Source organism: Oncorhynchus clarkii, chromosome 17, assembly GCF_045791955.1.
Source record: "Oncorhynchus clarkii lewisi isolate Uvic-CL-2024 chromosome 17, UVic_Ocla_1.0, whole genome shotgun sequence".
Classification (NCBI taxonomy): domain Eukaryota; kingdom Metazoa; phylum Chordata; class Actinopteri; order Salmoniformes; family Salmonidae; genus Oncorhynchus; species Oncorhynchus clarkii.
Window position 1 is genome coordinate 66,709,646 of NC_092163.1, and position 144,179 is coordinate 66,853,824.

General features: G+C 42.1%; 1 protein-coding gene across 5 annotated transcripts; it reads left to right on the plus strand.

Annotated features, from left to right (window-relative positions):
* The first annotated feature begins 19,895 nt into the window (after window positions 1-19,895).
* Window positions 19,896-111,324, plus strand: LOC139371294 (neural cell adhesion molecule L1-like protein). Of its 5 annotated transcripts, none has more exons than XM_071111593.1 (26): window positions 19,896-20,196; window positions 81,212-81,426; window positions 83,932-84,040; window positions 84,325-84,515; window positions 85,063-85,185; window positions 85,538-85,708; window positions 86,022-86,060; window positions 87,601-87,712; window positions 87,844-88,025; window positions 88,347-88,478; window positions 88,565-88,705; window positions 89,647-89,758; window positions 90,132-90,298; window positions 90,483-90,648; window positions 90,759-90,883; window positions 92,076-92,177; window positions 92,493-92,690; window positions 92,894-92,964; window positions 94,011-94,233; window positions 94,910-95,025; window positions 95,282-95,486; window positions 95,633-95,755; window positions 97,564-97,743; window positions 107,841-107,972; window positions 108,739-108,811; window positions 110,088-111,324. In XM_071111593.1, exons 2-26 carry the CDS (start codon window positions 81,318-81,320, stop codon window positions 110,293-110,295), a joined length of 3,510 nt encoding a protein of 1,169 aa, XP_070967694.1. In that variant the 5' UTR covers window positions 19,896-20,196; window positions 81,212-81,317; the 3' UTR covers window positions 110,296-111,324. The 5 variants fall into 5 exon arrangements, with proteins under 5 accessions (XP_070967694.1, XP_070967697.1, XP_070967693.1 ...); XM_071111592.1 differs by lacking the exon at window positions 19,896-20,196 and adding an exon at window positions 83,403-83,420 and having other exon boundaries at window positions 81,227-81,426; window positions 110,088-110,636; XM_071111597.1 differs by lacking the exons at window positions 19,896-20,196; window positions 110,088-111,324 and adding exons at window positions 83,403-83,420; window positions 108,930-109,085 and having other exon boundaries at window positions 81,227-81,426.
* Window positions 111,325-144,179: the final 32,855 nt, after the last annotated feature.

The following is a 144,179-nucleotide window of genomic DNA, read 5'->3' on the forward strand; positions in this document are numbered from 1 at the left end:
TTATCAACATTAGCATGTCCTACTAATATAGTCAAGAACCACAAGTATGAGAGCACCCTTAAAGTCTTTGCTTTGATCATTGTCAAAGAACATGGAGGTTCAGTATATTCTGTAGAGAATATATTTCTGGTGTATCAGGTATTTATTTCTTTTGGACAGTGGAAGCCAGGTATTGGCATAACACAGAAATAGTACTAGAGGGAATACATGCACACCTTATTAGAACATAAACTAGCGTACACATTTCAGAGGATAAATTAGAATGTAAACGTATAGCTTTGATTCAGAATGAGGCCTCATCTGTATTGTGGGATCAAGAGTCCTCCTGAGATGATAAAATGGGGACTCAGATGTGAATTTGTTGTGATGTGCAGAGGACAGGGAAGGGCAGAGAAGAGCTGTTTGCAGTGGCTACTACAACCCCTTTCCACTCTATTGGCTCTGATAATTGCCTTTTGCATTACAATCACATTGCACCTGGATTCATTGGCGAGAGACATTGCACTTTTTCAGGTTGTTTCTCGGGACAGAGGAAAGCTGTAAATGGTCTAATGTTTCTCACTAGGGAACCAGTGAAGCATTGTTGTATTCACACTCGCAATCTGGGGGCCTCACAACACCATTGCTCAGGGTAAAAAATGAACGCCTGTCGAGGACTCTTTGTTTTTACAGTACTTTTTATCTAGTGACAGGTTATTCAGTGGTGATGTGTGTTTTGTCATGCGGAGGTGTATTCATTTGTTTTGTAGCACCGAACACTAAGGTTGGGGGGTTACTATTGGACAGTGCATGTTTGTAGATAGGTTTGCTCACTGTTGGCCCATTTTATTGAAGCCTCCAATAAACAACAGCCACACAAGAGCTGATCCCACTTCCCCCATCTGCTCCTGGCCATCAGACAGAAATGTTATTGCTCTCTTATAATACCTAAGCTCAGGGGTGTCACCAGCGAAGCCCTAACAGTGCTAGCTGTTGTTATCTGTTCTGTTCAGACTATATTCACAATCAGTGGAACCAGGCTCCTGGCCTCTTTTAGAATCCGAGAGTGAAATGCTTCACTCTTGTATCTAACATGTAGGCTCAGCATTCCATTACAAGTCAAAATATTGAACACACTTCATTTCAACTTACTTTACCTGTTGTCTGCCGATTTTTTCCCTATGTAGGAGGTAATCTGATACAAAATATCCACAAGGAAGCCTTATCAACCCCACCTTTAGTACTCTGATCTGTATATCGGTTTGTATTTCCGGTTTTTATTTTCAATACTGATGCAATTTGCATGTGACAAATACTTGCATAATATGGCCTCACCTAACTGACTGAATGGCAAACACTTCCATGTGATTGAGAAGAAACGTGCTTCGGTGGACTACGTACGGTTACATTGGGCTATTGTTTACATATTGTGCATCACGTGCAATGTGTCAAGCAATTGAAAATACCAGTGACAGGTGCTACCTGCACCTCAAAAAGCCAGTGTATCCACAGGAAAGTGCTGTTTACCCATCTCCACCTGCTAACGCCAAAAGGACCAACAGAATGTGCAACCGGTAAAGTAAGTGTAAATATCATTTTATTCAAAATTCTGGCTTGTATTGCTCCTTTTTTAGGGTGACTTCGGTCATACTGAAAATCCATGGAGTAACCATGGTAACAGTCTAATGTTTAGGTAACCAGTCTCCATGCATGGTCTTCTCTGCCTTTCCCCCCCCCAACACTAACACCATCAATCTCAATGTAGGCCACATACTATAAGCTCTCAGCTGATCATCCTTGTGGTGAAAAGCCAGAGGCATTTTGTCTTCATGACGTTGCCATCACAAGCTTCTGTACATAACAATGTGTCACTTTTTGACAGGTGAAGAGGAGACATACTGTAAAAGGACAGGAAGAGGTTAGAAATCTGTTTATACCAGTTAAATAGTTTCAACAAACAAGTGTTTCATCTAAAATAACAAACCACAAACTAAGGGGAGGACTGAAAATAACAAAAAAACATAAAAAGTTTGTGTAGACATTTACTATAGGAGGTTGTATTGAGGTGTGGAGAGATAATTAATGTCAAAACAGTGTACTGGTACGAACAGGCTCTGGGTCTCCTAGGCTGACATGGTCACAATGCACCAGCAGGCTTCACAGCCCTTCAAATGCTTCAGTGGAGATACATTCCATCAGAATGCACCGCAGAGCCTTTGACTGTCCCTCTAATGAGGTGGGGGACTGTCAGCAGCCTGCCATCGCCAACCAGGCCCTCCCTCACTCCCCCTCACTGCCTACCCGCAGCCCCTGCTCCCTCCGGGCCTGCCAGCCTCCCTTCCGCCTCACACTGACTGACTGACCAGATTAATCAAATAAGCCCTTTTGCTTTTGCCTTTTTAAGGACCGGTGCCCCGGCAAGTCGTCCCGACAGTCTCTATAATTGGGAGTCCTGTTTGGCCCTGTTTTCTGGGCAAAAGTGGAAGGGCCACAGCACACCCTTATGTTGCCTTGAAAGTGTTTGTGTGAATTTGGGAAACTGGCCATGTTTTGTCAGTCCATCAAGGTCCTTTTGAATGTTATATGTTGTGCATTGATGTCTTTGAAAAAGCTGAAACAATGACACTGAGGTTCCACATGGTATAATTACTGCCCTCGTTCATGTTACATACCTACGTATGTAGGTTCAGTATGGCATATTTGTGTTGTCAAGCATCTAGGCTCCCGAATAGGTGCAGTGGTCTAAGGCACTGCATCTCAGTGCTAGAGGTGTCACTAGAAACCCTGGTTCAATTCCAGGCTGTAGGCTGTGATTGGAAGTCCCATAGGGTGGTGCATAATTGGCCAGTGTTGTTAGAGTTTGACTAGGGTAGGCTGTCATTGTAAATAAGAATTTCTTCTTAACTGACTTGCCTAGTTAAATAAAAATATATTGGTGTGAAGGTAAGCTACATATTGAACTGAATCTCCTTGAATTACATGGAAACGAAAGTGTATATAATATGCATTTGTAACGGGGTAGAACCATCAACCTATTTTAAACACACCCTTGTTGGTTTTCATGTGCCAGGTGTATGAGATTGTTAAGTAAGGGTGTGTCCTTTTGTATAAAGTCCTTCCTGTTTGTGTCAATCACGGGATCCCCTTTTCCATGTTAAGGTTGACATGCCTTTGGAGGACGGGGGCAGTGATATAGGTGGTTTATCAAAAGTAAGTATGGAACTGTAGCAATTTTAAATATAGTGTTTTAGGTCCGTTTCTTTGGCTCACCTAGACTCGCTCTCCTCCCTTGGCAAGCCCTCCATAAGTATTGTCTCTTCATATGCAAATAAAACGTAAAACACTTGTGAGTAACTTGTTAGTAAGACTATTGTTATCTGTTGAAGTTTGTCTTGTAGGACAGTTGTACAGATCTCCTGTAGCTGAAGATGTATGGGAATGAAATGGGCTTATGGATATTTGTGCAGTGGTGGAAAAAGTACCCAATTCTCAAACTTGAGTAATAGTATAGATACCGTAAAAGAAAGTTACTCAAGTAAAAGTAGAAGTCACCCAGTAAAAAACTACTTGAGTAAAAGTCTAAAAGTATTTGGTTCTAAATATACTTCAGTATCAAAAGTAAATGAAAAGTATGAATCATTTCAAATTCCTTCCATTTAGCAAAGCAGGCGACAACGTTTTCTTGGATAGCCAGGGGCACACTCCAACACCCACACATAATTTACAAAAGATGCATTTGTCTTTAGTGAGTCCGCCAGATTAGAGACAGAAGGGCTGACCATATGCTGTCTTGATAAGTGCGTGAATTGCACCATTTTCCTGTCCTCCTAAGCATTCAACATGTAACAAGTACTTTTGGGTGTCAGGTAAAATATATGGAGTAAAAAGTACATTATTTTCTTTAGGAATGTAGTGAAGTAAAAGTAAAAGTAATCAAAAATATAAATAGTAAATTAAAGTACAGAAACCCCAAAAAACTAGTAGTACTTTAATTCTTCGGGATCGGTGTCCCTTCCATGGGACGGTTGAGCTAACGTAGGCTAATGCGATTAGCATGAGGTTGTAAGTAACAAGAACATTTCCCAGGACATGGATATATCTGATATTGGCACAAAGCTTAAATTCTTGTTAATCTAACTGCACTGTAGCTATTACAGTGAAAAAATGCCATGCTATTGTTTGAGGAGAGTGCACAATTTTGAACATGAAAAGTTACTAATAAACAAATTAGGCACATTTGAGCAGTCTTAATGCAACATTTTGAACAGAAAAACAATGGTTCATTGGATCAGTCTAAAACATTGCACATACACTGATGCCATCTAGTGGCTAAAGTCTAAATTGCACCTGGGCTGGAATATTACATTATGGCCTTTCTCTAGCATTTCATAGATGATGGTACAAAAAAATACAAAAGAACAGTTGTTTTTTTATTTGTATTATCTTTTACCAGATCTATTGTATTATATTCTACTACATTCCTTTCACATTTCCATAAACTTCAAAGTGTTTCCTTTTAAATAGTACCAATAATATGCATATACTTGCTTCAGGGACTGAGCCTCAGGCAGTTAGATTTGGGTATGTCATTTTTTGCTTAAGTACTTTACACCACTGTCTTTGTGATGCTGAAAATTAAAATAAACTGTGACATTCTGATTGTTGTCTGATTGATGAAAATAACCTGTGATGTTTAGCTCAGTCCATAGGACCTCACCTTGGGTATGAAGAGGTGATGTAGTACAGATGCAGGAATAGATATGTATTGCATAGTTAACAGGATCAGGGACCGGAGCATGGGAATATTTTAAGAGTATTTATTTGTTAAGGGATGTTTTAGTATACAGTACCAATCAAAAGTTTGGACACACATACTCATTCAAGGGTTTTTTCTTTATTTTTACTATTTTCGACATTGTAGAATAATAGTGAAGACTTCAAAACTATGAAATAACACATATGGAATAATGTAGTAACCAAAAAAGTGTTAAACAAATCAAAATATATTTTAGATTTTAGATTATTCAAAGTAGCCACCCTTTTACTTGATGACAGCGTTGCACAATCTTGGCATTCTGTCAACCAGCTTCACCTGGAATGCTTTTCCAACTGTCTTGAAGGAGTTACCACATATTCTGAGCACTTGTTGGCTGCATTTCCTTCACTCTGTGGTCAAACTCATCCCAAACCATCTCAATTGGGTTGAGGTTGGGTGATTGTGGAGGCCAGGTCATCTGATGCAGCATTCCATCACTCTCCTTCTTGGTCAAATAGCCCTTACACAGCCTGGAGGTGTGTTGGTCCATGCCTGGAGGTATGTTGGGCCATTGTCCTGTTGAAAAACAAATGGTAGTCTCACTAAGCTCAAACCAGATGGGACGGCTTATTGCTGCAGAATGCTCTAGGAGCCATGCTGGTTAAGTGTGCCTTGATTTCTAAATAAATCACTGAGAGTCACCAGCAAAGCACCCTCATACCACCACACCGTCTCCTCCATGCTTCACGGTGAGAACCATATGTGCAGAGATCATCCATTCACCTGCTCCGCGTCTCACAAATACACTGCGGTTAGAACCAAAAATCTCAAATTTGGACTCATCAGACCAAAGGACAGATTTCTACCGGTCTAATGTCCATTGGTTGTGTTTCTTGGCCCAAGCAAGTCTCTTCTTCTTATTGGTGTCCTTTTAGTAGTGGTTTCTTTGCAGCAATTTGACCATGAAGGCCTGATTACTCTAAACAGTTGATGTTGAAATGTCTGTGTCGTGTCTTTGGCTATGCCGGATTAAGTGATATGACATGCTATTCTATAAAATAATTTCTCCGTAATTAATATTACCTGATTGAGCAAATCATGTAAATGTAATTAACTAGAGAGTCGGGCACCACAAAATAATATTTATAGAGCTGTTATCTTCCGAATAAACTCTTAAAGACCTAGTAATATTTTACATCAATAGCAGTCAATATCAATCGTCATTTTAATTCAGTCTCATCTGAAAGTTGTAAATTCTTGGTTATCTGCACGATCCCTGGCTAACAAGTTGAATCAGCAATACAAAATTGGGTTTAATTATTTATTTGCTAAATACCTAACTAATCACACAGAATTACACATACACATATTTAAATCATAACGCCCCTAGCGGGCGGAACAGATATGACAGCTGGTTGCACAAAAGAAGGGGGGCTGGGTTTGAATCAAAGAGCGGGGAAACTGAGGAACAAAGGGCGAAACTGTGCTATCGTAAATACAGTATCTTATGCATTCTAAATTACCGCCCATTTGGAAAAGGAAAATGCAATAAATATTTACTCTGAGCTGCGGTAGGTTGGTGGTAGATGGAAGGCCGTGTTGCCCAACCGAGTCCTTTGAAGAATGGTAAATTGAATATAGTAAAGTTGTTGTGTGGTAGACGGGGTACTCTGTCTTTTCCTTCCTATCCCTCGTTTGTTGCTAACTCAATGGCTAGGAGGTATCACTTCTGTAGTGAATAAGAGTTCAAAGTTCATACCATTCGCAACCAAAGCTCACGCTGATGTTGGCTTCGTTCTGTAGTTATTATCTGAACCATTCTGACGTCCTCACATCCTCGGAACAGGAGGTTATATTGTCGTCAAGGCTTTATATAGGAAGGGAGAGGAGGGCGTGTTTGAAAAGTTTTATAGCCCATGTCCCTTCACAGGGGCGGGCCACTGATTGAGCAGAGCACCTTATGAAAACCCAAATCTCACATTTTAGAAGCTAAAATCACATTTCATCCCATGACGAATAATTTCATATTCAAACATTTAAATTGAACAACAATTCCATGTGAATCCGATAGCTCTGATGTGTAGACTTTCCATTTTAGAGTTTATGTAATCTTATCATTGATGAGAATATCTCAGATGACAACCGAACTGACATCATATTCATTAAGTACCACCGCATATGTTCAATTGGTCGTATTACCAGAATATAGTTAATTTACCCGCACCTTCTGATGTTCCCAGAATCTCCATGTTAACCAAGGGTTTTGCAAATGTAACATCAGTAGGGTAGAGAGAGGAAAAAAGGGGGAAGAGGTATTTATGACTGTCATAAACCTACCCCCAGGCCAAAGTCATGACATCTGTTACTTGAACTCTGTGAAGCATTTATTTGGGCTGCAATTTCTGAGGCTGGTAACTCTAATGAACTTATCCTCTGCAGCAGAGGTAACTGCTGGGTCTTCCTTTCATGGGGCGGTCCTCATGAGAGACATTTTCATCATAGCACTTGATGGTTTTTGCGACTGCACTTAAAGAAACTTTCAAAGTTCTTGAAATTTCTGGATTGACTGACCTTCAAGTCTTAAAGTAATGATGGACTGTCATTTCCCTTTGCTTATTTGAGCTGTTCTTGCCATAATATGGACTTGGTATATTAGAAAATATCCGCCGCTTGTTTTCAATTTTCACCTAAAATTACAATTTGTCAACTGATTTAAGTACACCAATCATATTATAGATGTATTTTGACATTATTGTATAGAGAAACGTGTAAATTACAGTTTTTTTAACACTGATGAATTGTTGATGTGATGAATAACTGAGATATTTGTGCAGTGAATCTGTCCAAGTTCATATGTTGCAGAATGGTATTTGTCCCCTGGTAAAACCTGATGTGGCAGTGTGAGACTCCTCGGAAGCAGTTAAGTTCCTGGACGCTACCCCCCCCCCCTCAGTGCCTCTGCATGTTTTGGTCCTCTTATCCTTTTTTACAGTATAAGGATTGCAGGATTCATTTTGCTTGAAAATGGTGTGTATTGCATGTTTATTTTTCTAGTCTTTATTTTTGTTGTGCTTTTGTATAGTGTGTTACATTTATAAGTAATTTTGTGTGGAGTTGTATAATTTATTTTGTGTCAAATGTGAGGACACCAAAAAAATATGGGGAAAAATGTCACAGGGTTGAACTGTCAACCTATTTTGAACACACAGGTCTGCCTGTGCCAGGTGTATGTGATTGTTAATTTAGAGAGTGTCCTTTTGTATAGACGCCTTCCTGTTTGTGTCAATCAGGGAAACACCTTTAGCATGTTAAGGTTGGCATGCCTTCAGGGGACAGTGTATCAAAAGTAAGTATGGAACTCTAGAAAATATAAACATAGTGTTTTGGGCTCAGTACCTTTGGTTCACCTTGACCTGCTCTCCTCCTTCCTAAGTAAGCCATCCATTAGTGTTGTACAACATACTTGTCTGTTTTCATATGTGAATGAAACAGATAAACCTAGTGATGTTTGTAAGACTATTGTTATCTGTTGAAGTCGGTCTTGTAGGACAGTTGTACGGAACTCCTGTAGCTGAAGATGTATGGAAATTATATAGGCCTATGGAGATTTGTGATGCTGAAAATGAAAATAAACTTACATCCTGATTGTTGTCTTATTCCCATGCTCCACTCCTTTATTCAAATAACCTGTTAGGTTAAATCCCCCATGTTACACTTTTCTTGGCATTGAAATAAACACATTTGCTTGCTTGGGATTTTATGGCTCCAAATTCATTCATAATTCACACTTGCAGTGTAGTCTTGTGCTAGCTGATTTTAGTCACGAGCAATGCTATCGTGTTTCCTCTGTGTAGTGGCGTTAGTAAATACGAAGGCTATTGTTTTAGGCCATAAAATGTACATTATTCTAAGGTGAAAACCAGCAAATTTGCAGGTCTTTCTGCTGATGAGTGGCATGCCCCAGTGACATCGGAAAAATTCCTCAATATGGATGGGGTGCAATGCATTCTGGGTCCTTCTCCACAGAGCGCTAGTTGCCAAATTGGAGGGCTGTTAGCAAATGCTTTGGTATGTGAGATTACACTGGCATTGGGTTTGAGTGGGATGCAGTTACTCTGCCGTATGCATATTAGTGTTAGTTTACACTGTACTCGTATGTGTCTGTGGAGCCAGTTCACTGCATGCTTTCAGGCATGACCAGTTGCACTATTCCCCAGCCTCAGGGAAGAATGATAAATGTAAAGCAAGAGATCCCAAACAGTCAGCATACTGTATGGTTTACATGTTCCATTTCTCCCCTCTTGACTATGTGCATGCTGGATATTTATTTATACAAAATATGAATTACGGAGGAATCACTGACCAGGCCTACTTTGCATAGGGCTGTAGTAGAAATGAGTGCCCTAATAGTGCTATTATAAAACCAGCATGATACTAGGGAATCTCATAAATTACACTCCCAGTTCAATAATTATTTACAATGTATGTAACATTTTAGACAGACTAATCCATTTGAACAACTATCTTTACAGGGGCAATTAAGGACAAGAACATTTCTCAAGGGCACAAAAACCCCTCTTGGGATTCTATGTCACTGTTGGTAAATCACCAGGGCTTTGGCCCTCTGTGATAGCTCATGCTGACGCAGTGAAAACATGTTTAATTATACATTGAAATGAAATTGGTGGGAGTAATAATGGTAAGATCCCGAAGGCAAGGGGACTTCAAAGTCAAGGGAGCTAACAGTGTAACAGAGTAGACTGACTGCCTGGGTTAGTGCTACTATTATGCAGGAAAGAACAAAAATAATCTCCCTCTCAATGGCAATTTTTGGTCCAGTTAGTGGTGGAGTGTGTAAGGATTTCCTTTTTTAATGTAGATCATGAATTACGAATCCTATTTACGAGTACAGAAATGTATATCATGTGATAGAATGCAATGGAAGATTTTTCTCATTACTGAGTGCAAGAAACATTTTGTCCAGACAGGGGCGTTAAAGACAACACAATCTGTCAATCGGTTCATTTCAGTTCAGAGATAACAAGGGATATATTGTAATAGTGGAATAAAAAATATAATGTTTTAGTACAGTATTTAACAGAGAAAATGTTACTTATGGTGATGATTATTGAATGTCATGATTTATGACCAAATCACTAAGGAAAACGGTGCCTCTGCTCCTATCAGTTGTAATTTCTATGACTGCCAGTGGGGAGTACTGTAGCATAAGCCAATTTTAGGAAAATACCATATAAACTGTAGGCACAGGGATATTACATATGGTGGCTCTCCCTCTCTGGGCTGTATGACTTTCCGGTCCCCATTTGATCCCTTTCTCTTGCCTTATTGAAAATGGTCTTTCACTAGACAGTATTTTGTCTCGTAGCAACCCCAAATATACACCATCCTTGATCTCTCCATTATTATGGCACCAAGAGACCACCAGCTAAGGAACCAGACATCCATTTTGCTATTACACAAAACTAAAGATATTGAATTCATAGCTTAAATACACCTGCATAAAAGATAATATAACCAATGTTACAGTGCACTTATAAGGTGTTTTGCAGCAAAAGTATTCCTTATTCAGACTTTATTCATAACCTAGATGAGAGAGAGAGAGAGAGATATACTGATACTGTGTGGGGGAGCTTCATCTGAACACAAAGAGGGCAGACAGAAACTCGATTACTGGGAAATGTAACTCTGCTGTCAGTGTGACATTGCCAGTGTGGGGGGCAGGCTGTGACTCCCTGATGATACCATCAAAGTCCTCCTTTATTTGTCTTGATGAGGAAGCAATGCCGCATCCCTAGAGCCCCCGGGTGCACGCTGATGTCACCTGCCTGTCACCCACCATGACTGGAAGCCTCACTGCTTCCAGGAGTCTAGCACAGATTAATTAAGTTTGCTGCTCAATGCATCAGGTCTCACAATGTGACTGGTCAAGCCCAGTAATAACATCCAGAATATATTAGCATATTTGCTGTTATTAATGCTATGAGAATCACTATGATAAAACCACTATAACCACAGTTAGCTAAGACTTCTACTAAAATGACTTCTACAGCTGGTGCTACTTCTACTACTACTACTACTACTACTACTACTAGTTGTAGTCCTGATACTACTACTTTTTCTTCTTTCTTTGTTGTACGCCTTTTGTTGTTGACTGGCTATGCCCCGCCCTTATTTCTCAGAGACACAAAAGCCAATGCCAGACAGAAAAAATGTGTGCTGCGCCTTTCCAGGATTTTGGGTGCACATGCACATTACATACAATCCTGCCTGCCCTTGTGTCTGAGTCTCAGGCAGCACTTTGTTGAGCCGACAGATTTATCAGCAAGCCTTTGTGAGTGTCCCATGTCTCTAGCACCTTTGGCTTCTACAGAATGACTGCAGACAAACACGTGGTCTAACGAGAATATACCTCTTTTGAGATGTAGAATGGTGGCTTTAGAGTGTTTAAAAGGCCCTCTGAATCCCCTGTATTCACAATGGTGACAGGTCACGGATTCAGGTTAACTGTTGATCGTCACTGTCCATTGAAGCACACTATAAAGCCATTGTCCATTGAAGCACACTAGAATAATTCTATGAATTGAAGTGAAACAAAAAGTGCTTCAATGTAAATGTCTGAAAATAAATCCCATATTCAGCTGCTTATCACTGCATGCAAGACAGTATATAATGACATACAGCTAGATTTTTAATTGACTTCCTGAATTCCACCTAGCCTACATATCCATGGCAACGCCGTGGCTCTTTTCAAGGTTGCTGCAAAAGAAAAACACAGTTCAAAACAGTCTTAGTCACTCTAGCTCACATCATGCCAGTCTCTGAATAGTAAATATTTGGAATAGTAATATTCCAAACACTTTTTTAGTGTTGGTTTGAAATGATTTTGAATTCACTTGCACTATCTAGCTACCACAGATTTTTGTTGCAGTTATCATGTATAGCAGTTATCATGAATAGTAGTCTATGGCTTCTGGGAACTCGTAAAGAATGTGTCATTTAGGCACAGATGCACAGACATAGGAATCACAGAGAGGGCAGGCGTAGGAGAGCCAGGGAGAGGGCTGGTTGTCAGAGCTGAACTCCAGTCCCCACTGACACTAACATGGCCTTCTCTGTTTTCTGTCACAGTGAGATCATCCAGTCCAGGCCTGACTCAATACCTGGTGTCCCACTCCTCCTCTGGGAGCCACTCCGAATCTCTCTCTCACTAGCACATTGACCCCAACAGATCATGTGTCTACATCTGTGGGGTATCAGGATAGCTTATCTGCTGAAAAAATTAAAATAAACATCTTGTGCCATTGTGCAAGAACATGCTTAAAACCAACCATTTGAAAACAAACTCTTGATTTGTTTAGGGGTTTCTGTAATCTCATTGTTATCAAACATGTTTAATCTGCTCTTCTTGGAACACAACCATCAGTTTAATTGTCCTCGGCCAATATGTTGTCACGGTTACTTATACTGGATAATCTTGGAAAATATGATCACACATGCAATGTCTTCTAATTACAGAGACCATTTCAACACCAGAGGAAAATGTGACTTGTCACCTAAATGTCATCTATGTCATCACCATACATACCACTGTTATTCTGTGCAGCATGCTGTGTGAAGGCAGAGTGCTGTGTGAAGGCAAAATGCTGTGTGTAGGCAGAGTGCTGTGTGAAGGCTGTCTCTTCACTGCAGTAAATGACATCAGATAGCTGTGGGGGATGTTCTTTAACACCAGGTCTGATAACAATATGCACTGGAACAAACTATTGTAGTAGAAGATAGGAATAGAGTGAATGTAGAGGAAACAACTCTGACAGATTAGCACCCTTAGAAATTGACATTTCCCCCCTATTATGTTCTATGAAAGGACCCTAATGAGCACTCCTCATGGGTTTTACATGTTTTCCCCACAGCCCTATGAGGAAACAGGTGGTGCTGTTCCCCCTTCCTCTGAATCTACTCCATATGTCAGGGGGCAAGCATGAAGATTGCAAATAAAATATTATTTGTATTGATTATAATCTTTTATTTTCAATTAGGCCGAGGGCTTTGGTCTTGATTAGATTGGGCCTCTGGCACTAATGCTATTGATTAGTGTTAGACTCTAAATCCACTCTCCTGCTTATTGTAGATCCCCGCTACCTCCCCCGTGGGCTGTGTTAGGTTCTAAATCCACTGTCCTGCTATTACAGATCCCTGCTGCCTCCCCCGTGGGCTGTGTTAGACTCTAAATCCACTGTCCTGCTTATTGCAGATCCCTGCTGCCTCCCCCGTTGGCTGTGTTAGACTCTAAATCCACTCTCCTGCTTATTGCAGATCCCTGCTGCTTCCCCGTGGGCTGTGTTAGACTCTAAATCCACAGTCCTGCTTATTACAGATCCCTGATTCCACGCCTGTGGGCTGTGTTACTCTAAATCCACTCTCCTGCTTATTACAGATCCCTGCTGCCTCCCCCGTGGGCTATGTTAGACTCTAAAACCACTCCCCTGCTTATGGCAGATCCCTGCTGCCTCCCCTGTGGGCTGTGTTAGACTCTAAATCCACTGTCCTGCTTATTACAGATCCCTGTGGCCTCCCCCGTGGGCTGTGTTAGACTCTAAATCCACTGTCCTGCTTATTACAGATCCCTGATTCTACCCCCGTGGGCTGTGTTAGACTCCAAATCCACTGTCCTGCTTATTACAGATCCCTGCTGCCTCCCCCGTGGGCTGTGTTAGACTCTAAATCCACTCTCCTGCTTATTGCAGATCCTTGCTGCCTCTCCCGTGGGCTGTGTTAGACTCTAAATCCACTCTCCTGCTTATTGCAGATCCCTGCTGCCTCCCCCGTGGGCTGTGTTAGACTCTAAATCCACTGCCCTGCTTATTGCAGATCCCTGCTGCCTCCCACGTGGGCTGTGTTAGATTCTAAATCCACTGTAATGCTTATGACAGATCCTTGCTGCCTCCCCCGTGGGCTGTGTTAGACTCTAAATCCAATCTCCTGCTAATTACAGATTCCTGCTGCCTCCCCATGTGGCCTGTGTTAGTCTCTAAATCCACTGTCCTGCTTATTACAGATCCCTGATTCTACCCCCGTGGGCTGTGTTAGACTCCAAATCCACTGTCCTGCTTATTACAGATCCCTGCTGCCTCCCCCGTGGGCTGAGTTAGACTCTAAATCCACTCTCCTGCTTATTGCAGATCCTTGCTGCCTCTCCCGTGGGCTGTGTTAGACTCTAAATCCACTGTAATGCTTATGACAGATCCTTGCTGCCTCCCCCGTGGGCTGTGTTAGACTCTAAATCCAATCTCCTGCTAATTACAGATTCCTGCTGCCTCCCCATGTGGCCTGTGTTAGTCTCTAAATCCACTGTCCTGCTTATTACAGATCCCTGATTCTACCCCCGTGGGCTGTGTTAGACTCCAAATCCACTGTCCTGCTTATTACAGATCCCTGCTGCCTCCCCCGTGGGCTGAGTTAGACTCTAAATCCACTCTCCTGCTTATTGCAGATCCTTGCTGCCTCTCCCGTGGGCTGTGTTAGACTCTAAATCCACTGTCCTGCTTATTACAGATCCCTGCTGCCTCCCCCGTGGGCTGTGTTAGACTCTAAATCCACTCGCCTGCTTATTACAGATCTCTGCTTTCTCCCCTGTGGGCTGTGTTAGACTCTAAATCCACTCTCCTGCTAATTACAGATCCCTATGGCCTCCCCCGTGGGCTGTGTTAGACTCTAAATCCACTGTAATGCTTATGACAGATCCTTGCTGCCTCCCTTGTGGGCTGTGTTAGACTCTAAATCCACTGTAATGCTTATTACAGATCCCTGCTGCCTCCCCCGTGGGCTGGGTTTGACTCTAAATCCACTGTAATGCTTATTACAGATCCCTGCTGCCTCCCCTGTGGGCTGTGTTCGCCGTGTTACCAAACATGAAGTCTGCTTCTGATGGGGCCAGAAACCATTTGATTGAAAGTGACAAAATAACACCCCTGCTGTCCCACGGGCCCATTTCTATTACCCGATTATGAACTTCCCTGGGGGAAGAAGAAGCGCCTTGCATTCTGGGTTAGTGTGCAGAACAGACACTCCAGCATGATTCTGATCTTTAAACCTCATCTTGGGAATTATTCAGGAAATTTACAGCACAGAGAAGCACAGAACAGCCTCTCACGCCTGGAGGGTTGTTTAGTGTCTGTGAATCCTCCAGTGATAAAGCTAGTGAATGACATCCTCCTACAAGAATCAACCTTTCATATCAAAATGTTTTTTTAAACAATCATTCACACATTAATGAGCTCCAATGTACAACATCACTCAGGGTGATTACTCTCTCTAAACATGAAGTCTTTGCTGTATTCACACAGATCAGATATGGCCATGCCTGCCAACCCATCTGGCTGAGCATGAGTGTAAAGACAATTATTTGCATGATTACACAGTCATTGTGTTGCATCCATCCATTGAGATATGGAATTATAGTATTTTTTTTTCAGAGGAGAAGGATGGAAGTGAAGACTGACTGCCATCCACTTTGATGCATGTTTCTCACTATGTATACAGCAACACACAAACTTTTCAATCCAAATTTGCCATATGTTCAGTAATGAACTTCAAACCACTTTCAATATTACATATTTGTATGGCAACCATATAACCCACCACTGGCTCTCTTGTTCCCCACCTATATCAGTCGGTTTCTTGTTGATGTTTTAGAAATATGTGTAGACAATATCATTTTTAACATGTAAGTGTAACACAGCAGTAATATTACAAATATTAAATGGAAATATTGGTGACAGTCTGGCATCTGTTTGCTATCTCACCTCAAATTTAATTTCCTCAACATTTTGATTGCTATGGTAACAACATATTAGCTCCCACATTTCCTGCCCCTACCCTGCCCCCCATATATCCACTGCCAGATTCTCCCAGATTTTATTGTGTGCAAGGAAGTTCCTTATTTCCCTCATTAAGAGTAAATGATCCCACGATGGTGGTATGATGGAGCTCATGCCAGCACTGGGTTGTTCTCCTGGGAACTCTCCTACGCACACTGAAATCTGCCTCAGGAAGACGCCTGCCTCTCCCTGCCTGGTGATGATATTAAGTCCAAACCCTGGACAACATATGGCTGTATGATCTCAAGGCAGCACATCCCAGTCTCTGGCTCTGGGGCTGTGGGTTCATTAGAACACTAAGGATCCACAGATGGTTTAGGAACATTCTAATGCAGGATGGTGGCAAGGCATATTGTAGGGCTACCTTTAATCCTACACATTGTATTCAACAAACAATTGGTTTGTTAATACCACTGAGGAACCAATGATGCCTTTTTGGCATACATCTATGATAGCATTCCCATTTAAAAAGAGATGTATGCTTTCTCCCCAGAGAATTAAAACTAACATACAGACTATTTGTTGAATGAAGAAAACAATTGTTTTCAGAAATCTGTCATTCAAATCTGAGTTTTTAATCTCCCTGTTTCCATTTACTAAAAGCTGTGAATGGTTGCATCTTCAAGTGAAATGAATAAGCACTAGGCTTACCTTTGATCCTGCCCTAAAATGTCACAACAATAATACACATATGCCTAGACAATATTCATAACGACTTGTGGCAATGGCTCTAACATGTTTTTGCGTATTTTGTGTATTTTCTTATCAGGGTTGTTTGCTTGGGCTCCCCAGGGGAATATGCTCTTAGTCGATGAATGTGAAGCAGCCAATTTCCCTCTTTGACATCAAAGGTTTACCAAATAGAAGCACTAAGTGAGAGATTATCAGGGCCTCCTGAGAAGGGCTAGTGATCCTAATCGACTGTTCCACAAGACTGCTTACCCTCCTTCAGAGGTGGTCAATTGCAAAAGATAGACAGTAATATAATTCCAATTGAATGAAAGGTAAATGTCAATAATCAGATTAATATGTTTATTTTGCACAATTAAACCCAATTAAATTTGTATAATTTACGTCAATTAGTATACTAGCAGACAGAGTACAATTCATGTTCAATTACTGCCAAATGGTATGCTCATCATCCATAACAATAAACAAATAAACTATTTACAATACATCCAATGGTACTTCTAAACATATTGAATGTACTGTAACTGTATCCTCCAAAAGGGCCCTTTAATTCTGGGTAAATACAACACCATACAACATTGTACTAGCCTTTTGGCAACACAATATGTTTTCATTTTTAGGAAAGCCTATGGGCTGACTGGTAAAGGAGCATCAGGCAGAAAACAGGCTGCATATTTCTTCCAACTCATATATTCTCATTATGCAGCCCTTCAGACGTCAATGAGGGGATTTCTGCCCCACAGAGATACCCACAGTAGAAAAAAAAAGGAAGGGGAGAGGGGAGAGAGTGAGGGAGAATGAGAGAGAGAGAGTGAGCGGGAGAGAGAGTGCAAGAGAGAGAGATGCGTGTATAGATATCTGTAAAGGATGAGTGGTCAGAGTAACACAGGGACACAGAGGAAAGGGGACGATAGGGCATATATTTATTCATGCTAGGCCTGTGAACTTTGACACCTCTGACAGAGGTTCCCTTTGTTTGCAAACCCAACTCTGACGACAGGAGCTCATTAATTTCCTTTCGCTTTGTATCCATAGGACATTTAGCATTCTGACTCATAATGTCATTGTGTCTGGTGGTGGCGGAAGTGATGCTGGAGGTGCTGATGATTTCATATTTTACTGTAGTTATTTACAGGCTAGTAACCACACAGAGTGTTCTCTCATTACTGTCTCGGAATAGTGGATCAGTTGAGGACATAATCCACATTTCCAGTAAATTCTATTCACAATCTATGCTTCCCGTGAATTAATGAAAGTCATTTCATAGGCTGTCTTATCGAATGACCTTAGGTCACCTCCAGAGGCATTACTTCCAAGTGAAACAAGATCTGATTTGCAAAATGGGTTTCCCAGATAGTCTTAAGGACTATAGCCCACTGCTCCCAAAACAATACCGTGTTACTGCTATGTCTTCGACATTGCTGCTGTCACAACAGGTAGTGTTTTGAAAGTGTGTTTCAAAAATTATGTGAAACCCTTATTCCCTTAGCGCATTTCATAGAATGCCATCATTTTGTTGAGCACACATTTTAATATTTTGAAGGGAATCAGAATACATTGAATTGTATGTAATACTGTATGACTACTGTAGGTAATGTGTCTAAAAACTATGACCTTTTCTCGTTTGGGCAAAAGACTGTTCTTCGTCCTCTCTTCTCTGTGACTAAGAAACTGATCGAGTGATGTGGTCGAGTGCTCGAGGTATGGGACCCACCCCTGCTTGGGAACTATCCTCTACGAAACATGCCCTTACCCCTATTGCACATAGATCTACGTATAGCCCTCGTGGGAGTCTAGTACCCCCACTCAGGGACTCGGGACCTGTCCTCAGAAGACCCTACATCATAAGCCCGTCCACCTACGGATTTCGCACAGGACACACCCCCACTTGGGATTGATCCTACTACAGAACCTGCCCTTACCCCTATTGCATATAGGCTTACAACCGGTCATATAAAAACAATGGGACTACTGAATAAACTCATGCTTTCTATGTCTGTATCCTATACATTGTATTCATTGTATTCAGCCTACGACCCTCTTCTCTCCAAGATGTCAGAATGAGTGGTAACAGGTGTAGGAACTTGCCTACCTTGTTTTGTGCCGGTCCCTGTTAAACTGATTCAGACTCTTCAGTTCAACTGCAAATCATGGTGAATCCTGCCGACAACACCAACTGTTAGGTTCTGAACAAACAGAGTAAAAACTCAAACGGACAAGCAGAAAAAGCTTAAATCAAGTTGATTCAACCCACAATGGAGAGAGGATACAGTAGTTAAGCAACTCTAATTGAGAAAAGTACAATATCTATCTCTGCTACACTGATTTCTATTCAATCCCTAATTATTTTTTCACATGTATGAGTTATGCATAGGCTACCTCTAACACTCTGCATGCTTAGGTGGGATGGTACAGTCATTGCATTGTGGTAGTTAGAGATGCTACAGTACTGTATGTACAATCTGCTCTTCAAATAATGAGACAAGGTTTTTTCAGTATGACAAGAAATCAGATTGTATTTGATGGAGCACTCTTGGTATGTGCAGTCTGCCTCATATAAAGATCCTATTACACTCAGTCCTCAGTGAATGCATTGTGTAATCCGGTCAATGTGATTAAAATGGCCTGAATTAGATTAGGTTTGATTCTATTCAGTCTGTTCATTTCCTCTCTCAGACGTATCAGGTTAAGCACTTGAGAGAACAGGATGAAATCTATCAAATAAGACCAATCTCTGGATATGAACAGGGATGTAGTGTTGAATGTAGCCTGTAGCATTTTACAAGAAACCCCAGGTTATGTACATAGGTCATGTTGTAGTAGTGTGTCATCTAATTACATCACTCTCAGCCATAAACATTGTTTTTCCAGGAATTATTGACCCTGTCCAGACCACACCCACAGCTACCCAGTAGAACTGTATCCAACTATTGCCCATATAACCTAGTTGACAGCATTAATTTCCAATGTTTAGATGCACATTTCTCATCACTGAGCAACGCTTAGATGGCAGGTGTCTGCTGAAATCCAAATCAGCACCCAGTAATATGGTGGTGGTTGAAAAGCTAATTTGATTGCTAGCTGACCTCCCCCACCTCACACAGCTGGTCAGTGGCGCAGAAACAGAGTGAGTGCTTTAATGATGCTGCTGATGCTGCTGCTGCTGTCTGAAGTGCTGAAACAACTTGTCCCCACAGAGACTAATATGTGGTCCGAGTCTCCCTCCCTAATCTGACCATTAGGTTCCCATAGGCTATAATGGGAAATAGCTGTTGATGTACTGACACAAATAATGTGAATGGTAATTTCAATATTTGTATTTTTATTATGTGGTTGCATATTTAGCCTACCTGCATTATGTTGCTCCTATACAAACCATGCACTTGAATAATAATATCCTGTGATGTTGTTTGATTTATATTCACAATTCCAATTCCATTTTCCTTCCATTCAATAATCTTCATTCTAACATTCTAACATCATTCTGGTTCTGTCACCCCCTCCCCCTCCCCAAAACCTGCGTGCCCATTCTGTGACTGGAATAATGCTGCTGTCATTGAGGGTCTTTTAACCCGGTCACAACATTGAGAAGTTGTGGAGGGTTTTCTCGGTTGCCATGGATTTCTAAAAGCTATTGACTGCGATAGGGTCCCTTTCTCTGAACGTCTTTGTAGAAGAAAACCTATTAGTTTTTCTTCTTTTTCACAAGGGGGGCGATAGCATCTACGCTCGAGGAAGCGTTTCGTGTCATTCTAGTTCTGTCTGACCAATTGCGCACGTTTTGAGATTCAGTAGTGCGATGCATCTCAGACCACTATAAACTAAATTCAACCTCATCAAACGACTGGAACGATAGGAACTGCTCTTAAAAAGGTATGTGTATTTACTTTTGTAAATTTTTCTTTGCATTTTTTTTTCCGGTAAAGGCATAGTCTTGTAATTAGTTCTTAATTTTGTGATACTTTGCTCTAAAGTAGGCAGGCATAAATTATCACAACCGGTACATCAAGTAGCCTACTTCGATGTAATAACCAAAATAACCTATAGTGAATTGTCTATTATAGAACAACATACTCAATCAAATAGAAAATGTCAGAGTGAATAGATAAATGACTCATAGGCAAATGACACTGTAGACTAGAATGGATGTTTGCATCTATTTGCCTGGTTTGTTTAATTGTAATGATAAACAATGTTGGCTTACATGCCTTCATCTCATTGATTTCAGTTACATCTACATGGATTTCTTAAAACAATATCCACTGATCTTACAGCATGCATAGTGCTTTATGTTGCATAGCAACATATATCACGGCCAGTAATGTCTTGCAAGTATTTTCACAATTTGGAATTATAGCCCACACAACTAAAGGACACTTTATGGACACCAGTATAATTTGTAATTGGGGGCAGGGAGAGAAACTAACCCCCCCCCATTCCCACCCTCATACCCCCTTAGGCTACCCTCCAGGCATAATCAGACAGTAATATAAATAAGCAAGAATATGTGCAAACTGTATATTTAGTTTGTATTTACTTTTCTTATAGTTAAATTATTTGTAACATACTTTTGATAGTACTTTGATATTACTTGCTGGTCATAATTGCTTGCTGGTCATTTCAGGAGGCTAGAGATCAGAGAGAAAAAAGGTGTTCAACATTTCTTTATTGTAAGATGTTGGTGGTTCATCTCCTGACATGTTGAATAATCTCCTAAAAGACCATGAAAAATACTGTTGTGTTGTCAAGCCCACAGTAGCCTTAATTACTTCCTAAGTGCAAACATGGCAAGAACTGAACTGAGTTTCTTCCTTTGAATTGCTAATGAGGACTGCAAATCACCTGTACAACTGTGTGTACTCTTCGATTTGTTCTTCTGTCTTTTTGAATGATTCACTACCTAGACTACAATCAGGTAGATTAACAAGAGGCACATGTTAGTGGGCAGATCCACACCGGAAGCATCTCTGAGTACAGCAATCATCTGCCACTGAGAGACCCTCCAAGATTCTTGATTACTTTTCCCCATCGAGGAAATTCATCTCCATTTTATGCATTGGTTTGGATTATGGGGCAAGGGGTTTTTGTGGAGAGCACATGGCGTGACAAAATGATGAGTGATTTCTCTTTAATGAGTATGATTAGTCACTTTAGAAGTGCTCAGCAGATTGACGTTATTGCATTTCGGAGCTTCTACATTTCATAATTGATTTTGAGCAAGATGGAACAGGTGATGATGATTTGTTTTTGTGTGAGTCTAAAGATACCAGTGTGTACAGTATACTTCACACTTTGTTTTTGCCTCAATGATTCCTCCCATAATATGCTTTTGCTAATTAAAATAGGTAAGAAGTAAAAAAATAGCTCAGGAGGAACACGCCACCTTCAAAGATTTGGTGGTTATTTGTTTAGAAAGCCTATATGCTTCTCCTATCATATTATTAAATTCCATTTTCTTTGTGTGCTTGTGTGCAGCAACTCTTGCCAAGCCACATCAATTAGATGGACCTTGTGAAGATCACACTTACATTTCTGGTCATACCTCAGCTTGTCCCTAAGCACAGAAAAATAATGTTATTTTATTATTTTATTTTAAGTTATTTTGAACTCCTTTTGGTAAAGGTGGATTGATGGGCCAATACCTTTTTATCCTGCAGTATGTATAATGAGTGTATACCACCTTAAGTGTGATATCCTGTAGAGATGTCATGCTGAACCAGTTAGTCCATATATTTCCAGGATGAGAGTCTATCATGGCACTTGGTGATCATGAGTCATCCCAAGCTTCTCAGTATTCAGGCCATTGGTGCTGTGTACCAAAAGGTTGGTTGAATACTTCTCACCAAACAGGTTGAATGAAGTTCAGTGTAATTGGACAAGGAAGGGCTCCACCACCAACTACGTACCTGCAGGTCCATGTCAGCCAGGCAAACTTCTCTCACCACTTAACATGAGTCTCTGACCAGACAAATTTCATGCCTATTTTGTTTTAAAGGTAACAAAAATGCATGAAAAATACCGGATTGTGTAATGCTAGTAAGGCTACTGACATGGACTTTCAACATGGTTTGGACTGCACAGTAGACTCTAAAAAGTGACCAAGAATGACCAATCCCTCATTCATGCATGCGAATACATCCACATTATCATCTGGACTGTCCCTGTCAGACAGTGTGACCAACTGACACGTACTCAGACAACATCAATTTCATTCACTTACTCTCTTTTCCTAATTCAGTCATACAAACAAACACCTGCACCCGTAACTACGTCCACTGAATTTATTTTTCATGTTCATGCAATCCTCAATACAAACACGCAATGCCTCCTGAGGCAGAATGACTTTTAAAGCTGAGAGACGCAGTGTGTGTATGCATGTGCATTTGTGTTTGTGCTCACGAGCTTGTTTTCCATGTGTGAGAGGGATAGAAAGAGGGCATAGTGTCTGGTGGTTTTTGGTTTTCCTTTTAACTAAAACCTAGATAAGCAGGTGAGGGGAGTTCTTTACTAATTAGTTACCTTCATTAATCAATCAAGTACAAGGGAGGAGTGAAAATCAGCAGACACTCGGCCCTCCGTGGAATGAGTTTGACACCTGTGCTCTACAGGCACCCTGCTGACTGATGGAATACAGATTACACAGATACTTGTTAGAGATTACAGATGAGCTTGACAACGGGAAGCAGACATTAATTGCTATACAGATTTCATTTCCCATATATAATGCACCATAATCTCTTAATCTATAAAACACTGGTGATTCATAACACAGATTAGCCTTTCTGACCGTCTCTGGACTGTGACAGAGAGCAATTATATTGACCCGGGAAGAGATGCTTAATATTGTAAACACTGATTATATGAAACATTGTGACGCCTAGATGTACTCCAGACAGCAGACTCTGTATGGTATGGATGACAGTGTGCTGGAAGATGTGTGGTGGAACCTAGCAAATATCCAGGCGTAATTGAACTTCAACTCAGGCTTCCGTTGGTACAAGCAATTACAGCGACGACTCCTGCTCCCTCTGCTGCAGCATTACCTGAGCTGTCCTCTATCATGTTTACTGCTGGTGACAGGAAGAAGAAGAAGCAGCATGTCTTGTATGATCTGGAAATATGTGTGGTTACATTAAATTATTAATTCATAATTTTCCACAATCTATGCCTGCTTTTCCGGAAATGAGCATATCTTTTTTTTAGTAGGATACCTATAAAATTGAGTCTGGGGAGAGATAGCGGCAAGGGAATTATTCTGGCCATTCACCCTGGGGGGCAACGGGTTGGGTGGGGGATGATGAAGATGTAATGATAAGAGGTTGTGATCAACCAGAACTCACCTTCATATCTTATTTAACAGGCCGCTGCATTATTGGGGCCACTGGTGAATATGATCAATGGCAGCCTGCGCTGCACGGACAATTAATCTGCAAAGGTAATACTGAAGGACAAACCTGCAACGAGGTCAATGTTATCACACATGTTCTGGAGTTTCTATCCCAGAACAACCCAGTGGGAGGGCGATAGGAGGCTGTCTCTCTCACTGGCAAGGTCCCCTGTACACTTCCGGGCTTAAGGCAATGGCTGGGCGTATCATTCTTCATCTTCTTTCAGTGCCACTTGTTCTGCCTCAGTACATGGTGAAAATGGCAACTTCTGGTACAAATTTGTACAGTTATATAAAAAACAAATCCACAAAATCATGTTAGTATTTTTCATCTTGCAATGTTTTCATAGGAATGAGAACCACAACCAATAGGATTAGGTTTTACTGGAGGCCGTTTGAGCCAACTGTGCATTGCTTTTCTGAAAGAACAGGGTTTACAATCTAGCACTAAGCCACTCGAGCCCCTGCATGCCTATATTCAATCAGTCTAGTTCCTTTTGTTTTTTGGTTGTTTGAATTTTCACAAGTGATTCTAATAAAAGTGTAAAAAAAAAAAATGGCCAAAAGTACATCTCACTCCAAAATCATGGGCATTAATATGGAGTTGGTCCCCTTTTGCTACTTTAACAGCCTCCACTCTTCTGGGAAGGCTTTCCACTAGATGTTGGAACATTACTGCAGGGACTTGCTTCCATTCAGCCACCAGAGGGAGATTAGGACTCGGTCGCAGTCGGCGTTCCAATTCATCCCAAAGGTGTTTGATTGGGTTGAGGTCAGGGATCTGTGCAGGCCAGTCAAGTTCTTCCACACCGATCTCAACAAACCATTTCTGTATGGACCTTGCATTTTGCACGGGGGCATTGTCATGCTGAAACAGGAGAGGGCCTTCCCCAAACTGTTGCCACAAAGTTGGAAGTACAGAATCATCTAGAATGTCATTGTATGCTGTAGCGTTGATATTTACCTTCACTGGAACTAAAGGGCCTAGCCCGAACCATGAAAAACAACCCCAGACCATTATACTTCCTATACCAAACTTTACAGTTGGCACAATGTATTCGGGCAGGTAGCGTTCTCCTGGCATCTGCCAAACCTAGATTCGTCCATCTGACTGCCAGATGGTGAAGCGTGATTCATCACTACAGAGAATGCATGTCCACTGCTCTAGGGTCCAATGGTGGCGAGCTTTACACTAATCCAGCTGAAGATTGGCATTGCGCATTGTGACCTTAGGCTTGTGCTCGGCTATAGAAACCAATTTCATGAAGCTTCCGGCAAACAGCTCTTGCACTGACGTTGCTTCCAGAGGCAATTTGGAACTCGGTGGTGAGGTTTGCAACCAAGGACAGATGATTTTTACGCACTACTAGTTTCAGCACTCGGCAATCCCGTTCTGTGAGGTTATGTGGCCTACCACTTTGCAGCTGAGCCGTTGTTGCTCCTAAACTTTTCCACTTCACATTAACAGCAGTTGACCGGGGAAGCTCTAGCAGGGAAGAAATTTGACAAACTGACTTGTTGGAAAAGTGCCACATTGAAAGTCTCTTTAGAACGGGCCATTTTACTGACAATGTTACTTATGGAGATTGCATGGCTGTGTGGTCTAGAAGGATTTTATATGCCTGTTAGCAACGGGTGTGGCTGAAATAGCCTAATCCGCTAATTTGAAGGGGTGTCCACATACCTTTTGTATAAATATATAATGTATTTTATATATTTTATACACCTGTCAGCAATGGGTGTGGCTGAAATAGCAGAATCCACTCATTTGAAGGGGTGTCCACATACTTTTGTATATATAGTGAATAAGGTCCTCAAAGGTATAACAAAACCTGACAGCCTTACAAAGAGTAACATTGTTTTGTTGTTGTATTTTACCCCCTTTTTACTCCCCATTTTCGTGATATCCAATTGCGATCTTGTCTCATCGCTGCAACTCCCCAACAGGCTTGGGGGAGGTGAAGGTCGAGTCATGCATCCTCTGAAACATGACCATGCTCCTTAACCCGGAAGCCAGCTGCACCAATATATTGGAGGAAACACTGTTCAACTGACGACCGAAGTCAGCCAGCAGTCGCTAGAGCGCGATTAGCCAAGTAAAGTCTCCCTGTCCAAACTCTCCCCTGACCCGGACGATGCTGGGTCAATTGTGCATAGTCCTATGGGACTCCCGGTCACGGCCGGTAGGACACAGCCTGGGATCGAATCAGGATCTGTAGTGACGCCTCAAGCACTGTGATGCAGTGCCTTAGACCGCTGTACCACTTGGTAGGCCAGAAGTTATTATCCTAAATAAAAGTCAGCTAAATTATTCCCATTTCAATTGCAGTCTCAATTCCAGATAACTCATGAATATAAGAGCGTACTGAACAAAGATGAAAAACATAAAAGAGACATGGAATAGAGGGGATCACAGTCTTCTTGTGTGTGTTAGGTTAGGAGGACCCCCCTAGGGAAGTGGTGTAGAAGGGCTGACAGGATGATGAGGACAGGACAGGTGTGACAGACAGGCACGTGGACAGGAAAAGAGCCATTGTCTCAAGTGGTATGATAAGAGCAGGTATCAGACAGTTTCCCTCCCTTCCCTCTCAGTTGTTGGGTAAATGTAATTTGAAACCACTAGGTTAAAGATAATGGGGAGTGTAATTTAGGAGGATACATGAGGCTCATGTTTAACATCTACTACATGAAGTGCTATTGTAATAGAGCAGCCACAGGCCGTTTGTTTCATGAGTGAATGGTCAGGGTGCCGGAACATAATTACAAGTCATTTATAGACTGCAAATTGACCACAAGAAGCCCAAACAGAAATAATATTTGACTAAAACATAATCATTTTGTCACGACTTCGACATCACCGGCTTTCTAGCCTCCACCTCCATTTCTTTTTCCATTTGTTTTGTCTGTATTGTACACACCTGGTTCCCATTACGTTTTAATTATTTCCCTATTTAACCCTCTGGAGCCATCATGGTTTTGTCCGTGTTTATTGTTGTCAATTGTCTCGTTTATGTGATTCTGGATTTTCGTTCTTCTTGTTGGAAGATTATTTTTGAGTAAAGTTACTATTATTACTCATCTCTGTGTCCTGCACCTGACTCCGCCTTACCCACATCACATAGACTCTGACACATTTCAAACCTTGCTTACATTTGTATACGATCACATATATCTCGTTATAATGCATAGGAATACATTGGAATAACTTGGAGCTGATTTGCTGGTGTTTTTACAGCCTTCTATGTCCAGAATTTTTTTTAAATCAGAACTTGGGGGACCAGTTGGTGAACTTTGTAATACCGTATCACTTATCTCATACCAAACGTAGAGTATGGGCAATGAAAATATATTCACCACAGGAGGTTGGTGGCACCTTAATTGGGGAGAATGTGCTCGTGGTGGTGACTGGAGCAGAATCAGTGGAATGGTATCAAATACATCAAACACATGGTTTCCAGTTGTTAGTTGCTATTTCATTTGCTCTGTTTCGGCCATTATTATGAACCGTTCTCTCCTCAGCAGCCTCCTAAGATCTTCACCATATAGCATTGCTGTTGACTGAATCTGATGGGTAGACAGACAACAACAGACAACAACAGGATGCACAGCGATCCCATACATCCAAGTGTACACAAACACATGGCCCAGGTGCTCCACCATAATCACCTAACCCACGTGTGCTCATCATTTGGCGGCTTCCCATAATATTAAAATGTAACTGCTGTTTTGTTTGGAATTAGATATGGCCCTACGAAAAGTCTGTAGGGGGAACCAGTGTAATGTGTGTCCCTAAAACACACTCAGAATGTGAGGACAGCGGTACACTCACTTTGGGGTGTCCTCTGGGACCACATTACACAGCATGGACCGCCGCTGGGGGCTGTAAGCAGAGTTGACTTCTGGCTGGCTAGGACTCTCAGCTAGTGACGCTGCAGAAGCCCAACGTGTAGAAGCCCTAGAGTCAAACAGGGCTCTCCCATGACAGAGAACACTGACCAGCCATGATTAGAATAATGAAACAAGGAGGACATGCTAAATAGTTGGATGGGCTGCTATTGTATGTGTAAACTCTTAATCTTCTCTCAGTTTGAAGGTGCGTCGATTCCTGTGTGCTATTATCCTTTGTTCGTTAGAAGTGTTTAGCAGCTGGAAACAAATTACTTTCTCATTTCAACTGAATGAGTGTTTTCAGAGCTTCTAATTTATCATAATGAAATTAGAATTGCTTTTCATAGTTGATTTCCCCAGCTCAATTTACAACTAGATGACACCCTAAGACTCATTAGCAATCAACTGAATATTATGATGCAGCTTTTTATTATAAAAGCCATTTTACATGCCTACAAATTGACTGAATGTTATGATGCAGTTTATTATTATAAAAGCCATTTTACATGCCTACAAATTGACTGAATGTTATGATGCAGTTTATTATTATAAAAGCCATTTTACATGCCTACAAATTGACTGAATGTTATGATGCAGTTTATTATTATAAAAGCCATTTTACAGACATCCAGAACACAGCAATAGTCTACTTCTTAATGTTCTCGCCCTCAGACAAGGCACATTTTGAGTAAAATTGCCAAACTGGTCGAGACTCAGCACCATTTATCAGCTCGGGGGTAACTCTTCTGCCCATTTCTACTAATCTAACCGTGGGACCACCTGCAGAACAGTGGAGACACTTTGACCTCATTATGTTTCCAACTTGGCTGGAACCATTCATTTTTATGGCACTACATTGGATTGGAGTGAACCTGCCACCTATCACCTTCCAGATTTGAATGATGTATTTTGCTAGTGCCTGGGGAGTGGTTTTCTATGGACTGGCTGCAGCTGTGTCTGGTTACATGAGGCTGAGGGGTTTTGTCTGTCAGTGGGTTAGGGGGCCCTGTCTTGATAAAACCACTAACTTAAATGCCATGGCGTCTTTCCTCTCAATCTTTACCTCATTATCCCCAATGTAGATAGAAACCACTCTCTGTGTGGCCACCCCTCAAGGCAAGTACCACTGATGCCATGTGAGGATAATACATGTGTCTATAACAAAGCAATGGGATAGTATGAACTAGGGATGCAAAATATATTGGTGAACATATCGGACTTGGCCAACATTGGTATCGACCCGATGTCTAGTTTAACACCGATGTGCAAAACCGATGTCAAAGCTTACGTGCATACCTATATAACGTACATGACGTAATGGTGCCATGTAAAATTTTGCGCTACACGTGCAACATAGCATTCCTAACTTAGCCCACAATGTCGGCTGTGTGGATCGAGCAGTCAACAAGTTGAGCAGTCATTTGAAAGAGTGAGAACATTTCAGCGAGACAACTCTAAGGTGAAATCCATTAATGCTAAGATAATGAAATGCATTGCCCTTGACAATCAACCGTTCTCTGTCGTGGGTGATGATGGCTTTCGCGACTGGTCGAGCACCGGTACACACTACCAAGTGCACTATTTTTCAGATGTTGCCCTACCAGAGTTACACAGTAATGGCGTCACTGCTATTAGTTTCATGACATACTATGGAATGCCGTTTGAATCTGTGTGTGTCAAAAAAGATACATGCATTAAATAAGCTTTAATTTGACACATCAAATAACAGAGTTCTGTTTTAGAATGTTGTGTGTTCTGAATTTGCACATGCAAGCCAAGTGCCACCACTACTATCAGTAGCACTGTCTAAGTTGTGCAAAAAAAGTCTGCAGACAAGCAAAACACCGGCCACGAACGATGTGTTTACAATAACGCATTGGTAATAAAGCAGTATTTGTTTGACGGCAACTTTGACCAGTAGAAACTGCAGTCATTTTCATTATTTTTAGCAGTGATTTAGGAATCCTTGTGAGTAAGTATTAGCTAGGTGTTGTTCGCCTATTGAAATTGAACTTCAGTTCATGAAAATAAATAGCAAGCCAGCTACTTAACCCTGTTGCCCAAAGCCAACATTATAAGCAGCCAGCTAGCTTCATCTGGCTAGTGAGGCTCGACCGTACTGGGTTATGTGTTGTGAAGCTAGCCACAATAAGGATTAGGCACAATAGTGGAATTTGCGATTTGCCTTCAAAATAAAAGTGTCTATTTGAAAGTGATGCAGAAGGTTTCAATTGGTGGAATTTTGCCATATTTAGACTAGATCATGTTAAACAAGGTTTTAATGTGAAGCAATGAGATGGGGTATCAGTCAACTCGATGACACCCACAGAACACAACGGTGAAGAGTTTACGCAAATATTAGCGTTGTAGGTTGTATTGCGGAACTGGGAAGGTGTGAAATCACCTCCCCAGTCAGCCTATTGTGTGTATTGACATTCATATTTCACTGTACAGCTTTACCTAAGGATTGGGGATCAATGGAATGGAGTATCTGTCTCCTCAGTACCCAAGCTATTTTTCCCAACATCCTCCTCAGAGTTTTCAGACTCTAAAATATCCACGCAGTATTGTTTTTCCTCAGGAATAGTGTTCAATACACATAGGTTAACAATAAATGTGGCTCAATTCACAGTTGTTTCAGAGTACCAATAAGAGCTATGATGCTAATGTTCTCTGGGTGTCACTGAGTAGACTGATACCCCATGTCATTGATCCACAATCCATAGGTAAGGCTGTACAGTGAAATAAGTTTGCCCCCAATGCAATTCTAAAGTATAATACAGCCAGTGTGATTTCAACAGGTTTTTGTGAAGTTAACAAATGATTGTCTTTTGTTGATTTTATATCACAACATTCCAACCTCGTTTAGAATGATCTCTTCAATTATGACATAATTCTACAATTTGTATTAATTTGCATCACTGTCAATTAATACTTTTATTTTGGAGGCTAACTGCAAAGTCCACTATTGTGGCTAATCCTTATTGTGGCTAGCTTCACATAGATGGGTCCTACCACCATTAATCAAATAGGAACTGTCTTATAAATTAGGGTTATTTTAGATGATGACACCTAGCTATATAGTTAGCTAGCTAACTATGGCTACTGAAACCAATTATGTCGTTTTGCTATGTTTTGGGGGAAGAACATGGTTTGCATCCATGAGCTAGCTAGATTTTTTTATAACCGCACTGTAGGTGCCCGAGACAACTTTACCAGCATCATAGCATATGTATCGTTGAATCGTTGTGACATATGAAATACGAGTGATAGTTGAATTGATGTGTACTAACTCCGTAAAAAAATTATGAACGTGTTAAATTATTAGGTCCTGATTGGTCAACAAGCTTATTTGGCAAGTCAAATAGTGTTATTTGACCTGTATCTTTTTTGACACACAAAGAACCAAACGGTGTTCCATAGAAATCCTGGTTGAGAATGAAACGACTGAACAAATGAACAATGAAACAGCACAGAGAGTAAGTGAAAGAAATAGGTTTTGATTATGTTTTACTGGTAATGGGGACATACGTAAACGCCAACAAAATAACTTTTTGGTCAGTGTGGTGTGTGTGTGTGTGTGTGTGTGTGTGTGTGTGTGTGTGTGTAACCTTTATTTAACTAGGCAAGTCAGTTAAGAACAAATTCTTATTTACAATGACAGCCTACTCCGGCCAAACCTGGACGACGCTGGGCCAATTTTGCACCGCCCTCCCAATCACGGCCGGATGTGATACAGCCTGGATTTGAACCAGGGTCTTTCGTGATGCCTCTTGCACTAAGATGCAGTGCCTTAGACCGCTGCGTCCATGTGTGTGTGTTAACTATTTAACTGTACTAGAAAGATTTAAAGGCCGCTAAAATAAAAAAAAACGGTTATCGGTATCGGTATCTGGGTTTTTTGGGCAAGGAAAATATCGGATATCGGTATCGGCCATAAATGTCATATCGGTGCATCACCAGTATGAACAGTGAATTCTGCCTGTTGCTATTGTTTAAGACTCTTCAACTGAAAATGTCTTCATCATGTCTTATTATTGACACTTCCCTCCCAGAGGAATTGAGCATATGCTTTAGTCCAAATCTACATTTGCCGTTCAAATGTGCCGTGTAAATTACAAATTGGCAAACAAAAGAGCATGAAGGAAGGGGCCATCTCTGTGGTAAATTGTCTTTAATTGTATTAGTTAATCAGTACACTGCAGGTTTCCCTGAATGTTGCAACAGACTGACTCTACTGGAGTCATGCAAGGCAGTTCCATCAACATTTAGCTCTCATTATCATTTGCGTATCAAATTAGCATACACTAGATTGGTATTTAGGCTGTTGTGTGCTTGTTATTTGGGGAAAGAGCTTGGATATATTGGGAACAAAATATTCAAAGTACTCTGAAAACACAATTGTGATATTCCTTTTTGGAGAATGATAAGAGTAAACAGATCATAATGCTTTGATTTCTGTTGTCTGTTGCCCTTATATTTAGCAATTACACGTGCCCTTAGGTTTTCCTATCTTATTTTCAAGTAAACTATCTCTAAGTAGCATCTGTGCCATATTTATCTCTCAGTGATTGAGCTTGGGGGTTCTGAAGGATCCAACAGTATGCAAAACCTAAGAATGAAATCTCCTGAAGGGGAGGGTACGAAATAAAACAATAGAATAGTAATGCCATGGAAACAATGATACCAACATGCAAATAGAGGAATCTTGGTTTAGTTTAGGGACTTGAGAGAACAAATTTAATTCCAAATCCACTATTATTTAATGGACTTTCATTTTTCGAAACAGTCAGCACATAGACAGACCTCACACAGTCCAGTGTTATCTAAGTGCTTTGTGGATTTGAAATGGCTGTGAGGTTCCAGGCAATGTTTTGAAACAAAAACAGATCAATAGAGGTGATCTAAAATTAATTCTGCTTTGATATCTGGGGCTACAGGCCAGGAAATGTTCCCATCAGTCTTTGTTGAGAGTGCAGCCAGGTTGCTCAAGATTCCACTGCGAAATTCGACATCCGTCCAGGTAAACAGGATGTCAGGAGATTATTTTTAAAACGCCACTAGGGGCAACAGTGAGCCGCAGGCTCTGGCTCTGGCTCTGAGGGTCGCATTTCAATCCCAGTGCTAGGCACTCCTTAAAAAAAAAAGTTACCTTCATTTTTTTATACCCTTACCTTAACCATTTGGAATGAATGCCTAAAGTTAACCTTTGAAATTTGACGTTTATGGACAAAAGGTGGATTCTGCAATGAGACTCTCTCCTGATTGGATGGACAGCCTGCGCTGGTTGTCATTCCATTGACCCTGCCAGTTTCCTGTGGCTTCTCTCAGAGTCAGACTGTGTGTCATTTTTCCGGTGCAAGCGGCAGGTAGGCCTTCTGTTGCTTGAGTTACTTGAAACGTTATTATATAGCTAATTGGGATGCAGCCGCAGCTTTGTAGGCATTATGTCGTCTACCCGCAAATGACAACACTCCATGGAACTGATTTTTCACAGCTCAAATTCGTTAATGTCATTCCGATGTGTTTAATAGCACACTCTGAAGAGGGAGAGAGAGAGACTGTCGTGCAAGTATGTCTACATGTGTGCCTATTATTGTATCCTATGCCGTCATCTTAAATTGTCTTTTGTTTTCAGATGAAACCGTATTCTACAGGCGCAAGCAATCATACTGTCTGACCCATTATTGTCTGAATAGGGAACTTTTTATCTATTCAGCATCATACACACAATGACTTTTCTCATGAATGAATTAAACTCAAAATATTGTGCGAACGAACATAATGTGCCTGAGACAAGAGGCTTTATATGGAGGATCTGCCTGCAGCTCTCATCACCATTTGACAGTTATTGCCTCTGCTCCAGAATCTCCTCAACCTGTGCACACAGTAATCAATGCAGGGGTTAAAGGTGCCAGACTGGGGCTCATGGTAATTGGGAGAGCATGTTGCTCAATAAAATGACAGGGTCTACAGAGGGTGAGCTCTGGTTTATCACCAGAAACCAGGTATGATTGACAACCTCAGCCTTGGGGACCTACCAATTCCCTCAGGCACTTAGCATTTAACTCTTCCCTTCTATAGCCTAAGTAAATAAGGCTTCCTCTTTATAAATTATTTTACACCTCAGTAATTCCTTGCTACTATTGGCTGCAGCTGAGCCCATTTCCATTGGCAACCTGCGCCACTAGGAACATGTGATGAAACTATCAGAGTGTGAGGTGCCTGTGGCTCTAGCCCATATGTTCTCACACAACAAACCTGTCCACAAATGCTTTATGCCTAGGGGGCCCTCACCTTCTTGTTGAACACACTTGTATGGCCCCCATGTCCCCACCCCTGGGTTAACTCACCTGCAGTTGAGATGTTTGGAGCATGTTTAAATACTGCCTGGTCCCACTGTTATCCCCCTGTTGTCCCCCTGTAGCAGCAGGAGACCTGTGTTTAGGATGTCCCTGTTTCCTGTTGGAGTCGCCCACTAGCACTGGAGGCAGAGAGAGATTGGGGGGTATGGACCACAGTCAGGTTCCCCCCTGCTGGTCCGAACCTAATGTCATTATTGACTCACAGAGGCTCCCTTAGTTACCCTCCCTCTTTTTGCCTCTGAGAGTGAAACAACAATCTCTGCTCACCCCACCCCGCTCACCCCAACCACCTGTGGCGTGAGTAGAGCTTGAGTAGAGCTCTAAGTGTGCCAGGTCACCCATTAACCCCCTGCATTATCCTATCTCTTTATGCCAGTGTATGAAGGGCACTCGGACAAACTCTTCCCCATTCATTAGAGAATAGTCTGCATTCCTTCCAGTGAAAATGGACATGGTTTGCTGGCCCTCGAATAGCTTTCATTCCGATTGTGCTTCTGAACAGTAGCACCACTGTTCCCCCCATATAGATAACCCTCACGGTTCAGCACCGTTTGGACCAAATATACTCCTCCTTTCCAGTGGGCTCCACAGTCCAAAACAGTAAACAACTTTTCAATTCACTCTCTCAGGGCCCACATGGCCCCAGTAAGAGGAAGGTGGTAGGAATTAACTTAAATGAACTGTTTAAATTGTCGCTATTGTTCAGATAATGCATTTTAAGTGATTATAAGGTTTGGAACCCTTACTCAATTTACTACATTTTAGTGCCTACCCACTGGGCACACACTGGTTGAATCAAGGTTCTTTCCATTCCATTTCAATGAAATTACATTGAACCAACATGGAATAGACGTTGAATTGACGTCTGTGCCTAGTGGGTGGTTAGCATATTCCGGAACACATGCAGGCAAGTGAGCATCAAGGCTAAGCAACTCAATGGGTCAAATTAGTTATGGCTGATGTTAATTCAATTAACATTCCACCCTATGAATTCAGAGAACAAGAACATCAACAATCAGAGTCTCTCTGTTGTAAAATTTGACCTGTGTCTACTTATGCGTACCACAAAGAGGATGAGTCAAAACAGTGTTTTCAGATGTTTTTGTGTTTCTCAGCATTATCAGTGGAGTCACGTCTACCTGTCTGTGAGCTATGAGGCTGTGAAGTGGGGCTGAGACTGCGAGCCAACACAGGGAGTGCTAGTACTAGCGGTGCATGCTAAGGGGGACTTCCATTACCTCGCTCAGCCAGGAAGATCTCTCTACACTCAGCTCAGACAGGAACCAAGGGGGATTTGTTTTCCTCAGTATGAGCAACAAATAACATCAAAATAGTTTCCCCCCACAGAGTGGCTGATTCATTGGCCTGTGTTTCTTCAGCTTCTTGCTGCTGCTGGAAAGAGGGGAGATGGCTGATTTAAAGAGCCGTGTCTCTCTGTTACTATCACTGGACGGTAGATTGGGTGATGAGAGAGGCAATTTCAGTCTGATGCTTTGATTTGTTCCAATAGTGGAATCCAGACGCCGGAGTCTGCAAACGGCACATGACTAAATGTTCTTTTCTCCATATTTCAGTTTGGTTTAAGGTTTTTATGAATGAGTGCAAATGTTTCGGTGTGGTAATTTTTTTTTCCTAAATGGCTTTCCTCAACCAACATGTTATCACCACATCCTTTACATTAAAGCATACAAGCTGAGTGCCTTGGGATGTTACATATAAGGATAGCAGCAACCCACTCAATCAAAGAGGTTGGTTCAGACAGAAAAATACTATCTGGTCAGTAAATATTGTCAGCTAAGCTCCAGTGCTTTGCTGCGCCACAGCGATTATATTTTTGGCCGACCGGTTCCTCCCTGTTGGGCTGGTGAATGAGGAGAGACAGGCCCATCAGCAGCAGAGACCCCAGAGGGAGACCCCACTGTCAAAAAGGAGCCTGAAGGCTCTGGGCTCATTTTGAGTAGAATGCAGAGCACAGCATTCTAGAACTCCACCAGCTATCATCATTGGAGCGTCACTGTTCCAGATCATAATGGCTATCCCTGCTCTGTTCTGCCACCTCAGCACTTTCTGAGGGCTCATTGGAGACCGGCTAGTGTAAAGTCATGAATTAATAGTGTTATGCTATGTATAGCCTTCACCCCTTTTAGACTATAGGATGCATTGAGCAGCTCTTTGAGGAACCAACCATGGTGAATGGTTTGAAGGTAACGTCCTCTCTCCACCAAGCCCACATCCTCAAAGGCAGCTAATTGGGTCTTTTTGCCCTTGTTTATCTTCATTTAAAGGCTGGAGAGAAGTTTTTTGTTGACTGGTTTGAATATTGAGTTGGGGAGCAGGCTGGTTAGGAGTAGGGGCAGACAGTGGAGGCAGTGTTTGGCTTGGGGGATGGGGAGCTGGTTGGTGCTGGTGACCTAATGAACGTGCTATCCTTAGACTCCTAATTACATTGGAAGAGATTTCAGATACCCATACAATGTACATCTTCAAACACGGAAAGCACATCACTTTTCAAGATAAGTATTATAAAACGTCTTCCGTATTTCCAGAGAATGAAGATCTATGGTCTTCATTAATCATGATACTGTTGAGTGCCATAATTTTTAATCAATACAATGCCATGACAAGACCCATTAATCAACTGTGTTTACTGTTAGTCTTATTAAATACTTGTAGTCTTTTTCCAATTATGTGCTGTAGAAGGATGTATAGTGGTGTAACCTTCCCCCCTTTTCATCTTTGTGGAGGAGGTATAGATTTTTAGCCGGCCAAATGAACTGTTTGCTGAAGAGCCTGCAGTCATTGTGCTTAGCTGCTTTCCCCCTTTTTAAGCACACTCATCCCCAACTCCAAATGTACACTTTGCAGATCAATAACATTCCAGTAATTTAACGCTGTCTGCCCCAGAGAGGTTGAGGTCAATCCTCTCCCAAGTCATTCAGTGATTCAGTGTGGTTTAACGTCGACCAACCAGCTGTTGCTATTGAATAGGCTTGTTTGACATAGTCACAGAAAACAACACATTTGCAATTGTCACCATGTTTTTATCATGTATTTTGAATATGGTAGCAGGCAGTCATTTAATTTGGAGGCAGCCATGAGAGGAACATGTTCTTATTCCTGATTTTTCTCTCAATCTACTTGTGACTCCCTCTCTGACAGTGTATGAATCATCTCTGGCTGTCTTGACGTGATTCGTATCTGTGACTTGGTGCATCATTAATAATTAATTAATTGATCAATACTTATATTCCATTGGATCAATGTCCTGTGTCGTCAGTTGGGAAGTAGTGAACTACAAATAGCTCTACTATATTTTGCAGTTGGTGGTAGTTGAACTAAATTATAATCTTGGTAGTGTTTTCAGTAGTGTATTAATTTTTTTTTGCAAATTCTCACAAGAAACATAGTTTTTTTGTTTAATAGGCCAAATTACACATTCAATTAAAGGCCCGTATTTATATCAATACGAAACCATTTCTGGGTAACAATTAAGTACCTCACTGTAATAGATATACGTTAAATGGGAAAACATTTATTTTTAGCAAATAAATATTTTTCAAGAAGAATTTTGCTAGGACTGTTTGGGATTGGTCTGGGTGGGTAGGGGTAAACAGAAAACTAGCTGTTATTTGCAGGGACTTTGAAACTCTCTTCATTATTGGTCTACTAACCAATTTACAGCATGGCAATGTCACAATGGAAAGCTGAAACTCCCGCCCATGCAAACCTGATGATTAGAAGGTCCTGTGTGGATTGTATTTTTAACCAGAAACTATCAGGAAATAACACTGCTACATGTTTTCATACTTTTACAGTGTTAAAGATGCACCATGCAGAAATCACTCTGCCATTTCCTATTTGCTAAAATTTGCTAATACTTAGCTTAATGTCAATTTATGTGACAAAACAAGCAAATATAGTGTAGAGAATTGCATTGTGCCAACTAAACCGCTGTGAAAATATATTTTTCATAACCAAACATATTGTATTTTCAGCTCTTTGAAGCTTGTGTACTAAACAGAAATAGCGCACATAGAACAGATGTACTATTTCTTAGACTTGCTTTCAATGCGAATGACAAATCTACAACAGCCATTCCTATGTGAAAGTTACATATTGCAGCTTTAATTTCATCAGCTGGATGAAATTAACTACTTTTTCAAAGTAGCTTTAATTAAGTAAACTATATTTGTCTTAAGGGTAGCTTTAGTGTATCCAGTGTGAAGTAATTGGTAGCTTGTTAAACTATATTTTCAGAATAGCTTCCCCAACACTGTGTTGTCATGCAGAACAGGGGTTATTTGTTTTTAATGGCATTCCCTTTTCATTCCTGACCATTCATCAAAATCAAATCAAATCAAATGTATTTATATAGCCCTTCGTACATCAGCTGATATGTCAAAGTGCTGTACAGAAACCCAGCCGTAAACCCCAAACAGCAAGCAATGCCGGTGTAGAAGCACGGTGGCTAGGAAAAACTCCCTAGAAAGGCCAAAACCTAGGAAGAAACATAGAGAGGAACCAGGCTATGAGGGGTGGCCAGTCCTCTTCTGGCTGTGCCGGGTGGAGATTATAACAGAACATGGCCAAGATGTTCAAATGTTCATAAATGACCAGCATGGTCAAATAATAGTAATGAACAGGTCAGGGTTCCATAGCCGCAGGCAGAACAGTTGAAACTGGAGCAGCCGCATGGCCAGGTGGACTGGGGACAACAAGGAGTCATCATGCCATGTAGTCCTGAGGCATGGTCCTAGGGCTCAGGTCCTCCGAGAGAGAGAGAGAGAGAAAGAAAGAAAGAAAGAAAGAAAGAAAGAAAGAAAGAAAGAAAGAAAGAAAGAAAGAAAGAGAGAATTAGAGAGAGCATACTTAAATTCCCACAGGTCACTGGATGAGACAGGAGAAATACTCCAGATATAACAGACTGACCCTAGCCCCTCGACACATAAACTACTGTTGCATAAATACTGGAGGCTGAGACAGGAGAGGTCAGGAGACACTGTGGCCCCATCCGATGATAGCCCTGGACAGGGCCAAACAGGCAGGATATAACCCCACCCACTTTGCCAAAGCACAGCCCCCACACCACTAGAGGGATATCTTCAACCACCAACTTACCATCCTGAGACAAGGCCGAGTATAGCACACAAAAATCTCAGTGATGATGTCTAATCTTATTTATAAAAGGCTTTGCTCTGTGGTAAAACCCATGGGTGCACTGAGGGAGACAGCCATTTGTTCAAGTCTGTCCTACTGTAGCCTACTTCCTCCACCTCTTCTCATCGCCCCCCTCCATCCTCTGATTATTACATGGCATTGTTGAATACTCCTTTCTTGGCTTGAAGGGCTTTCTAGTGCTTGCATTAGATTATTCAGAACATCAGGCAAAGACCTGTTCCTCAGCTATATATGAAGGACTCATTTCAATACCTTTGTGTGGGTGTGCATCAGTAATTCAATTACACATTCAGCAGGAGTTTGCAAGTTCGAGAGGGTTACAATATAATGTTATAAATGTTAATGGATTAAAGGACTGGTGGGATGCTTTTGAAATCTGCACTGTGTAGATAGATAGTATTATTGGTATGGATTGGATGTTATTGTAATCTGCACTGTGTAGATAGATAGCATTATTGGTATGGGCTGAATGTTATTGTAATCTGAACTATATAGATAGATAGCATTACTGGTAGGGATTGAATGTTATTGTAATCTGCTCTGTGTAGATAAATAGCATATTGGTATGGGCAGGCTCACATACATTTTGCAATCGACTGAACTTTGCATGCTCTTCCTCTGTATTGTAGGTTAATCTGCTTAAAGCTAAGAAAACCATGCCAGAAAAACCACTGCCAACATCAAAAATGGAACACGTCCAAAACTAAATGGACCAAGCCACTTCTACAGGCTCTCAGATGAGAGCACTCTAGTTCACTTCGGTTTTGATCAATTCTGTTTTTTAATAACCTCTCTTCATACTGTAGGGCATTACTGCGAATAGGGGCTGAAACCCACCCACTGCGAGCTGGACATACATGCACAGTGCTGTGGCACACCGTGTCTGCCATTATTAACAACCAGACACAATATTTAAAGGATGCATGCATTATGTATGATGTGGTAACACCAAATCGTAGTTTTCCACTGTTGAAGCTTTTGGCGTACCAGGATGAAAGCGTAAGGGAAAACCAGCTAAGGTACTTCCCTGGACTGACAAGTGGTCATGCTGGGTCCAAAGCGTGAGCCCAAACCAGAGATGAATTGGAGCTTTCATTAGTGCAGATTACAGCAGAGGATAATTATGCTCTGTCTATTACAATACCAACCTCTTCAAAAGCATTGAGATTCAAATCAATAAATACAGCTGTGACATTTCAGATCCTTTGGTGTGTGAAAGCAAGATTATACGCCCAATTTTTCAGTTTTTGATTTGTTAAAAAAGTTTGAAATATCCAATAAATGTCGTTCCACTTCATGATTGTGTCCCACTTGTTGTTGATTCTTCACAAAAAAATACAGTTTTATATCTTTATGTTTGAAGCCTGAAATGTGGCAAAAGGTCGCAAAGTTCAAGGGGGCCGAATACTTTCGCAAGGCACTGTATTTTTTTCATCGTCAATCTACAAGCAATATTTTTTTTCACCTTTATTTAATCTTTCTAAGGCAGGCGTTCCGATATCGGAACCCCTCGACAACATTCCGCTGAAGAGGCAGCACATGAAATTATAAAATATTTTTTAGAAATATGTAACTTTCACACATTAATAAGTCCAATACAGCAAATTAAAGATAAACATCTTGTTAATCTACCCATCGTGTCCGTTTTCAAAAATGCTTTACAGCGAAAGCACAACATATGTTAGGTCATAGCCACGTCAAAAAAACAGACAGCCATTTTCCCAGCCAAAGATAGGAGTCACAAAAAGCAGAAATATAGATAAAATTAATCACTAACGTTTGATGATTTTCATCAGATGACACTCATATGACATCATGTTACACAATGCATGTATGTTTTGTTCGATAATGTGCATATTTATATCCAAAAATCTCAGTATACATTGGCGCGTTACGTGCCGTAGTGTTTTGATTCCAAAACATCCGTTGATTTTGCAGAAATTCTTATAATAAACATTGATAAGAGATACTAGTGTTATTCACAGAATTAAAGATAGACTTCTCCTTAATGCAACCGCTGTGTCAGATTTCAAAAAAACTTTACGGAAAAAGCATAATCTGAGAACGGCGCTCAGAGCACAATCCAGCCAGAGAAATATCCGCCATGTTGGAGTCAACAGAAATTGGAAATAACACTATAAATATTCACTTACCTTTGATGATCTTCATCAGAAGGCACTCCCAGGCATCCCAGTTCGACAATAAATGACTGATTTCTTCCATAAAGTTCCATATAGTCCATCATTTATTTCCAAATAGCCAGTTGTTGTTAACGTGTTCAGCCCAATAATCCATCTTCATGAGGCGCCAGCACTTCGTCCAGACAAAAACTCGAAAAGTTCCATTACAGGTCATAGAAACAAGTCAAACGATGTATGGAATCAATCTTTAGGATGTTTTTAACATAAAACATGAATAATGTTCCAACCGGAGAATTGCTATGTCTGAAGAAAAGGACTGGAATGAGAGCTAACTCTGTCGGGAGTGTGAGTCATGAGCCTGAGACACTCTGCAAGACCACTGACCCAAACAGGTCTCATGAGCTATTCCTCCTTTATAGCAGAAGCCTGAAACAAGATTCTAAAGACGGTTGGCATCTAGTGGAAGCCGTAGGAAGTGCAACTTGACTCCATAGACACTGTGTATTCGGTAGGCCAAGCTTTGAAAAACTACAAACCTCAGATTTCCAACTTCCTGGCCTGCCATATGAGTTCTGTTATACTCACAGACGTCATTCAAACAGTTTTAGAAATGTCAGAGTGTTTTCTATCCAATACTAATAATAATATACATATGTTAACATTTGGGACAGAGTAGGAGGCAGTTCACTCTGGGCACGCTATTCATCCAAAAGTGAAAATGCTGCACCCCTATCCCAAAAAGGATAACCAGGTAGGCTAGAATGTAAGAAGAAAAAAAATACTTTTATTGTAAAACAAAGATAGCGCCAGAGCAGAAGGAAGACTTGCCCCCAACTGATTGTGTTTTTTTGTTTGTTTATCTGCATTGTTTTTAAGTAATATTTTTACAAATGTTGTACATAGTGTTGCCGCTACCTTCTCTTTTGACCGAAAATAACTTATAGACATCAGGACTGCGATTACTCACCATGGATTAGCAGAATCCTTTTTCTTCTTTCACAACTCTGACGAGGCCCCCCCCCGTGATCTGCGTGAAGAGGAGGCAGAGAAAGAGAGGCGGGCTGACTTCTGAGAATTTGGAGGCGATCGAATAAACCCCAACTTTCCTAAATTCTGCTAGCAAATTTAGTTTTTGGACAATTAAATCAACGAGTTACGGGAAAGATTTAACTACCAACGGGACATTCAAAACTGTAACATCTTATGCTTCACAGAGTCGTGGCTGAACAATGACAATATCAACATACAGCTGGCTGGTAATACGATGTACTGGCAGGATAGAACACTGGTGTCTGGTAAGACAAGGGGCGGCGGACTATGTATTTTTGTAAATAACAGCTGGTGCACTATATCTAAGGAAGTCTTGAGCTATTGCTCGCCTGAGGTTGAGTATATCATGATAAGCTGTAGACCACACTACCTACTCAGAGAGTTCTCATCTGTATTCTTCGTAGCTGCTTATATACCACCTCAGTCAGAGGTTGTCACTAAGTTAGCATTGAATGAGCTGTATTCCGCCATAAGCAAACAAGAAAACGCTCACCCAGACTGCGGCGCTCCTAGTAGCCGGGGACTTTAATGCAGGGAAACTTAAATCAGTTTTACCAAATCTCTATCAGCATGTTAAATGTGCAACCAGATGGGAAAGAACTATGGACCACCTATACGCCACACACAGAGACGCATACAAAGCTCTCCCTTGCTCTCCATTTGGCAAATCTGACCATAATTCCACCCTCCTTATTCCTGCTTACAAGCAAAAAATAAAGCAGGAAGCACCAGTGACTAGATCAATAAAAAAGTGGTCAGATGAAGCAGATGCTAAGCTACAGGACTGTTTTGCTAGCAAAGACTGGAACATTTTCCGGGATTCCTCCAATGGCTTTGAGTACACCACATCTGTCATTGGCTTCATCAATAAGTGCATCGATGACATCGTCCCCACAGTGACCAGACGTACATATCCCAACCAGAAGCCATGGATTACAGGCAGCATTCGCACTGATCTAAAGGCTAGAGCTGCCGCTTTCAAGGAGCGGGACTCTAACCCGGAAGCTTATAAGAAATCCCGCTATGCCCAACGAACGAACCATCAAACAGGCAGAGCGTCAATACAGGACTAAGATCGAGTCGTACTACACCGGCTCTGACTCTCATCGGATGTGGAAGGTCTTGCAAACAATTACAGACTACAAAGCAAAGCACAGCCTAGAGCTGCCCAATGACTCAAGCCTACCAGATGAGCTAAACTACTACTTTGCTTCGAGGCAAATAATACTGAAACATGCATGAGAGCACCAGCTGTACCGGAAGGCTGCGTGATCACGCGCTCCGCAGCCGGTGTAAGACCTTTAGACAGGGCAATGTTCACAAGGCTGCAAGGCCAGAAGGATTACCAGGACGTGTCCTGCGAGCTTTGACCAACTAGCAAGTGTCTTCACTGATATTTTCAACCTCTCCCTGTTTGAGTCTGTAATAGCAACATGTTTTAAGCAGACCACCATAGTGCCTGTGCCCAAGAACAGTAAGATAACCTGCCTAAATGACTACCGACCAGGTACGCTCACGTCTCTAAACATGAAGGGCTTTGAAAGGCTGGTCATGGCTCACATCAGCACCATCATCCCAGAAACCCTAGACCGACTCCAATTTGCATACCGCCCCAACAGATCCACAGATGAGGCAATCTCAATTGCACTCCACACTGCCCTTTCCAACCTGGACAGAAGGAACACCTATGTGAGAATGCTATTCATTGACTACAGCTCGGTGTTCAACACCATAGTGCCCTCAAAGCTCATCAATAAGGTAAGCACCCTGGGACTAACACCTCCCTCTGCAACTGGATCCTGGACTTCCTGGCGGGCCGCCCCCCAGGTGGTAATGGTAGGTAAACAACACATCTGCCACATTGATCCTCAACACAGGGGCCCCTCAGGGGTGCATGCTCAGCCCCCTCCTGTAATGCCTGTTCACTCATGAGTGCATGGCCAGGCACGACGCCAACACCAAAATTGCCAATGTCATAACAGTGGTAGGCCTGATCACCGACAACGATGAGACAGCCTATAGGGAGGAGGTCAGAGACCTGGCCGTGTGGTGCCAGGACAACAACCTCTCCCTCAACCTGCTCAAGACAAAGGATATGATTGTGGACTACAGGAAAAAGAGGACCGAGCACGCCCCCATTCTCATCGATGGGGCTGCGGTGGAGCAAGTTGAGAGCTTCAAGTTCCTTGGTGTCCACATCACCAACAAACTAACATGGTCCAAGCACACCAGGACAGTCGTGAAGCGGGCACGAGAAAACCTATTCCCCCTCAGGAGACTGAAAAGATTTGTCATCGGTCCTCAGATCCTCCAAAGATTCTACAGCTGCACCATGGAGAGCATCCTGACTGGTTGCATCACTGCCTGGTTGCAGTTGTTGTCATCTATGCATGGTCACTTTGATAATTCTACCTACATGTACATAATTCCTCAACTGACCGGTGCCCCCGCACATTGCCTCTGTACCGGCACCCCCCTTGCATATAGTGTTATTTTTTGCTGCTGCTCTTTAATTACTTGTTACTTTTATCTCTTATTCTTATCCGTATTTTTTTTTTAAACTGCACTGTTGGTTAGGGGTGTTGTAAGTAAGCATTTCACTGTAAGGTGAATGCTCCCAGGTGGCGCAGCGGTCTAAGACACTCCATCTCAGTGCTAGAGGCGTCACTACAGACACCCTGGTTCATATCCAGGCTGTACCACAACCGGCCGTGATTGGGAGTCCCATATTGCAATGCACAATTCGGCCAGCGTCGTCCGGGTCTGGCTGGTGTAGGCCGTCATTGAAAATAAGAATTTGTTCTTAACTGACCTGCCTAGTTAAATAAAGGTTCTATGCCGGTTGTATTCGGTGCATGTGACTAATAAAATTGGATATGATTTGAAACTCTCTCCCCTTGCAAAACAGAGGGGGTTTCTCAGTATGCATTCTACCGCGCTCCACACTCCCATGCTCCGAGTGCATTCTCAGACGATGTTCTCTTGAGTACATTCTTGTGAGAATGAGAGTGTGGAGAATGCATTAAACATCACATTTGAGATGCTCTCGCACTCCCCCTACTCTATTATCTCACGCTTCACCTCCCCATTCACTTCTTCCAGCCAGGACAATAACAACAATAGACAAAACTAAATATACACAAAGGAAACATTTTACTTCATAATTATCAGCTAGATATCAGTTAATCATAATAATCTAGCTAGCCTGCTAGTTAAGGAGCTGAACATTACCTATAACTAATGTTATGCAAGGTAGATGTAAATTTTTTGTGGGTAGCTACCAATTCTTCATGGCTAGCTACAGTGGCTAGCTACAGTAGCTATCCAGTTAGCCCTATTGACCTATAGACTTACCCATTCACTGAACAGTCTTCCAGCCAGGACAAAGGCAATAGAGACGAAACAAGATATACACAAAGAAACCGATACACACAAAGCAACTATCAGCTCACTGTAATTGAATCATAATAATGTATCTAACCAGATAATGTATCTAACCAGACAAAATTACTTAAAACTAATATTATGCAAGATAGATGTAAATTCTTCATGGGCAGCTAGCTAACAATTCTTTGTGGCTAGCTAACAGCGGTAGCTAGACAGTTAGCCCTTTTGACTTATTTATGGGCGTTGGCAGGTAAACATGCCAAAATTAACACAACATATATTTATTAATATATCAAGATAAAATATTGTAGTTAGGCAACATATGAGATGTGAATAGGCAACATTTAATTTCCGAAGTCGGAGTGCATTAACTCTCACTTCAGCTCAATTAATGCCGTTGATTTGAAGAAATTGTACGTTGTTTTTTATGTGGTTGTATCATATTTCTTTGCACACATTCCATTGAAGCTTGTATCGATACTTTGATTTGGACTCATACTCCGACCCTCCTGTGCTCCAATTTGCGTGCTCGGAGCAAGGTTGTATGCATTTTGAGAAACACCCAGAGTGATCTCTAAAGCTCCTTTTAATCGAGTCTCAGGGAGGTGCAGGAAGAGAAACAAACTCACCCATTCAGCCTCTTCCACAATGCTGCCTCTGGCTCTTAACACTTTTTATTGGGGTTCCCATGTCAATACATGGCACAGATTGCCCTAATGGTGCTAGCGAATAGGGGCTTCGTGGAAAACATAGACATATTTTCAACAGAAGAAACGTGTGACAACAACAAGTGGAATTGTGGGGGTCTTATTATGTCCCTGTCTTTCATTCACAAAGACACATGTAAGTGTACGTAACACACAAGCTCACAAAGTGAGCCTCTATATTACTTTTCTAAACCTTTAGGCTATTTGGAAAAATATCAAGATTGCATTTGGCCTTGACATTTAAAATCTCTTGTAGAAGTTCTTGGCATTGTTGGCGACTTGGCGCTATAACAACCTTCACATATTTCCGGGTGCTGTGGGACCTTGTGTGCTGGTTAGAGGGAGAACAAAGGCATTTCAGGGCCGACAGAACAGGTGCTTTTGTTGAGACCCAAGGCAATTTCAGAGGATGAAATTCAATTCCAGCAACTGTGTTCTCTTTGTCTTTAATGACGGCAGGACCAGTTCTGACTTGAGGAGAAACACTGAGGTCGTTAATGAGTGAAGGAGATGCAGAGGACAGTCATTGCAGGGGAATAAATGATTTCCTTATCTAAATGGGTTTCCTAAAGTAGCAGGAGTAAAATAAGCAGTGTTTCTTTCTTGCTGGTACTGATGAGAAGAAACAGTACTGTTGAGCCAATCCAGTAAATGTGGAGGAGGAGTTAAGATGGGGTGCTACTAGAGCTGTGGCGGTCATGACATTTTGGCAGACGGTTATTGTCATGCAAAAGATGGCCAGTCTCACGGTAATTGACCGCTGATTAACATTAGCATGTTTAGTATCTCCAGGCCTCCATGCGTACAAGCTGCATGCAAGCCGCTGATGCGCAACTTTGCAACATCGACATTTAAAAGAGTATAATAAATCAATTGAATACACACCATCACAATACATCCATTATTTATTTTAGTTAGGTCTATAAAAATATATTTCAAAAAACAGAATATTTGTATTGTATATATTATGGATCCCCAATAGCTGCTGCCAAGGCATCAGATACTCTTCCTGTGGTCCGGCAAAATTAAGGCAGTTATACAGTTATACAGTTTTTAAAATATTACAATACATTCATTATAGAATTCACAGCACACTAAGTGTGTGCCCTCAGACCCACACTCTACTACCACATATCTCAACAAAATATCCATGTGTACGTGTAGGTATAGTGCGTATGTTATCATGTATGTGTCTGTGCCTATGTTTGTGTTACTTCACAGTCCCCGCTGTTCCATAAGGCCTACTGTATGTTATCTGGCTATGCTCTATGCTCTTGTTCGTTTAGCTAAATAAAATAGAAAGGATATTTTTCCCATTCTGGAGCGAAGTGACTATGTTGAGTGTAAAAGTGATCATTGGAAACAGGTCTTATATGCCAGATTTATTTGTTATTTGGCAACTTTAGTTGTGAATGATGAAAACCTTACAATGTCTTAGAAATCCCAGCATATATGGGCTGCATGATGTGACTATAGGCTATTGATCATTTGAGACAGGAGAAAAACAAGCTTTCACTCTGTTCCTTGCCTCAGGCTGCACAGCTGTTCTCTCATCAAGTGATCATATTTTCACCCATCAGACTATTCTCACTTTAACCTTGTCTTTACTAAAATGTTTAAAAAAAACAACAACATTGATTTAGAATGGTCCATTATCAAATGGGCAGGAACAGGGGCAGGGGAAAGCTAAATGTTTAGTTTTGAATTATAGGCTAGACCAATTATGCACCAAAGACATCTTAAATCAGTTTTGTTTTATGTTTTTCTGCCATGCGTAATATGCGGTAGGCTATATATTGTATAATGGCACAATAATACTTTTTGGGGGCTTGGGCTCAGAAGCCTTTGGGTATTTATATGCTCTAATATGCATATGGATGTTTTGAATGAATCATCACGTTAGAAAGCTGTCCATTTCGTTGTGTTAGGCTTTGAAACAACATCCACAATGACCATGATTTACATTCCGTTTCAACCTGCCGTTGAACTTCTTTCTTCAAATTGATCATATCAGTGAGGTGAGTTTTAAAAGCATGATATGGTTTTGATGAGGAGTGTTTGATGTGATTTTTCGAATGCATTTGCAGTGATGCCAGAGTAGTTAGAGGGACAATAGAGCCCTGAGTACCAGACCATTAGGACCTGATGGTCTTTAGCGAGTTGGGTTACCAAAGCATGTCCAGAGTCCATAACAGGAGATTAACGAGACTCAACAGTCACACTGCCGGTGTGGCGGTAATACGGTCACCGCAACAGCCTTAGGTGCTACATGGGTGACTTAAGACAGGAAGGATGTTCTGGTGTGCTTTTTTAGGCAGAAGCCAGCAGAGAGGCACTCAACCTGTGTCCAAGAGCTTCACTAGGTTTATCAAGTGCTTGATGTCCTTCACCAAGTGGCCTTCACAAAAAGCTACATGATTGGTCATACTTCCTCTCTATGAAGTTATACAGACGTAGGATCTTAATTCTAGATAATTTTCTACAGCAGGAAAATAATCCTGCAGCAACAGGACATTTGTATTATTATGTGGGTTACAATTAATGGACAGTTTTTTAAGGGCAAATCAAGTCAAACATTTTAAGGGAAAATTACAAACTTTAGAAGCCTTTTTTAAACCTCAAATACAATACAAGTTTGCATTTCCTACTGTGTAGGAACATTCTCTGCAACAAAAGAGTGATCAAATTAAGATATTGCATCTGTAACCTACCCACCAACAATAGGTTGATGAAAAGAAAAAACAGAACATTTTACAATAAGGTGTTTTTAGTCAAATCAAATCAAATCTGATCAAATCAAATGTTATTTGTCACATACACATGGTTAGCAGATGTTAATGTGAGTGTAGCGAAATACTTGTGCTTCTAGTTCCGACAATGCAGTAATAACCAACGAGTAATCTAACCTAACAATTTTACAACAGCTACCTTATACACACAAGTGTAAAGGGATGAAGAATATGTACATAAAGATATATGAATGAGTGATGGTACAGAACGGCATAGGCAAGATGCAGTAGATGGTATCGAGTACAGTATATACATATGAGATGAGTAATGTAGGGTATGTAAACATTATATTAAGTGGCATTGTTTAAAGTGGCTAGTGATACATTTTTTACATGTATGGTGGTTGTAACAGTCTGATGGCCTTGAGATAGAAGCTGTTTTTCAGTCTCTCGGTCCCTGCTTTGATGCACCTGTACTGACCTCGCCTTCTGGATGAATGCAGGGTGAACAGGCAGTGGCTCGGGTGTTTGTTGTCCTTGATGATCTTTATGGCCTTCCTGTGACATCGGGTGGTGTAGGTGTCCTGGAGGGCAGGTAGTTTGCCCCTGGTGATGCGTTGTGCAGATCTCACTACCCTCTGGAGAGCCTTACAGTTCTGAGCAGTTGCCATACTAGGTGGTGATACAGCCCGACAGGATGCTCTCGATTGTGCATCTGTAAAGGTTTGTGAGTGCTTTTGGTGACAAGCCAAATTTCTTCAGCCTCCTGAGGTTGAAGAGGCACTGCTGCGCCTTCTTCACCACGCTATGCATGGCCACGCAGTCGTGGGTGAAGAGGGAGTACAGGAGAGGGCTCAGAACGCACCCTTGTGGGGCCCCAGTGTTGAGGATCAGCGGGGTGGAGATGTTGTTACCTACTCTCACCACCTGGGGGCGGCACGTCAGGAAGTCCAGTACCCAGTTGCACAGGGCGGGGTCGAGACCCAGGGTCTCGCTTGATGACGAGTTTGGAGGGTGTTAAATGCTGAGCTGTAGTCGATGAATAGCATTCTCACATAGGTATTCCTCTTATCCAGATGGGTTAGGGCAGTGTGCAGTTAGGTTGCGATTGCGTCATCTGTGAACCTATTGGGGCGGTAAGCAAATCGGAGTGGGTCGGGTGTCAGGTAGGGTGGAGGTGATATGGTCCTTGACTAGTCTATCAAAGCACTTCATGATGACGGAAGTGAATGCTATGGGGCGGTAGTCGTTTTTTCTCAGTTACCTTAGCTTTCTTGTGAACAGGAACAATGGTGGTCCTCTTGAAGCATTTGGGAACAGCAGACTGGGATAATGATTGATTGAATATGTCCGTAAACACACCAGCCAGCTGGTCTGCGCATGCTCTGAGGACGCGTCTGGGCCTGCAGCCTTGCGAGGGTTAACAAGTTTAAATGTTTTACTCACGTCAGCTGCAGTGAAGAAGCGTCCGCAGGTTTTGTTAGTGGGCCGTCAGTGGCACTGTATTGTCCTCAAAGTGAGCAAAGAAGTTGTTTAGTCTATCTGGTAGCAAGACACCATGGTCTGCGTCGGGGCTGGTTTTCTTTTTGTAATCCGTGATTGACTGTAGACCCTGCCACATACCTCTTGTGTCTGAGCCGTTGAATTGCGATTCTACTTTGTCTCTATACTGACGCTTAACTTGTTTGATTGCCTTGCGGAGGGAATAGCTACACTGTTTGTATTCGGTCATGTTTCTGGTCACCTTACCCTGGTTAAAAGCAGTGGTTCGCGTTTTCAGTTTTGCGTAAATGCTGCCATCAATCCACGGTTTCTGGTTGGGGAAACGTATTCGTCAATCTTGTTGTTTGATGCAATGCGGAACATATCCCAATCCACGTAATTGAAGCATTCTTGAAGCATTCTTGAAGCGTGGAATCAGATTGGTCGGACCAGCGTTGAACAGACCTGAGAGCGGGAGCTTCCTGTTTTAGTTTCTGTCTATAGGTTGGAAGCAACAAAATGGAGTTATGGTCAGCTTTTCCGAAAGGAGGGGGGGGGGGGGCTTATATGCGCCGTGGAAGTTAGAATAACAATGATCCAGGGTTTTACCAGCCCTGGTAGCACAATCGATATGCTGATAGAATTTAGGGAGTCTTGTTTTCAGATTAGCCTTGTTATAATCCCCAGCTACAATGAATGCAGCCTCAGGATATGTGGTTTCCAGTTTACATAGAGTCAAATAAAGTTAATTCAGGGCCATCGATGTGTCTGCATGGGGGGGAATATATGCGGCTGTGATTATAATCGAAGAGAATTATTTTGGTAGATAATTCGGTCGATATTTGATTGTGAGGAATTCTAAGTCAGGTGAACAGAAGGACTTGAGTTCTTGTGTGTTGTTATGATCACACCACGTCTCGTTAATCTTCTTACCTGAAAGATGCTTGTTTCTGTCAGCGCGATGCTTGAAGAAACCAGCTGGCTGTACCGACTGCGAAGACATTACTTCCCCCCTGTATTCTGACTCCCTTGCATGGCAGTCCTTATTCTTATATTGCCACTGAAATGGCAGTAGTTTGAGCTAACATTGGAGTCAGATTATTGGGGAAATCAAATCAAATTGTATTAGTCACATGCGCCGAATACAACAGGTGTCGGAAGACCTTACAGTGAAATGCTTACTTACGAGCCCCTAACCAACAATGCAGTTTTAAAAAAATAAAGCTAAGAATAAGAAATAAAAGTAACAAGTAATTAAAGAGCAGCAGTAAAATAACAATAGTGAGACTATATGCAGGGGAGTACCGGTGCAGAATCAATGTGCGAGGGCACCGGTTAGTTGAGGTAATTTGTACATGTGGTAGAGTTATTAAAGAGTTATTAAAGTGACTATGCATAGACTATGCATAGCCTACAGCAGGGGATCTAGCCCCGATAACAGTATTGATGACTGATTAATCCTCTGCGCACTCAACATTAGTGTAAATGGAATGTTTTCACTACAGAAACAGAGTGAAAACCTGATATTAATGCCACCTGAGAGTCTCCCAAATCCTGATACTTAGCAATATTATGTTTTCATCTTAAAAAACAGACGGTTGAATTAAGTTGTTAATCCATCAGTGTTTTTATATGATACAGTACTGCATATTATAAAAACATTTATCTCTGGTTTTATATGGATTTTATTCATTTAATGACTCGAAAGGGTTCAAAGCTCTCACTTTTAGCATATATGCATTTTTATGAGTAGTGTCGGGGGACCTAACCTATTTTTTTGTTGCCTTAATGTCTATTTTACCTACTTTAGCAAGTTCCAAAAGCTCAACTGAGAGGAAACTATTTCCAGTTCTCTGAGTGATATTTTGATTCTGGGTTTCACTCAAAATGTGTGTTATTGCATGTGTGTGAAAGCAATCCATTCATTCCCACACACTGTGTAAAGCCTGCTGTTCAAATGCATCAGTAACCTCATAGGGAGTGGCCCAGTCAAACATTTGACGATGCTGTCATGATCAAACATTCTATGGATCATATCACATCAAAGTGTGGCTTCTGCCTAGACATTTTATTGTAGATAAACTGTTCCATTGCCCGTTTGGTTGTTATTGTTGCACAGTTCTGTTTTTTCACTCCCTTAGTACATACAATACAATACATCATCCACCTTGTTTGATTTAGACTTCACGATACAGACTTTGAAGTGCCCTGCCTGAAACCCATTCCAAATCACAGTTTTTGTATTTGTTATTTGCTTTTAGGTGACCTATTGTGGAGTTCACAATACTTTCTGTTCAATCACTAGCTAACATGATTACCCAGCTGCTCCCAGTAACTACGCTACTGCTACAGAGAGGTCACTGGATGGGATTCAGCTCTGGCCAACCTCAACTATAGCCAAACCTCTCTTCCGCTCTGTAGTATTTTACCTTGGGCAATTACAATGCTGAGTACTCTATCCATCTTTTTAACTGCATTAACAATGTCAGTATACCTTGCAACAACTATGACCTATTCAACCAATCAATTTTTTTCATGACAGAAATATCTCTACAGATGACATTACGATTATATCCCACCCCACCCCTGGTCCTATCTCTACAGATGACATTACGATTATATCCCACCCCACCCCTGGTCCTATCTCTACAGATGACATTACAATTATATCCCACCTCACCCCTGGTCCTATCTCTACAGATGACATTACGATTATATCCCACCCCACCCCTGGTCCCATCTCTACAGTTGACATTACGATTATATCCCACCCCACCCCTGGTCCTATCTCTACAGATGACATTACGATTATATCCCACCTCACCCCTGGTCCTATCTCTACAGATGACATTACGATTATATCCCACCCCACCCCTGGTCCTATCTCTACAGATGACATTACGATTATATCCCACCCCACCCCTGGTCCTATCTCTACAGATGACATTACGATTATATCCCACCCCACCCCTGGTCCTATCTCTACAGATGACATTACGATTATATCCCACCTCACCCCTGGTCCTATCTCTACAGTTGACATTACGATTATATCCCACCCCACCCCTGGTCCTATCTCTACAGATGACATTACGATTATATCCCACCCCACCCCTGGTCCTATCTCTACAGATGACATTACGATTATATCCCACCCCACCCCTGGTCCTATCTCTACAGATGACATTACGATTATATCCCACCTCACCCCTGGTCCTATCTCTACAGATGACATTACGATTATATCCCACCTCACCCCTGGTCCTATCTCTACAGATGACATTACGATTATATCCCACCCCACCCCTGGTCCCATCTCTACAGTTGACATTACGATTATATCCCACCCCACCCCTGGTCCTATCTCTACAGATGACATTACGATTATATCCCACCCCACCCCTGGTCCCATCTCTACAGTTGACATTACGATTATATCCCACCTCACCCCTGGTCCTATCTCTACAGATGACATTACGATTATATCCCACCCCACCCCTGGTCCCATCTCTACAGTTGACATTACGATTATATCCCACCCCACCCCTGGTCCCATCTCTACAGTTGACATTACGATTATATCCCACCCCACCCCTGGTCCTATCTCTACAGATGACATTACGATTATATCCCACCCCACCCCTGGTCCTATCTCTACAGATGACATTACGATTATATCCCACCCCACCCCTGGTCCTATCTCTACAGATGACATTACGATTATATCCCACCCCACCCCTGGTCCTATCTCTACAGATGACATTACGATTATATCCCACCTCACCCCTGGTCCTATCTCTACAGATGACATTACGATTATATCCCACCTCACCCCTGGTCCCATCTCTACAGATGACATTACGATTATATCCCACCCCGACCCATGGTCCTATCTCTACAGATGACATTACGATTATATCCCACCCCGACCCATGGTCCTATCGCTACAGATGGCATATGATGATATCCCCACCCCTGGTCCTCCATGAGTATCGATTTTATGATTCAGCAAATGTTTCCTAATAAGATTAAATTCCACTTAGCTCAGGGCTAAACAGATAAATGCATTTACACTGTCTGTCACAGTAACATATACACTGATACGAAATTAAAACAGAAAAGTGGTGCTTGCATGTGTATTCACCTCCTTTGCTATGAAACCTGTGTGCAATCTAAGTATCACATGATCTGTCACATGATCTCAGTATATATACACCTGTTCTAAAAGGCCCCAGAGTCTGCAACACCACTAAGCAAGGGGCACCACCAAGCAAGCGGCACCATGAAGACCAAGAAGCTCTCCAAACAGATCAGGGAGAAAATTGTGGAGAAGTACAGATCAGGGTTGGGTTATAAAAAAAATATCAGAAACTTTGAAAATCAGGGTTGGAGCAGTTTTGCCTTGTAGAATGGGCAAAAATCCCAGTGGCTAGATCTACCAAGCTTACCCCACGAGACTTGCAGCTGTAATTGCTGCAAAATGTGGCTCTACAAAGTATTGACTTTGGGGGGAGTGAATAGTTATGCAAGCTCAAGTTTTCAGTTTTTTTTGTCTAATTTCTTGTTTATTTCACAATAAAAAATATTTTACATCTTCAAAGTGGTAGACATGTTGCGTAAATCAAATGATACAAACCCCCCAGAAAATCAATTTTAATTCCAGGTTGTAAGGCAACAAAATAGGAAAAATGCCAAAAGGGGAATACTTTCGCAAGCCACTGGAACTTACTATATCCCCTGTAAACCCTTTCACTGACACTTACACAGATGCAAAGAGTAGCACATTCAACAAAAGAGTGTACGAACTATATCATATACAGCTTACATGTAAATTAATATATTCAACATATCACTTGAATCCTGTAATCCTTGGTATGAATATTAAATGAAAATCTGGAACAGAACACCCTTTGTTTTGGCACAAAATGTTTACCCAACCACAGCCATGAATGCTGGAGCCAGAAGGTTCCAAAAGTAGACATCATTATACATGTGTCCATGGGAAATAATAATAAGTAATAATAATGCCTTTTTCATTTATTTTGCAGATAGACTAGAATATTTTATTTTGTGGTAGGAACCACTTTCGAAATGGGTAGTGCACTGGCACCAACGAACAATTCACAATATGCTCTTTACACACTCTCGGGGTAGCCCAAAAAATGTTTAGGACTGAGATACACACTGAAACAGAACAGAAACTGTATCTAATATGACATACATGAGGACTGAACATCCTTACTTACAAATCTTCTACGTAACAAAAATACACCACAATGCGTGGGAAAAGGAGTTCCTTCTACTCTGCGTGATTTTTAGAGTAGCAAACAACAAACTTTCACTCACACGCAGACAGACAACACAAAGCAGTACTATTCTCTTTCCAGGCGGGTTGTTTGATGTGAGCTTGACAAAGACAGCACTCTAAAAGGTCCTTTTGGCTGGATTATTTAATGCTCCGTCATTCCTTTCAAGTATCAGAAAGATACATTTCCGGGTGTGCATAGTGTTTCAGTGAAGCAGGCATTTGTTTCATTGATGTGAGAATGCTTTCAAGTGGCACAGGCTCTCGGACTCGGACAATAGAGAGCTTTTCAATCATTCTATTTTCGGAGTTATCCCACGTTATACAGTGTGGCTGGTTAATATCCAATCTATAGGTTCAGATATTATTAATGAATGGGGTCATTATTAATGGGGTCATTGCTAAATAGTGGGTATGTATTAAGATAATTAGAACTTCTGTTTACTAAGCCCATGTAGCCCACCTGCTGTATTGCTTGCATACCATATTTAATAGAGATGTTTTTGGTTCGAGATGGAGCTTCATCAGGTCAAACAGGATAATACATGTTCTTCCATGTTCTTCGCTGCTCCTTAATACTATCAGAATAGTAGGGCTAAACTGTTTCACATGGCTGAGTATCAGTCGGTTATCTGACATCAGACCCTTAAAAGTACTATACTTTACTGTTCCATAGGGTTTAGAAACACCAGATGTGGCTTGCAGATGCAGTTTTATACCCCTACATACATTTCTTTAGTTGTCTTTTGTTTGGGAATATCTCCATAACTATCCTACATTTTGTAGAATAATGTTAAGTGCTGACAGCGTGTTTTCTCAACAAGACCCTCGGGCACAAAGGATCAAGTGCCTTATTGCTGTTGGTTAAATTGATAAGGAATATGGCTCTAACTTGAGAGCCTAAAGTTTTCTATTTTCTACATCAATTCCCCAAAAACATGGTTGGATTGAATAATTAATACAACAAGCCCTCTTGCCCCAACAAGCAATTGAATAGTGCAATCCATCAGGTATACATGAAACCACAAGGGACATTATTTGCATGGTAATGCAGTTTCCTGGTGTACCTTTATAGAATTGTGCCTATGGGCTCCTCTTCCTGACAATGGCTAATTGGCTATGGGAAAAGTAGAACGGTCTAACACTGAGAACAATGAAAATACGTCTTTCCCACTACTGTGGGGTACCCATGGACAGACAGTTTCATGGTACACTTAGAAAAAAAGGATCTGTCAAGAACCAAAAAGGGTTCTTCAGCTCTCCTCAGAGGAGAACCCTTTGAAGAACCCTTTTTGGTTCCACGTAGAACCGTTTTGGGTTCCATGTAGGATCCTTTCCTCAGGGGTTTCTACATGGAACCCAAAAGGGTTCTACGTGGAACCAAAAAGGGTTCTCCCTGGGGCCAAAAGGGTTCTCTTCTGGGGACAGCCGAAGAACCTTTTTGGAACCCTTTTTGCTAAGAGTGTATGTTCTCGTAATGTACGGTGTCCCATGAATTAGAATGGTCCTCATTTATAATGTCTCCATACATGAATACAATATGTAGTTCTACAGAGGATTCATACAGGCAAAGAAAAACATCCAGTATTACAAAGCATGTCTTAACTATTGTACAATAAAACACACGTCACCATTTTTGCTCATCAATTGACAGTAATGATGCTGCTTGAAGGGTTATGGAACTGCACTGCCTGTAGTGACCTGAATTTTTTTATTACAGTTGACATACAGACACACCTACACACACACACACACACACACACACACACACACACACACACACATACACACATACACAACACACACACACACACACACACACACACACACACACACACACACACACACACACACACACACACACACACACACACACACACCATTCATTTCCCCCAAAATATTGGACTGCCTCTTCATCTCAAAATGCTCGTTCATGTGAAACGGATCCCTGAGATATTTTCCACAGGAGGATTAGCAGTCTACCACGACAGGAAGGCACCTCCGTTTCTGTGCTCTGGCCCCCGTGCTGTCTGTGTGGACAGACGGCAGGCAGGCCACTCCTTAAAAGGTCTGAGATGCTCACTGCTTATCATGAGGGCTCTAGCTTAATAGGTCTCTGGGATAAAAAGTCTGTTTTCTGGAAATAATTAATCCAACTTGTTGGCTAAATGAGATAGAAGGGAACAATAGTGGCCTTTGGTGGAGTGAGGGTTCTGCCTGAACTGCTTTATGAGACAGCTCCTCTATCTGACAGACAGGTGGGCTGCTGCTGGTGTTCGCTGCTGCTGTGTAGACGGTGATGATGATCTGATCAGCAATGCTCCCTGCCTGCAGGATCCAACCTTTAGATTACAATTGAACTGCTCCATTTGGAGGAGAGCTGATTCAATGCAGTCCACAGTGTGTGTGTGTGTGTGTGTGTGTGTGTGTGTGTGTGTGTGTGTGTGTGTGTGTGTGTGCCAAGCCCTGCGACCATTTGGAATGCTGTGTGTTTTGGGTGCTGGGTCTACAGGTTGAGCAAAGCTTCGTAGCTCGGTTGCCTTGCATACATAGTTGACTGAAAGACAGCGCAGTTATTTTAATGAATGTATCTTTTCAGACGTCTGTTTGTGCTGTATTCTCACTCTGCTGTTTACACACTGAAAATATCAGCCTTGGAGACCCTTTCCTTTGTTAACAGTGACTTTTGGGGAAATAGCTCATTGATTTCTGGGGTAACATGATTCAGTGGACACTTCATCTGAACTAGATAAGATGTGGCATATAGGAGCCATTATTTTTGTCCTGGTGGTCTCAGACTATAAGTTTCACTTTCTTTCACTTGTATATCACAGTTTTCAATTTTTAAAGGACTGTAAAAGTAATCTACAGCCAGAATCACCCTTTTTATACTACTACCAAGCACACACTCACACACTCACAAACCAGTTGCCCTATTGCTGTATCTCAGCCAGTGCTGTAAGTGCAACAGACGCTAGTGTGCATGCAGCTTTCAGTAGGTGTGCTAATCATGAGGAGTGATCCCATGATGACAGCCATGCTCACTGAGCGCACCATCTGTGTGGCTCCGCTGGGCTCTCCACCGGCCTGGTGTCTCACTGAGCAAGCTGGATGCCTCTCTGGCCCTCCTGGCCTACACCATTGTGTCCTCCTGTCCTCCTGTCTGTCCTGGCAGGGTTGTAGTCAGTCAGGGCTCGTCCTTGCCGTATGGCTGTAGTGATCGTCTCACCTACTGCTGAACTCACACACAGTGCACAATACCATACCACCTGCTGGAACAACTTAACATGTTCAGAACAGCATGCAATTTCTTAAGCTGCGACAATATATTGTTGTGTGTAAGGAATTATCAGAAAGATTTGGGATTTATAATAGGCACATACTTGTTATACAATATGTACCAATTTGAAAAGATATCCTTGTTTTTTCCCTGATTTATCTGGCGTGAGCTTTATGCTTTTGATCTGATCGGATGCTCTCTTTCTAGTGTTGTGCTGGATAAATTGCCTATAAACCTGGATCTGGAAAGAAACTGTAGAGGCCATTAAAGTGTCAAGGTATAATGGAACATTGCATGGGCAATCAAATAGGTGGAATTTAATCTGCTTTTCATGTGCAGTTGGAGGTCACGTACAGTACCCATCAGATATCCGGCAAATTAAGTGATTTCAATATGTTGGATGAAATAGAGGTGGATGTTGTTTGTGATGGGATTCGCAAACTGTGAAACAAAAACATCCTCCAAACATCAGGGGTCAAGATTTGGACTACGGCTAGTTGTCCATACATAGCTGTGGAGAGCGTTATCAAAGTGATCTGCATGGTGATATCATAAGCTGTACTAATATCACCGTTACGAAAATACACTGTGGTAACACAGTAACTGTATTCTCTTAGTCACTTTCAGATTAATGCATACAGTGATTAACAATAAACCATGTCAGATTGCAGTATTAATATCATTTTTTTCCCACACATTGACTAGCAGATGAGTTGGGGTGAAAACAACAACATTGGGCTATCTGCCCAAAGTTCAATTAAAGAACTTCATACTGTGTACAGTGTGTATATCTGCCAAGCCTCTGAACTTGTCTAAATTAGCTTTAGTGCCGCCTCATCAGTGATCACTCTTTTCCCAGTGGGGATGTCCTTCACTGACCCCAACTTACTTTACTTTCAGTCTGAGGCTTTGAAGCAATGTTTAATGCCTGAGCATAGATCTCCTTGACGGGACAGAAGGAGATACTCAAGACCCACCTGAGCATAAAGAGCCGACTGTCTGATATCTATGGTATAAGGGTTAAACCGAGGTTAGACACTGCTGGTGAACACACCTTCTCCCCTCCCTCTGTTTCCCCCCCTCCCTCTGGCTCCTCTCCCTCTGTCTCCTCTCCCCTCCCTCTGTCTCCCCTCCTTCCCTCCCTCTCTCTGTCTCCTCACCCTCAGGCTCCTCTTCCCTCCCTCAGGCTCCTCTTCACCTCCCTCAATCTCCTCTTCCTTCCCTCAGTTTCCTCTTCCCTCCCTGTCTCCTCTCCCCTCCCTCAGTATCCTCTCCTCCCCTGTCTCCCCTTCCGCAGTCTCTTCTCCCCTCCCTCAGACTCCTCCCCTCTCCCTTCCCTCCCAGAGTCTCCTCTTCCATACCTCAGTTTCCCCCTCCCTCCCTCCCTCCCTCCCTCCCTCCCTCAGTCTCCTCTTGACCTCCCTCAGTCTCTTCTTCCCTTCTTCAGTCTCCTCTCCCCTCCTTCAGACTCCTCTCCTATCCCCTCCCTCCCATAGTCTCCCCTCCCTCGCCCCACCATCTCCTCTCCTTTCTTTCTGTGTCCTCCCTCCCTCCCTCCCTCCCTCCCTCAAAATCAAATAAAATGTTATTGGTCACATACACATAGAGTTGATGTCGGAAGTTTACATACATCTTAGCCAAACATATTTCAACTCAGTTTTTCACAATTCCTGACATTTAATCCAAGTAAAAATTCCCTGTCTTAGGTCAGTTAGGATCACCACTTTATTTTAAGAATGTGAAATGTCAGAATAATAGTAGAGAGAATGATTTATTTCAGCTTTAATTTCTTTCATCACATTTCCAGTGGGTCAGAAGTTTACATACACTCAATTAGTATTTGGTAGCATTGCCTTTAAATTGTTTAACTTGGGTCAAGCGTTTCGGGTAGCCTTCCACAAGCTTCCCACAATAAGTTGAGTGAATTTTGCCCCATTCCTCCTGACAGAGCTGGTGTAACTGAGTCAGGTTTGTAGGCCTCCTTGCTCGCACACGCTTTTTCAGTTCTACCCACAAATGTTTTTATAGTTTTGAGGTCAGGGCTTTGTGATGGCCACCCCAATACCTTGACTTTTGTTGTCCTTATTAAGCCATTTTGGAAATATGCTTAGGCTCATTGTCCATTTGGAAGACCCATTTGTGATCAAGCTTTAACTTCCTGACTGATGTCTTGAGATGTTGCTTCAATATATCCACATAATTTCCCTTCCTCATGACGCCATCTATTTTGTGAAGTGCACCAGTCCCTCCTGCAGCAAAGCACCCCCACAACATGATGCTGCCACCTCCGTGTTTCACGGTTGGGATGGTGTTCTTCGGCTAGCAAGCCTCCCTTTTTTCCTCCAAAGATAACAATGGTCATTATGGCCAAACAGTTATATTTTTGTTTCATCAGACCAGAGGACATTTCTCCAAAATGTACAATCTTTGCCCCCATGTGAAGTTGCAAACCGTCTGGCTTTTTATGGCGGTTTGGAGCAGTGACTTCTTCCTTGCTGAGCGGCCTTTCAGGTTATGTCGATATAGGTCTCGTTTTACTGTGTATATGGAAACTTTTGTACCTGTTTCCTCCAGCATCTTCACAAGGTTCTTTGCTGTTGTTCTGAGATTGATTTGCACTTTTCGCACCAAAGTACGTTCATCTCTAGGAGACAGAACGCGTCTCCTTCCTGAGCAGTATGACGGCTGCGTGGTCCCATGGTGTTTATACTTGCGTACTGTTGTTTGTAGAGATTAACGCGGTACCTTCAGGCGTTTGGAAATTGCTTCCAAGGATAAACCAGACTTGTGGAGGTTACACATTTTTTTTCTGAGGTCTTGGCTGATTTATTTTAATTTACCCATGATGTCAAGCAAAGAGGCACTGAGTTTGAAGGTAGGCATTGAAATACATCCACAGGTACACCTCCAATTGACTCAAATGATGACAATTAGCCTATCAGAAGCTTCTAAAGCCATGACGTCATTTTCTGGAATTTTCCAAGCTGTTTAAAGGCACAGTCAACTTAGTGTATGTAAACTTCTGACCCACTGGAGTTGTGATACAGTGAATTATAAGTAAAATTATCTGTCTGTAAACAATTGCTGGAACATTTTATTGTGTATATTGAAGCAACATCTCAAGATATCAGTCAGGAAGTTAAAGCTTGGTCGCAAATGTGTCTTCCAAATGGACAATGACCCCAAGCATACTTCCAAAGTTGTGGCAAAATTTGTGGGCAGAACTGAAAATGCGTGTGCGAGCAAGGAGGCCTACAAACCTGATTCAGTTACACCAGCTCTGTCAGGAGGAATGGGCCAAAATTCACCCAACTTATTGTGGGGAGCTTGTGGAAGCCTGCCCAAAACGTTTGACCCAAGTTAAACTATTTAAAGGCAATGCTACCAAATACTAATTGAGTGTATGTAAACTTCTGAACCACTACGAATGTGATGAAAGAAATTAAAGCTGAAATAATTCATTCTCTCTACTATTATTCTGACATTTCACATTCTTAAAATAAAGTGGTGATCCTAACTGACCTAAGACAGGGAATTTTTTACTCTGATTAAATGTCAGGAATTGTGAAAAACTGAGTTGAAATGCATTTGGCTAAGGTGTATGTAACTTCCGACTTCAACTGTATATAGGACAGCAGCCTCTAAGATGCAGGATTTAGTAACCGGGTGGTAGCCGGCTAGTGATGGCTATTTAACAATCTGATGGCCTTGAGATAGAAGCTGTTTTTCAGTCTCTCCGTCCCAGCTTTGATCAACCTGTACTGACCTCGCCTTCTGGATTATAGTGTGGTGAACAGGCCGTGGCTCGGGTGTTTGATGTCCTTGATAATAATTTCGGTGCTCCCGGTGATGTGTTTGGCGACCCATCCCTCACTCCCTCCCTCCCTCAGACTCCTCTCCTCTCTTCCCTCTCTTTCTCATTTTCCCTCCCCTAGTCTTCTCTCCCCTCCCTCTGTCTCCTCTCCCCTCCTTCTGTCTCCTCTCCCGTCCCTCTGTCTCGTCCCTCTGCCTCCCCCTGTATCCTCTCCCTCATTCTCCTCTGCCCTCACTCATTCTCCTCTCCTATCCACTCCCTCATTCTCCTCTACCCTCCCTCATTCTCCTCTCCTATCCACTCCCTCAGTCTCCACTCCCTCAGTCTCCTCTCCCCCTCCCTCTGGCTCCTCTGTCCCTCCCATAGTCGCCTCTCCCCTCCCTCTTTCTCCTCTCCCATCCCTCCCTCTGTATCCTCTCCCTCCGTCTCTTCTCCCCTCCCTCAGTCTCCTCTCCCCTCTCTCACTATACCCTCCCTCAGTCTTTTCTCTGCTATCAGGGTACAGGGCAATATGAGAACAACATGTCTACTATGGGGTGTGGGGTTAAAGTTGTTGATGCAGGCTATGCTCTTTCCCGTGTCCTTCTGTTTTGCTATATTGCAAGTTGCCTGAGGGAACTCTGGTATGGACCATGTTTCTAATTCCATTCCATTGACTTGATAGGATAGATAGGCCTTTTTCTCACTCTGGACAGATTGTATTTGTTGATTGCTGCCTGGAGGAGAAAATAAACATAATTGAAAACATTTTTTCTCATTCAGTGGAGAATATCTGCATTTTGTTTTCTATGTTCCAATTTCTTGGTCATGTGCATGTGTATTATAAATGAACTGTATCACATTTAGACCCACAAGCAAATATCCCAGCAACGGCACACTATTAAAGAGATTCTCTTGTACGTTTGTATACTTTTTAGCCAGTAGTTCTGAAGTAGGGCTCACGAGCCAAAAGGGGTCCCTGGAAATTGCCTACTATGTCACATACAGTACCAGTCAAAAGTTTGGACACACCTACTCATTCAAGGGTTTTTCTTTATTTTTTACTATTTTCTACATTGTAGAATAATAGTGAAGACATCAAAACTATGAAATAACACGTATGGAATCATGTAGTAACCAGAAAGTGTTAAACAAATCAAAATATATTTTATACTTGAGATTCTTCAAAGTAGCCACCCTTAGCCTTGATGACAGCTTTGCACACTCTTGGCATTCTCTCAACCAGCTTCACCTGGAATGCTTTTCCAACAGTCTTGAAGCAGTTCTCACATATAATGAGCACTTGTTGGCTGCTTTTCCTTTACTCTGCGCTCCATCTGGTGAATGTGGATGCCAAGTCATCTGATGCAGCATACTATCACTCTCCTTATTGGTCAAATTGTCCTTACACAGCCTGTCTCAAAAAAACACAGTGGTTGGAACCAAAAGTCTCAAATTTGGTCTCATCAGACCAAAGGACAGATTTCCACCGGTCTAATGTCCATTGCTCGTGTTTCTTGGCCCAAGCAGGCCTATTCTTCTTATTGGTGTCCTTTGGTAGTGGTTTCTTTGCAGCGATTTGACCACGAAGGCCTGATTTACACAGTCTCCAACAGTTGATGTTGAGGTGTGTCTGTTACTTGAACTCTGAAGCATTTATTTGGGCTGTGATTTCTGAGGCTGTTAACTCGAATGAACTTATCCTCTGCAGCAGAGATAACTCTAGGTCTTCCTTTCCTGTGGCAGTCCTCATGAGAGCCAGTTTCATCATAGCTCTTCATGGTTTTTGCGACTACACTTTAAGATATTTTCCGCATTGACTGACCTTCATGTCTTAAAGTAATGCTGGACTGTCGTTTCTCTTTGCTTATTTGAGCTGTTCTTTCCATAATTTGGTCTTGGTCTTTTACCAAATAGGGCTATTTTCTGTATACCACCCCTACTTTGTCACAACACAACTGATTGGCTCAAACATTAAGAAGGAAAGAAATTCCACAAATTAACTTTTAACAAGGCACACCTGTTAACTGAAATGCATTCCAGGTGACTACCTCATAAAGCTGGTTGAGATAAGGCCAAGAATGTGCAAAGCTGTCATCAAGGCAAAGGTATGCCACTTTGAAGAATCTCAAAAAGAAAATATATTTTGATTTGTTTAACACTTTTTTGGTTACTATGTGATTCCATATGTGTTATTTCATAGTTTCAGTGTATTCACTATTATTCTGCAGTATAGAAAATGGTAAAAATAAAGAAAACCCCTGGAATTAGTAGGTGTGTCCAAACTTTGACTTGTACTGTATGTGCAGATTTACAGTATGCACCACATTATTGCTCTCTCTCTCTGCTGTGTGTGCATCTTGCTAACTGTCACTCAAATGGCGAGGGGCTGAAACTCATTGGTTGAAACTAGAATTGCTAGGGTGTTGGCCCATGTGGGGGAATATTTTTGGAAAATAACTCCGCACAGCTTCCAGAAAACAGTCGCTTTCAAACTATGGATTTCATGGCTAATTGAGGTAAGACAGTAATTCTGCTCATAGATTATGCATGTATGAACTACACATTGACACATCCAGCACAAAGCGGGAGGTTTAACAAATATTTACTAGTCACCAAAGTTCTGGAGCTTGTCTTTAAATATGTTAGATGACACAAAAAAAGCTTATTACAGCATCCAAGCTCCGGTCGATCTCCATATACTGTGTCTCCCACAGACGTCTCCATGGCATTTTAACTAATGGCTTTAAGTGGAATAAATGTTTGCTTTTGTGCCACTATAAATCATGTCCCATTCATGTAATCTGTGGGGGCAGAGGTGTGAATGGGTTTGAGCGGTTGAGAACAGAGGGGGAAAAGGGGAAGAGGCAGTCCCCGGGGCAGTGCTCAGGACAATGTCAGGTTTGTCTGGCCTGAGTGTGTGAACACTAAGCTTTTGGGAACTGGCAGCTTACCCCGGTACCTTCCCTCCCGTCGTCCTCGCCTCCAGAGCTGTCCAGCTCCAAGCATTAAGCATTTGTTTAAAGTTCATAAGGCTTCCCTCTGTTTGTGTGGCTATAATCATGGCTTCATCCTGCTGCTGCTCAAAGAGAGGTCTGAGGGTCTTGGAGGACCTGGCTTACCGCTGGCTCTGGCTCTGGATCTGTCTCTGTTTCTGCAGAGGAGAGGCATGTGAGTGTTCTCAGTGTCTGGCGCTGGCAATCTGCTCCTCACATTATGAAAAGGCCAATGTCCTCCTTCGACTGTCCAGAACACATCCCAGCCATTGCTTCAGCTCTAAATTATGACTTTTTAAGGTCACACCCATGGAAATCATAAAATAACACAGATAATTGTGCATTGATACAGGTAACTGCCAAAGTAAAGAAAATGCCAACATGAAGTGTCTTAGGGCGTTGGCCCACAACAAGCTAGAACAACTTCAATGCACCTTGGCATAGATTCTATAAATGTCTGGAACTCTATTGGAGGGATGCGACACCATTCTTCCATGAGAAATTCCATCATTTCGACTTTTGTTGATGGTGGTGGAAAATTCTGTCTCAAACCAGGTTTCCATCCAACCTTTTTATGTGAGCAAAGTACATGTTTGATAAAAAATGTCACGACAGGCCTGATGGAAACAGCAAAGGTGGGATCTTTTTGTTTCTGTAAAATTATATGCAATTATGGTGAACTAACCCTTTAATATAACTAGTTGAAGTCACAGAGGATGAACTTTATACTAACTCAGAATGGAATGCACTTATATGAATCAATCATAATACAATTTCTAATGAAAATAATATATAGTCATGTGCATCTATCCACTAGCAAAGCGTCCAATTATCTAACGTGTCCATTTGAAACAGTAAAGGTATACAATCTCATTTCCACCATTTTACAACTGTCAGCACATGTGAAGCACAAGTGATAAGAGCCCTGCAGTGGGCTTGCACAAACAGTCATGCCTTTGGTAGGTTTTTTGCTGCGGATTTACGACCTGCATCAGCATAATTCAAGCATGACCCTCCGCCCCCCCTTTCCATTTTCTCCCTTTCTCCTTGTTAAAGCCCAAGTCTCAGACCTGGGTCCACACTATACATCATCCAGCCTGTGCAGCTCCCTTCCCTTCCCCCCGGTGTCGTGAGAGCGAGACAGTGCTTTTGTCGGGCTGTGGAGGTATTTTATCGACAGTCTCAGCACACTCTCTCTGCTCTGCTCTCTGCTTCCTCCCCACAGGTCACAGATGCTCTACTCTCCCCATCTGTGGACTCTTGGAATCTTGTCTGTGCTCACCAATCTGTGTCAATGAACGTCTCTTAACCAGTCGCTCAGAAAATCCCAGTTTTCATTACATGCTCAATGGTTCTTCTGGTCAAACAAACAAAATATCATCTCCAGCCAAATGATTATGCTTCCTTTGGCCGGGTGGGTGAGGTCCAGAGCAGACCTGGTCACAGATGTCCTGTAGGGATACTGTAGCCTCGTCTTCTGTAATGCTGAGAGACAATCTCCACAAACATGATTGGAAATAAGGATATTGTCCCTGTCTGCAAATAGGATTGCTCCCTGAGAACTGTAAATAACAATGTAGGAGCATTCACTCAACAGACAACACTCAAAGGCTGATTTCTACCATCCTTCTCCCATCTGTGCTCTTGTGTGTATTCTGTAACACGTGTGTGCTTAACACTATTAAACAGCACTTTAAACAAAGCTTCAGGTGCAGCAAACATATTGCTGGGCAGGACAGAACTTGCATTCCTCCACTTTTCCTCCTCTCTCTTTTGTACACAGCCAGTGAATAGCCTTTAGATTGAGCTTTGTGAGAATGATTGTCGGTGGCTTAATGAGCTTCTTTGCCAAGCTAGAGGCTTTGGCAACATATTTGTCTACAACAGCACCTCTCTCACTCCGTCCCCAGCTTGTGTGACATGATCCAGTGCGAGTGGACACATCCAGAGCAGTCCCCGGGATTTTGATAGACCCCTTCACTGTTCTATGCTCTGATTTTCCCTTTGGATTGGATTGGATTGATTGCCTGTAGAGGGAATGGTTGTTCATAATGTATCTCGCGAGGGACCAGCGTGGAGAATGAAGTTAAGTCTTGTAAGTACTGTCTTGTCTTGGGATGTTTCTGTGTGTGCGGCACAAAAGCTGGCTGTTGGATGTTTTGGTCTTTGCATGTGTGGTGAGGCGTATTAAATAGGGTCACCCCCTCACAGAGAGGAGAGTAGGAACATTGCCTGTGTTCATGTGGTTACAGTGCCTTCAGAAAGTATTCATACACCTTCACTTATTCCACATCTTGTTGTGTTACCGCCTAACTTCAACATGGATTAAATAAATACACATAATACACCGTAATGTTGAAGTCAAAACATGTTTTTAGACATTTTAGCAAATTTTATGAAAATTAAATACAGAAATATCCAGTTTATATAAGTATTCACACCCCTGATTCAATACTTTGTAGAAGCACCTTTGGCAGCGGTTACAGCTGTGAGTCTTTCTTGGTACGTTTCTAAGACCTTTTCACACATGGATTGTGAAACATTTGTAAATTCTAAAAGCTCTGTCATATTGGTTGTTGATCATTTGTAGACAACCATTTTAAGGTCTTGCCATACATTTCCAGGCAGATATAAGTAAAAACTGTTACTCTGCCACTCAGGAACATTCACTGTCTTTTTTGGTAAGCAACTCCAGTGTAGATTTGACATTGTGTTTTAGGTTATTGTCCTGCTGAAAGGTGAATTAATCTCCCAGTGTCTGGTGGAAAGTAGACTGAACCAGGTTTTCCTCTAGGATTTTTTATCCAGTTCTTAATGATAACAAGCATACCCATGACATGATGCAGCCAACACTATGCTTGAACACATGGAGAGTGTGTTGTATTGAATTGGCCCTAAATATACCACTTTGTATTCAAGACAAAAAGTAAAAGGGTGTGACTACTTTCTGAATGCACTGCATATCTTGTTGTCATACAATACGTATGGTGAATTCATCTCCCAGTGTCTGGTGAAAAGAAGACTGAACCAGGTTTTGACTGAAAAGAGCTTCTGGACATCAGAACAGTGATTACTCAGAGTAGCTACATCTGGTAAGACGAGGGGCGGGGCTGTGTGTCTATTTGTCAATAACTGCTGGTGCGCGATGGCTAATGTTAAAGAAGTCTCGAGGTATTGCTCGCCTGAGGCAGAGTACCTCATGATAAGCTGTAGACCACACTATCTACCAAGAGAGTTCTCATCTATATTATTCATAGCCGTCTATATAGCGCCACAAACCGATTCTATGCGATGGACTACAGGAAAAGGAGGGCTGAACAGGCCTCCATTTAAATCGACGGGGCTGAAGTGGAGCGGGTTGAGAGTTACGAGTTCCTTGGTGTCCAGATCACCAACAAACTATAATGGTCCAAACACACCAAGACAGTTTTGAAGAGGGCACGACAACACCTTTTCCCCCTCAGGAGACTGAAACAATTTGGCATGGGTCCCCAGATCCTCAAAGTTCTACAGCTGTACCATCGAGAGCATCCTGACCGGTTGTATTACCGCCTGGTATAGCAACAGCTCGGTTTCTGACCGTAAGACGCTACAGAGGGTGTGCGTACAGCCCAAAGCATCCTGCCATCCAGAACCTACATACCAGGCTGTGTGATTTTACACTGCTGCTACTCGCTGTTTGTCATACTCACGTTCCCCCTAGCTACATGAACTGTATACGTCAGTGCATAAGGCTGGGTGACGTTTACACACTTAGAGGTAACATTATAACATATTAACACATTATACATTATACAATGTTTGAAAGGACTTAAAATAGGATATATTGCCCCTAATACCTCTCCAAATAGTGGAGGAAACTGTAGCATTGTATAAGTATTATCATCTCTGATACTGAGCTCACCCCATCCCATTCCTCCGCAACACCATACACCACAAACACGCACGCACGCACGCACGCACGCACGCACGCACGCGCACACACACACACACACACACACACACACACACACACACACACAGTCCCTCAGGACTGGACCATATTTCCGACAGCTGTGTCAAACAGCTCACCCTGCGAACGCTGTCCAGATGCCCTGCTGTAGAGCACAGGAAGTACAAAATGGATTGCAGACAGCATATTCCCTGTAAATCACAGATCGGAGCAGGGAATTTCAATGTGTAGAAAAGGGACCTCAGGGGATAGGAAAAAGGGTAACAACCTGCCTGGTGTTTTTTTATATTTCTCTGTCGCAATTCAATATACGACTGTACTGTATCTGAGTTGGGGCATCAGAATATACTTGTGTTGGATGGGAGTAAATTGCTTTGGGGTTTGATGGAGGAGGGGATTTTGGATATAAGTCCCATCCATCATGTCTGGCTGTGGCACAGTTTCATCAACAGTTTCAACCTGGGAAATTGACAACATCTGTCAAATGGAGTGAATGGAGGTGGGGAGGATCTCACTGTGTTTGTTCACACAAAATAATATCCCTGTCCCCACAGTCCAGGCTGTGAATCCATAACAAACCTCTCCTGGCTACTCAGTGAGGATCATAGACTAATATGATGATTGTCCTGGGCTTGGGGCGCTCCTCTGTGACTCAGGACTTCAAAGAGACAAGAGCTGAGAGAGAGAAAATGAAAGCTCTTGGCTCACCATTCTGCAGACAGACAGACGGACAGGAGCGATATACCTTTTGCGGCACTAGTACTTGAAACGTGACAAGTTGAGATATTCTGTCAGGAATTTCTCCCAACCTTTGAGCTCTCAAGATTTACATTTTTCAGTTATATACCAGCTATAGTAAGCTGTTGTGTGATATGTCCTGCTGCACATTTCCCAGCCACATTCGCTTCCAATTACAGTGATGTGTGTCTTTAAACAAAAAACACTGAATCTCACCTTATCTTGAAATGAAGACTAATGGGGAGGTGGTTGGGAGAGATTGCAGCAGTATTAGCACTGAAACAGTTTATGTCCCTGCTGTTTCTTAATATGCTCAGCAGGCCTCCATATTTCACTGAGACAAATAGAGCATTCAGCAGCTAGCAGAGCAGAGCAGAGCTGCACAAATGAACAGCTCATCGGAGAAAGAGGAAAACCTTCACCTCACCTTTACTCATGAAAAACACTAATCACTCAGCAAAGATTAAATAGACAGGAAGGAAGATGCAGAAACAAATCAAATTAAATATTGAATAAAATGTTATTGGTCGCATACACATGTTTAGCAGGCGTTATTACTGGTGTAGCTGTCACGCCTTGACCTTAGAGCCTTTTTTATTCTCTATTTGGTTAGGTCAGGGTGAGACTTGGGTGGGCAAATCTATGTTTCTATTTCTTTGTTGGCCTAGTATGGTTCCAATCAGAGGCAGCTGTTTATCATTGTCTCTGAATGGGGATCATACTTAGGCAGCCCTTTTTCCCACCTTCAGTTGTGGGATCTTGTTTTTTTACAGTTACTGTGTAGCCTGCAGAACGTTACGTTTGTTTGTCTTTTTTTTCTTTTCTTTTGGTGTTCATCAAAATAAAGGAAGATGTACGCTTACCACGTTGCACCTTGGTCTCATTCCAACACTGGACGTAACAGTAGCGAAATGCTGTCACGTTCTGACCATAGTTCTTTTATGTTTTCTTTGTTTTAGTGTTGGTCAGGATGTGATCTGAGTGGGCATTCTATGTTGTATGTCTAGTTTGTCTATTTCTATGTTTGGCCTGATATGGTTCTCAATCAGAGGCAGGTGTTAGTCATTGTCTCTGATTGGGAACCATATTTAGGTAGCCTGTTTTGTGTTGGGTTTTGTGGGTGATTGTTTCCTGTGTCTGTGTTTGTGCCACACAGGACTGTTTCGTTGCCAGTTCCCTTTGTTATTTTGTATTTGTGTTCATGTTGAGTTTTCTTATTAAATAACATGGACACCTACCACGCTGCATATTGGTCCGATCCTTGCTACACCTCCTCTTCAGAGGAAGAGGAGGAAATCTGTCGTGACAGAATCACCCACCAACCAAGGACCAAGCGGCGTGGTAACGGGCAGCAGCAACAGCGGCCGAGGACACAAGACTCCTGGATGTGGGAGGAAATCCTAGAGGGAAAAGGTCCCTGGGCAGAGCCAGGGGAATATCGCCGCCCCCAAAGCAGAGCTGGAGACAGCGAAATCAGAGAAGCGGCATTATGAGGAGCTAGCACGGCAGAGCGGCTGGAAGCCCGAGAGGCAGCCCCAAACATTTATTGGGGGGGGGTGGCACAGGGAGAGTGTGGCAGAGTCAGGAGTCAGACCTGAGCCAACTCCCCCTGTTTACTGTGAGAAGCCAAGGATGGAATCAGAGCAGTCGGCGAAGTTGAGGTGTGCGTCTGAGAATGTGGAGTAGTTATTGGACAAATTGGAGGAGAGTGAATGGAGGGGAGATTATGAGACATTCGAGGAGTTGTTGATAAAATTGGAGGAGAGTGAAGAGAGAGAGCTGTTGGTTTGGCGTAGTATGTACGGCATTCACCCTGAGGAGCGTGTTAGCTGTCTGATGCCACATGTGTCAGTTCCTAGTACTCATCCTAAAACAGGTATTAAAGCTCCGGAACAATTGATGCCGGCTATACACACTAGGTCTCCAGAGTACCATCACAACCCGTAGTGTTCTGTTCCTGCTCCCCGCACTCGCCCAAAGATGCGTGTTCCCAGTCCGGCACCACGCATCAGGCCTACTGTGCACCTCCAGAGCCCAGTATTCCCTGTTCCTCCTCCCTGCACTCGCCCTGAGGTGCGTGTCCTCAGCCCAGTACCACCAGTGCCGGCACCACGCACCAGGCCTACAGTGCGCCTCGCCTGTCCAGAGCTGCTAGAGTCTTCCGCCTGTCCAGAGCTTCTAGAGTCTCCCGCCTGTCCAGAGCTGCTAGAGTCTCCCGCCTGTCCAGAGCTGCTAGAGTCTCCCGCCTGTCCAGAGCTGCTAGAGTCTCCCGCCTGTCCAGAGCTGCTAGACTCTCCCGCCTGTCCAGAGCTGCTAGAGTCTCCCACCTGTCCAGAGCCGCCAGAGCCGCCAGTCTGCAAGGAGCCGCCAGAGCCGCCAGTATGCAAGGAGCCGCAGGAGCCACCAGTCAGCCAGGAGCCGCCAGTCAGCCAAGAGCCGCCAGTCAGCCAGGATCCACCAGAGCCGCCAGTCAGCCAGGATCCTCCAGAGCCGCCAGTCAGCCAGGATCCCCCAGAGCCGCCAGTCAGCCAGTATCCGCCAGAGCCGCCAGTCAGCCAGGTTCTGCCAGAGAAGCCAGTCAGCCAGGATCTGCCAAAGCCGCCATTCAGCCAGGATCTGCCAGAGCCGCCATTCAGCCAGGATCTGCCAGAACCGTCAGTCAGCCAGAAGCTGCCAGAGCCGTCAACCAGCCTGAGCCATCTCTCAGTCCTGAGCTACCCCTCAGTCCTGAGCTACCCTTCAGTCCTGAGCTACCCCTCAGTCCTGAGCTGCCCCTCAGTTCTGAGCTGCCCCTCAGTCCTGAGCTGCCCCTCATTCCTGAGCTACCCCTCAGTCCAGAGCTGCCCCTCAGTCCTGAGCTGCCCCTTACTGTCACGTTCTGACCATAGTTCTTTTGTGTTTTCTTTGTTTTAGTGTTGGTCAGGTCGTGAGCTGAGTGGGCATTCTATGTTTTGTGTTTCTATGTTGGGTTTGTTGTTTGGCCTGATATGGTTCTCAATCAGAGGCAGGTGTTTGTCATTGTCTCTGATTGGGTACCATATTTAGGTAGCCTGTTTTGTGTTGGGTTTTGTGGGTGGTTGTCTTCTGTCTTTATCCATGCACCAGATAGGACTGTTTTTTTTTCTTCACATTTGTTGTTTTGTATTTTTGTAGTGTTCACGTTTATTGTCCTTATTAAACATGTTGAACACTAACCACGCTGCATTTCGGTCCTCCTCTCCTTCAACGGAAGAAAACCATTACAAATGCTTGTGTTCCTAGCTCCAAAAGTGCAGTAATATCTAACAATACACAACAATACACACAAATCAACAATACACACAAAGCCGGATAAGGAGGTCCTGAGCTGGAGTGGTTACACGTGGTCTGCGGTTGTGAGACCGATTGGACATACTGCCAAATTCTCTAAAATTACGTTGGAGGTTGCTTACAGTATGGTAGAGAAATTAACATGAAATTCTCTGGCAACAGCTATGGAGAAAATTCCTGCAGTCAGCAGTCAGCATGCCAATTCCACGCTCAATACTTGAGACATCCGTGGCATTGTGCTGTGTGACAAAATGGCACATTTTAAAGTGGCCTTTTATTGTCTCCAGCACAAGGTGCACCTGTGTAATGATCATGCTGTGTAATGATCATCTTCGTGATATGCCACACCTGTCAGTTGGATGGACTATCTTGGCAAAGGACAAATGCTCACTAAAAGGGATGTAAAGAAATGTATGCACACATTTGAGAGAAATACTATTGTTGTGCGTAAGGGAACATTGCTGGAATCTATTATTTTTCAGATCATGAAACATGGAACCAATTCTTTACATGTTGCGTTTATATTTTTGTTCACTGTATATACAGTGCATTCAGAAAGTATTCAAACCCCTTCACTTTTCACATTTTTGTTATGTTATAGCTTTATTCTAAATTGGATAACATGTATTTTTTTCCCTCATCAATCTACACACAATACCCCATAATGACAAAGCGAAAAACAGGTTTGTAGACATTTTTGCAAATGCAAGTATTCAGACCCTTTGCTGTGAGACTCAAAATTGAGTTCAGGTGCATTCTGTTTCCAATGATCATTATTGAGATGTTTCTACAACTTGATTGGAGTCCACCTGTGGTAAATTCAATTGATTGGACATAATTTGGAAAAACAGACACCTGTTAAGGTCCCACAGTTGACAGTACATGTCAGAGCAAAAAACCAAGTCATGAGGTTGATGGAATTGTCCGTTGAGCTCCGAGACAGGATTATGCCGAGGCACAGATTTGGGAAATGGTACCAAAAAATGTCTGCAGAGCTCCAGAGTTCCTCTGTGGAGATGGGAGAAACCTTCCAGAATTACAACCATCTCTGCACCAATCAGGCTTTTATGGTAGAGTGGCCAGATGGAGGCCACTCCTGAGTAAAAGGACACATGACAACCCGCTTGGAGTTTGACGAAAGGCACCTAAAGGACTCTCAGACCATGAGAAACATGATGCCCTGGTCTGATGAAACCAAGATTGAACTCTTTGGCCTGAATGCCAAGCGTCACTTCTGGAGGAAACCAGGTACCGCTCATCACCTGACCAATACCATCCCTACGGTGAAGCATGGTGGTGGCAGCATCATGCTGTGGGGATGTTTTTCAGCGGCAGGGACTGGGAGACTAGTCTGTATCGAGGTAAAGATGAATGGAGCAAGTACAGAGAGGTCCTTGAGGAAAAGCTGTTACAGAGTGCTCAGGACCTCAGACTGGGGCGAAGGTTCACCTTCCTACAGGACAATGACCCTAAGCACACAGCCAAGACAGTGCAGGAGTGGCTTCGGGATAAGTCTCTCAATGTCCTTGAGTGGCCCGGCCAGAGCCCAGACTTGAACCCAATCTAACATCTCTAGAAAGACCTGAAAATAGCTGTGCAGTCATGCTCTTCAACAGAGAACAAAGTACTGCTTCAACAAAGTACTGCGTAAAGGGTCTGAATACTTATGTAAATGTGATATTTCCATTTTTAAGTTTTAATAATTTTGCAAAAGTGTATTAAAACCTGTTTTTGCTTTGTCATTATGGGGTATTGTGTGTAGATTGATGAGGGAAAAACATTTAATACATTTTAGAATAAGGCTGTAATGTAAAAGATGTGAAAAAGTGAAGGGGTCAGAACACTTTTTGAATGCTCTGTATATACAGTATATATATGATAAACTGGAACCTTGAAATTATATCACATAAAGCTGGTGATTTGGATATCCTTTTCTAAATATTTAACATCATCAAATAGCCCATATTTTGACAAAGGAAATACTATAGACAGAGATTAGATGCGGTAGAACAATATTTTATTCCAGAATGGTTAATGCTGGTTTTAAAAGCAATGACTGTGCCCTTTTCGTCATATGGTGTCACCAGGGAATGTGTCCCTCTGTCCCTGGTCACAAAAGTTCAAGAGGGCCAGTAAGTTCATTTGCCATATCTCCATTTGAGACAGAGGTCAGCGACCCTGCAGTTCATCTCAGAATTTACTTCAAATCCACATCCATATAGATCCCTATAGCCTGATTCCCTCATTCCTTTACGTCCCAGTCCCTCTTGTAATTTTTCTCTTACCCCCCTCCGCTCTCCCTTCGACCCAGCCCCAGCCTCATCCACCTGCTCTATGCACAGACAGACTCCTGCAGTTTTCTCTTACCCCCCTCCGCTCTCTCTTCGACCCAGCCCCAGCCTCATCCACCTGCTCTATGCGCAGACAGACTCCTGCAGTTTTAATGGTGTGGTAATTGAACTGTTCACTCTCTTGCATGCATGCGGAAGCAGAATGAAATTGAGCCACATCTCAATTAGACAAGGTTATTATTTAATATTGTGCTGACTTCCTAATCTCATTAAGGGCCTTGTTTGTGTTTTCCTCCTGCTGCTTCTGCTGAAGTTTTAATAATGAATGAACTCCTCCCACTCATAAGCATGTAGAAGAATCTCGTCTCGCCAGTAACCCATTGCAAATAAACAGGAACTATTATTATATTATATTAAGTTAACGGAATATATCCAAATAAAACTACTTTTAACGAAATTCCAGGGATCTACTTCCCCTTTAGTAGTTCATTATTAAAAAATAGTTTTAAAAGAATTCAAACAAGATGTGGAGGTGTCTTTGCAGGGCATGACTTACTCTATTAGTCAGTACAGAGCTACATGCTTACAGTATGTTTGTTGTTATTGTCTAGAATCATTCTCAAATCAGTTGTATAAATGAGCAATTGACTTGGCAAAAACAGAAATGAAACCGAACAAAAAATACCTAATTACCGGCAACAGGCTAATTGCTGTTTAATTATAACAAATTCTCCCAATGCTTTAATTGTACTTCAGTGATTACCTGGGATTCAGTGCTGAAGCATTACCAGGAGTGTGTAGGGAGCGTGGCGCGTCTTCCCAGTGTCGCAGCTCTTTAGCGAGGAGAGTATTTGAATCCAGTTTGACACGAAGAGGATCTGCTTAATCCCATTACAGGCTTGCAGCACATCAAACTATAGAAGGCCTGTGGAGACACAGACACTTCTGCCTGTCTGTCTGTCATACTGCAGAGCAGAATGCATATAAAAGAGACAGACTGCAGACAACATAACGGCGAAAGGTTGAACAGCATAGCATCTTTCAATGGCAACCAATAAGGACACTTAACAGTCCTTCAGCAGCGCTTCACCATTTTCATTTAGCCAATTTGACTGCTTTGTCTATATCTTGAGAGGGCCTCATACTGCAGAGCCTGTAGACACTCTCCTATCTGTCGTACAGCAGAGTTTTGCATGTAAAAGAGGCAGACTGCCGACAACATAACGACAAAAGGTTGAACAGCATAGCATCTTTCAATGGCAACCGTTAAGGACACTTCTGAGTCCTTCAATAGTGCTTCACCATTTTCATTTAGCAAATTTGACTGCTTGTCTATGTCTTGAGAATGACTCCTGTCAATCAGAAAGTGTTGAAGTGTTGTGGAAAGTGTTTTATAATGTTGTAGGTGAGGAAATAGTGAATTCTACAGTTAATCAACAGACCCTTGACTTTGGTGTATAGGTCAGGGTTAGGATTCCATGCCAGACCAGATGGCTGAGCTAGGAGACTGAAGGAATAGAAAGCATGCCAACCAGAACACTGTGCCGTTAACATCTCCTTATGAAGAGAGACGTGGGTGTCTGATTCAGCCTGGAGCCTGAATGATGAGGATGGGGCTTCTCAATCAAATGAACCAGCAGGTAGAGTGAGCATGGAGCAGACGTGACTTCCCTCTCTGCCTGTCTCTTACATTTCCTCTGTTATCAGTCTTGTGCATGGGGCTCATTCTGAATGAGAAATGTTTTTTGCACATCTTGGCAGGTAGCCCACTGTAAATGAGAGAGAGCGAGAGCAGAGCAGCACACTACAGTATGTCAATCTTAGCTGAGTTTAAAGCATGGCTCCAGACTTCACATGGCCCAGATTCGGCCCGTGTCCCCTGTGACCTTCTGTTCCCTCTGAGCCTCGGCTAAGGGAGGTCAGACTTCATATTGGCCTTCTCATGGTGAGCAGCTTTTAACTTAGCCAGCTTCATCAGCCTCAGGCTCATGCTATTGCTGCTGAAGGAGAGGATTATGAACAGCCCGCGGTCTAGAGCAGGCTCGCCCCGGCCCCACTCAACTGATTCATATAGCCCCTGTAGCCTATACTGTATGCCGGGTTAGAGATAGACATCCCAGTCTCCCACCAGTTTAGCCCCTATATGATTTATTAACCTCCCTCAACCAGATGGCCAAGTTGGATCTGGCTAAATGCTCAACGAGTGGGAAAATTAATTAAATCAGATGGCAGGTGATCAAGCACAGTTTGAACAGAACGTAATCCATCTAAGTGGTGTTAGGTTGGTTGATAAAGGCCCAAAGAGAAACGCATTGTCTTGGAGGGATTGTAAAAACCTCCCTCTTAAACTCACCAATCCTCCCAACAAAGCACTGCTAATTAGCAGAGCGCGGCGTCCTATCTTTTGATTTTAATCTGTAATTTGCAACATAAATCACAATGTGTGGGAAAAGAGTGAAATGGGAGCAACATTATTAAGCCTGGGGCATTTCTCCAGTCCGGACTCATGGATCATAACAAAGCCATGTGAGTCTGAGGTTGGAGGAAAAGTCAATGTCCTACAGTAGTATTGTGATTAAGAGGGGTTGTGTTTTGCACACTATGTTGTCTGTGGCTCTGCCGGTGACATCAGGGAGGTCACCCACTAGGTCAGATTAGCCAGGATGGACTCACAAAGGCCCCAGACAGAGTTAATACCATTAGCATGAAGCATGGGGAGAGAGTTCAGGGTTCGTGTCTATTTTAAAACAGAGCCTCCTAAAGAAATGAATTAAATCGACTCTTTCACTCCTTGGTCAATTATTCAATTACTTCTCGTGAACTTCCATTTGACCTCTGTGTTTCCTATTGAATTTGGTAACTGAGAGAGAAGATACAAAAAAGAGGAGCAGTGTTTTTGGACAGTATGATTGAAAACACACCAGTAAAACATTAACTGTTTGTTAAAACTACCGGGCGTGTGGGAGCGTGGCTATCTCTCCGGTTTCGCTCCATCCTGCTGAAATAAAGAGCTTAACACACACAAATTCCCAGACAAATCAATGTTTTGCCATTAATTGGAAACTCCATCTACATGAGAAGACAAATACTGTAATTGCTGGATTTGTATGCTTGTGATGAGAAGTGTTCAGCTATTTCCATTTTTGTCAGTGGACATTTGTGAGGACTCCCATGAGCATTATAATTAGGCACATTTTTTTGTCGCCAATTTTCGTATTACTAGTGTGACATTATTCAACGTGGCCTGGTCTATCTGCTACCCTGCGTTCAACCAACTAGATTCCTGACTAGAATGACCCAGTGACCTACAGTAGGTCACAGACAACTTGAGGCAGGCTAATGAACAGATACCCTAGATATTCTATTAAAGAACAGAGGCTGGTGGGCAACAATGCCGTCGAGGTGAACATTCCTGCACAGAGCTGTATCCCCACAATTATGTGCTCTTGTCATACTGTACACAGCAAATTAGGATTCAAACCGCTGGCCTGTTAAGAGGAGAATGACCCGTGCCCTCTGACCCTGAGACCCACTGGTTATCAGATATAAAACCGATAAAAAATACTATTGCTAGTGTCCTCCTGAGTAGCGCAGTGGTCTAAGGCACTGCATTGCTAGCTGTGTCACTAAAGACTCTGGGTTCAAGTCCAGGCTCTGTTGTAGCCAGCTGTGACCCGAGACCCATGGGGCAGCGTACAATTGGGTTAGGGGAGGGTTTGGCTGGCATTGTGCACTAGTGATGCCTCTGGAGGACTGGGTGCAGTGCACTCTGACAAGGTTGCCAGGTGTACAGTGTTTCCTCTGACACATTGATACTTCCGGGTTAAGTGGGCAGGTGACTTGGTTGTGTTTTGGAGGCCGCATGGCTCTTGACGTTAACCTCTCCCCAGTCCGTACGGGAGTTGCAGCGATGAGACAAGACTGTAACTACCAATTGGATACCACGAAAAGGGGTAAAAAAGGGTATGCTATTCTTTGGAAGAAGATTATTGCTAAGTCTGAGAACCATGTGTGATCATCATGGCTGTGTTGTGTTCTCTTTGAATATTCAGAGAGGAGCCCACAGACACAGAACAGGAACAGGAACAGCCTGATGACAAATGCTGCAGCAGGGTTGTGTCTTAATGATGTAAATCATTCACTCTGTTGTGGAATTAATTCATAATTTTCACTTTGAAATGTGGAGCATGTATTAATATAACCACTGCCTCATGTATTTATGTATTTAAACTCTTGTTCTATGGTGCATGAAAAACTACTCGCTCTGGCTGCCTAGCCAACACACTCCAACAGACAATAAACAAGAAAACAATGTGTGTCTCCAGGGAACAGAGTGATATAGAGATGCAATAATTAGATTTTTGTAACAGTAGCATTTTAAAGGGGTAATCAGCAGTTGCTACATCAATTCTTTCACTATTGATTCTTGAAGAATATAACTTAGAAATGCCTCATGAGCTAAATTCAACGGTCACACTCCATGAGAACACAAAATATAAGCTTGTTTTACTCCAATGTTTGTAAACAAAGTAAATTTAAACAAGCACTAGATAACCTCAAAACATGGTTCAAACTCTAATTTTGATATCATGGATGGTCAGTTATTGCAACTATAGCCCTGGTTACTAATTTAATAAGAGTGGTTACATTTCCCCAGCCCCATCCCTCAGCTTTTTACCGAAACGGCTGATTGCCGCTTTAAGCATGAAGCCCAGAATGTGGTCCCTGCTGATGTGAGTGACTGCTGTGCTGGAAACTTGTGTTGTGCCTGGCTGAGCATCTCTCTCAGTCACCGGGGGTTCTCTCTCTGCCTTGTGTGGGATAGCCTGACTGTCTGTCTGCCTGACGCGTGGGTGGATCTGGATTCATGGGACGCCACTCTCACTCTATTGTCTGTGTTGCACTTGCAGGTCCAACGTCTTCTGCATGCCATAGAGATGAATTGAGAACTGGAAGAGAGCAGCGTGTGCCACTTCCCCCAAGATTAACTCTGAGATTGCTGTCTGCTGTGGCGTGATGAGGATGAGGTCGTCGAGGTGGAGCCCCGGATTGGCTCTCCTGGTTGGTGTGGTCGCCAGTATCTGTGCCTTTCACCCCACCACTGCCATAGACATACCACTGGAGGGTAAGCGCTCACTTTCCGTTGAAGTGCCTGGGCAGGATACCATACAGCTTTGTAAAGTACAGTATATTGATTTTGTTTTCCAATATATTTAATGGTCAAAGCTGTATGTATTGTAATGGTCATCCTCATGTATTCTTTGAAATATTGAGTATTCTGTAATTCTGTATCGTACCAAAATCAGTTCTATTATATTCATGGATGGAACACATCCTTGGCTGGGTTTTGATTTCTTGTTTAAAACGTCTTATGGCTTGAATCCCGCTAACGGGATTGATATGACAACAGCCAGTGAAAGTGCAGGGCGCCAAATTCAAAACAACAGAAATCTCATAATTAAAATTCCTCAAACATAGAAGTATTTTACACCATTTTAAAGATAAACTTGTTGTTAATCCCACCACAGTGTCCGATTTCAAAAAGGCTTTACGACGAAAGCACACCAAACTATTATGTTAGGTCTGCACCTAGTCAAAGAAAAACATAGCCATTTTTCCGAGGAAAGAGAGGAGTCACAAAAAGCAGAAACAGAGATATAATTAATCACTAACCATTGATAATCTTCATCAGATGACACTCATAGGACTTCATGTTACACAATACATGTATGGTTTTTTCGATAAAGTTCATATTTATATACAAAAATATGAGTTTACATTGACGCGTTATGTTTAGCAGTTCCAAAACATCTGGTGATTTTGCAGAGAGCCACATAAATACTCATAATAAACATTGATAAAAGATACAACTATTATGCATGGAATTATAGATACACTTCTCCTTAATGCAACCGCTGTGTCAGATTTAAAAAAAGCTTTACCGGCAAAGCACACCATGCAATAATCTGAGTACAGCGACAACAAATCAAGCCATACAGATATCCTCAATGTTGTGGGGTCAACAGAAGTCAGAAATAACATTATAAATATTCACTTACCTTTGATGATCTTCATCAGAATGCACTCCCAGGAATCCCAGTTCCACAATATATGTTTGATTTGTTCGATAAAGTCCATCATTTATGTCCAAATACCTTATTTTGTTTGCGTGTTTATCCCAGTAATCCAAATGCTCAATGCACGATCGCTTAGTTCAGAAGAAAAGTCAAAAAAGTTATATTACAGTTCGTAGAAACATTTCAAACGATGTATAGAATCAATCTTTAGGATGTTTTTATCATAAATCTTCAATAATGTTCCAAACGGAGATTTCCTTTGTCTTCAGAAATGCAATGGAACTCAAGCTAACTCTCACGTGAACACGCGTGGTCAGCTCATGCCACTCTGCCAGACCACTGACTCATTCAGCTCTCATTCCCCCCTTCTTTACAGTAGAAGCCTCAAACAAGGTTCTAAAGATTGGTGACATCTAGTGGAAGCCTTAGGAAGTGCAATTTGACCCCATAGACACTGTATATTTGATAAGAGTTGAAAAACTACAAACCTCAGATTTCCCACTTCCTGTTTGGATTTTTTTCTCAGGTTTTTGCCTGTCATATGAGTTCTGTTATACTCACAGACATCATTCAAACAGTTTTAGAAATTTCAGAGTGTTTTCTATCCAAATCTACCAATAATGTGCACATATTATCAACTGGGCCTGAGTAGCAGGCAGTTTACTCTGGGCACCTTATTCATACAAGCTACTCAATACTGCCCCCAGCCATAACAAGTTAAATCAGGTTTCTTCATTCTCTTGTATTTGGGCTGTGTATCTTACAGTTTCCTTGGAAACAAGTATCAGGTTTTCCTCCATCTAAATTATTCATAAATCATCTCTTAAGGGCCCGCATATAAATAACATTTCAGAAAAGCAACCCATACTTATGTTGATGCAAGGTGATTCATTTCCTGCAATCTCCTTAAATATGGGCTGAAGTGTTTCATTTATAAATGTCTACAACCAACACAAAACTGGATTATGCTTAAACTTCTGTCTGTATTTTGTTTGTTGTCTTCCTGCTGCCATGGATATTCTAGTTGTAGGTCATGTAAACAGTAAGTTTGCTCTGACGTGCCCTGTCCCATTCAGCATTAGTGACCGCCTGTCTGTCCTCACTTAATCTCTTGGCTCAGTGGTCAGCAACACAGCAGCTGTACCATGTGATCATCTCGTGAACGATCTGCATCTCCATTTATTCACACAATCAACATCTTAGAATTGGATTGTCTTGAACTCTCACCCACTTAGTGGCATGTAGTGTTAACCTGCACCACTGGTCCTACTGGCCTGACCTCATGATGCTAGTTTTACTGTTGCTGACTTCTGTAGTTGTGTAGTATATTTCTAACACATATCACTTAAACAAGAAAGCATTGACAAAGCAGAACAGGTTCAAACAGGATGTCACTGTGAAATAGAACTATTGGAAAAGAAAATATCATCATAATGGAAACTAATCATCCCCTAACACCTAATACTAGAGTGAGAGATGATGCTATAATAAACCTGCAGTTGGTATATGGAGTTTTCTTCATTAAGGTGTTGTCCCTGTTGTTTGTTGTCCAGTTGAGCAGCTGCCCACCATCACAGAGGCGTCCCCCAGCTCTCTGATCGCCTTCCCCTTCGATGAGAGCTTCCCCATGACGTGTGAAGCCAAAGGGAACCCCAAGCCAGAGTGAGTAATGAGTATCCTACTCTACCATTCCATACCCAGCAGATGGGAGAGGGACTACCCAGGAGAGCTCGTTAGCAGCCCAACAGACAGCCTACCACCGGCCATCGATTTGGCATGTCAACTTGTTTTTGGCTGTTTGATTTCATGGTGTGAAGTCTTGCACATACTGTGAGTGCCAACATTGGACACTGAACACACTGTGTACATTTGGCTGAAACACATTTGACATTTTCAAGGTTTATTTTGAATGTTATCAGTGGCTGATTGAACTGTTGATTTTGTAGATTCTGGTGGACGAAAAATGGGGAAGAGTTTGACCCTTACCAGGACCCAAGGCTGATCAAGGAGAAAAACTCGGGGACGTTTGTGATCCCCAACACTGGGAACCTCACAGAGTACCAGGGAACTTACCGCTGTTATGCCTCGAATAAACTAGGGACAGCCATAACAGAGGAGGTTGAGTTTGTTGTGCCCCGTGAGTAGCATCCCTAAGCTCTGTGGTGCTCCATTACAATTATTTCAAAGTGATTCAGGTCCTGGAATCCAATGTGTCGCTCCATTGTGAGCTGTTTGTTGTATTGGCCATGGCAGAAAGTCATTGAACCTCCAAAACATTCCACACCCAGTTGCATCTACCCATATGGACTGTGTGGCAGAAGGGAGACTGATCTAGCATCTCCATCATTTCACTTGATACATTTTTCATTTAGTTCCAAAGCATAGTACATACATCTTCAAAGAAATCCAGACAGAGGGGAACTGTGACTAAATTTGTCCATGCTTCAACCATTCAGGGTGGCTGACATGCAGCACAACAGTAGTAATGACGTCTATTTTTTTCCTGCAAGCCAATATATAAAGAAGATGCTGTAAAATCCAATTCACTGGCTCAACACAAGCACCTTCACACACAACCAACACAAAACACTAGTATCATAGGACTGCCACCTGCTGGAGAAAAAAGCAACTACACTAAATGACTGACAAATCATTGTAAACTTTTGTTTATTTTTGGGGGTTAGATGTACCGAAGTTTCCTAAGGAGAAGATTGATCCCATTGAGGTGGAGGAGGGTCAGCCTGTCATTCTGGAGTGTAACCCTCCTAAAGGAATCCCTCCTTTACAGATCTATTGGATGACCATCGGTAAGTGACTTTTTATTTTACCTTTATTTAGCCAGGCAAGTCAGTTAAGAACAAATTCTTATTTTCAATGACGGCCTGGGAACAGTGGGTTAACTGCCTGTTCAGGGGCAGAACGACAGATTTGTACCTTGTCGGCTCGGGGGTTTGAACTCGCAACCTTCCGGTTACTAGTCCAACGCTCTAACCACTAGGCTACCCTGCCGACTAATGGCTTCCCAGACCTGACACCCTGACACACCCTGGAGAGAGGCCTGTCTGATTTATGTCAAATCCTTTGTGTTGACACCTGCAGTTTTATTGATGCACAATAGCTAAAAAAAAAAATACTCAAATGTGGTTTTCACCTTCTCAGGCCTTCAGCACATAGAGCAGGATGACAGGGTGTCCATGGGTCTGAACGGCGACCTGTTCTTCTCTAATGCTCTGGAGAAGGACAGCCACAGAGACTACTGCTGCTTCGCTGCCTTTCCCAAGATACGCACCATTGTACAGAAGAATGCCATGTCTGTCATAGTCAAGAGCAGTAGGTATCAATCTAAAAGACTGTGATTAAGTTTATTTATGATCTCAGCTACAGCAAGGAGCTTGTTATGGTTAGGAAAAGGCTTTGTTTTGATCACCATAATGGTCTCAAGCTCTGATCCAATGCATTTGTCATTATGATCATGTATATGATTAAGAACATTCCCAATATCCAACAGCATCTCCAAAGTTGTATTTGCCATGCTCTTGATGCCACTGATGTTTTAATTAATTTAAACCACAGCATTGTGTGTCACTTTTGTTCTATGGATGCTTTGTACATTTTCATATGTTACTACCCACCTTCATTTCAGAAAATTCAAACAATGACTCAAGTAGCGGTCCAGGTCATGGTAAGTTACATTCCCTCTCAATCAGAAAGATTTCTGGCTCCCAGGTGTCTTTTATACAGGTAACGAGCTGAGATTAGGAGCACACTCTTAAAGGGAGTGCTCCTAATCTCAGTTTGTTACCTGTATAAAAGACACCTGTCCACAGAAGCAATCAATCAATCAGATTCCAAACTCTCCACCATGGCCAAGAACAAAGAGCTCTCCAAGGATGTCCGGGACAAGATTGTAGACCTACACAAGGCTGGAATGGGCTACAAGACCATCGCCAAGCAGCTTGGTGAGAAGGTGACAACAGTTGGTGCGATTATTCGCAAATGGAAGAAACACAAAATAACTGTCAATCTCCCTCGGCCTGGGACTCCATGCAAGATCTCACCTCGTGGAGTTGCAATGATCATGAGAACGGTGAGGAATAAGCCCAGAACTACACGGGAGGATCTTGTCAATGATCTCAAGGCAGCTGGGACCATAGTCACCAAGAAAACAATTGGTAACACAATACGCCATGAAGGACTGAAATCCTGCAGCTCCCACAAGGTCCCACTGCTCAAGAAAGCACATATACATGCCCGTCTGAAGTCTGAATGATTCTGAATGATTCAGAGGACAACTAGGTGAAAGTGTTGTGGTCAGATGAGACCAAAATGTAACTCTTTGGCATCAACTCAACTCGTCGTGTTTGGAGGAGGAGGAATGCTGCCTATGACCCTAAGAACACCATCCCCACCGTCAAACATGGAGGTGGAAACATTATGCTTTGGGGGTGTTTTTCTGCTAAGGGGACAGGACAACTTCACCGCATCAAAGGGACGATGGACGGGGCCATGTATCGTCAAATCTTGGGTGAGAACCTCCTCCCTCAGCCAGGGCATTGAGAATGGGTCGTGAATGGGTATTCCAGCATGACAATGACCCAAAACACACAGCCAAGGCAACAAAGGAGTGGCTCAAGATGAAGCTAGCCGGTCTCCAGACCTTAATCCCATAGAAAATCTCGGGAGGGAGCTGAAGGTTCGAGTTGCCAATCGTCTGCCTTGAAACCTTAATGACTTGGAGAAAATCTGCAAAGAGGAGTGGGACAAAATCCCTCCTGAGATGTGTGCAAACCTGGTGGCCAACTACAAGAAACATCTGACCTCTGTGATTGCCAACAAGGGTTTTTCCACCAAGTACTAAGTCATGTTTTGCAGAGCTGTCAAATACTTATTTCCCTCATTAAAATTGGTGTTTTTCTGGATTTTTTTGTTATTCTGTCTCTCACTGTTCAAATAAACCTACCATTAAAATTATAGACTGATCATTTCTTTGTCAGTGGGCAAACGTACAAAATCGGCAGGGGATCGAATACTTTTTTCCCTCACTGTATATCAGTCTACAACACCCATTTTTCCATAGAATGTTATTTGAGGATACAAAGACTGTGTTGTAGGTTAGCAGTTCAAGCGACCCTTTCATTGCCTTCTTTGAAAAATCACTTTAGTATTTACCAGTTTCACTAACTAAGCATAAAACACTGATTGTTTCTGTTCCATTCTCAAAGCCAATTCAATCATGGAGAGAAAACCAAGTCTTCTGATGCCCTCTGGTGTCAAGTCGGAGACACAGCTGGTGAAAGGTGATGAGCTACTACTGGAGTGCATTGCAGAGGGCTTGTAAGTAAACCTACCTCTGTATTTTACCAAGGACTGCTTCAACATGATATCTGCTGTACATGCCACTGAATGTAAAGCAATTTCAACAACCTGCTCATACAACATTTCACTGCCCCTCTTCTTTCATTCAGTCCAACTCCCATGATTGAGTGGTTGAAGATAGACCACAGGCTGCCTGATAGAGTAACAATAGAGAACCATGGGAAACTCCTGAGCATTGACCAGGTTGATGAAGATGACAAGGGGAAGTACATGTGTAAGGCTACGAACATCCATGGAATGGCCGTCCACTACTTTGACGTATCAGTGGAAGGTATGTGTGTGTATCTGAAAAATATGCTGTATAACTTAAACTGCATTTAGGTTTTACTGTAGGAAGATACCTCATAATAGTAACACATTTTCATGAGAAATAGTGCCATCTATGGTACATTGAACAAACTGCTTTTCAAGAGGGCATCGAAAAGTCACAATTTCAGAACTGTCTCTGGGTGGTAAGATAACACAATCAAGTATTTTGTGATTTCCATGTAAAACAAAAAAATGAGGCATTTATTGAGATGTGTAAACTGTGGCCTGGTTCCCTCCCTGGTTGCAGATGTTTTATGTCTGTCTTTGATGTTGGTCTTTCCAGAGCCTCCTCAGTGGGTGTCTGAGCCTGAGAGCCAGCTTAGTATGATTGGCTCAGATGTACTCATCAATTGCTCCGCCACGGGCACTCCTCAGCCCACCATCCAATGGATGGTGAATGGAAAGCCTATTGAGGGTATGTTCTCAGTGTACCTCAACAAGACATGCATCTCCAGGACTTCCTATTGGTGCACAGTTAATGGATTTCATTGTTTATTGCAGAGGTCCCAGCATCTAACAGAAAAGAGTTTGATGACAAAATTGTCTTGCACAAAGCCAACTCGACTGACAGTGCCGTCTACCAATGTGAGGCCTCCAACAGACATGGAACCCTGCTAGCCAATGCCAATATCATGATCATGAGTAAGTTTATGGGGCTTCACTGGTTTTAATCTCCACCTCTGAAAATAGCCTTTACTTTCATCTGAGGCTTTATGTTTTATTGGTTACAAATAAATAGTTGCTAAATCTCAGTCTTAATCACTCTGTTTAACCAGATGCGCCCATCTATTTATAGTTACCCATTATTAAGTATGAAATTGTATGGCAAGGAAAGTGCAGTAAAGAATCCAACTGGTTGCTTGGCAATAGAACGGGCAGCATCTGTTTCTCTGTAATTGCCAGACATTGGCGTTAGGCAGTGGAAGATGGTCTGTGAGTGGTGTTGTGTCTGGTTTGAGAGACAGCTCTGGCACGGTCTCTACCCTGCAGCCCATGGGCCATGGTAAAGGAATGTCTGAGCACCACGGTCCTCCATAAGGATTACCCACCCACATCCCCTGTGATTCACTCCGCATGCTCCCAGGCATTTATATGCTAACCCATTTCTCCAGTCAATTCAGAATTCAATGCCATAACACTAACATGTGCTGCTTTTATAAGAGCCGATAAGAAATGATTTGCTCTTTTTGGCTTTTCAGAAATGTCTGGAGTTTGTCACTGGTCTGTTTCTGGGTGCAAAATCACAGCTTCCATGAAGTGAGACAGACACAGGATGTTTTGGCTAGGAATGATAAGACGCATTTATTTAAAATTTAGCGCTCATTATTCTATGTTTTCATTTTTTCTATTTTCATTGACAGTCCAGCCATTCTTTTAAAATAAATGGTAATTAACAAAGAAGGATGACAACATTTTCACCTTAACATTTTGGCTCTTAAATTTTAATTGACTTTAGTATTAACTCTTTATAGCCAAATACTGGAAGAAGTAGTCTGTTCAAGTGGAGGACCACACTTAAATCCCTTCATATCTCATTCATATCCCAAACCCTGAATCACTCACTGGGATGTCTCTCCCCACAGATCTGCCTCCTATGATCCTGACAGAGGAAGGTCTGGAGTATTCAGCGGTGGAGGGGAAGGTTATAATGATGCACTGCAAGGTGTTCAGTTCTCCACCATCTGCTGTTACCTGGTGAGTAGACTCTCCCTAACACTGGTCCCAGATCAGCATGGGCTTTACCCAGCTCATTCTGCTATTGCTGTCATGTGATGTCATCATTGGCACCCAGGCAATACCAGGCTAGTCCAGCTCCAACCAGTCCTCTCAGAGGCCAGTAGAGAGCAGTAGATATCAACGTGTCAAGAGATAGTTATGTGTACAGAATCTGTTTATCGGTTGGTGATCCACTGTTTATTGAGGAAATATACAGAAAGAAAGCATCTTACACATACACAATAACTTTAATGAAACATTTTTTATCTTGTGATGTGCTCAAAAACATTCTTCTGTAATTTAATTTAATCGCAAGTGGAGACTTTAATTGATTGCTTTGAATGTTTTACAGGAACAAGGAGGACTCCACAGGATCTTTGGAGGGACCAAGGTTTACAGTTCACCAGAATGGATCATTGGAGATCTATAATGTGGAAAAAGAGGACATGGGCCAATACACATGTTACACCAAGAATACTGAAGGGACGTCTGCTATCACTGCCTTACTGGATGTTAAAGGTATACAACTCAATAAAATAAAGCATTTTTTTAAACACCCTAGTCTAGGACCATGTGTTTTTTCTAACTATGTGACCTGAAAACTGTCTTACCTAGTTTTCCCTGCTTCAGTCACGTAGTCAGAAAACATTGGGTCCTAAACATAAACCTTTACATATACAGTTGTGTGTTTGAACTATCCAAGATCCCACAAAGATATTCCAGGCCCCGGAAGACGTGCAGGTCCTAATAGGAACCACAGCCCAGCTCTCCTGCCTGGCGGTGTACGACAACTCATTCAGTGGCGACTTTGAGATTGTGTGGGAAAAAGACGATATGGAGATAGCACTAAACCACACAGAGAATTCTGGGTAAGATAAGCCTCTCTTGTGGTGTTACATATATAAGCCTAGCAGGAAAGTTCACTTGCTTTTTAGATGGCACAGATCAATAGGTTGTCTCTCTTTTTCTCTGCCGATAGATATTTCATAGAGGATGGTATACTGCAGATTGTCAACGTCAGCCACAGAGACCAAGGCATGTACAAGTGTGTGGCCAGTACTCCAATGGATCAGGACACTGCCTCTGCACTACTCATGGTGCTGGGTGAGCAAAATATGTCAAATATATCAAAGCCTGCTCAGACCTAAAGGCTCTATGACACCCAGCACAATAGAAATGCATGTCACAGTATGGATCCATACCGTATGATGAAGCCAAGCGTGCCATGGCATAGTACTCAGAGCAGAACATGATTACACATGTCTTCAGATTCAGACCTTGGCTTTGCATTTACAGTAAAATGCATTTACATTGTTTGATTCCTTTTCAAAAAACAATGGCTGCATTCCAAACACTTAAAAGACACTCTATCCCCTCAGCCCTCAAATTGAGTAGACACTTCTGATGACGTATCATGACGTCTGACGAGTATACTGTACACTTGCAGGACAAGGGGCGAGGGAGGAAGGAATGATTTTTATAATGGACCGCCCTTGTCCAGAAATTCGTCACTCGTTCATCCCGCGATGTTTGTGTTTTCAGCCACAGGTAGCTTGTGGGTGCTATATATGCGCTACAGTCAATTATGATTGCATGTCTACTTATATTAACTATATCATTATGAATATACATCTACCGTATTATAGCTACCAAAATAATTAGCTAACTAACATTTGCCTGCCTAGCTGGAACTTATGAAGAAGGAAACAAATATATTTATACAATTTCCAAAAGTTAACCAAACAAAAACATCATTACTTTTACGAGACGTGTTTGTGTCGTCATGTGCATTAGTAGCACAATTTCTAACCTTTTTACATTGCTCTTTACTTACACTTGTGTGTTAACTTGTCCATATTGACGTTGGGGTTTTAAGTTTCGGCTGACTTTTCTTAGTGGATGTACAATCATCGCAAATTGAATTATGGGGTGTTTTAGGCCTCGAAGTGAACATAATAGTACACTTGCAAACTCGATCAAAAACGAGGGCTGAGGGGCTTACGTTGCAAACTTCCCTTGTTTGGCTAATCGTTTGGACTGACGTACAGGATGGTGAGGGGGATTCCCCCAAGGGCATAAGGTGAGGATAAGTGGACGAGGATGTGTCTTTTATGAGTTTGAAACGCAGGCATTAGATGTCTATGACTACGTTACTGCATCATAGTTTTCACTTTCTTTCTTCTCAATTGGTCAGTTTCTGCTTCAAATGTTTTTCCTCAGTCCTTTTCCACTCCAGAGGATTCCCTGTCTTTGTGTGTTATCAAAGCAATGTTGTTGTGGTGGTGGTGTTTTCCAGACTTCCCACATGCACCTGAGAACTTGGTGCTATCTGAACACAAGGGCAGAAGTGTGAAGCTCAAATGGATCCCTGGGGAGGACCACAACAGCTCAACCACTGGTAATAGTCTGGTCATCCACCTGGCTCTTCAAACACAGCAAACACAATATGCATGCATGTTGGAGCATCAGGCCTGTAGTATACAGTATACACTGACAATAACATGGCACATATTTACTAAGAAAAATTGAATTAGTACTTTATTATTGTGTTAGTCTCATGTCAACATCCCAATACAAATTAGTAGTTTAATCTTTTGGAGCAAGTATCCTGCTCAGTGCAGGGTCTGAATAGTTTGCTGCATTGCTGGCTGGCTGTTAGGCAAAGGGCTTGGGCAGATTGGGGACTGGTCTGTGTGTCTCACCCTGTCAACAGAGTTCATTATTGAGTATGAGGAGAGCCAGTGGGACCCGGGGACCTGGAGAGAGATTCAGAGAGTTCCTGGAAATCACGGCTCGGCAGTCCTCAAACTTTACGGACATGTCAACTATCGCTTCCGAGTGTCTGGAGTCAACACAGTGGGCAGAGGGCGCCCCAGTGAGCCCACAGAGAGATACAAGACCCCTCCCGCAGGTAGGAATTCCTCCACTCATGTTGCCTTGTCCTCCTCCTTCATATCACCGTACCGGCCACCAGAGCTGCCTGCACTGCTCGTTGAACTTTAAAACACTCATCATCTGAGATAATTGATTCCACTCTTGTTGATACCAAGGTCTCTTATGTGCACATTTCACAGGAGATTTCTGCCAAAATCCATATTTCTTCTCTCTCACCAGCCCCTGACAAGAACCCTGAAAATATCAAAATTGAAGGTCATTTGCCACATGAAATGGATATCAACTGGGAGGTAAGAAACAGAATGTGGTTCCTTCAATATACTGTACCTTCCCTGAATACGTATGCACCTCTCTGAATACTGAATATTTCACAGGAGTTACATTTTTGTGGAAATCAAAAACTCTCTTCATTCAAAGAGAAAATAAGATAGAACAAAAGGTAGAAAAAAAGGTGCTATCTAGAACCTAAAAGGGTTATTCAGCTGTCCCCATAGAAGAACCCTTTGAAGAACCATGTTTGGTTCCAAGTAAAACTGTTTTTGTTCCAAGTAGAACCCTTTTGAGTTCCATGTTAGACACACTACATGGAACCCAAAAGAGTTCTGCCTAGAACCACAAAGGGTTCACCTATACTTATAGGGACAGCTGAAGAACCCTTTTGGAACCCTTTGGGAACCCTTTTTTCTAAGAGTGTACATGCAATTATAAATAAGAATCCCTCAGGAATCAAATATCCATGCTGTTGATATTTCATATTGTTGATATCTAACTTTAGAAGAGCTATTTTGATGGTGAATTGGATTGCTATCAAAGCTGCTCATTGTGGTGCTTTTATTAGAAAGTGAAAAGAGAGGAGAGAAGATTTCTTACATGTACATGTACAGTAATAAATTCAGCTTTATTGTAAAAACATTAATCTCACCCCCACTTATTATCTCCCTGCTCCTGCAGAGTAATGTAGCTTCTGAATTGATGAGCTCTCTCATTGTTAATGATTTGCTTTTGTGGATAATAGTGTCTTATTCTATTTCCCATCATGGTCAGGCAATTGTGAGGAAAGCACTAGATCTCTCTACAATCTGTGAAGCCTGCTCTTTATATCAGAGGTGTGGCTCAGAGCTGCCTGGACCCAGCACCCAGTCAAATGTCTAATTGTTTTACTGATTTTATATTATCAAAGCCTCATTAGGATCCAAGTGTATGGGCTTGTCATTATAATCCTGCAATAGCCTAGATGAAGAAAGACATATATAGAAATCCTTGCTTAATTGTTCAAGTTCCTATATAATGGTAATAATATGTGTTACTGTTATTCTTACCTTCCCCACTCTTGCAGCCATTGTCCCCCATTGAACACAATGGGCCAGGCCTTGAATATAAGGTGAGTTATAAGAGACAGCATGTGGAGGAGGACTGGCAGGAGCATGTGGTGAAGAGACACTCGTTTGTAGTGAAGGACACTCCCACGTTTGTGCCATATGAGATCAGGATCCAGGCAAGGAACCACCACGGATGGGGACCTGAACCCAAAGTGGTGACGGGCTACTCTGGAGAAGACTGTGAGTGACTTAAACACAGAGAGTTTCTATGTGTATTTCACAATAATTATACTATTGAAATGCACAAGGATAATACGGTACAGTATGTACCATTCAGCTGTGTGTACGGTAGGCTATAGTCTTTAAAATATAGACTATTTTCTCTGAAAAGGCCACAGTAGCTGATGAAATGTGTGATATGCATGTAGTAGCTTTATTGAGCTAAAACTCTCATTTAGAAGTCATAAACCACTTCATTCCATGCTGCTTTGTATTTATTTATATTTCCATCTTCATCTTTAGCTTTCTTTTGGACTTGCCCTCAGGAAGTTACCTCAGGTGGTCAAATACAATGTTATAGATTTTTAAAAAGCAACCTTGTTAAGAATGTTTTGTCTTCCTTTAGAGGTTTCATAATACTTTGTTGTCATACTGTCTGGTATCATCGCTTAGGCAATAGCAGTGAGCCCCACACTAGTTCCTACCTTGTGAAAGTGGTATATCACATTATTTAGATGCAGTCACTGATCTATAGATTCATATTTTACAGAAGCATATATTTGAAGCATCTAAATACTCAACTCAGCCAATACCAAACATATATTATGATCTGGTGGATCATTCACCATAAAGCTGAGCTTATATTTCACATGTACGGGCTGAATGGACTGTGACGTGAGTGTATTTGGCCCTGCAGTCCCCTCTGCTGCTCCTGATGATGTAGCGGTGGAGGTGATGAACAACTCGCTGGTCAAGGTCAGCTGGATGCGTGTTCACAAGGACAAGCTGCATGGACATCTGGGAGGCTACAGGGTAATTCTTTAAAACAGCCCTGAAACTTTCAGACACAGTTTAAAGGGAGAGACTCTGACCTCGTTGGATCTCCTGGACCTCTCACTCCACTTTGTCTCCCTAACGCTAGCAGTGCACTGTTACCTTACACAGGCCACTAGCGCAAAATACTATAACCCAGACTATAGCCTTCCCCATTCAGGATGTATTGTCCTTTTCTCACATACGATCTGTTAGATTCATAACACTGTGTGTCCTTCTGTCATGGCGTTGTCAGATAAGCTGGTGGCGGCTGCGTAGTCTACTGGACTCAAAGAAGACTCACGGGGACAAACACACTCTGACATTCCCAGGGGACCGAAACCATGCCATGGTACCAGGGCTCACGCCCTTCTCTGAGTACAGCCTCATCATCATGACCTTCAACAGGCGAGGCAATGGGCCAGGTAGCCACGCCGTCAACTTCAAAACACCAGAGGGAGGTAAGACAGGAGGGGAGAGGAGCGTGCCATGGAACATATTAATTCACTACTGTGCAACTGAAGAAGAAAATACACTATCTGGACACAAGCTTATTGTGTTATTGTGTTAACACTTTTTACTACTTGTATATTTGTTTGTTTCCCAGTTCCAGAGAAAACCCCAGTTTTCAGGGTCACAGATGTTCAGAAGCACACCGTCACTCTCACCTGGGCACCTCCTCTGGAGGCCAACGGAGTCCTTACAGGATACCTGCTAGAGTATCAGCTGAGTATGTACATATCTTTCCACTTCCCTGTTAACCTGCAGTCTGACATGCACCAGGCTCCCTTCATTCAATATGTCTAGCAACTCCTTGATCTTACCACTATGATATATTGCTGTGCTTATGAGTGGTGCTACAGTGCATTTTTTAATGCTTGTTAATGATAGTCTCTAGTTTAGCTCCTACAGCTGGTGTGAAATGTTCGTCTTAATATAGAAATGTGAGAAAATACATGCAGAGCTTTGATAGTGAAGATCCACAGGTTTAAATCTCACAAGTTGTTGCATGAGAATATGATCAAATGGAAAACAAATACTCAGATGAAAAATACCCTCAAGGAGAAAAGAATGAGGGTTGAATACAGCTAAATGTTAAACGTCTGTTCATTGGATGGCATTATTGGATGGCATCAGAAAGCATGGAAGTGGATATCCAGTGTGACTCATTGATAGTATGAATGTAGAATGACCCCCTGGGTGAGAGAGGGGTCAGTATCTGGTCAGGGTGTGGCCTGTGTGGTGTGATGTGATCCGGCACCAGCAGCGCTGACCAAGGCCAGCGTGTCACAGCCTTTTAAGGTCTTGGTTACTGACCCCATCCTGTCCACCGGGGACTTCGTCACAACCAACGACCCAGATTAAACAGTCACAGGACAACAATAATGTGTATGTGTGTGTCCCTCCCTGGCCTGAAACAATAACGATGATGAGGCTGATTAAAACATTTCAAAGACAGCTTTGCAAAGTAACTCTCCCTAATGGTTTTTGATTTTTCCGCTGCACAAGAGGGTCAAAAGTGTCATGTTGTATTTCAGAAGAAGGGACGTTTTCATTGTGCAATCATGATAAAGCTGATGGACTCTTTTGAAGTGAGGGGTTTTGTAGGAAGTGATGTTAATGGTAAAGATAATGCACCAGAGGAAGCAGCAGAGGAATTGAAAGGCTGCTGCAAAGCTGTTCCAGGGCTGAGCCCAGCTTCATAGAGGTTATTTGCTAACTTAATATTTCACAGGTTTCACAGGACCTACACTGTTAGATTGATGGCCAGTTCCATCTCTAGGGAAGGAAGAACCAACTACCAATGCAAATCAGATGTTGTTCACAGATTGCACATCCATCACTCGGTCGTGTCATGCCATTGTTGTGAATAGTGGTGTCCTAAAGTCGTGATAAGCCCAGTCATTCTGGATGGAGGCTAACGACTGTTTAGTCTAAATTACACTATAGTGCCTGGAAATACGACGACATTGCTAAAGTAGTCAAATGTTCAGTAGGAAACAACTTTGCCAGCATTATCATGTCATCAAATTTACTTTAAACAGATGGAAATGTTGTCATTAGCTAGCAAAGTTTGTCAAGAATAGCTAGCAATGCTAACAGTAGCTCGCTAAAATCCGGTGTCCTCCCCTCAATCTTAGCTAACTAGCTAACGTTATACTGCATCTAAAGCCAACCTGGCAACATCAAAATGATTAAAAAGATTTTCCTTGTAATTATTTGCCTCCTTTTGAATGGCATTTTATTTCTAAGCCACTCTAATGCACCTTTGATTCAATCTTTATCAGCGCTCATTGACAATATATTGAGTAGAATGCTCAGTTGGCCATCAGTCCAAAACAACATTGTGACGAAACATGCAACCCATGATTACATGCTTACACAATGTGGTCCTATATCTACCAAACCCACAACATATTATGAGTGTCCTTTTCAAATGATCAATCAAATGCTTATTTTTTCCTTCTGTATCAGAGATATCCTTTGTGTCCATTAATACATGAAGACACGTTTAATCGTGTCTCTGTGTGTGTTTAGTCAACGACACAGAGGAGGTGGGTGTCCTGCAGACTGTGGATATCAGCAACCCTGACACCACCATGTGGGTCCTGCAGAACCTGGAGGCTATCAGCAGATACAAGTTCTACCTGCGCCCCTGCACCAGGGTGGGGTGTGGGCCCCGGGTCAGCAAGGAGAGCACCACCACGCCTGAAGCACGTAAGTCACACAGGCCGAGGTGTGGCAGGGGGATACTGGAGGAAATCCTTTGAGAATTGAAGGGGGGTATGGGTTTATTGTTGGGGGAAATAGCGAGACGTGATAGCAGGACTTTGTATTAGAGGGATGATGTATTCTGTAAATGACCAAGCCTGTACACTGTAGATGACCAAGCCATTTCAGTAATGTATTAGCTCATTGAATTTCAGGGAATGTGATATTGGCTCCAACTGCCAGGCTTTTCATATCTCCATCTAAGTAATGTTTGTGGGTAAACAATATCATAAGGGTGTGAGAAGGGGTTTCATTCATCATTGTCATAAAAGAGCAAATGCTTATTGATTTGAAGGAGAAAGCGAGATATGAAACAAACGGCTGGAAAAGAGAATTGCCTTCAGCAAGGGAAAATGCACATTTTCTGTATCGTACTGTATAATTATATAGGAATTGGTAAAGTAAGTAGATTGCCATTGCAATGTTTGGCTCATGCATATGACACAACATTTTCATCTTATGAATTCTATGTCAGTTCTACTTCAGTGGAGTGGTAGATGTACTCTGTCGGAACCAGGCCAAGCTCAATTCAACTGAGTCTTTGGGAGTGGAGATAAGGGGGTGACACCAGTCAAAGATGATTAGAATCTAATGAAAATAAGCAAGTGCACTTGAATATGTAATGGAGGGTCTGCACTGTGGTGCCACATCACACATAGCTTCTGTCTAACAATAGTAATAATTGATTTGGGTACTCTCTAATAGTAAGGGCTTGTAAATTGATATAAATGGTTAACAAAACATAGCATCCTTTTCAATCAAACACAGTAAGCAGGCTTCTGGGATTAATTAAATGCAAGAATGCATGTTTAGATTGATTTACTAAACAAAACACCATTATGGTATGAAATCCAAATAAATATACTTTCTCCGTGTGTGGGAGTAATGTCAAATCAAATCATGTTTTATTTGTCACGTGCTTTGTAAATAACAGGAGCAGGCTAATAGTGAAATGCTAACTTACGGGCCCTTCCCAACATTGCAGAGAGAATAATAACACAAGGAGTAAATACACAATGAAGTAACGATTACTTGGCTACATACACGGGGTCCCAGTACTGAGTCAATGTTCAGGGGTACGAGGTAATTGAGGTAGATGCACTGCCTTCAGAAAGTATTCATACCCCTTGACTTATTCTACATTTTGTTGCTAGACATCATTGCTAGGCAACCATTTTCAGGTCTTGCCATAGATTTTTAGGAGATTAAATTCTTGCGTCGAGCAATCCCGTATCCGGGAGCGTAATCATAGCCTCAAGCTCATTACCATAATGCAACGTTCGCAAATTAAATGAAAGAAACATATTCACTCACAAGCTTAGTTAACAACACTGTCATCTCAGATTTTCAAAATATGCTTTTCAACCATAGCTACACAAGCATTTGCGTAAGAGTATTGATAGCTAGCATAGCATTAAGCCTAGCATTCAGCAGGCAACATTTTCACAAAAACAAGAAAAGCATTCAAATAAAATAATTTACCTTTGAAGAACTTAGGATGTTTTCAATGAGGAGACTCTCAGTTAGATAGCAAATGTTCATTTTTCCCCAAAATATCATTTGTGTAGGGGAAATCGCTCCGTTTTGTTCATCACGTTTGGCTAAGAAAAAAACCTGAAAATTCAGTCATTACAACGCCAAACTTTTTTTCCAAATTAACTCCATAATATCGACAGAAACATGGCAAACGTTGTTTAGAGCCAATCCTCAAGGTGTTTTTCACATATCTATTTGATAAATCATCCGTGGCAGTTGGGTTTCTCCTCGGAAGCAAATGGAAAAATACACGCAGCTGGAGATTACGCAATAATTGCGACGGAGGACACCAAGCAAGCACCTGGTAGATGTAGTGTAAAATGGTCAATCTTCCAATGATATGCCTACAAATACGTCACAATGCTGCAGACACCTTGGGGAAACGACAGAAAGTGTAAGCTCATTCCTGGCGCATTCACAGCCATATAAGGAGACATTGGAACACAGTGCCATCAAAATCTGGGGCACTTCCTGTTTCAAATTTCATCTTGGTTTCGCCTGTAGCATCAGTTCTGTGGCACTCACAGATAATATCTTTGCAATTTTGGAAACGTCAGAGTGTTTTCTTTCCAAAGCTGTCAATTATATGCATAGTCAAGCATCTTTTCGTGACAAAATATCTTGTTTAATACGGGAACGTTTTTTTATCCAAAAATTAAAAGAGCGCCCCCTATATCCAAGAAGTTTTAAGTTAAAACTGTAACTCGGCCAGTCAGGAACATTAACTGTCTGCTTGTGTAGATTTGGCCTTGTGTTTTAGTTTAATGTCCTGCAGAAAGATGAATTCATCTCCCAGTGTCTGCTGAAAAGCAGACTGAACCAGGTTTTCCTCTAGGATCTTGCATGTGATTAGCTCTATTCTATTTTTATTTTTTTATCCTGAAAAATTCCCCAGTCCTTAACCATTAGAGGCATACTCATAACATGATGCAGCCACCACTATGCTTGAAAATATGGAGAGTAGTACTCAGTAGGGTTGAATATTTTCCCGGTATTTTAGAAATGTGCCCGCCAAAACGGAAGTGTCATTCAAAAGCGTTATAAAGCATATAAATATGTCTGGATTTAAATTAATCTAGCTCCAGTAGGCTAATATTTTTAAGTGTGAACTTTTACTGTATTGTATTATATGGACTGGAATTTCGCACATCTTTCAAACCATGATAAAGCAGAAGAGAACATGTGATTCTGGTGCAGCACATGCAGTATACAAAGTTACAAGTATAGGCTAGCAAATTTGATTATATCGTTGAAATATAATAGAGCCTGTTTGTATAAGTAGTATATATACCTTTCATAATATTTCCCCATATGTTATTAGCTTACCTCCTCTTTCTCTATTGTTGCTTTGTTCCTTTCTCACTTTCAACAGTTAATAGAAATATGTTTCGTAGTCCTTATCTTCATAATTCTAATGAAATCCTTGAGTAATATAGAACTAGAATTAGATGCAGAAGGCTTTCATTTCTCGTCACAAAGATTGAATGGTTAGGTTCTGAATAAATAATTGCTATAGCTTACCGCCAAAGCGTATTCACTCTTTCAAACTATCCGTGAGTTCTATTGGCTGCTGTATTTAACATTCAGCAAAAAGAGCTTGCGTCCCTCTTCGAATAGTCTATTGGTATAAGAAATGCAAAAAAAAAAAAAAAATGTCCAGCAGGCTATTCTAGTCTAGCTTTTCCTGCATGGGACTCCAAGAGCTAAGGAGCGTTTGTTAAGGAGCGAGGCCAGCGGAGCACAGGTGCTTGGGTATTGTGCAAGAGACAGAGGCTATACGTTAGAAGCTTATAATGCATAACCCATCATAAATGAGCTAAATATAAGGCTAATACTGCATTGAATTTATTACCTGAAAGAGTTAGGCTAGGACATCTATATATAAATCTAGAACAGGATTGTCTATTTTGGATGCCATTTGAATGGTGTTAATGGAGAGAGGGGAAGACTGTGAGAGAGTGCTCATATGTGCACTGATTTAAAGCAATGATATTCAAGTGATAGGCTATTATAAAACTCTGCAGCTGCAAATTAAAAAAGTACAACACTTTACTGTTAGGCGGAGCAGCACAGGGGAACCCAAGAGCAGACTCAGACCAAGAAACAGGGATGAATAAACTAAGGTATTTATTGAAACACAGGGGGATATGGAGTGCAGATCTGGGGAAGCTCAGATGAGTGGTAGGAAACTAATGTGGAGGCTGAGGTTGGAGTGAGCTGGGTTGGAACAGGGTAAACAGGTCCGGAGAGAATCCAATGGAGTGGTGGTGTGGTGAATGCAGAACAGGGTAGCAGGTTGGTGAGATGTGGAACAGGAGACAGGAGCCAGAGTCAGAACGGCAAAACTGTAGTGAGAGGATAAACAGCGTCAGGCAGGGAAACAGACACAGCAGGGTAACAGGGTCTTGAATAATCATAAATAGCTAGAATCATAAACTGACTGAGCAGAGATTGCGATCTGGCAGAGTGGAAGATGCAGGACTGAGTATTTGTAGAGATCTTGATTATGGAAGGGGTTGCAGCTGGTGAGGATCCGCTCTGGCTCCAGCACACCTGTCTCCAACCACACAATTACAAACAAACAGAAAGGGAGGGAGAGAGAGAGAGAGAGAGAGAGAGAGAGAGAGAGAGAGTGTACTGGAGAAGTGGCTGCAGGTCAAGGTGACACCGGATGTCCACTAGGGGGTGTGGCAGGAGCAGATGTGACATTAACAATTAAAAAACAAGGTGACCCCCGAAAGCCAGATGGTTATGGGTACAGTAAATTACATTCGGTCAGTAAGTGCATTCGGTCTTTATATTACTGTAGTATAGGCAATGCTGGAACAAATGTAGGCCTACCTGTCACAAGAAAAAAAGTTACCATGATGAGATAACAGGTCTACATGCATTGTGAATTGCACTCCATACTGAGATGGGCTGTCTGTCACCAACCTGAGCGTTGATTCATCATGCAGAGTCTGCAGAGAAGCCAGATTTAGACATTGCACATAATTGAATAGTTCCATTTCAAGCCATGCTGTTCATAAAAATAATTTATAATATTTTACCGGTTCCTCTGTTATCCCGGGAAAAGATAGTGGTTTTGGGAGGGAAAATCCTGGTAAATCTAGATACCCGGGTTCCCGCCGTTCCCGCCATTCAACCCTAGTACTCAGTAATGTATTGTATTTGCCCCAAAATTAACACTTTGTATTCAGGCGTCCTTCTTTTCACTCTGTCAATTCGGTTATTATTGTGGAGTAACTACAATGTCGTTGATCCATCCTCAGTTTTCTCCTATGACAGACAGTAAACTCTGTAACTGCTCCAAAGTTACGAGTGGCCTCATAGTGAAATCCCTGAGCGGTTTCCTTCCTCTCCAGCTACTAAGTTAGGAAGGACGTCTGTATCTTTGTAGTGACTGGGTGTATTGATAAACCATCTAAATTGTAATGAATATCTTCACCATGCTCAAAGGGATATTCAATGTCTGCTTTTTTAAAGCATGCTACTTATTATTTGACTTGTTAAGCACATTTTTAATCCTGAACTTCTTTAGGCTTGCATAATAGAGGGGTTCTTGAATACTTATTTACTCAAGACATTTCAGCTTTTCATGTTTTATGAATTTAAAACATTTAGAAAAACTATTTCCACTTTTACGTTATGGGGTATTGTGTATATGCCAGTAATACATTTATTTTAAATTGTTTTATGCATTTTAAATTCGGGATGTAACACAACAAAATGTGGAAAATGTCAAGGGCTGTGAATACATTCTGTACATACAGTATAGATAGGGGTAAAGTGACTAATGTAATATTGTTTTGAATATATACCCTGTAAACTCAGGAAAGACGGAGATGGCCCTGAGTTGTAATCTACTTAATATACATGATTGGATCTCCCATCACATTTATGTAGGGAAACATTTTGCATCTTTTTCATGCTTATATTGCAGTTGGTGTCAGCACATGTTCTTGCTGTGCCATGCTGAAATACGTAAGGCTTTTAACTTATGCAATTGATAATAATGTGTGCCCGTCAGGTGGGTATCCATCTTCTTGATGATACGTTCACTGTGTGGTGTGGAAGCTAAAACCACAGATACCACATGTATCTGCTTGGTAATGCTTTCATTTCTTATTTTCCGTCTCCTCACCAGTTTCCACAGTGGTATCCACTGTCAGTATGTAGATTTCTGTTTATGTGCAGCACAAAGCAACTTCTGTAGTCTAACACTGATGTAAATCATCCCTACAGGTATATTCTCTGCAAAATAACTACATTGATTTATTTCTGCATGAGTCATCCATGAGTTATTGGTATCAAATCCTTGGTGGATACTTGAGTAGTACTGTAGCTCTCACATTCCATTTCTGACAGACTATTCTTCTGATATCTGTTAGTATGATTTCTATAAGCTATACTGTATGCGGTTTCTTTAACATAAACTAGTTGTGAGTGCATGAATATGGATAAAGGGCTGAAATACAGGTGGGAGGTGAATCTTGGAAACAGCAGCTCCTGGCCCAGTTGCCTGCATGGTTGACTAGGTCAAGCAGGCATTTAGAAAACAAGTCTGATGTCAGCAACCATTAAGACAATATAATATTTCACACAAATAAGGAACTAAGATGATGCAGATACTCCCCTCATCTGTGAATAATTGCCCTTCTCTGTTGCGTGCCCTTGCCATCAGCGCTGAGCACTCTGATGCCTCCGTTCATTAGTAGACCAATACAGACTCCGCTGTTTTCAGACAAAGTTTGTGGGTTTCTCTGCAGTAACAATGGTAATGAGGATCCCGTTTATAAATTCATATGAATCCAGTCTCATTAGTGAATCTGTAAATTAATATTGACTTTTGTTCCAACAACATTAGGCTCAATGTCACACGTATTACAAACAGAGGGATCAAATTAAGCTTTAGGTACAGCATACAGGAAGGCTATCAGACGTGCATATGCTGTATATTGTAGTGTCAATAAAAGTTCAAATGATGACGTCTTTGTTTCATCAGAGGAAAAGTCCCTTCCTGTAGTATAAATCATTACCAATGATCACCTCTAACCACACATTAGACCTTATTTGCTTGTTGTTTGATGGTATTCATTGCTCAAGCCACGATTGCGCACCCCAATTAAAAGTCAGACATGCTTTTAAGTTATGTACCCAGTAGGTCTCTCAGGTCCTCTGGCACTGGACGTTTAACTTTCCCAAAGACTAGGACCAAGATGCACGGAGAGGATACCTTTAGGTATTATGCCCCCGGCCTCTGGAATAGCCTGCCAGAGAACCTGAGGTGGGCCGAAACTGTGGACATTTTTAAAGGAGATCTTAAAACACATACGTTTTTTTTTTTCCTTAGAGTGCTTTTTAGTCATTCAGTTTTTTTATTATTTTGTTTGTTGTGTAGTAAATTTTTCAGCCTTGTTTTTATTGTTTTGTATTAGTTTTTTCCTGTGAAACACATTGCATTGTATTCCTTGTCTGAAATGTGTGGTATAAATAAAGCTTGATTTGATTTAATTTGCTCTGTAGCAGTAACCACCCAGACTAGTTGTTATATGAGACATATCTGTGGACTAAAAATTCATATCAGTCCACTATACCTGTAGTTGTAGCGTACTAAAAGTTTTATTAGTCAGTAGACAGTAGCTCCCGCTCCCTGACTCAAAAAATAGACAATAATCTTCAGATGTCTTCCTTTTCAGGCCAGTCTGCCTCCCCCTCATGTCCAAGCACTACAGTCTCCCATATGGCCAAGTTCACCCGTTCCAACATAGGTATTCATACAACCAATTGTGTTCAATATGGCAATGATAGCCATAGGTGAAAACCACAGGAGGCTGGTGAGGGGATTAAGGCTCATAATAAATGAGAATGGAATGGCATCAAGCACATGGAAACCATGTGTTTGATGTGTTTGATACCATTAAATTATTCCGTACCTACCATGACTATGAGCCTGTCCTCCCCAATTAAGGTGCCACCAGCCACCTGTAGTGGAAACACTAAACTCTAGTGATACCATATGATAAAAATACTCTTCTCTATTTTGAGCTTAACTTCAATCAATAAAAACTAGCTTAAGAATTGATGTTGAGTTAAAGTCCCGCAAACATCTCAACAAACTCATTAAGAGACAGTCCTGTTTTTTAAGGGGCGGCAGGTAGCCTAGTGGTTAGAGCGTTGGGCCAGTAACTGAAAGGTTGCTAGATTGAATCCCTGAGCTGACAAGGTAGAAATCTGTTGTTCTGCCCCTGAACCAGGCAGTTAGTCCACTGTTTAGGAACAGTCATTGTAAATAAGAATTTGTTCTTAACTGATTTGCCTAGTTAAATAAATAATCTATTCCATACCTGAAGGTGTGAGTGTAGTTTAAAAAGGTTAAATGGAAATGTCTGGTGATGGCTTGGTCAATATCTTGCTGTGTATTTGTCATATGTCTAATTGATTTGTTGGGCCAAAGTCCTCCTTTACACAGCAAGATATTGACCAAACCATCACCTGCCACCTTCATTTAACTTTCAACTGAGGAAACAACAATAGTGCTGTTGGACAAGCAAATGTCCATACAGTAGCAATATTTGAGCTGGAGTAAATGTAGGCCTAGTCAGGCCGAGTGAGGAGGAGGAGCAGGAGGTGTGAGCTCTTACAGAGAGGGTGATATTTAGGGGAAACTGAGATAAGTGGATAAGTGGAAACTGTTGATAGCTGTTGATCAGAATATTTAAGTGTACTGGGCTCAGCTTTAAAAGATCTCCCTGACTTTGAAGAGCCATTTTGCAGGCGTTGTGGCAGGGCCAGGGCTGCGCTCCCTGCTGTGGCAACAGATGCTTTCTGCAGCCTTTAATACCAGGCAGAGCAGTGCAATGACAGACACGCCAAGCCCTGGGATATTTTTTGTCACTTAGAATAATCATACTAAGCAAATGATGGGAATTACCATAGTTACAGAGTCATACACCAGCTTTACCCATGGTGTGTCATTTGTGCTCACAGGGATGGGCAGCCCAGACACAGGTGTCCTTGTGTTCTGAATTATCACCTGAGCAAACACCTGAGCAGGAGACACAGTCGAAGATTTGCATGTTTGCCTGAGGGAGATGAAGGGGATTGTTTGCCGTTGACCTGTCGTACCAAAGCTGTGCAACCTTTCTTTTCAAACTTGCAATTTGAAGTGGTGCATTATTCTCACCCTCCCTCCAGCTGCAGTGGTTCTTTGATTTCCTGGAGTGTCAGTCTTCAGAGACTTTATTAGTCTGTTATTGTCTAATGTATGCAGCACCGCTGTGTACATGAGTTAAGCTGCAGTGAGGCACAGGGACTTCTGCTCACCCCTGATATTCAACATTTCCGTCGAAATGTATACTGTTGTAGAGAGAAGCCCAATCTATGTGATTTGAAAGCGATAGCAATCAGTTGTATTAAGAAAATGAACACGCAAGGTCAATAAGCAGGGTTTTGGATTGTTCATTTAGTCTGCATGTTTCAATGGACACATACTCTCTTCAGCTTTGCTGGCTTTCCTTGGCTTTCCTTTTCCTTTGTCAATTTCATTTCAAGTGATTCAGGAAATGTGCCAGTTATTGATAAGCCTTCATTCTATATCCTCCAGTAGTATTAAACATGAGACACATATGTTAGACTATATATACTGCACTGTATGTGCATAAGCAAATGGATTGACTTCATCAACAAGTCCCTGGCCAGCTTTAGATCCATGTTTTTTGTGTGTACTGTCCTTAATCCTTTACTAACCCTGTTCTGCCATGTATCCCCTCTTCCTCCTTCATCTGTCTGTCAATCACAGCCCTGTTGAATATTAGTTCCTCAGTTCGTGACAACTTTGCCAACATTATTATTTATTATTTAGTTATTTCATCGAACGCTCTGTAAATAACCCTTTAACCCTTCCCCCCTCATGAGTACTAACCCTCCCTGATTGTGCACCTAGGTAAAGGTAACTAGAATATCTCTGAGGCAGTTAACTCCTCTAACACTTTCCACGTGATTGAGGGGCTGGAGCTTGGGACTGTGTACACTGTGCGCCTTATGACTAACAACTGGGTTGATAATACTAGTATTTTTGAATATGTAATCAAGACCAGGGCTAAAGTGAGCAGGGATGCTATTGGAAAAGAAGAAAAAGCTATCCCACCCCCCAATCAAATCCCTACACACATAATCACCATAACCAATTGAAGTTTTATTAAGTATGCCGGTGTACCAATGTCCTTGAACATGTCTCAAGGTATCATGCATGGTTCTCTGTGTCAATAGGATTTTGTATATATTTTTTGTGACTTGGTGAAAGGAATTCCATTTGAACAGCCTCCTCAGTTGATTAATTAGACAAGGGGATTAGCTGTTTAATATTAATACTGGTGCACTTCCATTTCAACATCACCTGCTGCCTCTGCATCCAATAGACTTTGTCGATGTAAACATTCAATCAAGTGTCCTCATGAAAGGCAGAGTCAAAGTCAAAGTGTTGTTGTTTCTTCTTCTCTCCTCAGGTCTGGCAAGCATCCATGGAGGAATCTCTACCCAGGGCTGGTTCATCGGACTGATGTGTGTCGCGGCTCTCCTCACACTCATGGTGTTAATCGCCTGCTTTGTCAACAGAAATAAAGGAGGGAAATATTCCGGTAGGTACTCAAACACACACACGCACACACATTGCACCTTATGAATGCTAACAAATCACTGCACTAGGCATAATTATATTTCCATTTAGAGTCTTTATTACCAAAGAGAAATGATCACTCTGGACACCATTATAGACATATTTAAGCTGATACATTATTAGCAGTAGAAATATACATCACACCACTGTTCAACATGTCAATGCTGATATTTACAGTATAATGAGAACTTAAATTAATTGGAGCATATGCATTTATATTTATAACATTTAAATAAATACAGCATATTTGAAATATGCAGCATTTGAATAACAAAACATAGAATGCACAGAAGATATGTAAATGTTATGGTCACATGCCAGCGGTGGGGATCTTAATGCCAGTCCTGTCTGTGGGGGATAGGGGGTCATTTACAGTACCTTTCATCTTTATTCACTTATTGAGCGCCAGGTTCAGCTCAGCTAATCGCCTATCATATCAGAAAGACAGTCTAAATCCCAGGGCTTTGTTCTGTGATGCATTCATTAAACACTACCTCCTGCACTTTCACTGATAGTTAGCTTTCCCTTTTGAAATTAGGATTCAGTTGTTACTCATATTGTCAATGTTGCTGACATCAAGCACTGAGTATGTTGTACTCAGGAATGTGTGAGAACTTGTAAGGTGTTTTAGCAGAACATTACTTTGTCTTTAACATGGTATAAAGTTGTTTATTGAATGTTGTACTGTACTCAAGGTACCCTAAACATTGATCTTTCTCTCCGACCAGTAAAGGAGAAAGAGGATCTTCATCCAGACCTAGAGTCCCAGGGTATCCATGATGACACCTTCTGTGAATACAGGTAATCATACCACCAACCACCATTGTATCAATAATTCAGAAATCAGCTCATATATTAACTTTGTTTTGAATTATCACATTGTATAATTCTATCTCTGCATTTCTCCTGATTTAAAAAGAAAACCCTACATGCATGAGCTTAACACAGACCTTCACAGACATCCCTGTTCAAGACATGTGATGGGCTGAGTAACATGTACTCTAAACATGATGTGGTAAACAGCAACAAATACTCCCGTTGTTGTTTACACATCAGTGATGTTGATGTGGTATCACCCTATATTGTGCATTGTTATTAGGTAGATTTGTCCTGTTAGAGCTCAGGTCATTAGCAGTAACAGCCTCATTGTTCAGATGTTACTATTTGTTTCTGAATGGAGCTCAATGAAGGAAGGCTGCCTGGCCACAACACAACCCAGCAGGAGGCTAAAACCAATCTGTGTAATTGAATGCAGCTCATCTCCGGGGCAGTAAAATCTGTGCTCAATTCATTAATCTTTCACTAGTCCGATTCAGATCACACTCACAGAGTGCAACTCAGAGACCCACACTTCACTTCAATCAGTAGTCTCACACTCAGAACCTAACTGGAAGTTATGAATCAGAAGTAGCCTAGACATCTTCATCATGTGGTCACAGTAAAGTTGTGAAGTAGAATGTTGCGTCTGGTCCCTATATATGGCCCCCAATGTCAAACCACGGGAAAGCACATTTATTGTATTTTTACTCCAAAATCTAAAAATGCTCAGATCCCTGAAGCACCTGACTTCACCATCATTTCCCATGTAGGAGCAGCATGATGCCAATCCAAACCATTAGTCTATACAATGAACCCTTTATGTGATCACTCTCGTGTTGAATAATTCAATGAAAACTACAGCCTGAGCATCTCTCCCCATACAGACAGGGTTAAAATGCACCTTGTGACTGCAGCATGTGCACGGTCGACATCTGCATCAGCCTGACAGCCAAATCAATACCCCATCTTCTTTTAATTATCCCATTCATTGTCACATACATTGATATACTGTACATGTAGAGTTTAAGTACACTTGACAGGAGTGCCCTTTACTAGTGCACATATCTGATCATTTTTCATCCGTCTGTCAGTCAGAGGTAAACATTGCTGCCAATCACCGAAGCTCTTCATTTAAGCTCTTTGGGTTCAAACCTGCCTGTGTCCCTGTCCTTACCAATAAAGCCCATAGAGTTAAGCCATGAGTGAAATTAGGTGGTTTTGAAATCCCCTGTCTTTGTGCCGTCATGTTGTGACACAGTGACAATGATGAGAAGCCACTGAAGGGCAGCCAGCACTCTCTGAGCGGACAGATCAAAGCAGAGGACAGTGGGGACAGCCTGGTGGACTATGGGGATGAGGACATCCAGTTCAACGAAGATGGCTCCTTCATCGGCGAGTACGCAGGTCGCAAAGAAAAGAAGGTGTCCATGGAAGTCAAAGGAACCACGAATCAGAGCACAGCGTGAGAGCAAGGAAAACGGTCCATCATCCATCCTTAGGACAATACTTTCATTAGACTGGTGGAGGGGAGGGGACATAAAGTAAGTAGATTACATAATCTGTACCAATCACAATCCAATGTCAAATGTAATGTGTCATTGTCAGCTGCACTGCCATCTTCATTTGATAAAGCTGTTTGTTTTATCAAGCTGTAACAGAATGCATAATTTCCAAATGTATATATTATTGTATGTGGGAGTTTTATATTACTGCAAATCAGTGAAAACCTTTGAGGCTTTTTGCATTTTTTTGTCAAATGCAACAACTGTTTGAAATCAATTCAAATGTAAAAAGGAAGAAAAAGAAATCTCCAGTCCACATTGATCCTTGTCTTATACTACCAGATCTCATGCCCAGTCATCATTTAGCAAACTACATGTGTATGTGAGCAGATGATGTCAGCCTGTTTCAGTTGAAGCAAATATTGGCATTTTATATTTGAAATGCATTCATTAAATATGATTTTAAAATGTGTACAAAAGCTGTTCATCAACTTATTTCCTGGTTTTATATATGAAAAAAATAACAATACAAAACAGATGCCTCAGTTATATCACATGAAATGCCAAAAGATCTAAGGAAAGGGCTCTGAGAACTCTCAGTTGATAACAGGAAAGTACTTCTGTTGTTTCCACGGTGAGGTTATGATTCAGTGGTTTTATGTGCCAGCTCGCTATAACATGCAGACAATTATCAACCGAGTTACCACTTGATCTATTCTAGCTCATCAAAATACCAATTAAAGCATTCATGTTGTTCCCATGTTCTTAGAACAGCCTTGCTCATTACAACTTGCATGTCATTGTAGACAATGTCATTCAACTCCAAAAAAGTAATCATAGTAAACCTGTTCGAAAGTCAACCTAAACGTTACCATGATGATCGCCTTCGATTGCATCTTTGTACAAATACATAAAATATAGCTATTGTACGTTAAAGAATGTTTGTGGATGTTTTGATGTTATTAAATTGTTTAACTTTTCATTAACATTGGCTATAGACTGACTGTCCATCTTTAAACTGCATACAGAAAGAATAATTCAACATAAATATACATTGTGCTTTGGGGTTTGTAATGAACTCTGCTTCTGCAGAAAGTTTTTGAATGTCATTACAACATGCCATATTGTGAAATTAGTAAATCCACTCCTTAGCTAGCTATCTAACTAGAAGAACAAGGAGACGGTAGTTCAAGTTGCGAACCACATACTAAGCTATATGGAAGGTCATACCAAGGATCATTTAGCTATTTGATTTAGAATTTTAAGACCTCTTGAAGTATCAAAAATATATATAAAAAATGAAAAAAGAGTTTTGGTGTTACTGCTATTAGCCCATCGAAACAGTTCAGATGCTACAGACTAAAATTGGTAGATCGGCTCCAGTGTCGCCAGACGAGTCTCCTGACACTTGTGGAGGTCATATAGCAAAAGGCAACATAGGTGGGTGCAGTGAATTGAGAAACATCCAATGTAAAAAAACTGATATCTCTAGCTTAATCTGACAGAATTGTGTATTATGCTAATTACATATCCGCGCGGGCGTGGACATCGACCTTAGGGGGCTAACAGAGGGTTGGGAGGGCTGCCCATAACAATAAAAGCATCTAGCTGTCTAATAACTGTAGTATGGTGGTGGGGGGGGGAGGATTTGTATCTGAAAAGGTGTCACTTTAAGTTCTGTCTCCAAGGTTGTTAACCTTTCAAGCGCAGCGGAACCCCTCGACAACATTCCGCTGAAAAGGCGCGCGAAATTCAAATTATTAAAAAAAAATATGTAACTTTCACACATTAACAAGTCCAATACAGCGAGTGAAAGATAAACATATTGTTAGTCTACCCATCGTGTCCGATTTCAAGCACAACATATGATTATGTTAGATCACCGCCAAGTCGAAAAAACACACCGCCATTTTTCCAGCCAAAGAGAGTAGTCACAAAAAGCAGAAATATAGATAAAATGAATCACTAACCTTTGATGATCTTCATCAGATGACACTCATAGGACATCATGTTACACAATACATGTATGTTTTGTTCGATAATGTGCATATTTATATCCAAAAATCTCAGTTTACATTGGCGCCTTACGTGCAGTGAAATTTTGTTTCCAAAACACCCAGTGATTTTGCAGAAATACTCATAATAAACATTGATAAAATATACTAGTGTTATTCACAGAATTAAAGATAGACTTCTCCTTAATTAATGCGACCACTGTGTCAGATTTTAATTTTTTTTTACGGAAAAACCATAATCTGAGAACGGCGCTCAGAGCCCAAATCAGTCAGAGGAATATCTGCCACTTTGGAATCAACAAAGTTAGAAACAACACCATAAATATTCACTTACCTTTGATGATCTTCATCAGAAGACACTCCCAGGAATCCCAGTTCGACAATTAAGGACTGATTTGTTCCATAAAGTTACATAATTTATGTCCAAATAGCCAATTGTTGTTAGCGTGTTCAGCCCAGTAATCCATCTTCATGAGGCGCAGGCACTTCATCCAGACAAAAACTCAAAAAGTTCCATTACAGTCCTTTAGAAACATGTCAAAAGATGTATGGAATCAATTGTTAGGATGTTTCTAACATAAAACATGAATAATGTTCCAACCGGAGAATTCCCTTGTCTTCAGAAAATGCACTGGAACGCGAGGTAACTCTGTCAGGAGCGTGCGTCATGAGACCAAGGCTCTCTGCCAGACCACTGACTCAAAGCGGTCTCATGAGCCCCTCCTTTATAGTAGAATCCTCATTCAAGTTTCAAAATACTGTTGACATCTAGTGGAAGCCATCTAGGAAGTGCAACCTCATCCATATCTCAATGTGTATTCGGTAGGCCAAGCTTTGAAAAATTACAAACCTCAGATGTCCCACTTCCTGGTTGGATTTTTTCTCAGGTTTTCGCCTGCCATATGAGTTCTGTTATACTCACAGACATCATTCAAACAGTTTTAGAAACTTCAGAGTGTTTTCTATCCAATACTCATAATAATATGCATAAATTGCATCTGGGACAGAGTAAGAGGCAGTTCACTCTGGGCACGCTATTCATCCAAAAGTGAAAATGCTGCCCCCTATCCCAAAAAGGTTTTAACAGGTTTTTTAAAACAACTTGTGCCTCAGGAGATAAACATGGGAAATCAAAGGGGTGGTCTAAGCCAGTGGATAAAGGAACAAGGCTATAATCACATGAGATAAGCAGATAGCAGAGAGAGGGCCCTAGTTACTCAGGTCATAATGAACTGGCCTGTTTCTGTTTGACTGAGCTTTACAAGTCACATTCCCTCCTGTGTGAATGACCACGTGCGTTCCTTAGGACTCAGCAGGCAAATGTTGATGAAACAGCAAGTTTTGGGCTGTGAATAACCCACTCCATTGTGCTCCCTTACCTCTAGTGTAATGTAATTGACTGTCAGGAATAGGACTGAGCCCCTGTGCTAGTATTGCTGAAGCTACTGAGGAATGAATGCAGGAGAGGAGAGGTCAATGACTCGGAGCACAAGCTGGACCTTTAAGAGCCCCAGAGAGCATTTTCTAACAAAACCCTCCCACGTCGTTTCATCTAATTCACCAGGAAAGTAATAAAGAAATCGCGGGTCAATGTCAACATTTGCCTAGAAGGCCCAGCACAGGAACAAATGGCTGGATTAAGTAGAGAGGAAAAATGGTCTCTCCCACAATATAAATCCTTTCCTGTGTCACCAGTTCTAGGTTGTTTCAGATATTCAGGTTGCAGCCTCCAGAGGAACTGTACTATAGATGTGATTATCACCTCTTAGGAGAGCACGTTAAATCCTTAATGTTGGAACTGACTAATGTTTTTGCTGATATACTGGTATTGTCATTATGAGGCCAATTTGTGGAAATAATTGAGAACATTATGTAACTTTTTATGCTTTGTTTCAGTTTCATTATATCTCTTCAAGCACATTGGAACAATTTGGAAACAGTAGAAACTATCAATGTCTGCCAGGGAAGGAGTAAACTTTTTCATCCATTTTGCACGGTCATGGTTTAAATTGTCTTTGGGACTTGAAAGGACTGAAAGTCATTGTTAAATGAAATTACACATATTTTGTTGCTTCATTATTTCCATTTACTTAAATGTAATGTGTTGTTAGAATAGAAGACAGAAACATAATATGTGCCTAACAGGTTGAATTCCAAAGTGAGTACCTATATATTATTTTTTTTGTATTTTAATTTAACCTTTATTTAACTAGGCAAGTCAGTTAAGAACAAATTCTTATTTACAATGACGGCCCACCCTGGCCAAACCAGGATGGCGCTGGGCCAATTGTGCGCTGCCCTATGGGACTCCCAATCATGGCCAGATGTGATGCAGCCTATCATTTCAGTATTTTCTGCAAGTAAAATGACCACTCTCTCACTCTGTCTTAGCAAGAGTTAGTTACAGCCCATATTCATATAAAGTAAGGAAATCCTGCATTACAAATGCTGTGAGCTCTAAAGAGGTGATTCATTACCAAAAATGGTAATGCCTAGGCAGGCCTGTGACTCACTCAAAGCTCTGATGCAGCTGGGGCATCTAAGGGAATGATCTCAACATATCGCACTCATGCTGCAAAGGAATTGGTCCCCAGGTCTCATGGAGCTGTTAGCAACTCACTTTGTATGACTCCTTCATTCATCAACAACATTTTCCCTGTGAGCAGCAACAACAACACAAAATATAGAGCAAAACTTTTATTCCCTGGCCTATTTTTTGCATAAATCCTTATACACATTATGAACAGGAGGCGGTTAGAGCTTGCCCCAGTTGATCTAAAATTCATTTGGCCTGGTCTTCTGTTACTCTGCTCTTCTGAATGATATGTAGAAATATATGATTATGACCCTAAGTGGCTTAGTTGGTGAAGAACGGTGCTTGCAATGTCAGGGGTGTGGGTTTGTTTCTCGCCATTATGAAAATGTATGGACATACTACTACTATAAGTTGCATTGGATAAAACCGCCTGATATACTGCATACTGTCATCACACTTACAGTATGTACTGCAATATCATAAATCAACCTTTTTGGCCTATGGCTGGATTTACAGTGTCTATAGAAAGTTGACACCCCCTTGGATATCTTCACATTTTATTGTGTTACAAAGTGGGATTAAAATATATTTTTTATTTTACCTTTGTTTAACTAGGCAAGTCAGTTAAGAACAAATTCTTATTTTCAATGACGGCCTAGGAACAGTGGGTTAACTGCCTTGTTCAGGGGCGGAACGACAGATTTGTACCTTGTCAGCTCGGGGATTTAAACTTTCAACCTTTCGGTTACTAGCCCAACGCTCTAACCACTAGGCTACCCTGCCACTGATTTAATTGAAATAATTTTTTTGTCAACAATCTAATCAAAATCCCGCCCCACCACCATTGGCAGTGATTACAGCAGTGAGTCGTCTTGAGTAAGCCTCATAAAGAACTTTGGACACCTGTATTGTGCAATATTTGGCCATTATTCTTTTCGAAGGTCAAGGTGTTGCGGATCATGACTAGATTGCAATATTGAAGTCTTGCCATGTATTTGCAAACAGACTTTATTATATATATATATATATATATATATATATATATATATATATATATATATATATATATATATAAACTCAACAAAAAACTTCCTCTCACTGTCAACTGTGTTAATTTTCAGCAAAATTAACATGTGTAAATATTTGTATGAACTTAACAAGATTCAACAACTGAGACATAAACTGAATACGTTCCACAGACATGTGACTAACAGAAATTGAATAATGTGTCCCTTAACAAAGGGGGGTCAAAATCAAAAGTAACAGTCAGTATCTGGTGTGGCCACCAGCTGCATTAAGTACTGCAGTGCACCTCCTCCTCATGGACTGCACCAGATTTGCCAGTTCTAGCTGTGAGATGTTACCCCACTCTTCCACCTAGGCACCTGCAAGTTCTCGGACAATTCTGTGGGGAATTGCCCTATCCCTCACCCTCCGATCTAACAGTACCCAGACGTGCTCAAAGGGATTGAGATCCGGGCTCTTTGCTGGCCATGGCAGAACACTGACATTCCTGTCTTGCAGGAAATCACGCACAGAACGAGCAGTATGGCTGGTGGCATTGTCATGCTGGAGGGTCATGTTAGGATGAGACTGCAGGAAGGGTACCACATGAGTGAGGGTGATGTCTTCCCTGTAATGCACAGCATTGAGATTGCCTGCAATGACAACAAGCTCAGTCCGATGATGTTGTGACACACCGCCCCAGACCATGACGGACCCTCCACCTCCAAATCGATCCCGCTCCAGACTACAGGCCTCGGTGTAACGCTCATTCCTCCGACCATCACCCCTGTTGAAACAAAACTGAGACTTGTCAGTGCAAAGCACTTTTTGCCAGTACAGTCTGGTCGAGCGGCGGTGGGTTTGTGCCCTTAGGCGACGTTGTTGCTGGTGATGTCTGGTGAGGACCTTTTTTACAACAGGCCTACAAGCCCTCATTCCAGCCTCTCTCAGCCTATCGCGGACAGTCTGAGCACTGATGGAGGGAATGTGCGTTCCTGGTGTAACTCGGGCAGTTGTTGTTGCCATCCTGTACCTGTCCCGCAGGTGTGATCTTCAGATGTACCAATTCTGTGCAGGTGTTGTTACATGTGGTCTGCCACTGCGAAGAATATCAGCTGTCTGTCATGTCTCCCTGTAGCGCCGTCTTAGGCGTCTCACAGTACTGACATTGCAATTTTTTGCACTGGCCATATCTGCAGTCCTCATGCCTCCTTGCAGCATGCCTAAGGCACGTTCACGCAGATGAGCAGGGACCAAATCAAAATCAAATCAAATTTATTTTATATAGCCCTTCGTACATCAGCTGATATCTCAAAGTGCTGTACAGAAACCCCGCTTAAAACCGCAAACAGCAAGCAATGCAGGGTGTAGAAGCACGGTGGCTAGGAAAAACTCCCTAGAAAGGCCAAAACCTAGGAAGAAACATAGAGAGGAACCAGGCTATGTGGGGTGGCCAGTCCTCTTCTGGCTGTGCCGGGTGGAGATTATAACAGAACATGGCCAAGATGTTCAAATGTTCATAAATGACCAGCATGGTCCAATAATAATAAGGCAGAACAGTTGAAACTGGAGCAGCAGCACGGCCAGGTGGACTGGGGACAGCAAGGAGTCATCATGTCAGGTAGTCCTGAGGCATGGTCCTAGGGCTCAGGTCCTCCGAGAGAGAGAAAGAAAGAGAGAAAGAGAGAATTAGAGAGAGCACACTTTAATTCACACAGGACACCGAATAGGACAGGAGAAGTACTCCAGATATAACAAACTGACCCTAGCCCCCCGACACATAAACTACTGCAGCATAAATACTGGAAGCTGAGACAGGAGGGGTCAGGAGACACTGTGGCCCCATCCGAGGACACCCCCGGACAGGGCCAAGCAGGAAGGATATAACCCCACCCACTTTGCCAAAGCACAGCCCCCACACCACTAGAGGGATATCTTCAACCACCAACTTACCATCCTGAGACAAGGCTGAGTATAGCCCACAAAGATCAGAGACAGCAAGGGCGGTTCGTTGCTCCAGAGCCTTTCCGTTCACCTTCCCACCAGTTTACATCGGTGCGTTATGTTCAGTAGAGAGCCATATCAATTTACAGAAATACTCATTATAAATGTTGATGAAAATACAAGTGTTATACAAGGAAATATAGATAAACTTCTCCTTAATGCAACCGCTCTGTCATATTTCAAAAAAGCTTTACGGAAAAAGCAAACCATGCAATAATCTGAGTATGGCGCTCAGAGACCCAACAAGCCAAAAAGATATCCGCCATATTGTACAGTCAACAGATGTCAGAAATAACATTATTAATATTCACATACCTTTGATGATCTTCATCAGAATGCACTCCCAGGAATCCCAGTTCCACAATAAATGTTTGATTTGTTCGATAATGTCCATAATTTATGTCCAAATAGCTACTTTTGTTAGCGCATTTGGTAAACAAATCAAAACTCACGAAGTGCGTTCACTAGTTACAGTCCGTAGAAACATGTCAAACGATGTATGGAATCAATCTTTATGATGTTTTTAACATAAATCTTCAATAATATTCCATCCAGAGAATTCCTTTGTCTTCAGAAAAGCAATGGAGCGGGAGCTACCTCTCATGTGAATGCACGTGACCAGCTCGTGGCTGCTGGCAGACCTCTGACTCATTCCCCTCTCATTCATCCCCCCATCACAGTAGAAGCCTCAAAAAAGTTTCTAAAGACGGTTGACATCTAGTGGAATCCTTATGTAGTGCAACATTACCAATATCCCACTGTATCTTCAATAGGGGCTGAGTTGAAAATCGACCAACCTCAGATTTCACACTTCCTGGTGGATTTTTTCTCAGGTTTTTGCCTGCCATATGAGTTCTGTTATACTCACAGACATCATTCAAACAGTTTTAGAAACTTCAGAGTGTTTTCTATCCAAATATACTAGTAATATGCATATATTACCAACTGGGACTGAGGAGCAGGCAGTTTTCTATGGGCACCTCTGGGCACCTTATTCATCCAAGCTACTCAATACTGCCCCCAGCAATAAGAAGTTTTAACAAGAAATTTGTGGAGTGGTTGAAAAACGAGTTTTAATGACTCCAACCTAAGTGTATGTAAACTTCCGACTTCAACTGTACATATATTTTAATCCCACTTTGCAATGCATCAAAATGTTAACATTCAATGGTGTATGTACTTTCTATAAGCACTGTTTCTTTGTTATGAAAAGAAACAGAAACTATATATTTAATTACTCAGGTCATTGAGGATCAAGTTGTTTTATAATGGCGCCGGAGTGGTTGGCTGCCGTTTTACGGGCTCCTAACCAACTGTGCTTTTTTTGCTACATTTTGTACATAATGTTGCGCTGCTATCTTCTCTTATGACCGAAAAGAGCTCTGGACATCAGAACAGCATTTTCTCACCTCAAACTGGACAAAGATTTTTTCTCTAATGAGTCTGACGTGAAGGATATACTGCATCCCGGAGACCAGGCCCAAATCCCCGTCAAATCCCCCGCGTGAAGAAAAGACGGAAATAGAGGGGTGGAGGTCTGGGTGCCTTGTTAGAATTTGTTTGTGAGTGAAACCACCACTACCCTAGGTATTATTGGCCAATGTGCAATCGTTGGAAAATAAACTGGACGATCTACGATTAAGACTATCCTACAAACGGATCATCAAAACTGGAATATCTTATGTTTCACAGAGTCATGGCTGAATGATGACAAAGGTAACATCAAGCTGGCTGGCTTCTCCATGTTTCAGCAGGACACAACAGCTACGTCTGGTAAGACGAGGGGCGTGTGTGTGTCTATCTATTTGTCAATAACTGCTGGTGCAATGTCTAATATTAAAGAAGTCTCGAGGTATTGCTCGCTTGAGGTAGAGAACCTCATGATAAGCTGTAGACCACACTATCTACCAAAAGAGTTCACATCTATATTATTCGTAGCCATCTATTTACCACCATAAACCAATGCTGGCACTAAGATCGCACTCAACCAGCTGTATAAGGCCATAAGCAAACAAGAAAATGCTCATCCAGAAGCGGCGCTCCTAGTGGCTGGGGACTTTAATGCAGGCAAACTTAAATCCGTTTTACCTAATTTTTACCAGCATGTCATATGTGCAACCCTCCACACACAGAGACGCATACAAAGTTCTCCCTCGCCCTCCATTTGTCAAATCTGATCATAATTATATCCTCCTGATTCCTGCTTACAAGCAAAAACTAAAGCAGGAAGTACCAGTGGCTCGATGAATACGGAAGTGGTCAGATGACGCGGATGCTACGGTACAGGACTGTTTTGCTAGTACAGACTGGAATTTGTTCCAGAGGATTCATCCAATGGCATTAAGGATTATACCACCTCAGTCACTGGCTTCATCAATAAGTGCATCGACGACGTCATCCCCACAGTGACAGTACATACATTTCCAAACAAGAAGCCATGGATTACAGGCACACCGAGCTAAAGGCTAGAGCTGCCACTTCCAAGGAGTGGGACACTAATCCGGACACTTATAAGAAATCCTGCTATGCCCAGAGACAAACCCTCAAACAGGTAAAGCGTCAATACAGGACTAATATTGAATCCTACTACACCGGCTCTGACGCTCGTCAGAGTTAGAAGGGCTTGAAAACTATTATGGACTACAAAGGGAAACCCAGCCGCGAGCTGCCCAGTGACACGATCCTACCAGATGAGCTAAATGCCTTTTATGCTCGCTTTGAAGCATGCATGATACCAACATGTTTCAAGCAGACCACCATAGTCCCTGTGCCCAAAAACACTAAGGTAACCTGCCTAAATGACCTCCGACCCATAGCACTCATGGCTGTAGCCATAAAGTGCTTTGAAAGGCTGGTCATGGCTCACATCAATACCATTATCCCAGGAACCTTAGACACACTCCAATTTGAATACCATCCCAACAGATCCACAGATGATGCAATATCTATTGTACTCCACACTGCCTATTCCCATCTGGACTGCCTATTCCACATTGCCTATTCCCACCATACCCTACATTACTCATCTCATATGTATATACTGTACTCTATACCATCTACTGCATCTTGCCTATGCCGTTCGACCATTGCTCATCCATACAGTGCCTTGCGAAAGTATTCGGCCCCCTTGAACTTTGCGACCTTTTGCCACATTACAGGCTTCAAACATAAAGATATAAAACTGTATTTTTTTGTGAAGAATCAACAACAAGTGGGACACAATCATGAAGTGGAACGACATTTATTGGATATTTCAAACTTTTTTAACAAATCAAAAACTGAAAAATTGGGCGTGAAAAATTATTCAGCCCCCTTAAGTTAATACTTTGTAGCGCCACCTTTTGCTGCGATTACAGCTGTAAGTCGCTTGGGGTATGTCTCTATCAGTTTTGCACATCGAGAGACATTTTTTCCCATTCCTCCTTGCAAAACAGCTCGAGCTCAGTGAGGTTGGATGGAGAGCATTTGTGAACAGCAAACAGGGGGCCGAATACTTTCGCAAGGCACTGTATATCTATATATGTACATATTCTTATTCATTCCTTTGCACTTGTAAAGGTAGTTGTTGTGAAATTGTTAGATTACTTGTTAGATATTACTGCATGGTCGGAAATAGAAGCACAAGCACTTCGCTACACTCGCACTAACATCTGCTAACCATGTGTATGTGACCAATAAAATTGTATTTCTTTTGATTTGGACAAAGGAACACCTATGTAAGAATGCTATTCATTGACTACAGTTCAGCATTCAACAGTGCCCTCAAAGCTCATCACCCTGGGACTTAACACCTCCCTCTGCAATTGGATCCTGGACTTCCTGATGGGCCGCCCCCAGGTGGTAAGGGTAGGTAACAACACATCCGCCACACTGATCCTCAAAACAGGGGCCCCACGGGGGTGCATGCTTAGTTCCCTCTTGTACACGACTCTAACACCATCATTAAGTTTGCCGATGACACAACAGTGGTAGGCCTGATCACTGACAACGATGAGATGACCTATGGGGAAGAGGTCAGAGACCTGACACTGCTGCTACTCACTGTTTATTATCTATGCATAGTCACTTTACAAATTACCTCAACTAACCTGTACCCCCGCACATTGACTCGGTACTGGTACCCCCTGTATATAGCCTCGTCATTGTTATGTACATTTCTTGTGTTACTTTTTCATTGATTAGATTTTTTTAACTTTAGTTTATTTAGTATTCTTTAATTTATTTTTTAAATTTTTTATTTCACCTTTATTTAACCAGGTAGGCTAGTTGAGAACAAGTTGCAACTGTGACCTGGCCAAGATAAAGCATAGCAATTCGACACATGCAACAACACAGAGTTACACATGGAATAAACAAAACATACAATCAACAATACAGTAGAACATAAGAAAACAAAAAAGTCTATATACAGTGAGTGCAAATGAGGTAAGATAAGGGAGTTAAGGCAATAAATAGGCCATGGTGGCGAAGTAATTAAAATATAGCTGTCACACTCTGACCATTATTTGCGTTGTTTGTTTCTATGTTTTGTTTGGTCAGGGTGTGATATGAGTGGGCATTCTATGTTGCATGTCTAGTTAGTCTGTTTCTATGTGTTTTGGCCTGATATGGTTCTCAATCAGTGGCAAGTGTTTGTCGTTGTCTCTGAATGGGAACCATATTTAGGTAGCCTGTTTTGTATTGTGGTTCGTGTCTATGTGATGTTGCATGTTAGCACTCAGTTTTGATAGCGGTCACGTTCATCTTGTTATTTTGTTTGTTTGGTTAGTGTACTTTGTGTTTTTCGTCTTTCATTAAAAAGATGTATTCACATCATTTTTGGTTTCCTCAATACGACGATGGTGACAGAATACCACACCAACAATGGACCAAGCAGCGTGGTAACGGCCAGCAGCAGCAGCGGCAAAGAACGCAGGACTCATGCACTTGGGAGGAGATTCTGGACGGCGAAGGACCCTGGATACAGCCAGGGGAATATCGCCACCCCAAAGCAGAGCTGGAGGCAGCGAAAGCAGAGAGGCGCCGGTATGAGGAGGCAGCACGGCAGCGTGTCTGGAAGCCCGAGAGGCAGCCCCAAAAATGTCTTGGGGGTGGCACACAGTGAGTGTGGCGAAGCCAGGTAGGAAACCTGCGCCAACTTCCTGTGCATACTGGAGAGAGGAACCGGGCAGGCACCGTGTTATGCGGTGGAGCGCACTGTGTCCCCGGTGCATGTGCATAGCCCGGTTCCTCGTATCAGCCGGGCTAGAGTGGGCATCGAGCCAGGTGCCATGAGTCCCCGGTTCACCAGCACAGCCCAGTGCAGGCTATTCCCCCTCACCGCACTGGCCTGGCTACGGGGAGCATTCAACCAGGTAAAGTGCTCAAGCTCTCCAGTGCGCCTTCACGGTCCGGTCTATCCGGTGCCACCTCCACGCACCAGCCCTCTGGTGGCAGCCCCCCGCACCAGGCTGTCTCTCCGTCTCATCCCTACAGTCCAGCGCTGCCTGTCCAGCGCCGCCAGAGTCTCCCGTCTGTCCTGAGCCGCCAGAGTCTCCCGTCTGTCCTGTGCCGGGGACACACGCATCTCGACCATACTCCCTCTAATCCATAATATGTAGACTGATTGGAGGAAGCATGGTCGCTGTGTTCCATTTTTTTATATATATATATATATATATATATACACACACACAAACAGGCTATGGGTCATTCACATACATACAAAGATACCACCACCCACAACGCAGAGCCAACACATTTCATTACATTTTTATATATTGCAAATAAAATGTTAAAAAAAAATCACAAATAATATTTTATATTATTAATTTCAAACAACGGCATTAGCATGAGAAGAACTTACCAGTCCAAAACAAGGTCCTCTCCGTTCAAAAATATGCTTCCATTTTGGAGTTAGCTATGGTCGCTAACTGAATCGTCTTCCAAAAGATCTGTTTCACTGTCACGGTCACGATCGAATTTCCTCTATAATTTTGTCTACATTCGTATATCTAGTCTTAGATTTCGATTTCCCTGACTTATTCGCCATGATGTTCGATATACAAACAGCTGAAGATGCGCGTTACCAAAATAGTGCTGTGCGTAACAAGCTTGGCTCCTTCCAGTATGAATCTTCAATGGCAAATGACCGTATTTACGCAGGAGTTTACTACATGGGTTGGTCTTCCAACACATAAACATTACATATTGCCATTTACCTCAGCTCATTGGCTATCTACCCAGCTAGATTTCAAGACGATCATTGGGTTAAAATACAGTCAATCAACGAAACAGCGGTCATATCATTGGTGCACAATGATGTCATTACATGTTGTCTTCAAATCGGTTTCTTTAAGTCAATACGTCCCGTGAAATGACCCGTCAAGTTTGGTTGTTACAAACAAACCAGTTGATTGCAATGAAATCAAACATGACTGAAAGTCACGTTTAGTGTGTGTATTTACATCGAATGTGTCATCGAAAATTGAATGAGACGGAATTCACGACACAAGCGGTTCAAAGCTAACTAAAAAGCAGCATTCCCCAAGAGAGGATGACTTTCACTTTAGCAGTGATAAATTCATGAACTTCTTTGAGGAAAAGATTATGATTATTAGAAAGCAAATTACGGGCTCTTCCTTAAATCTGCGTATTCCTTCAAAGCTCAGTTGTCCTGAGTCTGCACAACTCTGCCAGGACCTAGGATCAAGAGAGACGCTCAAGTGTTTTAGTACTATATCTCTTGACACAATGATGAAAATAATCATGGCCTCTAAACCTTCAAGCTGCATACTGGACCCTATTCCAACTAAACTACTGAAAGAGCTGCTTCCTGTGCTTGGCCCTCCTATGTTGAACATAATAAACGGCTCTCTATCCACCGGATGTGTACCAAACTCACTAAAAGTGGCAGTAATAAAGCCTCTCTTGAAAAAGACAAACCTTGACCCAGAAAATATAAAAAACTATCGGCCTATATCGAATCTTCCATTCCTCTCAAAAATTTTAGAAAAGGCTGTTGCGCAACAACTCACTGCCTTCCTGAAGACAAACAATGTATACGAAATGCTTCAGTCTGGTTTTAGACCCCATCATAGCACTGAGACGGCACTTGTGAAGGTGGTAAATGACATTTTAATGGCATTGGACCGAGGCTCTGCATCTGTCCTCGTGCTCCTAGACCTTAGTGCTGCTTTTGATACCATCGATCACCACATTCTTTTGGAGAGATTGGAAACCTAAATTGGTCTACACGGACAAGTTCTGGCCTGGTTTAGATCTTATCTGTCGGAAAGATATCAGTTTGTCTCTGTGAATAGTTTGTCCTCTGACAAATCAACTGTAAATTTCGGTGTTCCTCAAGGTTCCGTTTTAGGACCACTATTGTTTTCACTATATATTTTACCTCTTGGGGATGTTATTCGAAAACATAATGTTAACTTTCACTGCTATGCGGATGACACACAGCTGTACATTTCAATTAAACATGGTGAAGCCCCAAAATTGCCCTTGCTAGAAGAATGTGTTTCAGACATAAGGAAGTGGATGGCTGCAAACTTTCTACTTTTAAACTCGGACAAAACAGAGATGCTTGTTCTAGGTCCCAAGAAACAAAGAGATATTCTGTTGAATCTGACAATTAATCTTAATGGTTGTACAGTCGTCTCAAATAAAACTGTGAAGGACCTCGGCGTTACTCTGGACCCTGATCTCTCTTTTGACGAACATATCAACACCATTTCAAGGACAGCTTTTTTCCATCTACGTAACATTGCAAAAATCAGAAACTTTCTGTCCAAAAATGATGCAGAAAAATTAATCCATGCTTTTGTCACTTCTAGGTTAGACTACTGCAATGCTCTACTTTCCGGCTACCCGGATAAAGCACTAAATAAACTTCAGTTAGTGCTAAATACGACTGCTAGAATCCTGACTAGAACCAAAAAATTTGATCATATTACTCCAGTGCTAGCCTCACTTCACTGGCTTCCTGTCAAAGCAAGGGCTGATTTCAAGGTTTTACTGCTAACCTACAAAGCATTACATGGGCTTGCTCCTACCTATCTCTCTGATTTGGTCCTGCCGTACATACCTACACGTACGCTACGGTCACAAGACGCAGGCCTCCTAATTGTCCCTAGAATTTCTAAGCAAACAGCTGGAGGCAGGGCTTTCTCCTATAGAGCTCCATTTTTATGCAACGGTCTGCCTACCCATGTCAGAGACGCAAACTCGGTCTCAACCTTTAAGTCTCTACTGAAGACTCATCTCTTCAGTGGGTCATATGATTGAGTGTAGTCTGGCCCAGGAGTGGGAGGGTGAACGGAAAGGCTCTGGAGCAACGAACCGCCCTTGCTGTCTCTGCCTGGCCGGTTCCCCTCTTTCCACTGGGATTCTCTGCCTCTAACCCTATTACAGGGGCTTAGTCACTGGCTTACTGGGGCTCTCTCATGCCGTCCCTGGAGGGGGTGCGTCACCTGAGTGGGTTGAGTCACTGATGTGGTCATCCTGTCTGGGTTGGCGCCCCCCCCCCCCCCCCCCCCCCCTTGGGTTGTGCCGTGGCGGAGGTCTTTGTGGGCTATACTCAGCCTTGTCTCAGGATGGTAAGTTGGTGGTTGAAGATATCCCTCTAGTGGTGTGGGGGCTGTGCTTTGGCAAAGTGGGTGGGGTTATATCCTTCCTGTTTGGCCCTGTCCGGGGGTGTCCTCGGAATGGGCCACAGTGTCTCCTGAACCCTCCTGTCTCAGCCTCCAGTATTTATGCTGCAGTAGTAGTTTATGTGTCGGGGGGCTAGGGTCAGTTTGTTATATCTGGAGTACTTCTCCTGTCCTATTCGGTGTCCTGTGTGAATCTAGGTGTGCGTTCTCTAATTCTCTCCTTCTCTCTTTCTCTCTCTCGGAGGACCTGAGCCCTAGGACCATGCCCCAGGACTACCTGACATGATGACTCCTTGCTGTCCCCAGTCCACCTGGCTGTGCTGCTGCTCCAGTTTCAACTGTTCTGCCTTAATATTATTTGACCATGCTGGTCATTTATGAACATTTGAACATCTTGGCCATGTTCTGTTATAATCTCCACCCGGCACAGCCAGAAGAGGACTGGCCATCCCACATATGTTCTCTCTAATTCTCTCTTTCTTTCTCTCTCTCGGAGGACCTGAGCCCTAGGACCATGCCCCAGGAATACCTGACATGATGACTCCTTGCTGTCCCCAGTCCACCTGACTGTGCTGCTGCTCCAGTTTCAACTGTTCTGCCTTATTATTATTCGACCATGCTGGTCATTTATGAACATTTGAACATCTTGACCATGTTTTGTTATAATCTCCACCCGGCACAGCCAGAAGAGGACTGGCCACCCCACATAGCCTGGTTCCTCTCTAGGTTTCTTCCTAGGTTTTGGCCTTTCTAGGGAGTTTTTCCTAGCCACCGTGCTTCTACACCTGCATTGCTTGCTGTTTGGGGTTTTAGGCTGGGTTTCTGTACAGCACTTTGAGATATCAGCTGATGTACGAAGGGCTATATAAATATATTTGATTTGATTCACAAAATGTTTCGTGTTAGGCTATAAAAATAGATTTTATCAAACAAAAGACCATTCATTGTGTAACAATGAGCATTGAGATTTCAAACAGAGGAAGATCGTCAAAGGTAAACAATTTATTTTATTGCAATTTGTGATTTTGTTACGCCTGTGCTGGTTGAAATATATATTTTTTTTATGGGGCCCTCAGATGATCGCATCGTATTCTTTCGCAGTTCCTTTTTTAAATCTGACAACGCAGTTGGATTAGCAAGATTCTAGGCTTTCGAACCATGTGAGACACTTGTATTTTCATGAATGTTTAATATGACTATTTATGTAGCGATCACCGTATGTTATCTAATGTAATCCCGCTAACGGGTTCGGTGCGCAGAGAGGAGGCAACGTCTAGAATTGACTCAAATCCCATTTTAGACAACTAACTTCACATTTCCTCTTTACCAAAACATTCTCTTTGATTTTGACATTTTCCATACAACGTAAAATGTATAAACGTCAAACATATACTAGATAAACTGTTGACGTTACAATGTTTTCATAATAACGTCATCTATTATTAACCTTTAATAACAAAACAAAAATGACATACATTTTCATATTCCATCTATCGTCATGACCACCATTGTGGCTGATGGTAACCATTGTTCCAAAGTCCCTTTATTTCATGTTTAATGTTCTGAGGCTGATTCTCCATAGTAACAGGACAAAAGGAATTTGTCTGTGGCCTAAGATTTACTAGGGGTGTGAGGGGTCATAAAACCCTCACATCTTCAGACCCCTAGATCTCTCCTACTCTTTTGGGGTTGAGAGATAATCTGTAGGGTTGTGGTCTCTTGTAACCTGACCTGATCAGGACAGTCATGACAGTAGTTAGCTGGCTAGCTTCAGTTGAGGGATTCCAGATCCGAAGTAAATAGAAGTACTTTAGAAAGAAACAGATCCACACCACATTGGGTGAGGCATGATACAGGAGAGTATTTAGAAGTTGAGGTTTATTTAATTTAAATATTTAAAAAAAAATATGCGAAGAAAAAGACGTAAAAAGATATATACAAGGGACACGACAGGACAAAGACGTCTGACTGCTACGCCATCTTGGAAGACGAGTAAATATTAGATTTTCTCTATTTCTTGAACTGCATTGTTGGTTAAGTGCTTGTAAGTAATGATTGAATGTTATGTCTACACTTGTTGTATTCAGCGCATTTGACAAATACAATTTGATTTGAGGTATCTGCATTTCTGAACAATTATCTACACACCAGATGCGTGTACTCTTACTGACAGACTTTGCAGAAGCATTTGTGATGCAGTGATGCTGAGGTTAATGATGATTACAGAGACATCTCACATGTCTGGTTCTGGCTCTTGATGGTGTGAAATTCAGGGGCGGATTGGCCATCTGGCATTTCAGGCAAATACCAGATGGGTTGGTCCATTTTAACCACAGTGGGCCTGTCTATCATGGGGTTTTGTGCAAAATTATAATTATCTGTCCAATACTGGGGGTTTCAAGGAATAAAATGGGCCAGTGTGGAGGGGTCAAGTAAAACAATTGTCTGGTGTGGGGGCCTCAAGGAATTAAATGGTCCGGTGTGTTAGAAATGCCAGGGCCGATTTCTGATCGCAGTCCACCCCTGGAGCAATCCAAACTGTTGTAGAACTAGTGGCTTTTTCAGTGAAACAGTTATTTGAAGTTGTAATGTCAAGAGTATTTTCCTCAAAGCTTTAAGTGCTAGGACTAGGACATCTTCCCAGTATTTCCGGAGAAGGCGTGAAAAGGCCAACCCCAGACTGACGTATCTGGCACAGACAGATGCTGTACTGTGACTCTGGTAGCACGGACTTGGGAATTTAGGCTATGGAGGAACACATGGCAGGGCAAAGGTAAGCAGGTCCCCCTGGGGGGCAGACAGATGGGGGTATATGACACATCTGAGATGGCTCTGGGCCTGCTCTGGAAACGGCCCAACACTGTCAGGTCAGAGCACTGTAGCAGAGGTTTCTGCAGTTCAGACTGGGGCGACTCAATGTTCGACCCGGATTCTCTGTTCTTCTCGGTTCCAAGTCTCCACATATCCTCTACTGTACGTGCCTCAGTTTCTGTCTGTCTGTCAGTGTGTGCTTGTGTTTGTGCGTGTGGTCTCATGGGCATCACAGTGTCTGCCCTCTAGGCAGTGCTACAGTATGGCCTTCTCTACTAGGGGGCAGGTTGCCTTAGCTTGTATAATGGGTTTCATGAAACATGTGAAATAAATAAACAGAAATATTACCATTCTACACAGACCTCCCCTTACCACAAATGTGCAACTGGATGCGTGCTTCGAAGTGGATTTGCATATTTTACTCTCTTTGTTATTAATACACAATGCAATGGGGAAAATTAATTCCAAACCCATTTACAACTCATGCCTTTCTGTCGCTATGAAAGGCTTATGGAGAATATCACCTGGAAGAATTACTGATTTACAAAGGTCAAAAATTCACACCCAATCAGGAATACGAATGACAGATACTACTGTACATGAACATAAATGGAATCAAAGAAATGAAATTTAAGGTGCTACTGTATTATTTATTGATATGCTGATGAGGGCATTAAACAGCTTCTCGTTATTGCCCTAATGGTGCTCTGTAAATCCTTGCCCTGGGTCTTTAGAAATAGGATTATTACTTGTGCCAGAGTGCCTTACAGATGGGGAAATTCCCACTGGTTTTTAAATGCAGAAATATTCTCGACATTCAAGTAAAAAACTACACCATGTCCGCCTGACTTTTTGAGCAAAAACAATGTTTGTGTTTTTTGTGCTGAATATTGCCACAACATTTCAACTGCACAGTGTAATGCAACACCAATGAATGTGTGTGACAAATGTGTTACCAACCATGACTCCAAAATATTTAATTACATTGGTTATAATATAATTTTGATTGATTCTTTTTGATTTACAACAGAAATGGAATGGAATGAGAAGTCAAGCTTCAATGAAACATGTATTACAACTTCAAGATACAACAAAGGGAGCTGGCCAATAAAGTTTAAATACTATTATTGAGATAAAATTGCTAATTGAGCAAAAATGGTCCCTGGTTTAATGAACAAAAAATCTATTGTGTCTGCTCTCAGAGGACCAAGTGCTATTTTTTCAAGATTTTAGGGATGTTGATCAAATATTCTAAATGTTGAAAAGCATTGACTGGTCTTACAATTGCTTCCAAGTATGATGATGTTGACAAATGTCAATATAATACACTGCTCAAAAAAATAAAGGGAACACTATAATAACACATCCTAGATCTGAATGAATGAAATATTCTTATTAAATACTTTTTTCTTTACATAGTTGAATGTGCTGACAACAAAATCACACAAAAATGATCAATGGAAATCAAATTTATCAACCCATGGAGGTCTAGATTTGGAGTCACACTCAAAATTAAAGAGGCTGATCCAACTTTGATGTAATGTCCTTAACTCTTACTTCTACCCCCTCCTTTTTCGAACATTCTGTAAAAAATCGCGCAACTTTTCAGCGTCCTGCTACTCATGCCAGGAATATAGTATATGCATATGATTAGTATGTGTGGATAGAAAACACTCTGAAGTTTATAAAACTGGTTAAATCACGGCTGTGACTATAACAGATCGTGTGTTTCATTGAAAAACGCAAGAAAAACTGCTCTCTGAAAGCTAAAAATAATTTCCATAAGTCACTTCCACGAGTTGTTAAAAGAGAACAGAATTTAATATCGACCTGCCTGCAATTCATACAAATTCCACACGATGTCGCCATTGTCGTCATTTTCAATTGAATTAATTGTTGGAAAATCCATCTCTCTGGCATCCATTTTCCCAGTCTTCACCCGGATGTAGTTGATGAAGACATTAGCAGCCATTGATTTGCAAGCGAAGACCTATTGAAAATACATCGCCCTGTAATCATTTTGATAGATTATAAACGTTTACTAATACCTAAAGTTGGATTACAAAAGGATTTCGAAGTGTTTTGTGAAAGTTTATCGTCGACTTTTTTAATTTTAAAAAATTACGCAGCGTTTAAAAACAATGTTTTTTTTCTGAATGACACAGCTTCCATACAAAGCAATTTTGGGTATATATGGACCGATTTAAACGAAAAAAAGACCCAATAGTGATGTTTATGGGGCATATAGGAGTGCCAAGAAAGAAGCTCGTCAAAGGTAATGAATGTTTTATATTTTATTTCTGCGTTTTGGGTAGCGCCGGCTACCGCAAAATCTGTTGTTTACGTGTCGTGCTGGCATTTTGGGGGGTGCATGCTATCAGATAATAGCTTCTCATGCTTTCGCCGAAAAGCATTTTAAAAATCTGACTTGCTGGCTAGGTTCACAACGAGTGTAGCTTTAATTCAATACCCTGCTTGTGAATTTTGATCAAAGATTGAGTTGTAACGAGTACATTTAGCATTTAGCGTAGCGCATTTGCATTTCCAGGGGCATACTTGAGACGTCTGCGTCTCAAGTATGGTCAAGAAGTTAAAACAAGTCAAATTGGGGCTCAGTAGTGTGTGTGGCCTCCACGTGCCTGTATGACCTCCCTACAACGCCTGGGCATGCTCCTGATGAGGTGGCGGATGGTCTCCTGAGGGATCTCCTCCCAGACCTGGACTAAATCATCCGCCAACTCCTGGACAGTCTGTGGTGCAACGTGGCGTTGGTGGATGGAGCGAGACATGATGTCCCAGATGTGCTCAATTGGATTCAAGTCTGGGGAACGGGCGGGCCAGTCAATAGCATCAATGCCTTCCTCTTGCAGGAACTGCTGACACACTCCAGCCACATGAGGTCTAGCATTGTCTTGCATTAGGAGGAACCCAGGGCCAACCGCACCAGCATATGGTCTCACAGGGGGTCTGAGGATCTCATATCGGTACCTAATGGCAGTCAGGCTACCTCTGGCAAGCACATGGAGGGCTGTGCGGCCCCCCAAAGAAATGCCACCCCACACCATGACTGACCCACCCCAAACCGGTCATGCTGGAGGATGTTGCAGGCAGCAGAACGTTCTCCACGGCGTCTCCAGACTGTGTCACGTCTGTCACATGTGCTCAGTGTGAACCTGCTTTCATCTGTGAAGAGCACAGGACGCCAGTGGCGAATTTGCCAATCTTGGTGTTCTCTGGTAAATGCCAAACGTCCTGCATGGTGTTGGTCTGTAAGCACAACCCCCACCTGTGGACGTCGGGCCCTCATACCACCCTCATGGAGTCTGTTTCTGACCGTTTGAGCAGACACATGCACATTTGTGGCCTGCTGGAGGTCATTTTGCAGGGCTCTGGCAGTGCTCCTCCTGCTCCTCCTTGCACAAAGGCAGAGGTAACGGTCCTGCTGCTGGGTTGTTGACCTCCTACGGCCTCCTCCACATCTCCCTATGTACTGGCCTGTCTCCTGGTAGCGCCTCCATGCTCTGGACACTACGCTGACAGACACAGCAAACCTTCTTGCCACAGCTCGCATTGATGTGCCATCCTGGATGAGCTGCACTACCTGTGTTGTAGACTCCATCTCATGCTACCACTAGAGTGAAAGCACCGCCAGCATTCAAAAGTGACCGTAACATCAGCCAGGAAGCATAGGAACTGAGAAGTGGGCTGTGGTCACCACCTGCAGAAGCACTTCTTTATTGGGGGTGTCTTGCTAATTGCCTATAATTTCCACCTGTTGTCTATTCCATTTGCACAACAGCATGTGAAATTTATTGTCAATCAGTGTTGCTTCCTAAGTGGACAGTTTGATTTCACAGAAGTGTGACTGACTTGTATTTACATTGTGTTGTTTAAGTGTTCCCTTTATTTTTTTGAGCAGTGTATATAGAGAAACAAACTAAAACACATTTTACATTTCTGAAAAAAACTAAACTCATCGATTGAATGAGACTTTCACTTTTACCAACACGTTGTGTACAGTATGTCTCAATTGTATTACACAGTTCAGAATAATTTTATTTGCAAGGAGCCTATACTAAGATGTTTACTGCTATATCTTGTGTGAGGAGACGTAGCTCTGCCCTTGGCTTTTCAGAAGACCTATATAATGACTTAATGACTTGAGTGGACAGAGCCTCCACCTCACCCTGGCTTCTGGCTTCTACCTTCTTGCTCACAGCTGGCGAGGAGACCGCAAGAGGAGTGGTTCTCTGTCATCCAATCAGGTGAGGAGGCCGTTAACTGCTGTGTGCTGGGCTGTTTAGCCAGCCACCTGCACAGGGCTCCCCACCAGGGGCTGTAGACAACGCCGGAGGAGCAGAGGCTCTCACACATTCTGAACACATTTTTCACACCAGTTACTCCAGGATAAGCTGTAAGCCAAAGTCCTACCATACCAATTTCAAAAGGCCTCACACTTAAGAGGATCAGCTTCAGAGCACTACAATCAAGGCAATTCTGCGCTCAATTGCTTTGACCTTCAGGGGTAAAAGAAGGTGAGTAAACTGTGGGAAAAAAATTGCCTGGCACAATAATTGTATTGTCGTGTAATCAACAATTATGGACAATAGGCATTGGCAGTATATATTTTCAATGTTATGATTTTCAATACCGTCCCCCCTCCCCCAGATTTTTTTAATCATGAGGCAGTCACATGGTGTGTTTGTTAACAAAGAGCACATGGAGCAAACAGAAGTTTTGTGATGTGATGATCACTGTTGAGCAGCGAAAGAGAGGTGATCAAGTTACACTTGAAATTCACTACAACATGTTTGCCAGCTAAATATCTTATATCTTATCTTATAAGATAACTATTCTATCTAAAATGTGCCAAATACATTTTCTCCAGCTCAGGGCTCCAGCTATGCATTTGGTTTGCTAACTTTCTGGCTATAAGTGGCTGGCTTGCAATATCAAACTTCTTGGTTAAAGCAGAGAAAATCAATCCTCTCCTGAATCAAGTGTGAGTGAGAAGCCTTTTGAGATAATTGTATAACTATGTAACCTTCTGAGCTAGGTTGTCTGTCTTTGAATAATAATGGCAGTTTTTATTTTTTACATAAAGAGGGTAAAGTTGGTAATTTCTCATTAAGGACAGCAATCATTTTGCAAGCTGTGCGGCACAGTTGAGAAGAGAAGCTTAATTTCCTAAAGTTCTAAGTGGTCAAAACCATTTGTTTTTTAGATGGGGGTGTCTCCAAAGCTGTGTTGCATTCATTAATACAGTATTTCATAGCTCATTTTTAAAGATTAAAATACATTGCAGGTTCACTGCAACAATGATAATTATGACAATAACTGTGGTCATGTGTAACAACGTGTGTGTAGGTGGCAGGGAATTCAGGTTCAGGAGAATCAAACTTGGTATAAATTGAGTTGTTTAGTAAACTTAACAAAAACTCCAAAACCAAAATACAACATTAATAAAAGTGGGTACAAGAACCTGTCGCGCACCAATACATATACACGAACATACAAACAAACAATCTCCGACCAGAACATGATGGGAAACAGAGGGTTAAAAACACAACATGTAATTGATGGGATTGGAACCAGGTGTGAAGGAAGACAAGACAAAACCAATGGAAAATGAAAAATGGATCAGTGATGGCTAGAAGATCAGTGACGTCAACCGCCGAACACCGCCCGAACAAGGACCAACTTCGGCGGAAGTCGTGACGTCATGTACATGCCAATTAATAGATAATGTAATAATCAAGTTTCAAGTTGTATTAGTTGTATGTACTGTATCTAGTACAATGCATCATTAAATAATTAAATATCGAAATTGGGGAGAAAAAGGGGTAAAATTCACACACACAAAAAAAAGAGAGATTATCAAAATGCGTTTGTTACTTACAAAATATGTAGCTTCACTGAGAAACTATAGTCATTTACTGCTGTCATGCCCAGTATACATTTCAAAAAAGGTATAAAATAAATTTACAAGCAACCTTGTAAACATTGTCTGGAAATAATCTATGTACTGTTTTTGACCAAGTGCGCATGCGCCAAATCCACATTTTACATGAAATATTATTGCATTCCGTGTAGTGCGAGTGAAACAATAGGTTGATAGGTTGATATGATGTATGTGATGAAATCAATGATCTTTTGGGATACTGTACGGGATACTGTACATGGCAGTAATGAGTGATTTTCATTGGAGGTGCCGACATCATTCAAATCAATGATGGTTTGGAACTTTAAAGCCAATTATATAAGAATGATATTTTTGGAGATTTAACCTCACCATCCCAAGCTCTCGATTTAGTGAGTAACAAACTTTTTTGACATTATAACACTTGCAGAGCTGTCTTGAGGGAAAATATATTATAGCAAACTGGGTTAGAGAGGAGACTTGTTGTATTCATTGCCTCCTCCTCTGCCCAGATACAGGTAGGAGAGTGCTGAGAGCGCATAGAGTACTTCAGAAAGTATTCAGACCCATTGACTTTTCCACATTTTGTTACGTTACAGCCTTTTTCTAAAATATATTTTTTTAAATCCTCAGCAATCTACACACAATACCCCATAATGAATAATCAAAAACAGGATTTTAGAAAGTTTAGCAAATGTGTTAAAAATAAAAGCAGATAATACCTTATTTAGAAAAGTATTCAGACACTTTGCTATGATACTCAGAATTGAGCTCAGGTGCATCCTGTTTCCATTGATCATCCTTGAGATGTTTCTACAACTTGATTGGAGTCCACCTGTGATGAATTCAATTGATTGGACATGATTTGGAAAGACACACACCTGTCTACATAAGGTCCCACAGCTGACAGTGCTTGTCAGAGCAAAAACCAAGCCATGAGGTGGAAAGAATTGTCCGTAGAGCTCCGAGACAGGATTGGGTTGAGGCACAGATCTGGGGAAGGGTACCAAAAAATTTCTGCAGTGTCTAAGGTCCCCAAGAACACTGTGGCGTCCATCATTCTAAAAAGGAAGAAGTTTGGAACCACGAAGACTCTTCCTAGAGCTGGCTGCCCGGCCAAACTGAGCGATCAGGGGAGAAGGACCTTGGTCAGGGAGGTGACCAAGAACCTGATGGTCACTCTGACAGAACTCTAGAGTTCCTCTGTGGAGATGGGATAGACAAGACAACCATCTCTGCCGCACTCCGCCAATCAGGTCTTTATGATAGAGTGGCCAGACGGAAGCCAAAAAAATACTTATTAAAAAATACTTAAAAAATACTTATTCCAGTCCTCAGGTTGGTGTTCGGCCCCTTTAGGTGAACAATGTTTGGGAAACTAGCAGTGTGCTCCGATTGGCTGGTCGTAGCGGAGTCGAGAGCACAGGTGGAGCTCCACTCTGCGATGCTGGTTTCCCATATTCAGTCTCTGGGGTTCATAGTGAATCCCCAGACATGTTGTTTGGCTCAGCGCATTCAGTTTCTGGGTCTCGTTTTGGACTCGGTTCTGAATCATGAGTTTTTGTCCGAACAGAGGAGTGTCGCATTCCTGCCCTGTCTAGTAAAGTTTCAGATGGGGCACTTATTGCTTGTTCTTGCAGTCTGATGGCCTCTATGATAGCTGTGGTGCCTCTGGTACTTCTGTTGATGCGTCTGTTTCAGCGTTGGGCGATAGCCGTCTCTCTCTCTCCTAAACCTGGCATGTGATTTGCTCGTATGGAGCAGTGTCGCTCAGGGCAACGTATGTTCCTGGATCTCTTAACGTGGGAGCCAATATACTTTCCAGGGAGAGTCCTATACCTACAGAATGGAGACTGCATCCCTCTGGGTTGGCCCAGATATAGGACCGGTTCGAAAAGGCCTTCATAGATCTTAAGCATTGTGAGAAAACTTACATTGTCTTCTGTTCTTCTCAATAAGGAATCTGGGTGCTCAATTGGGATTGGTTGCTTTGGCGTATCATTGGCCTCGAACCCTGCTCTATGCATTCCACCGGTGGACCTGATTCAGGCCACCGTAGAGAGGGTCTGCCAGGAGGGTCTGTTGTTGATTTTGGTGGTTCCCATAGATCACGGGCCTGTACCCGTGGGGCGTTTCGTGTCATTGTGATCTATTGTCCCAGGCTCACAGGAGAATTTGGCACCAACGACTGCAGATCTGTGGGTTTGCCCCCTGAAAGGTTGAATTTGAAGGCTAGGGGTTTAACCTCGAACGTGATTACGATTGTACAGTCAGCTTGTGCACCCTTTACGGGAGGGTTGCATACATATAAGTGCCGTGTGTTTGAGGTTTAAAGGACTGTCTCCTTTTTCAGAGCCTTTTGGTGGACATTTTGAAGTTCATATGCAATACCTTTTTGAGCAGGGCCTTTCTTTTTCCTCATTGAAGGTTTATATTGAAGCCATCTCGGTTAGTCATGTAGAGATTGACAGCTCTTCCCACTATCAGGACACCATCACTGCAGTGAGACCATCACCGCAGTGAGACCCCGTTGTTCTCACCGGGACTTGGGCTGGCTCTCGACCCGTAACCTGCCCGTCTGCCTGCCCTCCCGGACGCTGGGTCCGCGGTTTGTGGGGCCATTTAAAGTCCTGAGGAGGGTGAACGAGGTATGTTATAGATTACAGTTTCTCTCTGATTATCTTATTATCGTGGTGGCTGGTCTGCTCCAGGAATCTGAGGTGGACATTGAGGGGGTGTACATCATTCGTTCCTTCCTGGATTCGAGGCATCGGGTGGGGAGCCTTCAGTACCTCGTGGAGTGGGAGGGGTACGAACCGGAGGGGAGGTGATGGGTTCCGGTTGCAGATGTTGTGGTTCCTGAATGCTGCGGGAGTTTCACCGTCGCCGTCCGGATCGCCCTGCGCCTCATCCTCCGGGTTGTGGAGCCGCGCGTCAAGGGGGGGTACTGTCGACTTCCGCCGAAGTCGGCTCCTCTCCTTGTTCGGGCGGCGTTCGGCGATCGACCTCACCGGCTTTCTAGCCATCACCCATTTTTCATATATCCATTTGTCTTGTCTTGTTTCCATACACACCTGGTTTTCATTTCCCCAATCAATCTACTTGTATTTAACCCTCTGTTTCCCATCATGTTTTGTGTGTAATTGTTTCATGTTATGTGGTGTTAGGTTACGCGCTTTACTTTTATGATCCGTTTCTTGAGCGCGTTTGATTTATGTAGTGCTCTCGTTTTTGGAACTTTAAAAAAAGTGCGACTGTTCATTATGCTCTGCTCTGTTGCACCTGACTTCGCCTCAAATACACCATTGACAGTCGAGCACTGCAGTAGTCTAACCTAGATGAAACAGTCTTGATATGTTCGTCAAAAGAGAGATCAGGGTCCAGAGTGACGCCGAGGTCATTCACAGTTTTATTTGGTTAATTGTCAGATTCAACAGAAGATCTCTTTGTTTCTTGGGACCTAGAACTAGCGTCTGTTTTGTTCAAGTTTAAAAGTTGAACATTTGACATCATCCACTTCCTTATGTCTGAAATACAGGCTTCCAGGGAGGGACATTTTGGGGCTTCACAATGTTTCATCAAAATACAAAAAGTACAGCTGTGTGTAGCCTGGGAAAAAGTGAAAGTTAACATTATGTTTCCGAATGACATCACCAAGAGGTAAAAAATATAGTGAAAACAATAGTGGTCCTAAAACGGAGCTTTGAGGAACACCAACATTTACAGTTGATTTGTAGTTGACCATCTACAGAGACGGACTGATATCTTTCCAACATATAATATCTAAATCAGGCCAGATCTTGTCCGTGTTGACCAATTTGGGTTTCCAATCTCTCCAAAAGAATGCGGTGATCGATGGTTTCAAAAGCAGCACTAAGGTCTAGGAGCATGAGGACAGATGCAGAGCCTCGATCTGACCCCATTAAACGGTAATTTATCACCTTCACAAGTGCAGTCTCAGTGCTATGATAGGGTATAAAGCCAGACTGTAGCGATTTGTATACATTGTTTGTCTTCAGGAAGGCAGTAAGTTGCTGTGCTTTTTCTACAAATTTTGAGAGGAATGATAATTTTGATATAGACCAATCGTTTTTTATATTTTCTGAGTCAAGGTTTGGCTTTGTCAAGAGAGGCTGCAACTTTTAGTGAGTTTGGTTCACAGCCGTTGGATAGAGAGCCGTTTATTATGTTCAACATAGGAGGGCCAAGCACAGGAAGTAGCTCTTTCAGTAGTTTAGTTGGAATAGGGTCCAGTATGCAGCTTGAAGGTTTAGAGGCCTTGATTATATTCATCAATGTGTCAAGAGATATAGTATTAAAAAACTTGAGTGTCTCCCTTGAACCTATGTCCTGGCAGTGTTGTGCAGACTCAGGACAACTGTGCTTTGGAGAAATACGCAGATTTAACGAGGAGTCCGTAATTTGCTTTCTAATGATCATGATCTTTTCATCAAAGAAGTTCAAGAATGTATCACTACTGAAGTGAAAGCCATACTTATCAGGGCTACCACAGTTCCCTGTGGGTTTAAACCTTGGTCTGCCATGGCAGCACTCTATTATTCTGTTTCCAGGTTATTGCAGGTTTCCTGTGAGTTTGACTGCTCAATGCCATGTAGCGCACGTGGGCGCTTTACAAAGTCACGACAGGTGTTCTGTTGTTTTGGACTTGCGGTTCCTTGTATGAGTTCCGATATTTCATGCTCGCAAGGTAAGTATTGTTATTGGAACCGTGGGGTCAGTGCACATAGTCAAGTTGCAGCAAGTTCTGGTTCCCCATATGGGGCTCTGACAGTTCAGGCTTCTAGTGTAAGTATTAGGAGAAAGGGTGGCTTCTGTAACCCCTTTTGGAGCCGGTGGAAGCTGTGTGTGCTTGGGCTGCGGTGGGCCTCCTAGTTTGGTACCATCTGAGCCGGTTTGGGGTGTGATTGTATGTCTCCATAGCATGTTATACCGAGTGACCAACTGAAAGGGAACGTACAGTTATGAATATAACAAGGTACAACATATTTGGCCCCATGCCATCTGGGGCCTTGGGCTCACTGAAGAGGGGTACTGATTTGAGTAAATGGATGCGAGCCCCAGTATTATAGCCAGGAAGGCGGGTCTTCACCAGGTCGGTTCAGCATCCAGTGGTCCGTTGGGTGTGATTTCAGGTTGCTTCAGGTGAATAGGATTGTTCGTTGACTCCCCCATAATATGTTATACCTCTTTCCCTCTTTCAGGGAACAGTAGTTATATTCATAACTGTAAGTTAAACTGTAGCATTATGCAGAGATCAGCTCTGCCCTGGCAAGGTACAGGTAACTGCCAAAATAATGGAAACACCAACATAAAGTGTCTTAATAGGGCCACCACGAGTTGCCAGAACAGCTTCAATGCGTCTTGGCATACATTCTACAAGTGTCTGTAACTCTATTGGAGGGATGTGACCTCATTCATCCATGTTGTTTTGTTGATTGTGGTGGAAAACGCTGTCTCAGGCGCTGCTCCAGAATCTCCCAAAAGTGTTCAATTGGGTTGAGATCTGGTGACTGAGACAGCCATGGCATATGGTTTACATTGTTTTCATGCTCATCAAACGATTCTCGGACCACTGTGGATGGTGGCATTGTCATTCTGGAAGTGACCACTCCCATCAGGACAGAAATTATTCACCCTAAGTTGAAGGTGTTCACTCAGAATGGCTGTGTATTTGTTGGCGTTTACCTTGCCCTCTAAGGTGTTGAGTGGTCCTAAACCATGCCAGGAAAATGTCAGAACAGTACATACTCAAATGTTTCCTTTATTTTGGCAGTTATCTGTACATTCAACTACAAGCAGAACCAGACTGGAATACACCGACATGTGAGAAAGTTGTTTACCACAATCACCCCCTCATTGACATTGATCTTCTCTTCATGAGAGGAGATGAAACTAGCTGGCTGCTGATGCTTATCTGATCTCAGACCGGATTATCATTTTTTATATATAATTGACTTGGATCCTGCTGTGAATGTTATTATACCCCAGAGGTGGAGTATTGCATCTCACTGCTTTACCTCAGTCCCTGATTTAATTATATTTGTTTTTCATACTTTAATAACTTTGAGACTTGTTGGCTATTAGTTAAAACAACACTTTGCACTACCTACAACTTCATTTAGTGGCTTCAGACAATTTGGAATAGACCACAACATGATATTTAGTGAGCGCATACATTCAAGAAAAAAAGCCAAATTAAAGTCATATTTCATTATTTATAGGCAACCTCTGAACAGGTAATTCTGGGAAACGTGCACACAGAACATGAATTAACTTTGTTTAAAATATGTTTTCCTACAGTTTTCACTGCATTATCCAATACCCAAAGAAAAATAAATAATTAAATAACTCTCCAGTGACTGACAGTAACCAGCTCAATATGATACCGTCTCTGACACAATATTTACCTTCCTGACCCAACCATTGAGCAAGAGCCACAGTGATAACTGATTTATGTAAAGGACCACTATGCAAAATTATAATGAACAAAAATATAAATGCAACATGCAACAATATCTAAGATTTTACTGAGTTACCGTTCATATGAGGAAATCAGTCTAATGAAATAACTTAATTAGGCCCTAATCTATGGATTTCCATGACTGGGAATACAGATATGCATCTGTTGGTCACAGGTACCTTAAAAAAATGGGCCTCAGGATCTCGTCCGGGTATTTCTGTGCATTAAAATTGCCATTGATAAAATGCAATTGTGTTCGTTGTCCTTAGCTTATGCCTGCCCATAGCATAATGCCACCGTCACCATGGGGCACTCTGTTTACAACGTTGACATCAGCAAACTGCTCCCTCTGCAACTGGCTCCTGGACTTCCTGACTGGCCGCTCCCAGGTGGTAAGAGTAGGCAACAACACATCTGCTACGCTCATCCTCAACACTGGGGCTCCTCATAGGGTGTGTGCTTAGTCCCCTCCTGTACTCCCCATTCACCCACGACAGCGTGGCCAAGCACAACTCCAACACCATCATTAAGTTTCTGAAAACACAACAGTGGTAGGACTGATCACCGACAAAGATGAGACAGCCTATAGGGAGGAGATCAGAGACCTGGCAGTGTGGTGCCAGGACAACAACCTCTCCCTCAATGCGAGCAAGACAAAGGTGATGATCATGGACTATAGGAAAAGGAGGACCAAACAGGCCCCCATTAACATCGACGTGGCTGAAGTGGAGCGGGTCCAGAGTTTCAAGTTCCACATCACCAACAAAGAGTGAAGAGGGCACGACAACACCTTTTCCCCCTCAGGAGACTGAAAAGATTTGGCATGGGTCCCTAGATCCTCAAAATGTTCTACAGCTGCACCATCGAGAGCATTTGCAGCCTGTTATGGCAACTGCTCTGCATCTGACCGTAAGGAGCTACAGAGGGTAGTGCGTATGGCCCAATATATCACTGGGGACAAGCTTCCTGACATCCAGAACCTCATACTAGGCGGTGTCAGAGGCAGGTCCAAGTCACCCAAGTCATAGACTGTTCTCCCTACTACCGCATGTCAAGCAGTACTTCAGTCTAGGACCAAATTGTTCCTTAACAGCTTCTACCCCCAAGCCATAAACATGCTGAACTATTAATCAAATGGCCACCCAGTCTATTTACATTTACATCCTCCCTCCCCCCCCCCCTTTGTTTTTGCACTGCTGCTTCTCACTGTTTATTATCTATGCATAGTTACTTTACAAATTACCTCGACTAACCTGTACCCCCTGCACATTGACTAGGTACCAGTACCCCCTGTATATAACCTCGTTATTGTTCTGAAATTGTCTTGTGTTGCTTTTTGAAATGGTTTATTTTATTTAAAACAAATCTATTTAGTTTATTTAGTAAATAAATCTTGAACAGCATTGTTGGTTAAGGGCTTGTAAGTAAGCATTTCATGGTAAGGTCTACACTTGTTGTATTTGGCACATGTGACAAATAAGATTTGATTTGATTTGCGCTGGCGTGGTTACATATGGTCTGCGGTTGTGAGGCCAAATTCTCTAAAACGACGTTTGGGTCAGCTTGTGGTAGAGAAATTAACATTCAATTATCTGGCAACAGCTCTTGGACATTCCTGAAGTCAGCATGCCAATTGCATGCTCTTGACACTTGAGACATCTCTGGTATTATGTTGTGTGACCAAACTGCACATTTTAGATTGGCCTTTTATCGTCCGCAGCACAATGTGCACCTGTGTAATGATCATGCTGCTTCTTGATATGCCACACCCGATTATCATGGCAAAGGAGAAATGCTCATAAACATGGATGTAAACAAATTTGGGCACAACATTTGAGAGAAATAAGCTTTTTGTGAGGATGGAAAATGTTATATCAGCTCATGAAACATTTTAAATGTTGCGTTTATAGTTTTGTTCAGTATAGAGTCAATGCACAAACAGCAACTACTTATGAACTAAGGGCCTCCATGTCTGTGGATGCCTATGACGAGATTATCTAATCTCATTATATTATAGAATTTGTTGCATGGTGGATAATGGTTCATGTAAGACAGCTTGCTTGGTTATATTTTGAGGGGTTGTCAAGTTAAGTGATTGATTGATTGATTAACACTGATCAGTGCTGTGTTTCACTTCCTGAATCTGTGATTAGTGTGAAGTTTAAACAGAAGTGACAGGTCACTATCCTGGCAATCCTCGCAAAACATTAAAAAGCCATTTGGCATTGAGTCTTTTTGGCATCCTAAAAACAGCTCTTCAATTAATAAAGCTCAATGCTATTAAGACAATAATTATGTTCTACATTTAGGCCTACTTGAATGCCTTGACGTATTCCTTTCAGCTCCTAGTGGAGGAAATGGACTCAACAGTGCAACTCCAGCTAACTCTGTTATGGGCGATTTTCTGGACAATCCACTGGGCACAGACTTCGATTCA

Coding starts and splice junctions, on each gene's coding strand:
- LOC139371294 (XM_071111592.1), top strand. CDS start 81,318: ATGAGGATGAGGTCGTCGAGGTGGAGCCCCGGATTGGCTCTCCTGGTT. Junction 88,479..88,564: donor GAATGGAAAGCCTATTGAGG/GTATGTTCTCAG, acceptor TGTTTATTGCAG/AGGTCCCAGCATCTAACAGA. Junction 94,234..94,909: donor GGGCTACTCTGGAGAAGACT/GTGAGTGACTTA, acceptor TTGGCCCTGCAG/TCCCCTCTGCTGCTCCTGAT.